The following is a 144179-nucleotide window of genomic DNA, read 5'->3' as shown; positions in this document are numbered from 1 at the left end:
ACAGAAAGTACTTTAAATCCAGAATGTATTTTCAAGTAAACCAAAATGTTGCATTAAAATCTCATTAGCAGTACCAGATGTAATGTTATTTTTCTCGGAGCCAGCCGGCGCACGTGTATGCCTGCGGTGCGAGTCATTGTCTGTCTCTTTGTTGCCGCGCGTCGTTACTGGGATTAGAAGGCCTAACTTCCACAAATTCGCCTTGCCGAGAGGGCCCAGCTCTGTTTAAAGCTCGCCAGTTCTGATGGAATTCAGGTCTGTCGTTTTGACGGTAGTTTACACAGTTTCTTTCGTGTCGGTCACGTGGTGGAGAATTTATCCCTGAATCGTAACTGCGCGCTGGACCATTGCGTCTGAAGTTATTCTGTCTCCCGTAATAATAATTGTTTTGGTTCCCATATTGTCTGTTTCTGTGGTTATCTCTGTCATATTCATTACTACGGAAATGCGATCTTTCTCTGTAACTATTATTACTCTGCCAGTGGTTGTCATATGGGTGGTGTCTGTTTTGGTCACGATTTGCGTTGTAAGAATAGACGAGTCGTGTCCGGTTATTGTTTCTGTCGTCACGGAATGGTGACGGATGTGACCTGTAATTGTTGTGTCCTTGTTTTCGCGTTCCGCGATTGTCAGTGTCACTTTCCAGTTCTTGTAACAGTCCCTGAAAAGCTTCAATGTCGTCTTTGCAACGTCCTGCCAAAATAATATGTCGTAAATGTTCAGGTAATTTGATTAAGCAAATGCGGATGAGTTCTGAGGGGCTGTATGGGTTTGTCAGGTACTGATTCATGTGCAACATGTCTTCAAAATATTTCATAAGACTGGAAAATTCAGATTGTTCGAAACGTTTCATCATTATGATGCTATGTTTTACACGGTCTTGTGTAGCTTGAGACCAATATGCTGAGAGGAAGGCATGGTAAAATTCTCCTTCACTGTGGCAATCGTGAATGACCGATCGCATTCTTACAGCTGGTTCATTCTCTAAGTAGCCACACATAAATTCTAATCTGTGCTCCAATGACCAGTTGGGAGGAAAACAATGAGAAAATTGATGGAGCCATGCTTGTGGATGAATGTCGTTGCCAGAATTCTTAAATGTTTTGAATTTACGTGTAGTAATGAACAGCTTATAGTCAAAATCGTCATGTCGGCGAGTCGCATATCGGTCATTGTTAGGTCGTGTCGGCCGTTCCATCTCAAAATTCGGTGCACATTGCCAATTTCTTTCATAATTTCCGAAATGCGCTGTGTTATTATTTTGTGGCTGTTACGTATTTCTATGTCCCTCTTCCCGTATTGGGGCGCGAGTGTCCTCTGAAATACGTAATTCTTGTACTACTTGTGCCAACTGATCTTGCACTTCCCGGATTTCTCTTTTGTACTGTGTATTGATTTGATTTTGATTCTGTTTGAATTTTCTAATTTGTTCATACTCTTCTGTGTCAGTGAAGGCTACAGGTCTTGTGTCATTCAGATCATCATCTACCTTTGTAGATAAGTTAGTGACCTGATCCGAAAGTTCGGCTACTTTCTCCGATAGTGAACACATTTCCTCAGTGTGTTTTTCTGAACCAAGTTTCAGAGTGTCCATTTGTGTTGAAATCGAATCTACAGTGTCCTTTAAGTTTTCCTGAGTTATTGCAAGTTGCGTAACCGAATCGGTAGATGCAACTGAGTCAATTTTAGCCCACAAGGTCTCATGATTTTCATGAACAATGGCTTGCAGTTCTTTTATGGCTGCTTCGTGATTCTGTAATGCATTTTCATGCCGCGAAAAAATAGGTTGAAAATGCTCACAAATTTGTGTTTTTACGTCATTACAGACTTTTTGACATTTCGATTCAATGTTATGTAACTCAGTAGTTAAATCTTCACGTGTTCGTTCAAGTGTGGTGTCTAACTTTTGAAGATTTTGTTCCATTGTGTCTAACTTTTTAAGATTTTGTTCGACTGTATCTAACTTTCGAAGATTTTGTTCCATTGTGTCTAACTTTTGAAGCTTTTGCTGTGTTTGTCCCATTTGCTGTATTAATTGTAATAACAATGCACTGGTGTCTGGAACATGTTCCTCAGTGCTTTTTGGCAGTGAATTTGCACCGGAAACATTCACATTTTGACAAGCAGAAAATGTGTCTTGACTTATTTGAGAAAACGGTGAGGATCCAAAACCTAAATCTACAGTATTTGCGAGATTGTTTCCTGTCATTTCGGATTCCTGAGGCGAGCTGTTGCCGACCGATCGATCGATAATGCTTCCCTGTTCTCTAATTGTTTCACTGTCTACACCATTGTTTGCCGTCCGCTCCATTTCCCTATGTACAATTATCAAATTACTACTTTGAACATTAGTTAATTCATTACTCTGCGGCGCTAACACACTGCTTTCGTCTTCACTGTCATTTCTCAATTTACATTGGAGCCTAGTATTACGTTTTTCACACGCCATTATTGTCACAGTATTTCACACGACAACACAGAAAAACACAATTTGAAGATCAAAAATAAGAGAACACATTAACATAGCACTGAAAATAATATCTAGTTAATTACCAGCGCAGCTGCGAAATACTTGGTGCAAATCTACATGCATGCCACAACTGTTTTACAGTACAACAATGAAAGACTGCAACTACAAAGGAGATTCTCTCTACAATTACGCGCTAGCAATAAACAAAAGCTACACTAAATACACAAACTACAAAAAGAAATCAGAAGATTCCAGTGAGGTATCCTCGGCTAAGGGTCGACATATGAAACGTCCCCTTTGAACAGTTATACATGACTGTGCTTAAACTGACACACAATATTTTGTTAGCGCAACGCAATCTGACTTTCAAAATTCCCTACAAAAGAATGGCCCTGACTAACATTAAACTATACCTTTCACAAATCACTTACCTCACAAAAATCTTCGCTGCTCAAGCTACTGCAATATAGCGAGCGCCACTACTGCCAGCTAAATAAAAGATTCAAACTATGGAAGGCACTAACTACTGATAGGGATAGTTAGCAAATGAAAGATATTAATGGAGAACAAACAATGTATTTACCTTGATATCATCATGTATAAATATAGCAGTTCATGACAAATTACAAATCTCCGCCATCTCTCTCCCCACATCCACCACTGCTGGCGGCTCACCTCCAACTGCGCAACGCTACACGCTGTTCACAGCCAGCTGCCTAACACTACAATGGCGAGTATTACAACAATGCAAAGCAGCCACAGACTGCACACAGCACAGCCAGTGATTTTCATATTGAGGTGGCGTTACCAATAAAAAAACCTAAACAGCCTACTTAACGTTGCCAACAAGAAAATATAAACAGCCTACTTACATAGAGAATACATAAACAGCCTACTTACAAATGGAATAAAAAAGAATTCTGTTGTTTCAAGTCAAATGAGGCTTTTGGCGCCTCGCCTTTGACTGTTTGTATTCTATGAAAGGCGGACGCGGACTTGCTGCGTTCCGCGACTGTATTTTATATTTTACGTGAAAATATTGAGTGAATATGCTAATTGTTATTTTTTTTTTTCAATCAGAAAACATGTAGTTTCTTGTAACTGATTACGAACATCAAGAGGACATTTTGACTGTTATGTATAAAGTATTTAACCACAATGGTCATCTATTGTAATTTAATATGAAAAATTCATCACCAGAAATTACGATCACGCTGATGGGCCGAACGCAGCATGAGGCAGAAGGAATATTATCGTTTTCCTATTATTTCTGAACCAATTTTTTTTTAATTGTGTAGTGTTGCATTTCTTTTAAAGTCCATAAATCTTCTGGTCCCTTAGTGTTGTTCCGGGTATGACTACATCGCGAATATAAAAATGCACAGAAATGATAATGTTTCTCTTATTCAGGTATTTAATGCTCAACGTTTGTTATTATAATAGTGTAATCAATCCCTGATTCTGTTGCCATGTGGCCCACCAAAATATCCACTTTTTCCACATTTTTTCAAAAAAAATATAAAATAACAATTCTATTTCTTTTGCCCCCCCCAAGAGCAACGCTACAATTTCCGTGATCATCGCTGCCAGCAGTCATGTACAGTGGCTACATTCCCGCCAAGTCTTCCTGCAATATCGCAGAAGGAAGATACAGATTCTCGTAGTCCTATTACATTACCTCGTTCTTTCTCAGTCAGGTACTGACAATAGCGTCTCTGCCGCCTTAAATTCATTCTTGACTAACATCAGCTCATCACATCCAGTCTCAAAGGCAACTAACGCTCACGACCGCTACAGCGTGTGTTTAAAGCAAACCTGATCTGTAACCTCATAGTGGCGCCACTAGCGCCACACTATGCGACTGGCGCGAAATTTGAACAGACATCGTTCTTCAGATGCAGAAGCAAGCCTACCAACTTTCGTTTAGGTCGCACAACTCCTTCTCGGTGTTGCTATTTTTTCCGTCAGTGTACGTGGTTTCAACAAATGAATTGCTTCTTGTCACCTGTTAACGCATGTTTTCCTTACGATGATTAATTTGTTTGTAGATGAAATTAGATCGTCTCCACTTCTGCGCTGCAAATGGTATATGACCATTTCACTAAAATTTGGACGATTCAGTAGTTCTTTTTCAGGTTCATGCTCCAAATTTTTGTCTGATGAATTTCAGACGGAATTCACGTTGTGCTGTTTTCAAACTCGCAAAATCCCGCAGTTATCTTCAAGGAAGTAAATCTCACTAGACCTCAGACACGAGAAACTCACAAAAATAAACATGCTAATCATATAAACGGAACACTTTTCGAGCGCTTATTTCCTCTGTTCATTCGTGGGCCCCCCATTAGGTATTGACACTTAATGTTACCACACTCTACTGCTCTCTAACAAAATACGGGGTGTTTATAAATAAATATCGGGATTTTAACGCTTTATAATATTTGTTATATTAAACTTACAGTTATAAATGATATGCCAAATGAAAGAGCAACTCAAACAGTTTTACCAAGAACCTTATAAATGTTCAATGTGAGCACCATTTGTCACATGGCAGACATCAAGTCTATAGCCGAGTTCTTCCCAAGCTGGATAGGCCGCAAGGGGTCCAATGACAGGGCTTGGTTTGCATGGCCTCCACGTTCACCCGATCTAACGCCATGCAATTTTTTCCTTTGGGGCTTCATCAAGGATCGTGTGTACGTGCCTCCGCTACCAGCAGACCTCTCCCAATTAAGAAACCGGATTGAAGCAGCTGTTGATACAATCACTGAAGACACTTATCAAGGTTTGGGAAGAACTCGGCTATAGACTTGATGTGTGCCGTGTGACAAATCGTGCTCACATTGAACATTTATAAGGTTCTTGGTAAAACTGTTTCAGTTGCTCTTTCTATTGACATATCATTTACATAAGTTTAATATAATAAATATTTTAAAGCGTTAAAACCCCGATATTCATTTATAAACACCCTGTATTTACAAATTAATCCCCAAAAAACTGTGTAAAACACAATAGGTCGATTAATGATGCATCAAAGCACAATAGAGATATACAGAGATAGGGATTCGATAGCGAAGTTTCAACCACTCTGTTTATTCGCGTTTTATGTAAGTAGCAGAACTTGAAAATCATGCGGAAGTTGGTAGAGCACTCTTAGGCTCTGCTAGCTGAGCCTTCGGGATGTCCGTAGAAATCACGCCCCCAATCCTATACAACATAGAGCTGAAGGGCATTTCAAGGTGCTGCCTTAAGAAAAGCTACTAACTGTTCGAAAAACGTCAATCAATATTTACAGTTTCAAAAACGTTGGCCGTCATGATTCATGTGAAAAATATTCGAAATGTGTGCGATAATTTAAATTCTTCAGACTTCTAGAAGAATATAATAATTCCAGTCCCAAAGAAAGCAGGTGTTGACAGATGTGAAAATTACCGAACTATCAGTTTAATAAGTTACAGCTGCAAAATACTAACGCGAATTCTTTACAGACGAATGGGAAAACTGATAGAAGCCGACCTCGGGGAAGATCAGTTTGGATTCCGTAGAAATGTTGCAACACGTGAGGCAATACTGACCCTACGACTTATCTTAGAAGAAAGATTAAGGAAAGGCAAACCTACGTTTGTAGACTTAGAGAAAGCTTTTGACAATGCTGATTGGAATACTCTCTTTCAAATTCTGAAGGTGGCAGGGGTAAAATACAGGGAGCGAAAGGCTATTTACAATTTGTGCAGAAACCAGATGGCAGTTATAAGAGTCGAGGGGCACGAAAGGGAAGCAGTGGTTGGGAAGGGAGTGAGACAGGGTTGTAGCCTATCCCCGATGTTATTCAATCTGTGTATTGAGCAAGTAATAAAGGAAACAAAAGATAAGTTCGGAGTAGGTATTAAAATCCATGGAGAAGAAATAAAAACTTTGAGGTTCGGTGATGACATTGTAATTCTGTCAGAGACAGCAAAGAACTTCGAAGAGCAGTTGAACGGAATGGACAGTGTCTTGAAAGGAGGTTTTAAGATGAACATCAACAAAAGCAAAACGAGGATAATGGAATGTAGTCGAATGAAGTAGGGTGATGCTGAGGGAATTAGATTAGGAAATGAGACACTTAAAGTAGTAAAGGAGTTTTGCTATTTGGGGAGCAAAATAACTGACGATGGTCGAAGTAGAGAGGATATAAAATGTAGACTGGTAATGGCAAGGAAAGCGTTTCTGAAGAAGAGAAATTTGTTAACATCGAGTATAGATTTAAGTGTCAGAAAGTCGTTTCTGAATGTATTTGTATGGAGTGTAGCCATGTATGGAAGTGAAACATGGACGATAAATAGTTTAGACAAGAAGAGAATAGAAGCTTTCGAAATGTGGTGCTACAGAAGAATGCTGAAGATTAGATGGGTAGATCACATAACTAATGAGGAGGTATTGAATAGAATTGGGGAGAGGAGGAGTTTGTGGCACAACTTGACTAGAAGAAGCGATCGGTTGGTAGGACATGTTATGAGGCATCAACGGATCACCAATTTAAACTGGAGGGCAGCGTGGAGGGTAAAAATCGAAGAGGGAGACCAAGAGATGAATACACTAAGCAGATTCAGAAGGATGTAGGCTGCAGTAGGTACTGGCAGAGGAAGAAGCTTGCACAGGATAGAGTAGCATGGAGAGCTGCATCAAACCAGTCTCAGGACTGAAGACCACAACAACAACAACAACTACATTATTGAGAAATATGTTTTAACAGCTTTGCCTCAGAGCCTTTGTAACTTCGAGCCGACCTTGGGCAGCAACATTTCATTCCCGCAATGTATACGCAGGGACTATCACAACTGTGTAGCGGGTTGCCTACCACACGGTAGTTACGGGGTGGAGCCAGCTCGCCGCTAGGCAGGACACTGGCGTGAAAGACAGACGCCAGGCACGGCTGAGGGCCAGAGGAACGGCGGACCGGGGCTGTTATTAATTATCGAATTCCATTAACTATGCGCCTCTGCGAGTGGCACATCTCCCGTAGAATATTTCCGTTATCGTTTAAATGAAAAATTGTGTGCATATTTCTTCCTACTTCCGTTCTTTTTTCAGCTGGATATGTGACTGTATGACACAGTTAAGGGCTAACGTAGTGCCTGCGAAATTTCGATAAAAAACGGTGACACGTACAGGACGTGAAGCTTAAATTTTTCAGCTGAAATAACATTTTAAGCTTTAAATACAGAGCGTAACAAAAAGATTCGTTCTATTTCAGAGGACTATATATTCTACCTGAATGAAGATAGACTCTTGTGGTAGATTTTATTTATTTATTTCGCTTAACCTTATCAGGTTGGGTATTTCAGACTGTGTCTTACGTTAGAGTAGATTTCACACATACAGTACATTTTTACGCCATAGTTAGTTGAGAAATTACACTAATTGAAATGTGTTAAATACTCGTAATAATAAATCCAGTAAAATCTCATTACCAATACTTTAAAGAATCGAACTATTTTTTATGAAACAGCTTCAAAATCTCATTACTTTCTACATGAGTTAGTACGCTAAATATTTGGCGTTAAGCATGTTAAGCCGTCGGCACACAGAGCGTGCCGGTGAACGTCAATGCTGAGCATGGCCAGTTAAGCGTGCTGGTGAACTATCAGATACGATGCGACCTGTGCATACGGTGGTAAGTGGTATGTGCGATCGCAGAGCGCTCCGGCGGCAGTTGTCGAAAAAAATGTTCAAATGCGTGTGAAATCTTACCAGTCCCTAAGCTTACACACTACTTAACCTAAATTATCCTAAGCACAAACACACACACCCATGCCCGAGGGAGGACTCGAACCTCCGCCGGGACCAGCCGCACAGTCCATGACTGCAGCGCCTAAGACCGCTCGGCTAATCCCGCGCCGCGGCAGTTGTCGCTTGTGTCTGGGTCGCGAATGACGCTGTTTACGAAATGGACAGACGTAAAATTCCTACGTTAGCTCTACTGTAATTCACCTTTCCTCCCTTAATTTGCAAGTAATGTAGTTCTGTGTGTAGTATACATTAATAAAAGCTTCAATATCCATGGACACGTTATACAGCAAAATGGAAAGTACCATGTTCCATGATACCGGCTCATACACTGAAGCGCCAAAGAAACTGGTATAGGCATGCATATTCAAATACGGAGATATGTAAACAGGCAGAATACGGCGCTGCGGTCGGCAAAGCCTATATGAGACAAGTGTCTGGCGCAGTTTGTTAGATTGGTTACTGCTACTAAAATGGCAGGTTATCAACACTTAATTGAGTTTGAACGTGGCGTTATAGTCGGCGCACGAGCGATGGGACACAGCATCACCGAGATAGCTGTGAAATCGGAATTTTCCCGTTCGACCATTTCACGAGTGTACCGTGAATATCAGGAATCCGGTAAAACGTCAAATCTCTGACATCGCTGCTGCCGGAAAAAGATCCTGTAAGAACGGGAAAAACGGCGACTAAAGAGAATTGTTCAGCGTCAGAGAAGTGCAACCCTTCCTCAAATTGCTGCAGCTTTCAATGCTGGGCCATCAATAAGTGTCAGCGTGCAAGGCATTCAACGAAACGTCATCGATATGGGCTTTCGGCAGCCGAAGGCCCTCTCATGTACCCTTGATGACTGCACGACACAAAGCTTTACGTCTCGCCTAGGCCCGTCAACACCGACATTGGACTATTGCAAACATGTTACTTGGTCGGACGAGTCTCGTTTCAAAGTGTTACGATCGGATGGACGTGTAAGGATATGGAGACAGCTGCATACATCCATGGACCCTGCATGTCAGCAGGAGAGTGCTGAAGGTGGTGGAGGCTCTGTAATGGTGTGGACGTGTGTAATTGGAGTGATATGGGACCCCTGATACGTCTAGTTACGACTCTGACCGGTGACACTTACATTAGCATCCTGTCTGATCACCTGCATCCATTCATGTCCATTGTGCATTCCGACGGACTTGGGCAATTCTAGCAGGACAATGACATTCCCCACACGTCCCATATTGCTACAGAGTGCCTCCAGGAACACTCTTCTGAGTTCAAACATTTCCCCTGGACACCAAACTCTCTCGGCGTGAACGTTATTGAGCATATCTGGGATGCCTTTTACGTGCGTATACACTGATGAGTCATCTTTGAATCGAAATACATCACTGATTCTGCGTGTCAGGAATCCGACAGTTTGTTGGTATGCTTTTGGAGGTATGTGGCATTAGATGTCTACGCACAGGTCATGTAATTTGCGTAAATAACGGGCTGATGATTTGGTACGCGGTGATTCACAATATACATAAATGACCTTGTGGATGACATCGGAAGTTCACTGAGGCTTTTTGCGGATGATGCTGTGGTATATCGAGAGGTTGTAACAATGGAAAATTGTACTGAAATGCAGGAGGATCTGCAGCGAATTGACGCATGGTGCAGGGAATGGCAATGGAATCTCAATGTAGACAAGTGTAATGTGCTGCGAACACATAGAAAGAAAGATCCCTTATCATTTAGCTACAATATAGCAGGTCAGCAACTGGAAGCAGTTAATTCCATAAATTGTCTGCGAGTACGCATTAGGAGTGATTTAAAATGGAATGATCATATGAAGTTTATCGTCGGTAAGCAGATGCCAGACAGATTCATTGGCAGAATCCTAAGGAAATGCAATCCGAAAACAAAGAAAGTAGGTTACAGTACGCTTGTTCGCCCACTGCTTTAATACTGCTCAGCAGTGTGGGATCCGTACCAGATAGGGTTGATAGAAGAGATAGAGAAGGTCCAACAGAGAGCAGCGCGCTTCGTTACAGGATCATTTAGTAATCGCGAAAGCGTTACGGAGATGATGGATAAACTCCAGTGGAAGACTCTGCAGGAGAGACGCTCAGTAGCTCGGTACGGGCTTTTGTTGAGGTTTCGAGAACATACCTTCACCGAGGAGTCAAGCAGTATATTGCTCCCTCCTACGTATATCTCGCGAAGAGACCATGAGGATAAAATCAAAGAGATTAGAGCCCACACAGAGGCATACCGACAATCCTTCTTTCCACGAACAATACGAGACTGGAATAGAAGGAAGAACCGATAGAGGTACTCAAAGTACCCTCCGCCACACACCGTTAGGTGGCTTGCGGAGTATGGATGTAGATGTAGATGGCGTTCGATAGCTTCTCAGATGGGTTCCATAGGTTTCAGATCAGGCGAATTTGGTTGCAGATATCAACGCGTGCTCGCTATAATTCTTCTCAAGCCATTGTAGCATAGTTCTGGCTCTGAGAGACAGACAATTATACTGCTGAAAGATGACATCGTTGTCGAGGAATACATCAAACATGAAGGAATGCGGGTAGTTCGCAGTTGTCAGCTCGTGTTTGATTACTACCACGGGTCCCATGCAAGCGCAGGAGAAAGTCTCCCGTAGCATAATGCTGCTCCCACTAGCCTGCGTCCTCGACGTGCTGCACGTTTGGAGCCGTCGTTCATCTCGATGACGGCGTTTGTGGAGACGACCATCGACCTAGTGCAGCAAAACTGTGATTCAATTGAAGAACCAACACGTTTCCATTGATCGACGGTCGAATCCCGACGGCGCCGTGCCCACTGCAGTAGTAATTGACGACGTCGTTGGATCAAATGTGAACACTTAGGGGTGATCTGCTGCGGAGCTCCAAGTTCACCACAATGTACGATGAACGGTGTGCTCCGAAACACTTGTGCGAGCACCAGCACTGTGCACTTTCGGCAGACATGCCGCAAATCTATCCTACTTTACAGAGCAGATAAGCCTCCGAACGCCAAGGTCTGTGAAGAGACGTAACGTTAGCGACAGCCCTGGACGGTGCACAGGTCCCGCCCAATCACCCCCCTCCACACCAATCCATATCCTAAGCTCCGCGCATGGTGTGCCGCATGTTCCAACATCAAAGTTGTTCGTATCACAGATATGCCAGTCATAACAGGGGAGAAAATCAGTAGTTAGTGCGAAATACAGTTATTCCGGTACCAGTGTGAAAAAAATTAGAAATATGTTCATTGAATATGCGAGTTGAAAAATCATCAATAAGAATGAAAAATAAAAATGGTATCCACACTGTCTTTTTTCATTTCATGAGCTTTCATCTGCACTATGTCAAAATATCTGATATTTGTTAACTGCAGTGAGCGGAAATTTCCGTCACCTCGCGTAGTGTAAGAAATTCTGTTGGGAAATATTAATTGGTAGTATCGCCAAGGATGCTGTCCATTATTCCATTGTCTAAAGTCAATGTTGTGCATAAACAAGGCAAAGTCGATGTCTTGGTTTGTCTCTGATTACCTCATTAAGACTAAAGAATATAAGAGTGGGATAATGTAGAAATGCGTAATGCAAGCAGTCAGATATTTATACAGTGACATTCTTCATTAATGTTTGCCTGTGTAATGGGTGAATTTTTATTTGTGAACTCTTATGACTGCTTGCTTATAGCAGAGACGAGATTACTTTGAGTTCTTCTTCAGTGTTTGAGAGCTTTAGAGCTGCCTATTGTTAAACATATGTACATAATTTCGAAAGTGTCATTACAACACATCGTATCGTACTTTAATGTCTGTTAGATATCAGTTTTGACAGCAGTTGACCAAAACAGTCAAGATTAGGTACCTTGGGTATGATAACTTGATTGAGAGTGCATATCTATGTTTCATTTTGACAGTATTACACAAAATGCTAAGAAGTACTAACAGCACAACACTGCTGGTATGAACAACCGCGGTAAAACAAAAAACTACGAACAAAAACACGACAGCGACGAGGACTACCAAAGATCATATTGATGCGCTCTTGGTTGGTGTGGCGGGGAGTAGGTGTGGAGGGGGGTAAATGGGCGGGGCTTGTGCAAATGTCCGGGGCTGTCGCTAACGTTTCCTTGTGAAGAGTGGGTGACGCCCAACCGTTTAGCACCTAGTGGTAGTTTCACTATCCTTCTACACCTTTCCGTAGATGCTCACGACAGTAGCACGTGAACGCTCGACCAACTTCGCCGCTTTCGAGATACTCTCTCTCACGTTCTGCATAATAATAATCGCCCTTTGCGAAAGTCGCTTATCTCAATGGATTTCCCCATTTATAGCCCATATCTTCGCTATGGTGATCCCCGTCCGTGTCTGCTCCCCTCACATGCTTTCGTTACCGCGTCACTTACCCGCAACGCCACCAGAGGGCATCCAACGTCGCGGCGAGTAGTGGTCACAATGTTTTGGCTTATCAGTGAACCTACACCCTTGGGGTGCCTTTTACAGTTACGCTTATGACCAAAGTTCTCATTTACTACACAAAAATGTGCATCGTGCCTTCCCCAGATGATAGTTAAACTCTTCTCATACTTTTGCGAGCATGTCTGGAGTTACTGCATTCACTGCTGTTGTGTGGCATCATAGATCACCAAAAGTTGTCGGAAGGGGATGCACGTAGGTGGGGCCTCCCACAAACGCCCGCAATAAAAGCCAGATACAGTGAGATCAAGCAAGGCGAGATGTGTGCGCTCCTTGTGGTCAGTCCAACGTTCAGGCAGCTCATTGTCAAGTAAAGTTCTTACATGCTTTAGTAGTTCGGTGGTGCTACTTCCTGTTAAAAAGGAAATCTCCTGCATGTTATCGCAGCTGCGAAAAAACAAGTCTGCTAACAAAAAAAATGGTTCAAATGGCTCTGAGCACTTAGGGACTCAACTGCTGAGGTCATTATTTCCCTAGAACTTAGAACTAGTTAAACCTAACTAACCTAAGGACATCACACACATCCATGCCCGAGTCAGGATTCGAACCTGCGACCGTAGCGGTCTCGCGGTTCCAGACTGCAGCGCCTAGAACCGCACGGCCACTTCGGCCGGCAGTCTGCTAACACGCCAAGGTATGTGATGGTCGTTCGGAAACATCGATCATGTGAAACCCAACTCACACTTTTCTCACATGAAATACTGAAAGCCGTGGATCAAGTTAGTTAGTTAGATAGTTAGTTACATGTTCCATAAATCATTTTAACGATTCTTTTGTCGAAATGATGTGGAAGTAGTGATTTTAGAGGCTACCAGCTTTAAAAAGAAACTCGTCCATGGAATAGAGGAAGTTCTCTGGGAGAAATGATTTTAGGTAAGATTTAAAATTTGCTTTGCTTCCTGTCAGACATTTTATATTATTGCGTAAATGATCAAAAATTTCTGTTAATGCATGTTGAACTCCTTTCTGAGCAACTGGCAGCTTTAATAATGAGTAATAAAGGCCATTTTTTCCCTCTAGTGTGGCAGTTATGGATCTCACAATTCTTCTCACATTGTGACGAATTATTTATGTCGAATTTCATTTGCGAATATATGTATTGTGTCGGCGCAGTTAAAATGGCTATCCCCTTCAAGAGATACCTAGATGACGCCCGTGGGCGAACACTTCAGATTACTCTTACTTCTCGCTTTTATGCAATCAGTTCTTTCGTCCTAAGTGGCGAGTTCCCCTCAGAAATTTATTTCACAAGGCACTACTGAGTGGAAATAAGCAAAATATGTCAGCAGATGAATTTGTCTGTTTCCAAGATAAGCATTTATACAAAGAGCAAAATTAGCTGAACTTAATCGTTTGGGAAACTCTGTAATATCTTCTTTCAGTTTCATGTTTTCTTCAATAAGTAAACCGAAAATTTGGAGCTTTCTACCCCATTCACTGACTCCTGCTGCACTGGTTGCTCTGGTAGAGCCATATTTATTCATATGGAATTATGTACAGTGCAACGAATTAAGACTTTTATGATTCTTGAAAGACGTACGTAGAAATGTTCAGAAAAAACGTTTATCATTCAACGCAATTGCGTTTAAAAGCAATATAGATTTATGATGTATATTATTATTTTTTCTGTGTTAAAAATATTAGTAACTCTGAAACAGTCGAATCATTTTATGTAATTACTTTCTCTGGTCTTGAGCTTGGAGAGGATAAACGTGAGAGGCAGTGTAAGTGTACTTACATTGCATTGTGGTTGAATATATGTGTTTATTTGCTCTTTAAACCTCTATTTATGTATCTTTAGCATCCTCACATATTAGGAGACTAATAACTTATTTTTTGAGAATATCAGAACGCGATGTACAGTGCGAGCCTATGATAGATTGTTGTCGACCATTCGCACGGCCGCAACGTCTTATTTGAATATTGCCAATATTAAGCGGCACAGAGCCGCGGCAGTAACTTGTAAAGTTTTCTTTTTAATTATTGTATCTATCTTCAGTGTCTTTTTAATTAATTTGGGAAGATTAATTTTGTAGTTTCCATAAAATTCTTGTCGTTGCCCTGTAAGTTTTTATCTCAGATCTTCAGTGTCTTTTTAATTAATTTGGGAAGATTAATTTTGTAGTTTCCATAAAATTCTTGTCGTTGCCCTGTAAGTTTTTATCTCAGCTAAGTAAATTCACAGAAATTAACTTACTCTAAAATGATCAGTGATAAATATGCCACACGATACCATTTCTCTACTCGAACCAGTGACATTAAAGCAGTACTAATTTCAATGAAATTGCAATGCAAAAAGAACCCGAAATATTTTGTTAACATCCAAGCTTGTACAGTATTTCATACTGCTCTTTACGTGTTTCATATTGCGGGCATTGAACCTTCAGATAATATTTCCACAAAAAAAGACTGTACAATCTGCCTATAATAAGTTGTGTTGTCACTTTACAGTGTGTGGCGGCGTTTGATGTGTAGCTGTACGCCTACGCATGTGCTATACACACAGTTAAGGCACACTACTTGGCGTACAGAACAGAACACAACATACATCTTAGAAATAACATACTGCTCGTGTGCTCCATCATTTGTTGGTATGGCTCTGTTTGTTACATAGAACTGAATATAGCGTGTTTTTAAAAATTTGGGGTGAGTTCATTTTCTGAGGACCACTTACTACTTCGTTGGAAAACATCATTTACAATCTCTTCCGTTGCTTTTTCTCTAATGGGATTTATTATAACACTACTATTGTCTTTAAGAAGTACCAATTTTGCTTCTTGAATGTTATGTAGAAGGTCATCCATGTACGCAAGGAATAGGAGTGGACCAAAAATTGAGCCCTTTGGGCAGGAGGTAGGTGCAGTATTTCTTGATTTCAGAAAAGACCTTGACTCAGTACCACACTTACACTTAATATCAAAAGTACTATGTATTGGGTTTTTGACTGGATCGAGGACACTACATTTTGGATGGAGAGTCATCTGCAGAGGTGGAAGTAACTTCAGCTGTGCCCCAGTGAAGTAAGATGGGACCCTTGCTGTTCATGTTGTGTAATAATAGTATCCTCAGACTTTCACAGATGATGCAGTTTTCTACCATGAAGTACAATCTGAAAGCAGAGGCACAAATGCTCAGTCAGGCCTTAATAAGATTTCAAAGTGAGGCAGTGATTAAGAACTTGGTTTAAACGTTGAAATATGTAAAATTCTGCACCTCACATAATATTCTATGACTACAGTATCAACGTCTCACAGCTGAATCGGTAAACTCATACAAATACCTGAATGTAACACAATGTAGCGACTGAAATGGAACGGTCAGGAAAGCTGTCATGGGTAAAGTAGGTAGCAGATTTCGGTTTATTGGTAGAATACTAAGGAAATATAATCAGTCTACAAGGGAGATTGCTTACAAATCACTCATATGGCCCGTCCTATAAGACTGCTCAAGTGTGTGGGACCTGTACTAGACAGGACTTACAGTGGATATTGAACTATACAGAGAAGGGCAGCACAAACTGCAACAGGTTTGTTGGGCCACGGGAGGGTGTCACAGAGATGTTGAAAGAACTGAGCTGCACTCTCTTGAAGATGGAAACTATCCGGAGAAAGTCTACTGGCAACCTTTCGGGAACCAGCTTTCAATAATGACCCTAAGAATATAACACAACTCCTTACATATCACTCACGTGTCAGTAGTGAAGATTAATTACAGCACGAAGAGAGACAGTTATCATTCTTCCCGCTCTTCATACGTGAATGGAAAGGAAAAAGGCCCTAATACGTGCTACACTGGAACGTACCCTCTGCCATGTACTTCACAGTGGTTTGCAGAGGAGAGATGTAGACGTAAATGTAGATGGGGTTGGACTTGACAAAGCAAGGAGACCATTACTCTAGACCACATGAATCGACAACTTATAGCTGGCGCTAAAGTAAACTGTTGGTTTCGATGCATAGGTTAAAATCTATCTCAAGGATGTATCCCCGTTCCTAAAGAAATTTGAGTCCTATGAAATCAGATGAATCCTTTTAAAACGACCTGTATTTTATAACCTCTTTTCAGAAAGACAAATGATGGCCAAGAGTTCTTGAAGCGATGACCAACATGTTTAACTAATTGATTTATCACTGAGATACAGGCACTAATCTTTTTTTAATGGAACTATAGCAGCTTTTTTGCGCCAAAATAGTAAATCTGTACAAGACAAACTCAACAGCTCTTTTGCGCATATGCCAAGAAATTACGGAGTAAAAAGCGGTGAATTTGGCATTTTTGTGCCGCCAGATTTTTACTGCATTCTCCCTACAGAGAGAGGTAAACGTCTTTTATCGCTTGCCTCGGTTGTACTTGTTTTTGTGGGGTTTGGCGTAAACGTCAGGGACACAGGACACTTTCCAAAATCGTGGAGCTATGCGATCTTAATTCTCTTGATGAAACCAGAGAATAGTCTACTTGCCCAAGAGGTTACAACTGCATAGGAAACACCTTGGAGAAAATGGTGGACCGCCGTCTCACCAGTTATTGCTGAATACAGACACCTCCCCAGTCGGTCACAGTGGGGTTTCAGGAGACACCAGACCACCGCCAGTAATCTGACGTAGCAACAGATGACTCCATCAGTGCTCTTTCCTACTACATTAGTATTTCCGGTGTGTGTCCATTCTATAGTCATCGGTGTTGCCACAGTCGCCACGACAACTAAAACACAACACCCACTGGAAGCAAATGGAACGAACATGTAAGGTCGATAGTGCGGAAGCCGAATGGTCGACTCCGGATTATTGGGAGTGTTCTATGGAAGTGTAGCTCGTCCATAAGTGAGTCGCATATAGAACGCTAGTGCGACCTATTCTTGAGTACATCTCGAGTGTTTGGGATCCTCGCCATGTCGGATTAAAGGAAGACATCGAAGCAATTCAGAAGCGACATCATAGATTTATTACCGGTGGGTCCGAGAAACTCGCGAGTGTTACGGAAATGCAACGTGAACACTAGTGGGTTCGGTAGAAAAGAAAAAAAAACTATTGAGAAAATCTAGAGAATGAGCATCTGCAGCTGACTACAGAACGAGTCTACTGTCGCCAACGTACATTTAGTGTGAGAATCTCCAAGACGAGATACGTAGCAGGACCCGCACGGAGGCGTAAAAACAGTCGTCTTTCCGTCGCTTCATTTGCCAATGGAAGAGGCACGGCAATAGCTAGCGGAGATACGAGGTACCCCCTGTCATGCACCGTATTGTGGCTTGAGCTGTGTTTACCTGTGTAGATGTAGGTAAAGGGAATACCTACAACGTTTCTCATTCGCGGACGACTTTATTTTGGGCCTCCTCTAACCTCTCAACTACTATGCATCAGATGTAAATCTCAATGTTATTGAGGGCATCGTTAACTTTCAATTTCTTTTTATTGAGAAGCTGAAAGGAGTGTTTTTCATCGTCTAGTCATCTATTGTTACATAGTCCCATGTTTATGTGGATGCGTTTATTCTGTTCACTTAGACACAACCATTTGCGGAAATTTATATCTGCTGTTCAGGAATTTTCGTGCTTATTTTGAATAATATTTATTTTAAAACAATTTCCTTCATGAACTACTTTGTCTCTTCAAATTTGCGAATTCTTAGATTCAGTAGAACATGTGATCTATTAGTTTTTGTTTCGGTACCGTAAAATGGGCTAACGTCGGACACTTTATAAGTTTTTATAAATTTTAATGGGAATATGAAAAGTAAACGTTGTGATTAAATTAGAGACCGTTCTCCTTGGTACAGAAACCATTCTGCCTAGTACATTACGCACAGTCACGTGGAAAGATAACTGTTAGGCTGTATTTTCTTTGCTATACGAAATTTTTAGATGCGGCCAAAGTTTTCCAGGAAATAGGGTAACTTCGGCCAGCAACCAAGTTACATCCGTCTGCGTTAGTGTCGGTCACTTAAAGCGAACGCCGTAAGTTCACAGCAAATTCCTCTAATTGTCGTGGACTAAATATTGTATTAAGAAATTAAATACACTAATAATTTTGTTGCTCAACGTATTGAAAAGTAAGTTGGAACAACATCATAACATATAGCTTAAATATACTTCTTTTCATGGTAAGACTTTGAGTTCACTAAGTGTAAACACCACACACAAGAATATCATGTATTTGACTTCAGGCGAATATTTCAAAATACCTCCAAACTGTCTATTACGTTCTTGAAAAGATATGTCACGAAATTTAAGCATTTCAGAATACAAATTTCTAAATAAGAATAGTAATGTGAAAATTAATAGAATTCCGCAGAAAGGACGCCCGATTTTTACTGTGTGAATTTCTATAATTTTGTCCTGGAGTGTTGTTCAAGTTACAGCGTATATTTCTGACGCCTGGCGTATACTTTTCCAGGGTACGTATTAAGAGTACTTACGCAGCAGTACCGTTAAAGTGGTAACGGTTTACGAAATCAGGTTGTAGCTGTGCAAAAGTTTGTTTTCACATTTCAGGAGTGCATTATTTCGCGCTGACTGGAAATCAGCAACCACTGTACAGCAGTTTTCGAGCACACAGTGTCAAGTGAAGCAATGAGGGTGTCAGAGACTTCTATCCATTGCACAGGATGGGAAAACCGACCTGTGAAAACCTATACCGATATCTTAGTTTTGAATAACCGGCATTTTTCGGTATCTGTTTGGATTCCGTCATAGCAGGTGTCTTTTTTTATTTCTTACCAATAACCGGGTAAAAAACAGAAATATCAATTAGCCACAGGAGCTGTGACAAAATTTTTGGTTTTTAAATGAAACTTTTTTAAAACAAGTAATTTTTATTCGTAATATTTCCATTGCTTTGAAATACTGCATTATTATAGAAAACCGTAAATGCGATCAGCCCTCTTTTAGTAACAATGTAGACAGAAACGAGCAACAAACACGTGACATTAGAACTGATACAGCATAGCTGAGAATAATGTATCTGTTACAATGTGGTGTGGCCACACGTGTAGCTGCAGTATGTAAGACTAGCTCTATTTGGTCTCTATGGCAGCGCCCCACAGTCGTCATTGGACATCAGTTGTATAACAGACAGCACCTTCCTTAGTCTGGAAGTATCTTACGAAGTGTGATATCCATGAAGCACAGCACTCCATTTGCTTTAAAAGATCAAAACTGGAGTAGCCACAACGAAATTGCGTCATCATATAAGAAGAAAACGTAAAACTTTACAGCTCATTCATAGCTTACAATAGAAATAGAAAGTGACTTATCTACTGTCTGTATCCATATAATATGCCCTTAAAAACGGACAAGTTAACACGAAAAATTATTCGTAAAGCCCAAACAAATAGTGGTATCATCCTCGATTGCAACATGATTTATGAACAGTGTTTCAAAGAATTAGGGGTTGGGTCGGGTTGTTTGGGGGGAATAGACCAAACAGCAAGCTCATCGGTCTCATCGGATTAGGCAAGGATAGGGAAGGAAGTCGGTCGTGCCCTTTCGAAGGAACCATCCCGGCATTTGCTTGGGGCGATTTAGGGAAGTCACGGAAAACCTAAATGAGGATGCCCGGACGCGGGATTGAACCGTCGTCCTCCCGAATGCGAGCACAGTGTGCTAACCATTGCGCCACCTCGCTCGGTGATATATATATATATATATATATATATATATATATATATATATATATATATATATATATATAGGGTGAGTCACCTAATGTTACCGCTGGATATATTTCGTAAACCACATCAAATACTGACGCACCGATTCGACAGACCGAACGTGAGGAGAGGGGCTAGTGTAATTGTTTAATACAAACCATACAAAAATGCACGGAAGCATGTTTATTAACACAAACCTACGTTATTTTTAAATGGAACCACGTTAGTTTTGTTAGCACATCTGAACATGTAAACAAATACGTAATCAGTGCCGTTTGTTGCATTGTAAAATGTTAATTACGCCCGGAGATATTGTAACCTAAATTTGACGCTTGAAACCTCCGATGTTCAGTTGCGTGTTGTAACAAACATCGCGTTTCTACAGAATGATCTGCCAACGTTGCTCGAAAATGTCCCACTGGAAACGCGTCGACGTATATGGTACCAGCATAATGGTGACCCTGCACATTTCGCAATTAACACTAGGCTGACCCTTGACAGGATGTTCGACGGGCGTTTCATAGGACGTGGAGGACGCATAAATTGGCCAGCCCGTTCTCCTGATTTTACACCTCTGGACTTCTTTCTGTGGGGTGCGTTAAAGGAGAATGTGTACCGTGATGTGCCTACAACCCCAGAGGATATGAAGACTGGTTTGATACAGCTCTCCGTGCTACTCTATCTTGTGCGAGCCTCTTCGTTTCCGAGTAGCTAGTGCAAGCTACATCCTTCTGGGTCTGATTACTATATTCATCTCTTGGCCTTCCTCTACTGTTTTTACCTTCTATACTTCCCTCCAATACTAAGCTGGCGATCCCTTGATTTAGCAGAATCTGTCCTATCGACTGATCCCTTCCTTTGGTCAAATTGTGCCACGAATTTATTCTCTCCCCAGTTCTATTCAGTACCTCCACATTAGTTACATGATCTTCCCATGTCATCTTCAACGTTCTTCTCTAGCACCATATTTTAAAAGCTTCTATTCTCATTTATCTAAACTGTTTATCATCCATATTTCACTTCCATACAAGGTTGCACTTCAGACACATGCTTTCAGAAAATACTTCATAACACTTAAATCTATATTCGATGTTAACAAATCGTTCTTCTACAGAAATGCTCTCTACTTCGGCTAGAATCAGTTATTTCGCTGCCCAAATAGCGAAACTCGTCTTCTACTTTAAGCATCTCGTTTCCTAATCTAATTCCCCTAGCATCACCTGGTATAATTCGACTACATTCCATTATCCTTGTTTTGCTTTTGTTGATATTAATCTTATAACCTCCTTTAAAGACAGTGTCCATTCTGTTCTTTAATTCGTACTCCATATTATTCATTCGCTTCCTTTACTTCTTGTTCAATGTATAGATTGAATAACGTCGAGGATAGACTATAACCCTGTCTCATTCCCTTCTTAACCATTGCCTCCCATTCATGTCACGCGATTCTTATAACTACCATCTGATTTCTGTACAAGTTCTAAATAGCCTTTCGCTCCCTGTATTTTAGCATTGTTGTCTTCAGTATTCCAGTCAACACTGGTAAAAGCTTTGTCTAAGTCTACAAACGGTATGAATGTAGATTTGCATTTCCTTAACCTATCTTCTGAGATAAATCATAGGGTCAATATTGTCTCTCATGTTCCTACATTTCACCGGAATCCACATTGTTCTTCCCCTATGTCGACTTCTATCACTTTTTCCATTCTTCTTATGTAAAGATCTCGAGTTAGTGTTTTGCAACCATAACTTATTAAACTGATTGTTCGGTAATGTTCACACCTGTCAGCACCTGCTTTCGTTGGAATCGGGATTATTACATTCTTTTTGAAGTCTGTGGGTATTTCGCCTGTCTCAAACTTCTTCCACGCTAGATGGAAGAGTTTTGCCACGGCTTGCTCTCCCAAGGCTATCAGTGGTTCTGCCGGAATGACGTCTACTCCCAGGGCCTTGTTTCGACTCAAATATTTCAGAACTCTGTCAAATTCCTCTCGCAGTATCGTATCTCCCTTCTCATCTTCGACTATGTCCACTTCCCTTTCTGTAATATTGTCCTCGAGTACGTCTTCCTTGTACAGACCTTCTATATACTCCTACATTTCAGCTTTCCCTTCCTTGCTTGGGACTGATTTACCATCTGTGCTCTTCATATTCAAACAGCCGTTTCTCTTTTCCCCAAACGTCTCTTTAATTTCCTGTAGGTCGTATCTATTTTTCCCCTAATGAAATATGTTTCTAAGTCCTTACATTTGTCCTCTAGTCATTCCTGATTAGCCATTTTGCACTTCCTGTCAGTCTGATTTTTTTAAACATTTGTGTTCCCTTTCACCTTCTTCATTTGTTGTATTTTTATATTTTCTCCTTCCATAAATTAAATTCAATATCTCCTGCGTTACCCAAGGATTTCTACTTGATCTTGTCTTTTTACCAATTTGATCCTCTGCTGCCTGTTTCATGTCTTAAAGCTACCCATTCGTCTTCTACTGCATTCCTTTCCCTTGTTCTAGTCAACCGTTGCCTAATGCTCCCTCTGAATCACTCAGCAACATTAGGATCTTTTAACTTATCCAGGTCCCATCTCCTTAATTTCCTACCTTTTTCCAATTTCTTCAGTTTTATTCTACAGTTCATAACCAATAAATTGGAGTAAAAGACCGAAAATAGGTTATATTAGAGACTGGTTACTTTGAACGATTTTAGCAGTCTGGTTAAAATGGCGTTAAAAACATTGATATATCCGAAAACTGGTTGCCTAGCGCTATAGCCACCGATAATTACAGTTTTCGAAGTAGTTAAACCATGGGCTCAACAGACGGCAGCACCAAAAATACTGGCCGACTTTACCCCAGATGGCCGAAGTTTCTACACTCCTGGAAATGGAAAAAAGAACACATTGACACCGGTGTGTCAGACCCACCATACTTGCTCCGGACACTGCGAGAGGGCTGTACAAGCAATGATCACACGCACGGCACAGCGGACACACCAGGAACCGCGGTGTTGGCCGTCGAACGGCGCTAGCTGCGCAGCATTTGTGCACCGCAGCCGTCAGTGTCAGCCAGTTTGCCGTGGCATACGGAGCTCCATCGCAGTCTTTAACACTGGTAGCATGCCGCGACAGCGTGGACGTGAACCGTATGTGCAGTTGACGGACTTTGAGCGAGGGCGTATAGTGGGCATGCGGGAGGCCGGGTGGACGTACCGCCGAATTGCTCAACACGTGGGGCGTGAGGTCTCCACAGTACATCGATGTTGTCGCCAGTGGTCGGCGGAAGGTGCACGTGCCCGTCGACCAGGGACCGGACCGCAGCGACGCACGGATGCACGCCAAGACCGTAGGATCCTACGCAGTGCCGTAGGGGACCGCACCGCCACTTCCCAGCAAATTAGGGACACTGTTGCTCCTGGGGTATCGGCGAGGACCATTCGCAACCGTCTCCATGAAGCTGGGCTACGGTCGCGCACACCGTTAGGCCGTCTTCCGCTCACGCCCCAACATCGTGCAGCCCGCCTCCAGTGGTGTCGCGACAGGCGTGAATGGAGGGACGAATGGAGACGTGTAGTCTTCAGCGATGAGAGTCGCTTCTGCCTTAGTGCCAATGATGGTCGTATGCGTGTTTGGCGCCGTGCAGGTGAGCGCCACAATCAGGACTGCATACGACCGAGGCACACAGGGCCAACACCCGGCATCATGGTGTGGGGAGCGATCTCCTACACTGGCCGTACACCACGGGTGATCGTCGAGGGGACACTGAATAGTGCACGGTACATCCAAACCGTCATCGAACCCATCGTTCTACCATTCCTAGACCGGCAAGGGAACTTGCTGTTCCAACAGGACAATGCACGTCCGCATGTATCCCGTGCCACCCAACGTGCTCTAGAAGGTGTAAGTCAACTACCCTGGCCAGCAAGATCTCCGGATCTGTCCCCCATTGAGCATGTTTGGGACTGGATGAAGCGTCGTCTCACGCGGTCTGCACGTCCAGCACGAACGCTGGTCCAACTGAGGCGCCAGGTGGAAATGGCATGGCAAGCCGTTCCACAGGACTACATCCAGCATCTCTACGATCGTCTCCATGGGAGAATAGCAGCCTGCATTGCTGCGAAAGGTGGATATACACTGTACTAGTGCCGACATTGTGCATGCTCTGTTGCCTGTGTCTATGTGCCTGTGGTTCTGTCAGTGTGATCATGTGATGTATCTGACCCCAGGAATGTGTCAATAAAGTTTCCCCTTCCTGGGACAATGAATTCACGGTGTTCTTATTTCAATTTCCAGGAGTGTACATTTTCGGTAGCAGCAGGGAAGAGCCCAACTTAAAATGAATGATCTACCTTCAGCAAAATCAGCACCAATACAAACTGCTCTCAGCAGATGACGTATGTACTAGTTTTCTAGATAATTTTCAGCCCGATTAAAGTAAGTCGCGAGTTACACAGAACTTCAGGCTCGAATACGCCGAACAGTAGCCTACACTTCAGTTAATTACTGCTTCTGATTGTTCGGTACTGAACCATGTAGCGGACAGTTATATCTGCATTACACACACCTTCTCTTTAAGAAAAGGCACCTTCACACTTAAATGTTGTATCTGGACAGTCGAGGAACTCGGGTTAACTTCGTGTCGCTTGAACACGTGTTACAGACCTCTTTCTTTATACACACATCAAAAAAGTTTTGCATCACCTCGGTTCCAAGAGTTCCAGAACCTGTACAGAAAATTGGAATAGAGATCAACATACATCATTTCCTCCCTTTTTATTGCTCATGAAAACCACACATTGCATGTTGTACCAGCTTACAGCGATACCTTCAGAGGTGGTGGTCCAGACTGCTGTACATACCGGTACCTCTAATACCCAGTAGCACGTCCTCTTGCATTGATGCATGCCTGTATTCGTCGTGGCATACTATCCACAAGTTGATCAGGGCACTGTTGGTCCAGATTGGCCCAGTCCTCAATGGAGATTCGGCGTAGATCCCTCAGAGTTGTTGGTGGGTCACGTCCTCCAGCGTTTTTCAATCCATCCCAGGCATGTTCGATGGGGTTCATGTCTGGAGAACATGCTGGCCACTCTAGTCGAGCGATGTCGTTATCCTGAAGGAAGTCGTTCACAAGATGTGCACGATGGCGGCGCGAATTTTCATCCATCAAAACGAATGCCTTGCCAATACGCTGTCGACTTGATTGCACTATCGGTCTGAGGATGGCATTCGAGTATCGTACAGCCGTTAAGGCGCCTTCCGTGATCACCAGCGGAGTACGTAGGCCCCACATAATGCCACCCCAAAACAACAGGGAACCTCCACCTTGCTGCACTGTCTGGATAGTGTGTCTAAGGCGTTCAGCCTGACTGGGTTGCATCCAGACACGTCTCCGACGATTGTCTGGTTGAAGGCATATGCGACACTCATTGGTGAGGAGAACGTGATGCCAAACCTGAACGGTCCATTCGGCACGTTGTTGGGCCCATCTGTGCCGCGGTGCATGGAGTCGTGGTTGCAAAGATGGGCCTCGGCATGGACGTCGGGAGAGAAGTTGCGCATCATGCAGCCTATTTCGCACAGTTTGAATCGTAACACGACATCCTGTGCCTGCACGAAAAGCATTATTCAACATGGATGGCGTTGCTGTCAGAGTTCCTCCGAGCCATAATCCGTAGGTAGCGATCATCCACTGCAGTAGTAGCCCTTGGGCGGCCTGAGCGAGGCATGTCATCGACAGTTCCTGTCTCTCTCCTTCATGTCCAAACAACATTGCTTTGGTTCACTCCGAGACGCCTGGAAACTTCCCTTTATGAGAGGCGTTACAGGCACAAAGTAATAATGCGGACGCGATTGCACCACGGCATTGACAGTCTAGGCATGGTTGAACTACAGACAACACGAGCCGTGTATCTCTAATGACGTGAACTGATCGGCTGTCGGACCTCTACGTCCAATAGACGCTGCTCATGCATGGTTCTTTATATGTTTGGGCGGGTTTAGTGACATCTCTGAACAGTCAAAGGAGCTGTGTCTGTGATACAATATCCACAGTCAACGTCTATCTTCAGGAATTGTGGAAACCGGGGTGATGCAAAACTTTTTTTGATGTGTGTATTACGTTGCCTTATGAAAGTTCGCTGTCTGTCTCATACTTCATAAGCAGTAGTCAGATCGCGTTGTTGTTCATTCATGGCTGAAATTTTATACAAACAAAATGGGGATATTTTCAAGACAATAATGTTGGAGTCGTAAATGTTATGTGTTCATAGGTAAAACTGGGTAAGAGGACAAGCTTTCAACATGAGACAATTATTGTTGTGTGCACCTGGAGCTAATATGTTCGAGTTGTCTCACAAAGTGTTGTGCATACAATACCTGAAGATATTTTTCGTATAGATTTGCTGTTGTCCTTGAGCAAAACACAATTTTTTTCTTTCTCTTTTATTTCCGAGACAAGTTTCGCTGAAGTCTGAACATCATCAGTAGTTTTTTTATTATCTTCCCATAAAATAAAAACAAAGTTTTTCATACCTTGTTACCATATGCTGTGGATTTCCTGGATTTTTATACTATTTAATGCAGTTGTCTTGTTTCAGTTTCTCATCTGCAACCATATGTACTGAAGCGCCAAAGAAACTGGTATAGGCATGCATAGTCAAATACAGACATATGGAAATAGTCAGAATACGGCCCTGCGGTAGCAACGCCTATATCAGACAAGTGCCTGGCGCAGTTGTTAGATCGGTTACTGCTGCTACAATGACAGGTTATCAAGATTTAAGTGAGTTTGAACGTGGTGTTATAGTCGGCGCGCGAGCGATGGGAGACAGCATCTCCCAGGTAGCGATAAAGTGGGGATTTTCCCGTATGACCATTTCATGAGTATACCCTGAATATCAGGAATCCGGTAAAACGTCAAATCTCCGACATCGCTGCGGCCAGAAAAAGATCCTGCAAAATCGTGAACAAAGACGACTGAAGAGAATGGTGGGGGCGTGTGCAGTTGGAATGACATGGGACCCCTGATACGTCTAGATACTACTCTGACAGGTGACATATACGTAAGCATCCTGTCTGATCACCTGCATCCATTAATGTCCATTGTGCATTCCGACGGACTTGGGCAATTCCAGCAGGACAATGCGACACCCCACACGTCCATAACTGCTACATAGAGGCTTCAGGAACACTCTTCTGAGTTCAGACACTTCCGGTGGCCATCAAACTCCCTAGACATGCACATTATTGAGCATATCTGAGATGCCTTGCAACGTGCTGTTCAGAAGAGATCTCCCCCCCCCCCCCCCCTCCTTGTGCTGTTACGGATTTATGGACAGCCTTGCAGAATTCATGGTGTCAGTTCCCTCCAGCACTATTTCAGACGTTAGTTGAGTCCACGCCACGTCGTGTTGCGCCACTTCTGCAGGCTCGCGAGGGCCCTATATGATATTAGGTAGGTGTAGCAGTTCCTTTGGGTCTTCAATGTAGAACTTAATGTAGAACAGTTATTTACTTCGAAATTTTACGACAGTATTTCATACACACACACACACACACGCACACACACACACACACACACACCATCTTCACACAGTATTACTTAATGGTAGGCATAACGAAATAAATAACTGTTCTACGAGGTGTGTTTTTTTAATTAAGTACCGTTTTGAAATTAAAAAAGACGTGCTAAGATATCTCAATAATTTTATTTTTACCTGAATGCCTGTACCTTAGTCTACTTTCCTACATAATTTCCGTCAATATTGAGGCACTTGTCATAACGTTGTACCAGTTTTTGAATACCCTCCTCATAGAAGTCTGCCACCTGACTTGTTAACCACTGCATCACCACTGTTTTGACTTCATCGTCTTGAGGTCGCTGACCGCCCAGGTGTTTCTTCAAATGCAGGAACAGGTGGTAGTCACTGGGCGCAAGATCGGGGCTGTACGGAGGATGATCTAGAGTTTCCCACCGAAAAGATGTGATGAGATCTTTGGTCTGATTCGCCACATGCGGACGGGCATTGTCTTGCAGCAAAACAATGCCCTTGCTCAACTTCCATGGACTGTTGCTTTGATTCTGGAGTGACGTAAGCCACCCATGTTTCATCGCCCGTAAGAAGTTGGCCTAAGAAATAATTACCGTCGTTGTGGTACCGATCAAGGAAAGTCAATGCACTGTCTAAACGTTTGGTTTTGTGCACATCCGTCAACATTTTCGGTACCCAACGTGCGCACAATTTTCGGTAATTCAAGTGCTCGGTCACAATGCCATACAAAACACTACGAGAAACATTAGGAACGTCATCCCGCAAGGAAGAAATCGTAAAGCGTCTGTCTTCTCTCACCTTATTGTGCACTTCCTGCACCAAACTTTCATTAAAAACCGAAGGACGTCCACTCCGTTGTTCATCATGCACATTTGTGCGGCCATCTTTAAATGCTCTCACCCACTTTCTTAGCATTCCATCACTCATAATGTGTTCTCCGTAAACTGCACAGATCTCACGATGAGTATCGATCGCTTTTAGGCCTTCAGCACTATGAAATCTTATAACAGCCCGTACTTCACAGTCGACGGGACTCACGATTACCGGAGGCATCTTAAACACTCAGTACACAACGTAAACAAGGAAGAATCAGACTGTAATGGCATCAGTGCGTAGATTAAGGTACAGGCTTTCATGTAAAAAGAAAATTATTGAGATATCTTAGCATGTCTTAAAAAATTTCAGAACGGTACTTACTTACAAAACACGCCTCGTACATTGAGTTCTGTATGGTTGCAGATGACAAACTGCGAAACAGAACAACTGCATTAAACAGCATAAAAATCCAGCGAATCCGCAGCATGTGGCAACAAGGTATATATACGTAAATGCAGTCTTGGAGACTCAAATTTATATGTGTAGTCGTAGTAAAGAGCATTTCTCCTGTTTTATAGAAAGATAATAAAAACCCACTGATGATGCTGAAACTTCAGCGAAACATGTCTGGGAAGTAAAAAGAAAAAAACAGACGAGCTTCAACCTCAAGGTGAATATTTTTCGTAGTTCGAACTTACTGGAAGAAACAGTCCAGAATGCAGCTTCAGCAGAATGAAGTCAGCTAAATACAAAGCCTTTCGAGCTTCAAAGGTAGCAGCAGATCAATAGAAGATGTGAATGGAAGATTGATGTCAGGCGTTCCTTAGGATTATGTATAGTCGTAGCTGTTAACAAGTTGCTCCTAAGTGGTGAATCCTTGGATCTCAGAGCACCACTTTTTGATGCCTGGTGCCAGTACGTCGTATAACCACTTGTCCCTTTTTCCTTGAGTACGCTTAATCTTTTTAGAAATGGAGGAGAATGTTGTAATGACGTTTTTAGAAATCAGTATGGTGTGAAGAGACCGAGCGTGATGGCACCGAGGAGTAAAATGTACAACTGGTTTGGTCGAGACTTGATAGTTAAGTTGTACTCCAGCTTTCCTGGTCCAGTCCAAAGTGAAATATTATGAACTACGAGCAGAGTGTCCAAGAGATTTTTTTTTCTCTACTGAATTTCAGTTCCCCATCTGGGGCGGAGTGGCAGCAGCATAGGCGTCGCTCTTCAGCCGAGACACAGGAAGCAGATAACAGGGAGATGTTTAAAACAATGGCGAAACAGAGATATAAAAAAGAGGGAATATAATATAAGATAGCATAAAAAAGGGGGTGGCTGTAAAAATGGAGCCGGCCGCGGTGGTCTAGCGATTCAGGCGCTCAGTCCGGAACCGCGCGACTGCTACGGTCGCAGGTTCGAATCCTGCCTCGGGCATGGATGTGTGTGATGTCCTTAGGTTAGTTAGGTTTAAGTAGTTCTAAGTTCTAGGGGACTAATCACCTGAGAAGTTAAGTCCCATAGTGCTCAGAACCATTTGAACCATTTCTTTTGTAAAAATGGAGATAAAATCTAACGAAGTAGTGTACACAACATACCACACATTGTGACGATTAAAAGAACAGAAGGCGGAATACGGCCGGAGCGTAAAAGTTGTGTTGGGCGGCGAATCATAGAGTAAGCACGGACAGCAACACTGTGTACAAGTCCTGCTTACGATTAAATCACAGCACTTAACGTCACTTTTAGAACAGCAGCGAACACAACACTGAGAACAAACTGAGAGGATCTGCCTAGGGTATGGATACGACGGAGAACGGAAGAAAGGGGGGAGGGGAGAATGGTCGGTGCTAAAGGGGGGGGGGGGCAGATGTGGTGACGGGGCTGGCGACGCACCGATGGGGCAGGGGAGGGAAGGACGGGAGAGGGAAACAGCCGAGGAGGGGGTGCAGAGACTCGGGGTGGAGGGGGGGGTTGCACGAGATAGTGGCACCAAAGCATAAGTCACAGACAGAGAAATTGCTGGGATGAGTTTATAAGAAATAACGTATAGCAACTGGATCTGTAAAAGTAAAACCTCAGAGAGTTAAGGGGAATATACGAGGGGCGTTCAATAGATAGTGCAATAAATTTTTTTCTCGGCCACTTACGGTTGAAAAGATGCAGGATTTATTGTCGGACGTTGTGGAACATTTCCGCTTCAGCCCCTGTAATTTCATGAGTTTCCCTTAGGTGGCGGCGCCATACGTAGCCTTGAAAATGGCATCTATAATGGAGGTGCGTTTCAAACAGTGAGCTGTCACTGAATTTTTTTTGGCGGAAAACCAGAGCACTGCCGATATTTATAGGCGCTTGCAGAATGTGTACTGAGACCTGGCAATGAACAAAAGCACGGTGAGTCGTTGGGTGAGGCGTCTGTCAACCAGCGCAGCAGTGTGGCGCCACCCTCGTGCACACAGCTGCGACTCCCGCAGTGTTGGACCGTACGGACACTGTAGTTGGAGGTGATCGACCATTCACAATCGAACGCCTTGCTCCGCAACTAGTCATCTCTGTTGACAGCGCTGACACACCTGTCCACCAGTTGGGGTATCCGAGGGTGTGAGCCCACTAGGTTCCTCACCTCGTAACGGAAGACCAGAAAGAGCAATGGAGAACCAATTTTGTGGGATTGTTTGCGCATTACAGGGCTGATGGTGGCAATTTTTCGTCGAACATCATCACGGGTAATGAAACAAGGGTTCATCACTTCGAATCGGAAACAAAATAGCAATGCGTGGAATTTCACCACGCCACCTCTTCTTCGAAGCAAAAGTTCAAAGCTGAACCTTCAGCCGGTAAAATCATGGCGACGGTCTTCCGAGATTCTGAAGGGGTTATTCCGTTTGATGCCATTCCTCAGGGTGCAACGATGAAATCTGCTGTATACTGTACTGTGCTGAGGAAACTGAAGATTCGTACAGCGTGTTTGCCGCCACAAAAAGCAAACGAACTTCTCCTTCTTCATGGTAGCGCAAGGCCTCATGCAAGTCTGCACACTCGAGAAGAGCTCAAAAACTTTCCTTGGACTATCCTTCCTGCTCCACCCTACAAAACAGAGCTCGCACCTTCCGACTTCCATCTGTTTGACCCAATGAAGGCTGCATTCTGCGGGAAGCAGTACGTGGATCACTGGGTATTTATTGCTGCAGGAAGACGTTGGCTCCTACGTCGACCAGTAGACTGTGGGCATACAGGCACTGCCAGTAAGGTGGCACGAGGTCATCGCATTGAACGGAGATTGTGCTGAAAGGTACGGTGGGGAATGATGCAGTGTACTGGAATCCTGAATAAAACTGACCTCCTTTCAGAAAAAAATGTGATGTATTACATATTGAAGTCCCTCGTAAACGTAAACTGTACAGATATCTAGAGCCGGTTTGTGAATTACAGAAAATACCGGGTGATCAAAAAGTCAGTATAAATTTGAAAACTGAATAAATCACGGAATAATGTAGATAGAGAGTTACAAATCGACACACATGCTTGGAATGACATGGGGTTTTATTAGAAGCAAAAAAATAAAAAAGTTCAAAAAATGTCCGACAGATGACGCTTCATCGGATCAGAATAGCAATAATTAGCATGACAAAGTAAGACAAAGCAAAGATGATGTTCTTTACAGGAATTGCTCAATATATCCACCATCATTCCTCAACAATAGCTGTAGTGGAGGAATAATGTTGTGAACAGCACTGTAAAGCATGTCCGGAGTTATGGTGAGGCACTGGCGTCGGATGTTGTCTTTGAGCATTCCTAGAGATGTCGGTCGATCACGATACACTTGCGACTTCAGGTCACCCCATAGCCAATAATCGCAGGGACTCAGGTCTGGGGACCTGGGAGGCCAAGCATGACGAAAGTGGCGGCTGAGCACACGACCATCACCAAACGACGCGCGCAAGAGATCTTTCACGCACCATCTGTCGGACATTTTGTGAACTTTGTCTTTTTTTATGTTGTAGTAAAACCCCATGTCATTCCAAGCATGTGTGCCAATTTTTACCTCTCTATCTACATTATTCCGTGGTTTGTTAAGTTTTCAAATTTATACTGACTTTTTAATCACCCTGTACTTATGACAATGAGGGTCGGTAGGGACAAACTCAACTCAGTGGAAGATTTTGTATTTGATGACAAAGGAATGAGGGTGGAAAATGAAGGAAAACGCAGGTATGGATTTATATGTAGACCCTTCTTGAAATGCGAACGAAGCACGCCGTTTTCCATGCTTTTGCCGAGTATTAGGTGCCTGTCCACAAAACACCGCCCAGCCCTTGTGTTTTGCAGTCAGACAGACAGACAAAAGCCTAGACTTCGCTGGCCCTGCGCACAGGCAGATAAGAGGGCCCGTCGGTCGCAGCTGTCGCCGAGTGCATCCAGCTCTCCACAACTGACATACCCCAACCCTCCGCCGCCCCTCCCCCTCACCCCCTTTGCCTACACACCCACCCACACACCCACCCACCCACCCACACACACACACACACACACACATATACGCAACAGACCCGTCCATCCCCCTGCCGCCGACGCCGCTCTCTGATGTCAGCCACACAATTAGCAATATCTGCTACTCGCCTTCAAAGAATCAGTACTAGTAATCCATTATTTCCGCGGTTTATACTATGTCAAGTTGGTTTCAGAAAAAGGAGAGATACAAGAGATTCTATTGGACTAATTACAGTTATTGGTGAAAGATATATCGAAAGAGGAAAGGAAATGAGTTTGTGCTTCGTAGATCTAGGAAAGGCCTTTGACCGACAGAAAAGGATCAAGATGAAGGAAATTCTAAAACTGAAGAAGGTGAACTGGAAGGGCAGGAGATTAATTAAGGAATCATACACACGGTAGACAGCAACTGCGGAGCTAGGAAATGGTGTAAGAAACTGGTTTGAAATTGGAACAGGAATAAGTCAGGCTTGTTGTCATTAAGCAACTCTGTTTACTATACAGGATTTTGTTTTAAATTGGAGCAAGTAAATATCTCGGAAAGTACGTTTTGTACGAAAAGTTGTCATTTTCAAAGGGAACATCTCTCTCTGCTATAACTGTCCACTACCTAATCGCTCCTCTCCCCCCCCCCCCCCCCCCACCCCCCACCCCACGGCCCCCCACGCACCCACAATCCCGAGGGTCAACTTTTTATTTTCAAATGCGAAAATTCCTTTTTTATTGCATATTCTGATTTTACGCCAGAAATACCTAGGATTTATGAAGAACACTTGTTTCCAGTCCTGGTAGAAGGTGCTGTAAACGCAAAAATTCAATTTTCCGGTGTTTGCTATTAAGCACCGACTCATTTGATTCTACTTTAAAAGGTAAATTTTTTGTTGTGAACAGTCGATATTATTGATAAAAATTTAGTTTTGGAAATTTGATTTTACAGTAAAATCTGTACGTTTAGACATGTAAAAATCTGGCAGATAAGCTACACTCAACGTGACGTAGGTTTCTGTCTCCTTTGGAGTTTATTTCGGTGAGTCCCCCCACCATCAGGATGCTTGATTTCGGTGAGTTTCCTAAAATATAACTACCAGGATGGCTGATTTCGATGTGTTCTCAAGTCCAACAGTTGTAACTCCTGCAAGGATTACAGCCCCATCCACCGTGACTGGTTAACAACTGTTCCAGATAAACTCTAGGTACTTTTTGGCCTAGAATCCGAGTCCACAATAAAAACGGGAGTTCCCATTCGAAAATAAAAAGAGGATGGAGATGTTAGAAGGTGGTCAGTTTTAGGATACACTGATGTCCCCTTCGAAAAAATATTAATTTTTCATCTGAAACTTTTTTCGTACGATGAGTATGTTTCGAGATAAAACATACATATAAGCAGAGACACCGACTTGAAACTGATGTTTGGGCCACAGGGAAGGGGGTAGGGCGGGGTGGGGGTGGGGGGGGGGGGGAGAGGAGGGTAGAATGATTATTTAAAGCATTATGTATCACAGATAATTTTTCGTTTATTTACTTGTGGGCAGCGTTTCATCGGAGTCCTGAATACTCCCAACATGTAAACACGATAGCAGCACCACCAAATGCGCGCTAAGGTACAGGGTGGCAATTCTTGAACCATATGAAATAAAAGTGTCATAACTTCTGAACGGTTTGGGTTAGGACGTTCAGACTGCACGGTTGGCGGCGGGGCATGGTGGGAATTAGTATGTGCATGTATGGTTTGGTTTAGCAATGAAGCCCACTTTCATTTGCATGGGTTCGTCAATAAGGAAAATTGGCGTATTTGGGAGACTGAGAATTCGCATTTCGCTATCGAGAAGTCTCTTCTCCCTCAACGGGTGACTGGGTAGTGTGCAATGTGCAGTCACGGAATAAACGGTGCGATATTCCTTGATGGCACGATGACTACGTGAAGGTTTTGGAAGATGATTTCATTCCCAGTATCCAAAGTGAGCCTGACTGAGACAAGACGTGGTTCACACAAGACGGAGCTCGACTCCATCGAAGCAGGAGAGTGTCTGATGTTCTGGAGCAGTACTTTGGGGACCGCATTCTGGCTCTGGGGTGCCCAGAGGCCACTGGCATGGGCCTCGATCGGCCGACATTTTCTCCGGATCTGAACTCATGTGACTCCTTTTTGTGGGACTATATTAAAGACAAGGTGGACAGCAATGACCCCAAAGTCGTTGCTGAGCTGAAAACAGCCATTCAGGAGGTCATCTGTAGCATTGATGTTCCGACACTTCAGCGGGTCATGCAGAATTTCGCTATTCGTCTGCGCCACAGCGTCTCGAACCATGGCAGGCATATTGAACATGTCAAAACCTAAATCCGAATATCTGTGGTGACATTTACACGCTGAATAAAGTGCGTGCACGCCATAGTCTGTGACTAGTTTACGTTTTCTTTCGTGTAGTTCGATAACTGTCACCCTGTATTTATGTACCGTGAAGTAGGTCAGTAGCTGAACACGACAAATAAATCCATAAATATTATAAGAATGGATATATATATATATATATATATATATATATGTGTGTGTGTGTGTGTGTGTGTGTGTGTGTGTGTGTGTGTGTGTGTGTGTGTGTGTGTGTGTGAGAGAGAGAGAGAGAGAGAGAGCGAGTGTGTGTGTGATGTATGTGTGTATATATGATTTATATTCCACACCTCCATCTAAACCAGTGAACCGATATCTACCACACATTTTAAGCATATGCCTTACTGTCAGGTGTGGGGGTTTGAACTACCCACCTGTCAAACGGGTGGGGATGAAAAAGATGCGTAGTCTGCGATGACCGAGTTACCAGACTTTATTAATCCATTATTGGAGAATGAAAGCACTTAGTGACTTGCAATAAACTATACGAATGATTTCAAATCTTTATGAATTTTTTTCTTGCTGACAACTCCTGCAAAATGATGAAAGGAAAAATGTTTATCGCTTGCTACTTTCATGCTGTTAATGCAGTAAACGTATCGCATGAAGCATGACGTTGTAATTTATAGCTTCTTTACTGCTAAGAGTATTCGCGACACATTTTACAGACAGTATACATACCCAGCACTGAATGTAACTGCAAAATACGACACATAGTTGAGGAGACATGACGTCGTAAACAGTGAGATGTGCATTGTACGACACATAGTTCACCATATATGATGTCACAAACAGTGAGATGTGTGAAAAATTGCCGGATTGTGCGTAACATTTAAATTTATTACTTCATTGCTACGATTTATGATCGCAACGCATTTTGCAGACAGTATCCAAATGTTCAAATGTGTGTGAAATATTATGGGACTTAACTGCTAAGGTCATCAGTCCCCAAGCTTACACACTACATAACGTAAATTATCCTACGGACGAACACACACACCCATACCCGAGGGAGGATTCGAAACTGCGCCGGGATCAGCCGCACAGTCCATGACTGCAGCGCCTTTAGACCGCTCGGCTAATCCCGCGCGGCGACAGTATCCCATATACTGATGAATGAACCTACAAAATTATATTTAAAAAAATGGCTCTGAGCACTATGGGACTTAACTGCTGAGGTCATCAGTCCCCTAGAACATGAAACTACTTAAACCTAACTAACCTAAGGACATGACACACATCCATGCCCGAGGCAGGATTTGAACCTGCGACCGTAGCGGTCGCGCGGTTCCAGACTGTAGCGCCTAGAACCGCTCGGCCACACCGGCCGGCAAAATTATATCATTGTATGACACACAGTTTAGGAGATATGACGTCATCAACATAAGCAAAATGCCAGACACTGTGTGGCAGAGCTGCAAATACACCGAAGCGCCAAAGAAACTGGTGTAGGCATGGGTAGTCAAAGACAGAGATATTAGACTAGATTTACTTTCATTCCAATTGATCTGTAGTGAGGAGGTCCTCGGGGATGTAGAACACGTCAGAAAAACAACAATACATGACAAATATTTACAACTAAAACAAATAAGCTAATGTAGCATTCCACAGGTTCCAAGTGGAATGATCGTCATTTTTTAATGAACACTATATGAAAGAGTCATTTTACACATACTAATGCACTGAATTTAAAATAAAAAAGTTTTTTATTTATTTATAAGGTATTACACAGCTACTATAATACTTATTTACAATGAACACATTACTGCACTGAAATGGTGCAGAAGTTAGTTTGTACTTACACACACACACACACACACACACACACACACACACACACTCTAACATACACACACATATTTACAATGAACACATTACTGCACTGGAATTGTGCAGAAGTTATAATATCTCTCACACACAAATCAGTTAGTTCTTCTGAGAAATTCATGCTACTGAGAAATTATGCAATGACATTTCCAAGTTTTCCAAGAAGAGAAGTTCTTAACATCATTATTTTTAGGTGTGACATCAGCTTATGATAATGTCCAGGTCTCCATCCTATTTGAAAAGCTAAAGCGAATTGATCTTACTAGCAGTTGGGATACAGTATTAATAGTTTCCTCGCAAAGAGAACAATCTTTTTCAAATACCAGAAACAATTTGTAGGCCCTCTGGTTCTATCCAGAGGCTTATCCCAAAGAGCAATCCTTAGAACTTTGTTTTACATAATTTATTCTATTGAGCTTGAAGAACTTATTCCTCCAAATGTTCACATACTGCTGTTCTCTGATGATATATGCTTATATTCCTTTGGATCTACAGAGAGCTCTGCAACTGAATAGCTGATAGAGTAAATAGCAGAATCTGGTACCGCGCGCCGCGGAATTTGAATCCGCGCCAGACGTCATGGACGTCGAAGACCCATAGAGGTCGCTGCACCGTAAGCTGTGGCGGCGCCACAGCGGAACACGTGGTCCCAGCGGCCAATAGCGGCGCCCCCGATAGAGTACTTAAGTGCAGGCCTCGCGCTCAGCCAGTGTCCCCCCCCCCCCCCCCCGATCTTCCTTTGGCTCGGGAGTGTCATCTCTGTGCCGCCATTTTCGTGCAGTGTTTTACAGTGAGTGTTCCGTGTTATGTCTTTTGGGAAGTGTTGCGAACGGCCATCATACTGTCACTGGGTGTGATTTTTTTTATCTCTTGCAAACAGAAACCAGACTGTCGCCGTGTTTTTTTTAATTGTGTGTCTACTATGTCACTTGTGTGATTCCTATGTATTTTACTGACATTGCCAACCCCTTTTGCTTTCTGTTTTAACTTTCCGCATTTTTCCGCCATTTTACACTTTAAGTCACCGTTTTATCACCTGTTTTTCTTGTTTCTTTTGTTCTTCCGTTTTAAAAAAAAAAGTCTGTAGGCTGTAGAGCAGCGTACTAAGCTGCTGCCAGCCCGCCCCCTTCGGGGGGAATTGAAAGTCAATAAAAAAAATGCTCAGCCAGTCAGTTTAATCACGCGTACGTCAGTTGACACCTCGCCTCACGTTAGACAGTTTACTTCCTTGTTCTGTGTACGAGTGTGAGGCTGTTTGTTTGTTTCCTTGTGACTCTGTTGTTCGATCTTGTTGTATTCGTTCTGTCGTTCGTCGGTCGTGTCCGTCCTCTCCCGTTGTGTTGTTGTTCGCGGCCACCTCCGCGGGTCCCGCCGCGCTTTCCGTCATTGCTACCCCGCGACCGTCCTGGTCGCAGTTACAACGCAGAAGTGGAGGACTGACTATGTGCAAATGGCGCTGATATTTTTTGTTCAAAGTCTTCAGTTATCTTATTTTCATGTGCACCATGAAGAAATTCACACAAGAACTTACTCATTCCGTGATAAACCGCCAACCAAATTCTTGGGAATCTGGTTCAGTTCATTCTATTCCTCGCATTAGTTCCAGTACATATACTTGTCTCCCAATTAGGAACATCATCAGACCTTTAACCGGAGTTTGCTGGAGTGCAAATGTCAATGTTCTATCGACCATACACAAGGTGTTAATTAAGAGCAGGATCGATTATGCTTGCACAGTGTTTGAGAATGCCAACATCGATCACATCTGTAAATTAGATACTTTTCAATATAGCTGCATCCAATCTTATCTGGGGGCGATGAAATCAGCTCCTACAAATGCTGTCTCAGTAGAGGTGCGGAAAATGTTACTTCATTTAGGCGACAATGGGTCGGCGGCGAATATACGCTGAGGTGACAAAAGTCACGGAATTCCTCCTAACATCATGTCGGGCCTGCTGCTGTTGGAAGCTCCCTGTAGAAATATTGAGCCATACTGCCTCTATAACCGTCCATAATTCCGAAAAAGTTTGCCAGAGCAGGATTTTGTGCACCAACTGACGCCCCAGTTATGTCCCATTATGTCCCATAAATGTTTGTTGGGTGGCCATATCATTCACTTGAATTGTCCAGAATGTTCTTCAAACCACGAAAGATTGTGGCCCAGTGATAAGGCGCATTGTCACTCATAAAAAACTGTATCGTTGTTTGGGGACAAGAATTCCACGAATGGCTGCAAATGGTCTCCAAGTAGCCGAACATAACCATTTCCAGTCAATGATCAGTTTGACCAGAGGACCCAGCCTATTCCATGTAAACACAACCACACCATTTTGGAGACACCACCAGCTTGAATAGTACCTTCTTGACGATCTGGGTCCATGGCTTCATGGGTGTTGCGCCACACACCAGCTATACCATCAGCTCTTACCAACTGAAACCGGGAGTCATCTGACCAGCCCACAGTTTTCCAGTTATCTAGGGTCCAAGTGATATGGTCACGAGTCCAGGAGGGGTGCTACAGGCAATGTCGTGCTGTCAGTAAAGGTAACCGCATCTGTCGTCTGCTGCCATAGCCCATTAACGCCAAATTTCGCCTCACATTCCTAGCGGACACTTTCGTCGTACATTCCATATTGCTTTTTTCGTTTTTTTCACACAGTGTTGGTTGTCTGTTAGCACTGACAACTCTACACAGACGCAGCTACTCTTGGTCGATAAGTGAAGACCGTCCAGATCGGTCAATAAGTCAATGCTGTACTTCGTTTTCTTGAGGATTGCGTCTCAAAAAATGTTCAAATGTGTGTGAAATCTTATGGGACTTAACTGCTAAGGTCATCAGTCCCTAAGCTTACACACTACTTAACGTAAATTATCCTAAGGACAAACACACACACCCATGCCCGAGGGAGGACTCGAACCTCAGACGGGACCAGCCGCACAGTCCATGACTGCAGCGCCTTAGACCGCTCGGCGATTGCGTCTCAAGACAACCCAAGGGCCGTGTAATAAAAGGCGGGATCCAGAGAATATGTGGTCATGACAGGCTTCGGAATTTCTCGAGAACACCAGCAATTAAGCACATGTCTGTTTCCATGTAACGAAGTGTGTACTCCCCCAAAGTGAAGGAGTTGAATTCCCACCAGACATTCACAGCATGCTCATACTCTGTATCCTTACAAGGGTGTAAGGTTGTAAGGTTGCGTTATGATGAGTAGCCTGGTTTCGTTGACTTTCGCCATACTATACTCATACTCGCATGGAACAATCCCCTTCCTAGTCACAAGCTGGAACTTTTCCTCGTCGCAAGATGCAGCACGAGAGATATGCATATCCTCCCGAGGTAGAGTTTCAATGACTTTCCTGAGTGTTGCCTGCATAAAAAAGGAAGTGGTGCGTCAGCCTAGACATCATTCGTTTGGAGACTGAAATGTATTTCTCGACGCTCTCAGGTAGGACACTGACCTGATCTTTCTCCGTGCCGAAATCAGCCAAATGCTCAAGACGAAAGTGAGTGTCATACTCGCTTAAATTAGGGAAGAAAACGGGTATGTGAACATGTTAACATGCATCTTACGCTCAACGACAGATTCTGAGAAATGGAGGGTTCCACCGACTATATGTTCGTTCTGCTCATCTGACTTGCGTTTCTCCAGGCCATAGACACGAATCGATATGCCCATATGCTGCGCCTCAAGTTTAGGTATGTCCTGGATCTTGATAGGTACCTCGATAACATCAAACTTATAACACTTATGAATGTCCACGTATCTACTGAATCGAGATGTGCACTACGGATTATGATTTTAATCTTTCTCGCAAGACAAAACTGATCATGCAAAACAAGCCTGGTCGGTTTTACGTTCGACATTAATACATGTCCTCTTGTCTGCTGTGTAACGTCCCCTTAGAAAAATTTATGAATTACTATGCTGGTTAACCCCTTCCGTTATTTGAAAATACTCAGACATTTCGCTCTTTACTTTTTCTGATCAACACTAAACTGACACACAATATTTTTAGCGCAACGCAATCTGACTTTCAATAATCCCTACAAAAGAATGGCCCTGACTAACATTAACCTATACCTTTCACAAATCACATACCTCACAAAAATCTTTGTTACTCGAACTACCGCAATACAGCGAGCGCCACTACTGCCAGCTAAATAAAAGATTCAAACTACTAAAGGTACTAATTACTGATAGGCATAGTTAGCAAATGAACGATTTTGATTGAGAACAAACAATGTATTTACCTTAATAGTGTTCACAAGTCATAATATAAATAGCAGTTCACGAAATCCAGTCTTACAAATGTACTGTCTCTGATGGACACACGTCCAGATCATCTGCTCTCAAAATTCCGCCATCTCTCTCCCCACATCCACCACTGCTGGCGGCTCACCTCCAACTGCGCAACGCTATGCGCTGTTAACAGCCAACTGCCCAACACTACAATGGCGAATATTACTCCAACAATGCAAACCAACCACAGCCTTCACACAGCACAGTCAGTGATTTTCATGTAGAGCGCTACATGGCGTTACCAACATAAAAACCTAAATAGCCTACTTACAGCTGATTCCTTGGGAAGCTTGATATAGATGGACCGTCCATTTACTGGATCATAGACATGGGTATGGATGTCTAGGTGTAGCATTCGGCTGAGTGCATCAGCTGATGTTCTCAATTTCATCTCGGAAAAGCGGGCAGTATAGCTCTCAAATGGATTCACAAAGCCACTCTGTAATCGATGGGCTCCACGTCATCACCCCAGTATCCCCCAAAGATAATGAAGACTTGTCTCTTTAACGCCAGGGGCGACTGTGGGGCTAGTTCGACAGTTCGATACACAGCACTGCACCGCATTTAACTGCAAGACACTGTGGGTCACTAACGACCTTGAGGAGCTCTGTTCCCACAACAGGAAGGCACGCTCTGAGAAACCCAACAGGGTCGCAATACCTTCCTGCCGGATTCTCGATTCTAGTGAACGATTCGCTCCTCAAAGGCGTCCGCAGTCACCGAGTATTCTAACTGCGGTATGGTATCAAAAAAATGGTTCAAATGGCTCTGAGCACTATGGGACTTAACATCTATGGTCATCAGTCCCCTAGAACTTAGAACTACTTAAACCTAACTAACCTAAGGACATCACACAACACCCAGTCATCACGAGGCAGAGAAAAAAAATCCCGGTATGGTATCACTGACCTGATGTTCTTCGCTAAAGGGACAGGAGAGCGAACTGGCGCTAGCCACAGGAGTCCTACGAGCAGACGATGAAGCTGCTTGCAGTGAGATGTTGAGGCGTTTGCGCCACACCTTGCGAGAATATCGAGGAAGAGAATGTGGAGGAGGAGGAGATGCCGCGGTATTGGACCAGTGCTAGCAGCTCGGTTGCTGCAGCAGCTCTGACCCACTTGCTGGCGGAGGGTGACCCACGGTAGCCAGAGCCGAGCTGGTTCGGGATTAGCGTTGGGGGCGGCGGTGGGGGCGGCAGCAGCGGCTTCTCGCGCAGCGACCAGTGGTGCCCCACCGGACCCCCCTTTGACGAAGCAGGCTTTGCCTCCCCTGGTGGCCACACCCTGGCGTAGAGAGAGAATGTTTGTTGTTGTTGTGGTCTTCAGTCCTGAGACTGGTTTGATGCAGCTCTCCATGCTGCTCTATCCTGTGCAAGCTCCTTCATCTCCCAGTACTTACTGCAACCTACATCCTTCTGAATCTGCTTAGTGTATTCATCTCTTGGTCTCCCCCTACGATTTTAACCCTCAACGCTGCCCTCCAATGCTAAATTTGTGATCCCTTGATACCTCAGAACATGTCCTACCAACTGGTCCCTTCTTCTTGTCAAGTTGTGCCACAAACTCCTCTTCTCCCCAATTCTGTTCAATACCTCCTCATTAGTTTTGTGATCTACCCATCTAATCTTCAGCATTATTCTGTAGTACCACATTTCTCTTCTTGCCCAAACTATTTATCGTCCATGTTTCACTTCCATACCTGGCTACACTCCATACAAACACTTTCAGAAACGACTTCCTGACACTTAAATCTATACTCGATGTTAACAAATTTCTCTTCTTCATAAGCACTTTCTTTGCCATTACCAGTCTACATTTTATATCCTCTCTACTTCGACCATCATCAGTTACTTTGCTCCCGAAATAGCAAAACTCCTTTACTACTTTAAGTGTCTCATTTCCTAGTCTGATTCCCTCGACATCACCTGACTTAATTCGACTACATTCCATTATCCTCATTTTGCTTTTGTTGATGTTCATCTTATATCCTCCTTTCAAGACACTTTCAATTCCGTTCAACTACTCTTCCAAGTCCTTTGCTGTTTGTGACAGAATTACAATATCATCAGCCAGCCTCAAAGTTTTTATTTCTTCTCCATGGATTTTAATACCTATTCCAAATTTTTCTTTTGTTTCCTTTACTGCTTGCTCAATATACAGATTGAATAACATCGGGGAGAGAATAACGAACACAATTAAGCACAACGTTGCAGACATCGCCAGCTGCTGCTGCTGCAAGGAAAAAAAGAACACTATTTATAAATAGAATGAGAATGTGTGTACAAATCACCTATTTCGCTCTGGCTCCTTGACATCTCCCTCAGATCATCCGGCAATTCCTCACGCAGAAGAAGGTCTTCCACCATCTCATCCACCCGCTGTGGGATTTCATCCTCCCATGAATTGGGGAAGAGCCAACTGTCCACCTCATTGATATCACCTAAAGCGACATATTAAGTTTTTAAATAATAAAAGCATGTACACACGCGGAAAACTACGATAATTTTTTTTTTTTTTTTTAGAGTACGCACTTACAGGACATCTGCGATGGCTTCTGCTTATCCTTGACACACGCCCCTCCCTGTTCATCTCCTTCTACTGAAAAAATATCTACAACAACAGAGTAAATGCAGTACGTTACATACACTATGATTTTTTTTGTCAAACCGCAACATATTATTTACACACAGTACAAAGAAGAAGAAAAATATATGTACTATTTACAATGCCGACGCTGCTGCTGCTGTCGTCTTTCAGCAGCCAGCTTACCAGTTATATGTTGACCGTGTACTTAAACAATGGGACGACCTGCATTCAATACTACAAAATTCTTAGTGAAAAAGTTACAGTTATCTATTCTGATTTTCGAAATCATGGAAAACAGCAAAGACTCACTGACTGACTACTAAATAACAGTAACATACGTTTGTCCAGAAAATACGTATAAAAGTTGAATACTAACTTTATTTTACAATTATTCAGGTATTACAATATGGTCTCTTTCAAAGTACTCGCCCTGAGACGCGATACACTACTGCCAACGCCGTTTCCACTGTTGATAACATTGCTGGAAGTCTTCAGTTGTGATGTTGTTCAGTTGCCGTGTCGTTTCCGCCTTGATGACTTCCACATCTCCCAAGTGCCGCCCCCGAACCACCATTTTGCATTTAGGGAACATGAAGAAGTCACACGGGGCTAAGTCGGGTGAATAAGGCTGGTGGTCTGTCACGGTGATTGAGCTTCGGGCCAAAAACTCGCGCACAACGAGCGACGTGTGAGCGGGCGCATTGTCGTGATGAAGGATCCACCTGCCCCCTTTTGCCAACTCCGGTCGAACTCGGGCCACACGAACTCTGAGGCGTGTCAGAACTTCAACGTAAAAATTTCCGTTCACTCTCTGACCGGGAGGGACAAATTCCTTGTGAACAATGCCCCTAGAATCAAAGAAAAACAATCAAAATTGTCTTCACATTGGACCTTGATTTTCGCGACTTTTTTGTTCTCGGTTCTCCTGCTAGTTTCCATTCCTTGCTTTGAGATTTGAGCTGCACATCGAATTCGTAAAACCAGGACTCGTCTCCAGTGATGACTCGGTTGAGAAAGTCCCCTCGTTCCTCTGCTTCCAACCAATCCTCACAGCACTCGACCCTCTTTGCTTTCTGTTCTGGCGTCAAGAGCTTCGGTACGATTTTCGCACACAATTTCTTCATTTCAAGCTTTTGTGTCAGGATTTCGTGAACGATTGTTTTGGGGATTGACAGCACGTCAGCAATCATTCTGACTGTCAATCTACGGTCTTTAAGAACACAAGCCCGAATTCGTTCAACATTTGCATCGGAACTCGATGTCGACGGGCGTCCTGGGCGAGGGTCATCGTTCACTTCTTCTCGGCCATCCCGGAACCTTTTTAACCACTTGTTCACTATTGGTTCCTTCAGAGATTTGTCTCCGTAAACCTGTTTCAAACACTCAAAAATCTCACGGCCATTCTTGCCTAGCTTTGCAAGAAACTTGATGTTGACGCGCTGTTTCTCAATCAGAGAGAGCTCCATGCCGACGGCAGGTGAAAAAGGGTAACTGTCGACAAGCTGCCGCACACTCCCACCTTCACGCAGAGTGCTCTGACTCGAACTGAGCGTTGATGGGATATTTACAGCAGTAGTCCCACCTGGCGGTGACTGTAACTTGTAACATAAAGACATTATTCGACTTTTATACGTATTTTTCGGACAAACCTCGTATTACGTATATGAAGGAAAATATACATACTGCTTACGATGCTGTTGCTGCTGTTGCTACAGTTGCTGTCTCTGATGTATCTCAGCATTCATTTCATTCTCAATTTAGTGGACGTATGCTGAAACAATAAGATGAAATGTGTTTAAGCTACGACATTCTTAGTCGAAGAAAAACTTGCAGTCGCCAATTTGAATATTAGCTCACCAAGTGTGTTCCATTGCATCGGACGTTGGCCACCATCGGCAATGCCACTGCTGCATGATGCCGCTGATTGCTCCATTTTCCCAAATAAACTGGTAGGCACACACACAGGAGCAAGAAGACGATCTGAGACACGGGCAAACAATGGCAGAATGAATTTGAGTTGGAAGGGGTAGGTTTTGTACAGGGTGTTACAAAAAGGTACGGCCAAACTTTCAGGAAAAATTCCTCACACACAAATAAAGAAAAGATGTTATGTGGACATGTGTTCGGAAACGCTTAATTTCCATGTTAGAGCTCATTTTAGTTTCGTCAGTATGTACTTCACTTCCTCGATTCACCGCCAGTTGGCCCAATTGAAGGAAGGTAATGTTGACTTCGGTGCTTGTGTTGACATGCGACTCATTGCTCTACAGTACTAGCAGCAAGCACATCAGTACGTAGCATCAACAAGTTAGTGTTCATCACGAACGTGGTTTTGCCCCCGCACCGCCCCCGTCAGTCAGCCCGCACGCTACTCGTTCGTTTCTTTCATCAGTCGACTCGACTGAATCAAGCAAGCGAGTAGGTGTACTTTTCTATAGCATGCGCGGCCACGTCATCGTATATTGTATGTTTCCGTCTGGCACATAGATAACTAACACATACCTACGAGAAAAGTCACAGCCATTCTGGTGCTGTCAGTACATTATTCTGTCTGGCATTTGTTGGAGAAAAGACGCGAATATTCTACTGTTTTCTTGTTCAGAGAACCTTCGATATGTAGCATTATAAATACGGACTATTCGCCATATGGGAAGCTAGTTTACATTCAGAAACAGAAATATTAAGACTGAAGAATGAATAAGTAAAAATTCCTAGTTAAACAAGTGCAAGGGTGAAGATTAGTTAAGAGTGAGAGTGATCAGTTGATTGTGAAACATTAACAATAGTAATTCATAGCAATTATTGTTATGAAACTTGTAATAATATATTTACTGATAACATAACAATAGTTTCCCATATGGGAAATTATTGATGCGTATGTGCGTAATTCATCACTTAAGGAAGAGAACCACAATCGTAACTTTTTTATATCATAAGATGGCATTGTCTTGTATATGTGTATAATCAGTTTAAATAAAACTTTCTTAAACTTTACATGCCACTTGATTATTTTTTATTACGGTAAAAGTAAAGTTAGCTGAAGATATCTTTAGTTCCCCTCTTTGAGGTTTTTCTGTATCCGCCACTGGCAGAGAGGAGAGAAAAAAGTGCATTCCTTAGCCGAAACAGTTTATCAATCCGGTAAGATTTTGTTTCGATTTGTCATCTCGCCCTACGTGGATGGGTCACAAAGTATTCTTGCATTCGTGCATCCTGAGAAAAACTCTAGATGATCTCTCTATGCATCTTGGAAGTGTTTCTCTACCTGTAACCAACCCTCCCTGCAACATTGTCTCCGATTTTATTTTGAAACTTATCAGAATTAGTGCACAATATACACCGCATTCGATGTCTCGTGAGGAAACAGAACTAGCTTATTCCACGTAATCAACACATTTCGATATTTTGCTTTTGGAAAGAGCATAACATGTGTTCCAAACTGACACAACGTATTGATGCTAATGATACAGACCGGTTTTCTCATACCAATACTGTAATTGCCATTCTGCAAAGACTGTTCCGCAGCAATGTTACTCATGTCACCGATCCAATTACACAAGATCTCTCTAGATGCATGCATGCTGAGGAGATTAACACTCCTTATTGGTGTATAGCAGACATGATCCTGAAACAATTGAGAGTGTTGTGATGGTATAACAGGCGGTTAAGGAGAAGAAGAAACGTATGATTTATGCATGATGGAGCTCCAGATGAAGGAATTTGAAACATTTTACATAAATCACTTGTGCTATCGATTCTGCAGTACAGTTGCAGCGTTTGGATTTCATGCCCAGAAGGTACTAGAAAGAGAGGAATGATCATAGAATATAAACACACAGTTCTGCACTTAAACACGCTGATGCCAATATAGCATAATTTCCAAACTGTGGGCGCTATACACCTTCAGAAATCTATGTAGTGCATGTATAGCAAAGAATCTATTTTATTTCTTTGGTGTAGAATGTAGTAACTTTATCATCTTAAAGCTTGTGTCCATAGTGGTACAAAATTTGAAGGGTGGATGTATGTGAGGTGTTGGCAATATATTTCCACACAAATAATATATCGGAAAACCACACTGCTTTAACATTATAACGGATTTAAGTGCAGAACCCTGTAGCCTTAGGAGTGTGTGTTTATGTTCTATGATCAGTTCTCTCTTTCCATCACCTTCTTGGCATGGAATCCAAACAGCGTTAACAGTACTGCAGAATCTATAGCACAAGTGATTTACTTAAAATGTTTCAAACTTCTTCATTTGGAGCTCCATCATGCATAAACCATACATTTCTTCTTCTTAACCGCCGGTTATATCATCACAATACCCTCAGTTGTTTCAGGCTCATATCAACTATACACCAATAAGGAGTGCAAACCTCCTCAGCATGCATGCATATAGAGAGATCGTGTGTAATTGGATGGGTGACACGAGTAACATTGGTACGAAACAGTCTTTGCAGAACGGCAGTTTTTTTGGGGGGGGGGAGGGGGGGTTATCAGTCTTCTGACTGGTTTGATGCGGCCTGCCGCGAATGCCTCTCCTGTCCCAACCTCTTCATCTCCGAGTAGCACTTAAAACCCATGTCCTCAATTATTTGTTGGATGTATTATCATCTCAGCCTTCCTCTGCAGTCTTTGCCCTCTACAGCTCCCTTTAGTATCATGGAAGTCATTCCATCATGTCTAAGATGTTCTGTCATCCTGTCCCTCCTCCTTATCAATGTTTTCTACATATTCCTTTCCTCTCTGATTGAGCACAGAACCTCCTCATTCCTAACCTTATCAGTCCACCTAATTCTGTGCTCCAAACATACATTCTTATAAGTTTCTTCCTCAAATTAAGGTTTATGTTTGCTACTAGTAGACTTCTCTTGGCCAGGAATGCCCCTTTTGCCATTGCTAGTCTGATTTTAATGTTCTCCTTGCTCCATCCGTCATTGGTTATTTTGCTGCCTAGGTAGCTGAATTCCTTAACTTCATCTACTTCATGACCATCAATCCTGATGTTAAGCTTCTCACTCTTCTCATTTCTGCTACTTCTCATTACTTTCGTCTTCATTCGATTTAATCTCAGTCCGTATTCTGTACTCATTAGATTCTTCATTCTATTTAGCAGATTATGTAATTCTTCTTCACTTTCACGCAGGACAGCAAAGTCATCAGCAGTTACAGTATCGGTATGAGAACACAGGTCTATATCTCTAGCATCAATAGGCTGTATCAGTTTGGAACACATGTTATGGTCTTTCCGAAAGCAAAATATCGAAATGTATAGATTATGTGGAACCCAGCTCATTCTGTTGCTTTATGAAACTTCGATTGTAGCGTATATTGTGCTCTACTTCTGATCAGTTTCAAATAAATTTGGAGACAATGTTGCAGAGAGGATTGGTTAAAGATAGAGAAACAGTTGCAAAATTCAAAGAGAGATCATCTAGAGTTTTTCTCAGGATGCACGAATGCGAGAATACTTTGTGACCCACCAACATAGGGAGCGATGGCCAGTCGAAATAAAATCTTACCCAATTTGTGAAGTGTTTTGGCTAAGGAATGTAGTTTTTGCGCCTCCTCCCTGCTGATGGCTATTTCGTAGACTAAGAAACAGTATTGTGATATGTGGTGTAAGCAGTGTAACAGGGTTCGTGACATGTCCACATGTATAAAGCAGTCGCAAGGTAATGAATGTGGTTGGTTTAGCAATGATACTAAAATTGAAAATCATGCTGCAAGTCATTGGCTGATAGCATCACGAGATCGACCGATGAGACGTTTTGTTGATATGACAAGTCGTCGAGAGTGGTGGTTTGGTACTCGAGTAACTGGATAAAATGCATTTAAATTATGGGAAACCTGGTAAAATTATGAAGATTGAAGGAAAGTACATAAAACTGAGGCAAATATGACAAAAATGTGGATGAATGAGGGTACTTAGATAGTCGCCTTGGAGTATGAAAATCATTCCATTCCTCCACCGGTGCGATTGTCAACTGTTGGTACATACTAGTCGAGCTTTATGGCTTTTAGTGTCTAAGATACCCTTGCTCTACATAGGGTTATGCATTGTTAGCCAAAGAAATGAAAGACGCAGGGTCCAAACAATCGGATGTCATGATGACCACCACCTTAGCAACAGAAAGAGTGATCCTATACCTGGCTGGAATATGCACCGAAAATATAAGAGATCAACGCTCTTGGTCTCTTCAAAAATGGAACATCTTGATGTCAGTTACCCTGTCAATGTAGAACATGAGTTTATATGTAGAAGTCATCACCTTTGGATAGCTCGTGTCTTCGACATTTTTGTCAATAAAGAACACCACCTGTCTTTTATTTCAACCATCCTGTGTGTTGTGGGAGCAGCTTACCTCACACTATGCAATGTCCAGATTCCTGTAGAAGTCGATGGATCGAAACGTGTTAATGTCAGTTTAGCAGCCGTCACAGGCCTCATTGGCATACTAGAATAACAAAATGTGTGGCTGCGTCCAAAGCTGTAACCATACAATGATTGGACGTGTTACAGCAAAAAGAAAAAGAAAAGAAAGCAGTTTATCAAACTGCCTATGACAACACAAGAGCTGTCTCTTGTAATTGATAGTCTGTGGGATATGGTTTTCCTACAGTGCAGGCACAACAACGTTACACAAATCTGTGGAGGCGACTTCGATCACTGGTCACCTGCTCCAATGGACCAAAATATGTAGTTTTAATGGGATCATCACCTATGGTCAATGTCAACGCACACACAGTATTTGTTTTGGACATATTGGAAAAGATAGACTCAGTAGAGTCCCATCGGATTCTCTACCAGGTGACATTAGCGAAGCTTTTATAGTTCGTATACTCTGTTGGATGTTATAAAAATAATGAGAGAGAGACAGGGGGAAAGAGAGAGGGAGGGAGAGAGAGAGAGAGAGCGAGAGAGAGAGAGAGAGGCACTATGCTGTCAGTCAAAATTCTGATGCCAATAAATAGTGGTATATCTAGAGTAGTAATCACAGGGATAGATTAAGGGGATTAGGAGCTGTGCATTGGATATTTGTAGACAGTCATTCGATATCAATGAGTTGTAGGTGTCATGCTCCTGAATTGTCTTGTGCAGTCTGTGTATACTACGTGTGCATCTACCTAGTCAGTGATGGGTGGGGGAATACACAGCACTATAATTATCAGTACACCGCAGTAGAAACATGATGGGATTTGACAGAATTAGCAGGGACCTGTGACGTGGTGAGGAACATCTCTTACTCATCAAAATCAGGCGAATTCAGATGCTATATATAGAAGACTAGGAGATTCGTGAGAATATGACAGGTAAGCGATACTCTGACGAGAGGGGAGTTGAGGCGTGTGCTCTATACCACTTCTTCTAAGTGTTATGGGCACACATACGAGTATTACAATAGAGTACGGCTGTCGCGATATTATGTGACTTCGAGAGAATTAGCAGAGGTCTGTGATTTTTTGGGAGTATCTGTTCTTCTTGCTCCGACATACACCGACTATCATGTAAGGATGTACATAACATAAACAAAAGACGTGAGGACTTTTTAATTGTAATTATGCCCTTTATTCACCGCCAAAAATGTGATAATGACTACATGGTGGGAGGGTTTTGCTAATGGGAAGCTATGGTAGGTAATCCAAAACGACACCCAGCTGGAGTGAATGTGGACATACCATAATTTTTCAGATGGTATACACTTACAAATGATAATCACGCTACTTGTCGGGAATGGTACGTTGCTGGAACGTTAAATTCCCGTTTTATTAGTTTATTTTTTTCCGGTAGTAGTATTGCGAGCCCACTCCAGTCAATCCCCTGCACTGTCTCCTACAAACTGTTTAAGGACATAGCGCAACTGAGCTGAAATGTGAAATTCTCAGCCGTGGGGAGAGGCCATGCTGTTAGAAGCACCATGTCATGGATTGCGCGGCCCCTCCCGCTGGAGGTTCAAGTCCTCCCTCAGGCATGGGTGTGTGTGTGTTGCTCTTAGTGTAAGTTAGTTTAAGTTGTGTTTAAGTCTAGGAACCGATGACCTTAGCAGTTTGGTCCCTTAGGAATTCACACATATTTGAACATTTTTTGAAATTCTCACTACCATTTCCAGCCATCCCCAATGTAATGGATTTCCCACCAAACTGTGCTAATATCCATAAACAGGATGCAAGGAGAATCCAGAAGGGGAGAAGAGTAGGGTTTAGAAACCAGATGGTTGTAGAGTGGAATCCTGGATAGCCACAGAATTTCCTGCCAAATACGCCAATCCTAGTATCTACCAACAGGAAGCAAGGAGAGACTGACACAGAGGGTATCGATTTAATTAGGTAGTCAATGAATCTGATTTAGAAGGAGTAGCACAAATGGGCCACTTCCAAGACATCCACAGCCCAATATTTTATGATGGCTGGGGATTTACCAGGCCGCTTTGTTCAGGTTAGTGTGCATTCCAGTTGCATGTACAGACATTCTTTGCTACAGCCACTTGAGAGAGAAAGAGAGGGAGAGAGAGAGAGAGAGAGAGAGAGGGAGAGAGAGAGAGAGAGAGAGAGAGTTAGCATGCGTTCGACAGGAATTTTCCAGATATCAATAGCAAAGAGTTGCCATCACTTAACACATTGCCTGACAGGTAGTAACCGGAGGGGTGAGGAGATGGGAGGAGGAGATTGGAGGGAGGAGGGGTAGGGAAGTTGCTTCTCCCAGCGTTGTAATCATGCATTGGTACATACAAGACATTGGATATATGACGACTGTTTCTCCTGCAATCTGCAATATTCCAATCAATCAATGTGATGAGGTATTTCCTGCCAAATATGCAAGCAATCAATCAACAGTGCCTCACTATTCTGAGGAACTGATTCGTTGTGGGATCAATGGAGTAATTACTTTGACCTAACTGCCCCAGCCTCCACCAGTGGGATTTGAGGTGACACCATTAGAGTGGAGGTACAGCAATTGAGTTATTTCACACCAGGGAGGAGTCTTGTCTCCCACAAACTGATTAAATAAAGAATACGTGGCAACCGATTATTGACACTGATTTGAATTTCATGTCATGAGATCCATGCTCTCCAGCACAGGCTGAGTCTTTTTCCCGCCAGTTTCCATTTGGGGGAGGGGTGGGGGGGATTTCCTAGGAGGGGGAAAGTGGCTCAGAACCGAACAAGTGTCCCTTTTCTGAGAAGGGTGGGTGAGGAGGAGGGGAAGTGGGATGAGTGGTAGCTTTCTCAGAAGTACTGATTATCCCCAGGGGTCAAAAATCAATTAACATAACACTAGGTATTCCCAGGAATCATAAACCACTTAGCACAAAATTAGGTTAAAGGGAAGGAGAGGGGCAGTTTAATTGATCAATATAATTAATTGGCATATAAAATTGATATCAAAAGTGAACCAGAATGAACGCTACCCTACTACTTGTGTAGATTGCTATCCCATGAATTTTGTTGTCTCGGTGTATATTGCAAAGGATAGCATTTACAACTCATCCAGTAATTAAGAAATATGAAGTGCTATACAATATCTTGAACAGCAGAATATTATATGAACCTCCAAATTTATTTAGAAGTTTTCAGATGCTGAACCATCTTTTGAAAATTATTATAACAAAAGAAGAGTTCCTATTTATGAGAGGCCATTGCGTCTCTGCACGTTCTCTGGCCCAGTGCTTTAATTGAACTTAAGTTCAGACATTGCAGTAGTCTTAATGTGATAACCTGCACACATCTCCAGACGAATGGAACAAAGTTCTACATAGTCCCATTGACGGTTCAAAACTCGCATCAGAAGGTAACATGCTTGTGCTTTCTTATGTCCAAGAATCTGTCATGTTGAACCGTGTAAGAGTCTTTCATCAGCATTTTCATATCAGGCAGAAGCAGTACCAGTCGTGGAGGTCATTAACTACTCTTTAACCCAGAATGACGAAAGGATCGTAATTATTGCTGATTCTAAAAGCATCTTTACATCAACATCTAAATCTACATCAGTACTCTGCAAACCACTGTAAGGTCCATGGCAGAGGGTACCCAGTTATTAGGGTTTCTTCCTGTCCGTTCACTTATGGAGAGTAGGAAGAGTGATTGTTCGAATACCTCTGTGCATGCAGTAATTGTTGTTGTTGTTGTTGTGGTCTTCAGTCCGGAGACTGGTTTGATGCAGCTCTCCATGCTACTCTATCCTGTGCAAGCTTCTTCATCTCCCAGTACTTACCGCAACCCACATCCTTCTGAATCTGCTTAGTGTATTCATCTCTTGGTCTCCCTCTATGATTTTTACCCTCCACGCTGCCCTCCAATGCTAAATTTGTGATCCCTTGGTGCCTCAGAACATGTCCTACTAACCGGTCCCTTCTTTTTGTCGAGTTGTGCCACATACTCCTCTTCTCCCCAGTTCTATTCAATACTTCATCATTAGTTATGTGATCTACCCATCTAATGTTCAGCATTCTTCTGTAGCACCACATTTCGAAAGCTTCTATTCTCTTCTTGTCCAAACTATTTATTGTCCATGTTTCACTTCCATACATGGCTACATTCCATACAAATACTTTCAGAAACGACTTCCTGACACTTAAATCTATACTCGATGTTAACAAATTTCTCTTCTTCAGAAACGCTTTCCTTGCCATTACCATTCTACATTCTATATCTTCTCTACTTCGACCATCATCAGTTATTTTGCTCCCCAAATAGCAAAACTCCGTTACTACTTTAAGTGCCTCATTTCCTAATCTAATTCCCTCAACATCACTCGACTTAAGTCGACTACATTCCATTATCCTCGTTTTGCTTATGTTGATGTTCATCTTATATCCTCCTTTCAAGACACTGTCCATTCCGTTCAACTGCTCTTCCAAGTCCTTTGCTGTCTCTGATAGAATTACAATGTCATCGGCGAACCTCAAAGTTTTTATTTTTTCTCCATGGATTTTAATACCTACTCCGAATTTTTCTTTTGTTTTCTTTACTGCTTGCTCAATATACAGATTGAATAACATCATGGAGAGACTACAGCCCTGTCTCACTCCCTTCCCAACCACTGCTTCCCTTTCATACCCCTCGACTCTTATAACTGCCATCTGGTTTCTGTACAAATTTGTAAATATCCTTTCGCTCCCTGTATTTTACCCCTGCCACCTTTAGAATTTGAAAGAGAGTATTCCAGTCAACATTGTCAAAAGTTTTCTCTAAGTCTACAAATGCTAGAAACGTAGGTTTGCCTTTCCTTAATCTTTCTTCTAAGATAAGTCGTAAGGTCAGTATTGCCTCATGTGTTCCAATATTTCTACGAAATCCAAACTGATCTTCCCCGAGGCCGGCTTCTACTAGTTTTTCCATTAGTCTGTAAAGAATTCGCGTTAGTATTTTGCAGCTGTGACTTATTAAGCTTATAGTTCGGTAATTGTCACATCTGTCAACACCTGCTTTCTTTGGGATTGGAATTATTATATTCTTCTTGAAGTCTGAGGGTATTTCGCCTGTCTCATACATCTTGCTCACCAGATGGTAGAGTTTTGTCAGCACTGGCTCTCCCAAGGCCATCACTAGTTCTAATGGAATGTTGTCTACTCCCAGGGCCTTGTTTCGACTCAGGTCATTCAGTGCTCTGTCAAACTCTTCACGCAGTATCTTATCTCCCATTTCAGCATCATCTACATCCTCTTCTATTTCCATAATATTGTCCTCAAGGAGATCGCACTTGTATAGACCCTCTATATACTACTTCCACCTTTCTGCTTTCCCTTCTTTGCTTAGAACTGGGTTTCCATCTGAGCTCTTGATATTCATACAAGAGGTTCTCTTTTCTCCAAAGGTCTCTTTAATTTTCCTGTAGGCAGTATCTATCTTACCCCTAGTGAGATAAGCCTCTACATCCTTACATTTGTCCTCTAGCCATCCCTGCTTAGCCATTTTGCACTTCCTGTCGATCTCATTTTTGAGACGTTTGTATTCCTTTTTGCCTGCTTCATTTACTGCATTTTTATATTTTCTCCTTTCGTCAATTAAGTTCAATATTTCTTCTGTTACCCAAGGAGTTCTACCAGCCCTCGTCTTTTTACCTACTTGATCCTCTGCTGCCTTCACTACTTCATCCCTCAGAGCTACCCATTCTTCTTCTACTGTACTTCTTTCCCCCATTCCTATCGATTGTTCCCTTATGCTCTCCCTGAAACTCTGTACAGCCTCTGGTTCTTTCAGTTTATCCTCATTCTCATATTAACCTGACAATCCCTATGTGAGCGATATGTAGGGGGTTATAGTATATTCCTAGAGTAATCATTTAAAGCTGGTTCTTGAAACTTTGTTAGTAGACTTTGTTGGGATAGTTTACGTCTATCTTGAAGAGTCTTCCAGTTCAGTTCGTTCAGTATCTCTGAGACACTCTGTCATGGTTTAAGCAAACCTGCGATCATTTATGCTGCCCTTCTCTGTTTATGTTCAATACCCCCCACCAGCCCTATCCGAAATGGATCCACACGCTTGAGCAATATCCTAGAACTGATCGCACAAGTGATTTGTAAGCAATCGACTTTGTGGATTGATGCGCTTCCCCAGCATTCTACCAATAACCCAAAGTCTACCACCTGCTTTAAATAAGTCTGAACCTATGTGATCATTCCATTTCATATCTCTACGAAGTGCTACACCCAGATATTTGTATGAATTGGCTGATTCCAACAGTGACTCATTGATTTTATAGTCATAGGGTACTATGTGTTTCATTTTGTGAAATTCAGAATTTTACATTTCTGCCAATCTCTGCACGATGTTGAAATCTTATCAAGGGCTGACTGAATAGTTATGCAGCTTCTCTCAAATAGTACTTCATTATAGATAACTGCATTATCTACAAAAAGCCTGATTTTACTACCAATATCGTCTACAAGGTCATTAATATGCAACATGAATAGCAAGGATCCCAACACACTTCCCTGGGAGACACCCGAAGTTAGTTCTACATGTGTTGATGACTCTCCATCCAAGATGACATGCTGTGTCCTTCGTATCAAAAAGTCCTCAGTCCAGTCTCAAATCTCACTTGATACCCCATATGATCATAGTTTTGACAATAAGCATAGGTGCAATAATGGCATCCGTCCATCCTTGAGGGATGATGATGTAACATGCTTGGTTCAGAGTCTGCAGCGTCTGCTGTGGCTAAAAAGACCCACTCGAGAGTGGCAGTCCCTACTGCAGTTTGGACATGTGAAATTTGAGGGACTTCGAACAGAAGCCGCTCTGTCTCTTCGCTTTGTCCTCTTCCTAATTAGTTCCTGTGTGCGTTCGTACTCTGAGAGCTTGACGCCACTGCGCACAGTTACTTGCCACTTGACACAGTCATCTGCAATGCTTTCCCAGCGACTTGGATTGATTCTGGTCTTGGTCAGGTCTCTCTTGCAGACATCCTTGAAACGAAGATGCGTCATCCCACTGGCCTCACACCCTCCTGAAGTTCTCGGTACAGCAGTTGTTTTGGTATCTGTTCAGGATCCATGTGCCTGACATGTCCCAACCATTTTAGACGTCGATGACTCAGGAGTGCAAAGATGCTTGTTGTGCTTGCACAATGAAAGACTTCGGTGTTGGGTACTCTATCTCTCCAAGAGATCTGAAGGATCTTCTGGAGACAGTGGAGATGGAAGCTGTTGAGTCGAGATTCATGCTTAGAAAGAGTTGACCATGTCACACAGCTGTAGAGAAGGGTGCTTATAACACAAGCGTTGTAGACTTTTAATTTAGTTTTTGTGGTAAGCAGTCCGTTGTTCCATACTCTAGCCATGACAAATGATACCTTTGCGATTCTGTTAGCAATTTCAGTCTCCATGGACAAGTTGCTACATATTGTGGATCCCAAGTAGGTAAAGTCATCAACTACCTGTAGAGGATTGCCATCAATGCTGATGGATGGAAAGTTGGTAGTGCTCTGCGCCATGATCTTAGTCTTTTAAAGGCTGATGAGTAGACCAAATTTTTCACAGGCATGTGATAATTTGTTGATTATATACTGCAGCTCATCTTCTATGTTCGTTACTAGAGCTGCATTGTCCCCATATAACGACTCATAGACAACAACTGTATTTACTTTGGTCTTGGCCTTGAGGTGAGCAATATTGAAAAGATTTCCATCAGACCCTATATGTAGATACACTCCCTCTTCACAGTCTTCAAAGGCAAATCCGAGCAGAAGGGAAAAGAAAACCCCAAATAATGTAGGAACTAACACCCCTATTAACGGGGAATGCTTCTGATGTTTTACCGTTGAAGCAGATTGTTGCTTGTGTTTTCTCATGGAAAGAGACAATTATTTGTAGTGGTTTAGGTGGGCATGCAATCTTCTGCAACAGTTTGAAAAGCCCATTTCTGCTCACTAAATCAAACGCTTTAACAAGGTCAATGAAAGCAATATAAAGTGGCCTCTGCTGCTCACGACATTTCTCTTGTAGCTGTCTCAAGGAGAAGATCATATCTACGGTTGATCGGCCAGGCCTGAAGTCACACTGAGATTCTGGGTAGATTCCGGAAGCTAAGGTTTGTAATCGCATTAGGATGACTCTTGCATAAGCTTTCCCAGCTACACTTAGTAATGAAATGCCTCGGTAATTGTTACAGTCACTTCTGTTCCCTTTCTGTTTATATAGGGTAACTATCCTCGAATTCCGCATACTCATCGGGACATAACCTTCTTCCCAGCTGGTTGTGATAAGTGAACATCTATGTTTGAGAAGAACCGACTTGTTATACTTAATAACCTCTGCAGCGATCCCATCTTCAACTGGGGCCTTTCCGTTAGCAAGAGAATCTATTTCTCTATTGAGTTCTTCCATAGTAGGCATTGCATCTAGTTCTTCCGTAACTGACAATTGTTTGATGGCGTCGCATGCATCCTTGCTAACTTCATTCTCGGCTGCATACAACTTGAGATAGTGTTCAACCCACCGTTCCATTTGTTTGCCTTCATCAGTAATGACTTCACCCGTCTTGGACTTCAGAGGAGCTGTTTTTCTGACAGTTGGTCCAATTGCTTTCTTAATACCATCGTACATTGCCTTAGCATCCCCAGAATCGGCCGCTTTCTGTATACCTGCACATAAATTCAGCCAGTAGTTATTTGCACATCTCTTGGATGTTTGCTGTGCCCTTTTCTTTGCTTTTCGTTGGTCATCTCGAGTTCTTTCATTTGGGTTTCTTTTGTAAGCAAGCAGGGCTTTCTGTTTAGCCTCAGTGACTGGTTCCATTTCTTCCAAATTTTGCTCGTACCAGTCCTTATTTCTTTTTCCTTTTATTCCATAGGTCAATACTGTTGAGTTGCACCCGAGAGTTTTGCCAATTTCTTATCAACATTCCTTTCTGCTTGCACGTTTCCTGGGAAAGCACTTTCAAAATTACTGGCAAAATCCTCCTTTCCTTGTGTGTCATGAACATGATCTGTGTTGATACGAGGATGACCTCTCGGTTTAGCGTGGTGATATTTCTTAGGAGTGAGCCTCAATGTGCACGCCACCACGGCGTGATCAGTGTTGCAATCAGCACTATGATAACTTTGTGTCAGTAGCACATTTTTGAGACCAGTACGCCTAGCTATGACTAAGTCAAGTTGATGCCAGTGATGAGAGCGTGGGTGTCTCCAGGACACCTTGTGCTGATCTCTAAGCTGGAAATATGTGTTTGTAATGCAGAGTCCATAAAAGCAGCAAACTTCAAGCAGTCTCTGGCCATTTTAATTCATTTTTCCCACCCCACGATGTCCCAGGCAATTCGGCCATATGTCATTCTCTGATCCAACTCTAGCATTGAAGTCCTCTAGAATATACAGTGTCTCGGTGCTAGTTACCTTGGCTATTCTGTCGCTGAGTAAATCATAAAACAGATCCTTCTCTTCCATGCTGGATGATAAGGTGGGAGCGTACATGTTTAGGATGTTGACAGTGCCGCTTGAGGAGCATATTTTTAAAGCAATAATTCGTTCTGTTCCACCGGATGGTGGCACAGTACAGTCCAGGAAGGTGTTTTTAACAGCAAATCCTACGCGATGAAGTCTTGGCTCATCTTGAGACTTCCCCTGCCAGAAGAATGTGTAATTATCCTCCCTGATAGAACCCGCGTCTGGAAGCAGCGTCTCCTGCAGTCCCTCGATATCAACATTCAAATGATGGAGCTCTGTGTCAATTACGGCAGTCTTACGGATGAAATCAACCTCTTGGGCAGCGTCAATGTACCTTGGACACATGGTCCTAACATTCCAGGTGACAATACGAAATAGTGATTTCTTTATTATTCCATTTTTGTTTTTAGTAGGTGTACTATATCACCCCGCTTGTCGAATATTACTTCTAAGATCCACACACACCCCGTGATGCAGATGGATAGTGGCGGGATAGCACCTTATTGGCTGGGGGCTGCCCAGCTTGAGGCGGGCGGTAGCTGTCCAATGATCTCTCCCACCGTCGAAAGTGGCCCCTGGCACTCGAGTCTTACGCCAATCAGACAGAGCTTACAACCGGTAACTGCCTCTTCCCGTGTTGTGCGGAAGTCCTCGGACGTTGCTGAAGTGTCCTCTCCAGGAAGCTACAAGCCTGAGCGATAAGTATGAAGACATGTGAGTTGCCCAATCATCATGGTCTCCCTCTTGACCTAAATGATAATATCCAGAGGAAAGGCAAGCCAATACGTCTGGTATCACTTCGGTTGCAGGAGCTGCCGAAAGGGGACGTAGTACGCCTTCCAACCGCCTTTGGGGCCCCCCTCCTGATTTTCTTTCAGAGTTTTCTCCCTTAGACTTCATCCCTCCCAAGACCAACCACAAGGCAGTGGTGTGTTAAGGTAATTAGAGAAAGAAAAGGAATGGTAACTAAGGACAGGGTAGGGAATAGGATATATAGGATATAGGATATAAGAAGGGTCGTTGTGAGGCACACTTTGTCTGGCTCCTCTACTGAGACCTGCCCAGATAGGTCCTGTCAATTGTTCCCTTATGCTCTCCCTGAAACTCTGTACAACCTCTGGTTTAGTCAGTTTATCCAGGTCCCATCTCCTTAAATTCCCACCTTTTTGCAGTTTCTTCAGTTTTAATCTACAGTTCATAACCAATAGATTGTGGTCATAGTCCACATCTGCCCCTGGAAGTGTCTTACAACCTTTTATAGTTGGATACAACCCAACATTCCCAGCTTTCTGTGATTTCACAACATGTCTATACACTGCAGAGTTATCTCTACAATCACTACAGGTGTCCTGTGCATTTATTTAATGTACAATAAGAAATCCTGACACCTGTGGTTGCAACAGCTCAGATGTTGGGGGGACGGGGCATTAGTCATTTAATCTGCTCATAATAAAACGAACTTTTTCCGTGATTTAGAAAAGGTTATTTCAAAACCTGATGACACAAACTTATTAGTGTGTACACTCCTGACTGTTATGACATACCTGTAGTCAACCATACTGTATAATTTTAACAGCTATATAATGAGCATATCATCGTGGTTTGCTAATGTGAAGATAATTGATGTCAATCCGTTTTTGCAAAGAAGTGACTACACTAACTATGGACTACACCTAAACAACACTGGGAAGTTCAAACTATGAAAAAACATTGCATCAGTAATACCAAAACCATGGAACTGGACTACAATACTAAAAACTCTTTCAACCTGTTCTGCCACAATAGTCAGTTATTGTGCTACAATTCTATCAAGGAAACAAATTAGAATGCAGGGGACACACAAATACATGCATCTCAGCCTAACATTGCTAAATTTATATATAATAGCTTGCTTCCTCAACATATGGTAAAGCCTTCTTCAGGGGCTAACAACAACAATAATATAAATTTCTCACATACTTCATCCATGGAAACATCAATGCCGTCTGATGTTTCATCCAAAAGACCTAAAGAGCTTGGAAGTAATTCTACTGCTATATACAGAAGCGAAAATCTGCGCCATGAGTCTTATCAAGATAAGAACAGTGCAAAAAAGAAGCAGTGATTTCTTATGGCTGGAACCCTCACAACCACAGAGACATCATCGAGTGGACAAACCCCTTGCTGTGACATAGGTCACTGGAGCGATTATTCAGTTCTAAGTAAAAAAGTGAAATATGGTGTGAACATAGAAAGGGACTCACAATAGGACAGTGAAGATAGCTCCAACAATCTTATTATATGGTTTCAAAATGTCAGACCTCTCAAAAATAAATTAGACTTTCTATCTGTAAATCTCGGTGATATGGTTTTTGTTAATGATGGACATGTTTTATGCCTTACTGAGGATCATATGACAAATGCAACTGAAGGGCTGCAACTTGAATGGTATAATTTAGCTACTTATTATTGTGGAACAAGTAGACAGACAACAAAATTATTTATAAACCTTCAGATTTAAACAAATATTGTGCAGATCAACATTTTGAAGACTGTGGGATTGAAATAACTGCAAAGAACCTGTCAGTTACAGTGCTTACAATTTACAGAGCTCCTGCAGGGAAATGTATTTTTCTGAATAAGTTAGACACGCTTTTGGGCGAACTTTTTTCCAAATCCAGAAATTTAATAGTTGCTGGGGACTTACATGTCAACTTCTTAACTGATAGTAACAGTAAGACTGACCTGATACATTTAATGAATTCTTACAACTTGGTTGCTATGGTTAACTTCCCCACAAGAGTTACAGGAAATTTCAAAAGTCCGATAGACAATAGTTTCGTTGACAAGAACAGAATCAACAATGCAAGTATAATCCAAGTCATAAACAGCTTTTCTGATCATGATGGCCAACTGCTTAAGGTTAATAATATCAGTTTGTACAGCAAAGCCTCACAGATATACCAGTCCTTTAGATGTGTAAATACTGAAACTCTTTCTGGCTTTAATTACCATCTATCACAAATAGAACGGAACCCAATTTTAGGACAAGTGACATACATGATAAATTAAAAATTTGTTAAATGAATTTGTCTCCCTGTTTGAAATGTCTTTTCAAAGAAGAACTGTCAGGACGAACACTGAGGCTTCTTCTAGTAAACCATAGATTACAGAAGGAATTAAAATTTATTGCATGGCTAAGAGGGAATAACATGCCTGTGAAAGACAGTGAAATGATCCCCTTAAAGGATCTTATTATAAACTTTACTATAAAGTTTTAAAACAGGTGATAAACAAATGCAAAAGCTTATATATTAAATCTGAAACTGATAACTATAAAAACAAAATTAAAACAATTTGGAATGTCATAAAGGGAGCGCCTGGCAAAAATAATTAGAATGATAACACCATAAAGATAAGCCATAATGACAAGGTGGTACATAATCCTGTAGCAATTTCTAACATATTTAACAATCATTTCTTAACTGCTGCAGATTATGTTGGTTGTAAGGATTCATTAAACATGGCCATGAATTTATTAGAAAGAGTTGACCGCAGCATATATGACCCAATTTATATAGCTCCAGTCACCACTAGTGAAGTCAAAAGTATGATTAAATCTTTAAGAAACAAAAATTCCTCACGTATCGATAACATTTTATCGAAAGTTGTACAGCTCTGTAGTAATTATATATGTCAAGTTCAGTGCCACATTTTTAATGAATATTTGCAGCATGGTTTTGTCCCAGAGAGATTGAAGATTGCTATTTTGATACCATAGAGCACCTCACTATTCACAACATCCTCAACAAAAATCAATTTGGCTTTCAAAAGAACAGAACAATAGGGCAGGCTATTTTCCCTCTCACAACTGAAATTCTTGAGTCACTAAATAACAAAACGTCACATACTGGAATTTTATGTGACTTGTCAAGGGCCTTTGTCTGTGTTGATTACAACATTCTCTTAAAGAAGGCCAATTTTTATGGTTTAAATAGTATTATTGGTAGAGGGATTAAATCATATCTACACAATAGGAAACAGAAGGTGATAGTAAATGATTTTGATTGCTGTCCTGTCTCATCTGACTGGCGAACAATAAACTTTGAAGTGCCACAAGGATCCCTTTTGGGGCCTTTACTGTTTCTTATCTTTGTCAATGTTCTCTCCCACTCTGTACAAACACTGAGAGCGAATTCACTCGTTTTGTTGATGACACTACTATTATGCTTGAAAGTTAATCAATCAGTGAACAAGTAAATAAATGTAATGCTGTACTTGTAGTTGTCCTACACTGGTTTAAGTCTAATGGGTTCATACTAAATATTGAAAAAAAAAAACCACATCATATTCAATTTCATGGACCACTGCAAGAAAATGAAGCTATCGACTTACACTTTGACAGTCAAAATATATTGCAGTGTGTCACCTCTAAGTTTTTGGGCATTATAATTGATGAGAAGTTAAACTGGTCTGGGCATATTCTAGATCTTCATAAAAGACTAAGTGTAGCAACTAATGCCCTGGGTGTAACTACCCCCATTTGTGATATGAGTACTATCAAAGCAGCTTACTTTGGCTATTTCTACTTCATCATGTCATATTGTATAATTTTTTGGGGTAATCAACCTTTAGCCAAAATAATCTTCAGTGCACAAAAGAGAGCAATTAGAATCATGAGTGGTGTTCATCCAGGATATTCTTGCAGAAACCTGTTCTGTAAGCTCCAAATATTAACCACCACATGCCAGTACTTATTTTCTTTGATGATTGTTGTCTTAAATAACGACTCTCTTTTCACATTCAATAATGCATGCCATGATCACAATACTAGGTCTAAAAATGATTTACACAGAGATCTAAAACAGCTAAGTATCGTACAAAAAGGCGTTCATTATTCTGTCACAAATCTTTTCAATTCTCTTCCATCTGATATCAAAGCCTACAGCAGAGTAGGCATACTCATTGACTGACTTTGTAATTTTTTATTATATTTCCTGTTCATATTCTAGTCTCCGTTTATATTATGTTGTTGTAATTTGTCTTCGCTACCTCAGATGATCAATCTACGAATTTTCTTTTTTCTGTACCAAAAGTTATTTTCAGTATTTTACATCATGTTTATTTGAACTGTATCTATTTGATTTTAGTACACCCTTTAAGCTTATGCCAACGGCCTTTCCGCAGTGGATACACCGGTTCCCGTGAAATCACCGAAGTTAAGCGCTGTCGGGCGTGGCCGGCACTTGGATGGGTGACCATCCAGCCGCCATGTGCTGTTGCCATTTGTCGGGGTGCACTCAGCCCCGTGATGCCAATTGAGGAGCTACTCGATCGAATAGTAGCGGCTCCGGTCAAAGAAAACCATCATAACGACCGGGAGAGCTATGTGCTGACACACGCCCCTCCTATCCGCATCCTCACTGAGGATGACACGGCGGTCGGATGGTCCCGATGGGCCACGTGTGGCCTGAAGACGGAGTGTTTTAAGCTTATATCACCAGATTGCTTCTTTCCTGTCATTGTACTAATGTGTATTGTGCATCTATAAATATGTAAACCTGACTCATTCCATATCCTTGTGATTCATCACTATATGGATTGGCTCAAATGGCTCTCAGCACTATGGGACTTAACTACTGTGGTCATCAGTCCCCTAGAACTTAGAACTACTTAAACGTAACTAACCTAAGGACATCACACACATCCATGCCCGAGGCAGGATTCGAACCTGTGACCGTAGCAGTCGCGCGGTTCCGGACTGCGCGTCAATATATGGATTCATGGAATTTGAAATAAATAAATAGAATGAATGATCAACTTTGACAGCAATTCCTTTCATATCTTAACAATCTTAAGTTTCCATTCCCTACAAGTATTTTTAGTCTTTTAATATGTAATGATAGAGTAGTGCTTCGATACCTGTCAAGAAGTTGAACATATTCCAATTTTCGCTGTTAGTGGCTAAATAGTGCACTCACACTGAAGGTCAAATAAGCAAACACACATGTATTACGACGTAAAGAGTGCACTATGCGTTTCTTTGTTGCCTGTTGAGATCGATATATTGTATTGTAATTGCAAGGCTTAAGGTCGCTCTTCAGCGTTAGATGTGAAATCGGTTACTGGGGAACCTTGAATTGATTTGAAACAAGTTTAGGTTTCGTACATTTCTTTGGGTCGTTCATCTGTCTTTGTGTCATTCTCCCTTTCAACCCTGACGTTGTTATACCGGTATTGAACACACAAAACTCCTGCAAATTTGAGAAGAACTAACAGCAAGTGGCAAGTTCTTGCAGCAAAATGCAAGAAACTCTTTCCACTACTTTGCGGAAACTACTTCTGCAAGTAGACGGAAATAGCGGAAGTCGACTTGCTGAAAGTGTTTCCATGTCGAGTAACGTACAGAATTAGCTTCTGCAAGCTACTTGCAGAAGTTTACTTGCTAGTTGACATGTGCCATTTGGCAAGGATTTACTTACATCTTTGAATCGACGTTGCAGACCAAAGATTGTAAGTATACTAGCTGGCAAAGTTAGTAGTTGTTTATAACGTGTGACAACATCTACAGGTGTTACCGGTCAGTATAAACTGTAACTGGAAAATGAGCTGCAGTGAACAATGTCAGATGTCTTCGAATGGTGTGTGAACGTAACAGAATTCATGTGACTAACTAACATCGTGTTATAGTGTTTTTTTGGGGCTGTACTGAGGCGTAACAACTTCTATAATACCTCCGGTCTATTTTCAAAACTTTGTTTAGTCAGCTTTGTGTGTGTGTGTGTGTGTGTGTGTGTGTGAAATTGAATAGTAGTGTTTAACTAATCTCGTAATTCTGTGAGGGGGATCTATCGAACGGATCGTAATTACCTTTAATGATCATAGGAAAAATGCCGTCTCGTTTTTTAATCGGAAAAAGAAAATCTAATTTCGTGAAGGAACACCTTCTACGCCAACCGAAGTATGTAGCCATACAACGTCTACTACTTCGTAGACAGTGAAAATATGTTTGTAACCCATATTCCAATAATAAGCTCGTTTGTATGGAGGAAAGTGTTCTCTCTCTCTCTCTCTCTCTCTCTCTCTCTCTCTCTCTCTCTCTGTTCATATGGATATGCAAATGTCACAGCACATGAACGACAGTTTTGTGTGGTGTGAGATACTGTCACTGTGGCATTCAGTTACATGGTAATAACAGCAAATTGATAAAATTTGCGCAAGAAAATTACTATAATGTTCAGTAGTTAATTCAAAGTCTAAAAATGTACCTGACAGTAGTTACTTTGCATGAACAAAATATTTCCTCCACTCATGCTAGGCTACTGAGTGGTAACACTAACCACTTTCGCAGTATTCCTTAGGTCAAAACTGCTTCATTTGTAATGCTGCATTACAAAACAATATGGACACTGTCTTGTTCGGATTGGATAAGTGTTTCAGAAGTTTTCTCAGCTTGCTACTGTTGCCACTCGATATTATTGTTATTAACATCATCATTATTATTATTACCATGAAGCTAACTGAGCTTATCAACCCTGACATCACATAATTTATCGAAAGAGTGGCTAATGAGGAGGTGGCATTTTTACTGTTGTACCCAGTCTCAATAGTGTTGAGATGCAATTCTCCATTCTAGGTTGTACACAAGCCTACATTCATTTTAATGTGCTTCCTGTTGTCAACCCTTGGTCTCCCTTTACTAAAATTAACCTCCCCCCCCCTCCTCTATTAATAAACAAAGTACTACTTCAGCTTTGAAATATGTCTTACCAACCTATCCCTGTTTTAGTCAAGTTGTGCAATGGAGACCTCTCCTATTCAATTTGATTCAGAATATCTTCATTGTTTATTCTTTGTACCCATCTTATATTCTTTAGGAGAAGAAAAACTTCTTATCCGCGAAAGCAATAAAACACTGTATTGTGGATAGCCTAATTGGTTTCGGTAAACTATGTTACTATCATCAGATCTGTAATAACATTACAATAGGTGCTACAAACTGTTAAACAGATAATGCCAGATTAACCCATAGAGGAATCAATGACAACATACCTTTGCACAGGTTATTATAAAAATCTTGTGCCAGATGCACACAAAATCTTTCCATTAAATCACCAAATGCATGACATATGACATGAACGATGTGTTGGCTCGCCAAAAATAAAAGTTAAAATTACTGTGTACATAAATCGCCACAACATTGCATCCATATGATCACACATCATGCCAATTAGGGTGCCACAAGACTGTTAACAGCCAGTGCACGAGATGAACTGGCAACAAGTACGACAGGTGTCACTGCCGTGCATAGTTTCTACCATTAAAAGTGAAATACATAATTTAAAACCAACTGTGATTCCAAGTATAAAAGTTAAAAAAAAACACTTTTTATGATTTCTTCCTGACAAAACATAGTTAAGACATCCTATACATTATGTTTCCAATAAATGCAATATATATTATATCATCACAAAACTGCAAGTGCCTTTATGACAGCATAGTTAAGGACGCGCCAACATACATATCATAGTTAGACTGAATGCAAAAAAAGCTTTTGGAGATAATTGAAATACAATGGTGTTCAACCCAAAGTCTGGAACTAACAAAAGTAGTCTTAAAATTATACCATTATAGTGCAACACGCAATGCTTAGAACACGGAAATATTGAGTGATGTGATTGCCTATATCAAGACCATAATTACTATGTGGCATTCAAACAGAAAGCGGTCAAAAATAGGTACAGCCTGCTTCTTAGACTGAGCACATGGACGCCTGTAGCAAATAATACTGAACAAAAAACAAAACATGAACTTTGAATAACAACGCTATGAAAGCCCATTCATTATGAACTATATATAATGATGCCTAGGAATATTGTCATGTAGCCAACAATCTGCCTGCGTCCACAAAGGCAATCCAGTATGGATGGAACTCTGAATAACTCACAGTATATGCGAGAGATCCGGCATTGGTTCAAGTAATTAATACTGGAATACTTGGAGGCTACCCTTAATAAATCATTTTGTTACACCATTGTAGCACGAAGTCCATGTGCATCACCATATAGTCGCAGGTACTAAAGATCTAATCACACCAAATACTCAGCTGCCTGAGCCTGGGTTGTTGCCACTTGCCATTCAGAAGCAGCTCCTCATGGCGTGTGAGATGTACAGGTTTCTGCTTTTCTAGATTCACAAGCATACCAAACCATATGTCCTGCCATGGAGGCAGTTTTTGCAAATCATGTTTGAACAATGAAGCTTTTTGTAATTCATAATCTTTTGTCACGTGGTTTAGGCCAACTACTGGAAAAACGGAAGCGTCCGATCCCGCCCGTCTGCTTTGACCCATGACGTCACAAATATGGCGGAAACAAAAACAAACACACACACTTTCCACAAGAAGCCTAATGACACTAATGGGACAAGCGCGGGAAATGGGGTGTTTTGGGTGGGGGGCAAACTAAATATAAACAAATTTAGACGCCTTGCGTAGCTGCAACGTGTAAGTGAAGCATAAATACCCACCCACCTCCCCAGGGGTCGTAACCCCTGCAACCCATATAAGATAAAGATGCTTCAGTAGCTGATTAGTGTTTTTTGTCTTTTTAAAAACCAATCTCATGGGATAGAACGAACAGATCAGAAAGATGAATATAATAAACTAAAACAGAAATTGGAGGAAACAGATAATTAACATAAGTAATAAGTGTTTTTAAATTTTAAAAAAATCTCACGAGATAGAACGAACAGATCAGAAAAGTAAATAAAATAAGATAAAACAGAACTGGAGACAGCCACACTCAAACCAAACTCCGCGCCATCATGACGTCACACACGACAACACCCTTACGTCACGTGTCAAAGCCGACGCGTGGGATCGGACGCTTCTGTCTACCCCAACTACTGACACTGACTCAGAACTGGAGCTGACTGCCACACAGCTACTGAAGAGGCCAAGAATTTTAGTGAGGTACCGTAGAAACTGCACTCGTATGTGTTTTTAATCCATTTTCATTTAAACTTTAGGTGAGTGCCTCAATGATGCAGCTATATTTACAAGCAGATGTAACAAGGAAACTCCCCTTCAGATTTTGTGGTAGATGGTTCAGTGGATACAGATCAAGCATGAAAACAGGAAAAAGATGTACTGAACTGTGGGAAAAAAGGCAGAATAGAAACATTGAACAGTCGAAGGATAAGAAGTGCAATATAGAGCAGCTTGAAATAGCAGCTTTGCCGTGGCTCAGTGGTCACGGTGTTGGACTGCCGTGCGGATGACCTGTGTTCGAACCTCCTCTCTCTCCTGTCCTTCACTTTTTTTCCCACAACATTATGAACTGTCCATCTAGTCACTGAAATGTTTTTTCCCCTTTTTTAGTCTTGGCAGTTGTCATACTATACACCGTTTATTGAGTATAAGTCATGTGGTAAGAATACCATCACAAGTAAACATGATAAATATTGAGAGCAGGAGAGATACCACATACGAGGCCTGTCTAAAAAGTATCCAACTTGTGGCCGAAAAAATATTTTGAATACCTGACGGGTTTTGGACCCTAATCCCCTTCAAAGTAGGCCCCTTGTGCTTGCACACACTTAGCCCACCGATCCTTCCACTGCCGGAAACACCTCTGGAAGTCTTCTTTTGGAATGACATTCAGTTCTGTCCTCGTGTTCCGCACTCTCTCTTCTCAACTCTCAAAACAGGATCCTTTCAGTGGCGTCTTCAATTTTGGAAACAACCTTGAAGTTGCAAGAAGTCATTTCTGGAGAGTACAGAGGTTGGTGAATACTGTAATTCCATGTTTGGCCAAGAAATTTTGGCTCAAATGGGATGAATGTGCGGGGTCGTTGTTGTGATGCAGTTGCCAGTTTTTCGCCGTCCACACGTATGGTCTTTCGCACCGAACAGCCGGAGAACATCTCGATAGTACTCCTTTGTCACTGTTTGTCCTTCCGGTGCGTATTCGTGATGCACAATTCCACGGACATCAAAGAAGACAGTTAGCATCACCTTGATTTTGCTTCGCACGTGCTGCACGTTCTTCGGCCTCAGAGACTCTGGATGCTTCCATTGCGATGACTCTCTTTTTGTTTCTGGGTCATACCTGTACACCCATGACTCATCTCAATTTATCACGGAGTTCAGAAACCCAGGATCATTGTTGATGGTGTCCAGAAGGTCCTGTGCAATGTCAAAACGGAGGTGTTTGTGTTCCGATGACAACAACTTGGGCATGAATTTCGCAGCCACTTGGTGCATGTGCAGAATCTTTACTCACTCCAACCTCTTGGGCAGTCTCCCGCACAGTCAAATGATGATCTGCCATCACCAAATTTTGCACCCTCTCAACAACAACTGCACTCCGAGCAGTTAGTAACCTGCTGGAACGCTGGTCACTCTCCACTGATGTGTGGCCATTTTTGAATCGTTTAACCACTCCTTAATTTGTGTTACACCCATCGCATCTTCTCCGAACACCTGCTGGATCTTACAAATTGTTTCGATTTGAGAATCACCAAGCTTTTGACAAAATTTGATGCAGTATCTTTGCTCAGCTTGTTCAGTCATCTTGAGAGAGTCAGTAATCCGACGAACACGTTGTGTAGCACCTTGCGACCAACAGGCAGCGACTGATGTGCTGGAAGGCGGGGACAAAATTCACGCATGTGCATATAGGCCTCTTCCTTACTGTGTAGGGTGGTACCGTGCTATCGTATGTATTTTACGTGGGAAAATCAAAGGACGGATACTTTTTAGACAGATTTTGTAGATGTCTCACAGAAATGAAAACAACAAATAGACAGGTGTGAACTATGCTATAACAAAGTAATTCAAGAGTCAAAACTTCCAAAACAGAACACAACTTCAAACACGTTAAAAACATATGTTTTGCCAGAACACAGGAAAACTGCGCGATTGTGAAACTGTTGCGTTCATTTGTTGCAGCTTATTAGACAAATTATTGTGTTTTCATCATTTTCTTGATAGTGATCACATTCCTACGAACACACAAAGTGGTCAAGGAGGCAATCTCACTCACATACCAGGCATACAAATTAGGTGCGTTGGCAAGACATTCCTACCATATGACACATGTACTGTCACTAATGCCTTGTATGACACACCAGACGTGTTTTCCGTTGGAGGATTTGGTTGTCTCGTCACCTCGTCATCAAACATTTGCAGTTCTCATTCGAAAACCACTCTGTTTTGGCCGCACCTTCTGATAGGGTACTGGCAGATAACTTGGGTCCCTGCTCTGGTGCGAGGACCCAGGGTGCTTGCAGTATATATGTCAGACTGTAACTGATTGTATTTTATATTCAGACTAGAGGTCAAAGGTTAGTTTGCCAGCTGATCTGCCCTTTATTTTAGCTGACAATGAGACAAATGTGGTATGATTTTTAAACTTTTGTGGGATGTCAGATATTTCCCCTAAAGTTCCGGGAGAAGGTAAAAAATGTGTAAGCTGCCTGGCTCATCTTGGGTTTTAGGAAGTGATCAGCCAGTCACATTATCTCGATTTACTTTTTATTCTTTGTTCTGTGGTTCAGTTAAGATTTAAATGATATATTTTAACACTGACAAGATAAAAAAATATTGTTTGCATTATTACACTGAGGTGAAAAAAGTCATGGGATTGCGATAGGCGCATAATCAGATGGTGGGAGTATCGTGTAAACGAGGTATAAATGGACAGTGCATTGGTGGAACTGTCATTTGCACTCAGGTGATTCATGTGAAAAGGTTTCCAATGTGATTGGGCAATAGGACGGGAATTAAGACTTTGAATACAAAATGGTAGTTGTAGCTACACAAATGGGACATTCCATTTTGAAAACCATTAGGGAATTCAATATTCTGAGATCCACAGTGTCACAAGTGTGCTGAGAATGTCAAATTTCAGCCACTACCTCTCACCATGAACAGTGATAGCATTCACCAAGAGCAGCACCATTTATATAGTTTCTAAGTGAAATTGTATTTTAGGCATTTTTTTTTGTTTTCTCTGTTTTAATTATATTCATCTGAGACAATTTTGCAACATAAAGGCTCTAATAACTTTGTTGTGGAGTGCCGTAAAAACACACACACACACACACACACACACACACACACACACACACACACACACACACACACAAAAGGATTTAACTGTTACAAGCTTCTGGCAGAAGAGTTGAAGGGGAAGGAAGAGGGGTGAAGGATAAGAACTGGAAATGTTTAGGGGAAGGGATACAGTTTAGAAAAGTCACCAAAACCTGGGTCAGGGGAGACTTACGGGACAGGATAAGGAGGAAGGACTGATTGTTGAGTACTGCAGTGGATCAGATTTGAAAACCGGCGAGCTTAAAGGTGGAAGACAGAGTAATATGCTAATATGCAAGACAGAGATTACTACTAAAACACCATGCGTGAGTTAAACAGAGTGAAAAGCGAAGTGCATTGCATGTAACAGAGGTGGGAGGGGATGGCGAAAAATAGACAAGGCAGAAAATGAAAGATGTAGAAAACTAAAATATAGCGAAGAAAGGAGTATCTCCTGTGAATAAATGCTGAGACAGAAAGAAGTAGCATAAGTTAAGGCCAGATGGGTGGCGAGAACGAAGGACATGTAGTGCTAGTTCCCACCAGCGGAGTTCTGAGAAACTGGTGTCTGGGGGAAGAATTGAGATAGCGCATGTGGTGAAACAGGCACTGAGGTCATGACTGTCATGTTGTACAGCATGCTCTGCAACAGGATATTGTGTTTTGCCTGTATACACCCTGTGCCTATGCACATTCTTCCTGACTGATAACTCGGTGGTATTCATGCTGATATAAAAGGCCAAACAGTATTTACATAAAAGCTGGTATGTGACATGATGTTTCATAGGTGGCTCTCCCTTTGCTAGTATATGTTTTGTCAGTTACAGGGCTGAATAGGTGGTGGCAGGAGGGTGCATAGGGCAAGTCTTGCAGTGGGAACAGCCAGATGGGTGGGGAGGGTAGGGAGATGGGTGCAAAAGGAGCACGGGGTCTGACAAAGATATTGCGCAGATTGGGAGGGTGACATAAAGCTATTCTGGGTGTGGTGGGCAAAATCTCAGACAGGGTGTTTCTCATTTCAGGACATGATTTTAGGAAGTGATGGCCTTGTCGCACTAGCTGATTGATATGTTCAAGACCAGTACTAGTGGTGTGCTCAGAAGCTGTTTTTTGGAGGAATCACCAGGATTGGATGTGATGGCCCGGGAAATCTGCTTGTGAACTAGGGCCTTAAGATAATTACCGCCAGTGAAGGCTGAATATTATTGCTATATTTAGCAATTATATACAACTGCTCGCTCACAGAAAGATCTGTACTTAAAGACTGGAAAATTGCTCAATTCACACCAATACCCAAAAAGGGAAATAGGAGTAATCCATTGAATTACAGGCCCATATAACTAACGTCGAATTGCAGTAGGGTTTTGCTATATATACTGTATTCGAACATTATTAAGTACCTCCAAGAAAATGATTTATTGGCATGTAGTCAGCACGGATTCAGAAAATATCGTTCTAGCGAAACACTCTTTATACTCATGAAGTAATGAGTGCTAAATTTTGATTACGCTGTAAGTCACACAAATATGAAGGCTGTAAATTCAACTAAATACTTAGGGATTACAATTACAAATACCCTAAATTGGAACAATCACATAGATAATGTTGTGGGTAGAGCCAACCAAAGACTGTGATTCATTGGCAGAACACTTAGAAGGTGCAACAGGTCTACTAAAGAGATTGCTTACACTACAATTGTCCACTCTATTCTGGAGTATTGCTGTGCGGTGTGGGATCTGCATCAGATGGGACTGACAGATGACGTTGAAAAAGTACAAAGAAGGGCGGCTCATTTTGTATTATTACGAAGTAGGGGAGATAGTGCCACAGACATGATATATGAATTGGAGTGGCAATCATTAAAACAAAGGCATTTTTCGATGCGACGGGATCTTCTCGTGAAATTTCAATCACCAGTTTTCTCCTCCGATTGCGAAAACATTCTGTTGGCACCCACCTACATAGGCAGATATGATCATCACGATATAAAAAGATAAATCAGGGCTTGCACAGAAAAGTTTAAGAACTCACTTTTCCCACGCGCCGTTCGAGAGTGGAACTGTAGAGAGACAGCTTGAAGGTGGTTCATTGAACCCTCTGCCAGGCACTTTATTGAGAATAGCAGAGCAATCACATAGATGTAGATGTACCAGCTGTTATGTAAACACTATTTGGCCTTTCATATCGACATGACTACCACCCAGAACTTCTGCCAGAAGGAGCCACTTGCTCCGAAAGCTTGTGAAAGTTAAATCCTGTTGTGTGTGTGTGTGTGTGTGTGTGTGTGTGTGTGTGTGTGTGCGTGCGTTCCTCTGCTGCCACTTGGTGAGTAGATTGTTTTTTATTTTATATTATGTTATTTTATTTGTTGCATATTTGACCTGATCAGTTAGGGCCTTAAGATCCTATCTTATAACTGACCAGAAGCAATGAATACCAAAAGTATTACAAAACCTTCCCAATAATAATAAAAATAATAATAATAATCATGATGATGATAGGCACTTAGATCACAGTATGAGCATGTGGGATTATTTGAGTAATGTATTGCAGAAAAGTTAAAAGGCTCAGATGGAAATACTGTGTAGATTACGTGACCCACATTACATCAAGAACATTTCCAAGTTTTAATTCTTCTCTTGAAAGCATTAAATTAGTTCAGTAATTCATTGCATATAATACGTAAGCTTTTACATAGAAGCCAAGAAGGCTTTATGGTCCAGTGACATTTACAAAAGGAAATACATTATCATGAGTCATTAGGCATATTTCTTGTAGGAATGTCTTTGGTGTATGTATAGGAATGAAACAGCTTTAATGATTGGCACCTGATGATGTGTACTGTTGGCAGAGTAGGTATTATGTTTTGTACATAAATTTAATTGGTTGTAGATTAAACTAGAGTGAATTTTTGTTTTCAGGTGTGAAAATGTTGATTTTGTTGGCTGTTACCATTTCACTTGTGTTTGTAATATTTCTCATTTGGATCTTACGACAAAAGAGCAAAAAAGTCAGCCTTAAAGGAAAACATGCCATTGTAAGTTGAAAACTTATCTTTTTTAGTATATTGACTTATAATTAAAGTGTTCACGAGTGGCAAATTTGTGACTGTTAAGACTCTGTGTAGTGATGGTTGACGACAATTAGAAATGTGGCCAATATCAGGTGAATCAATGGTTTCCCATATGATATCTTCTGTAAATTGAATCCAGCCATTCCTTGGACGTTTGGGTGCCAGATTAGCACAAATACTGTATTATTGAGTGTGTTTGAAATTTATTTTAAAAAGATAGGGAATATATTTTATTAAATCCAAAGATGCAATTTTAAAAACTTGGCACATATATTTTATAAAATCCAAGGATACATTCATTTTTAATTTTTGTTTTCCTTGAGTGTGTACATAGTTATACAGTAGTATCACTCAGTGTGAAATGTCCCAAATTTTTAATTGTCACAACACTGATACACAGTGGCAGCATGCTTTATCACACAACTGATTTACAAGCATTATATCGGTACTGCATGTATCTGGTTGTTGCTTAATATATTCCAGGAACACATCTGCAGCTCCAGCACCAGCAATGTAAGAAATCTTCATGCTCTCTTGTCCTATGTTACACATCTGCAGCTCCAGCACCAGCAATGTAAGAAATCTTCATGCTCTCTTGTCCTATGTTCTCTTCTTCATCACTTTCATCAATACTTTCCTGCGTGCTTTTCATTATTTCTTCATCTGTTAAAGTGTGGTCTGTCTCCTAGTTTCCCTCATTTGGCTACTTAGCCTAATCATCATCATTAATTTCTCCTTCTCTTGGGAGTGTGTGGAACATTGCAGTGTACAAGCTATTAGCAATTGATGATTCCGAATTGACTGGCTCATTCCTGTTGCTCAGTACTAGATCCAACTCTGCATCATTGGATGGCCAAACTTTATTTCAACTTTTCATTATGATAACACTCCCCACTGTATACCATGTCTCGGCTGCTTCCAAAACAACATCACATAACTTGATTGCTTTCCACACTTTCAGCATAGTCTTGGCAGAGTCATGTTGACATTCGTTTGGAAAGGAGAAAAGAAGTGCATGTCGATAATGACATTGAATTGAGTCCAAAATTCTGTGGTCCTTGGACTGAAACAGGGATATCACATTGGGTGGAAGAATGAGTGTTTGTATAGCATCGGACATTAAGAGTCAGAAGGATGACTGGGAACATTGTCAGTAGTAAGGGTAGCTTTCAGTGAAAGCTTTTTCTTCTTCAGCTCTTTTCTACCTACTGGTACAAACACTTTGTGGAACGACCGAGACAATATTTCTCTGTCTATCCACACTTTCTTCTGAGCACAATATTTCACTGGTAGTGTGTTTATGTCACTGTGTTGAGAACGCCTTTACTGCACTGTTGTATGAACTGTATATAAACAGCTATATCTGGTTCTTCATTCACATTCTTTCACATAACCTTCTGTTTTCCCAACCCACTATCAATTTGGTTTGCATACTGTCAAATTAGGTCTTTCTTTATCTGAAATTTCAAGTTTCTGTTTGAGGTCTATTGCAACATGTGTCCTCGTAGAAGACATGATACTGAACTATAAAGAATGGCACAATTTCATATGTGTGTAGCATTGTTTAACTTTATAATTAACTAACAAAATTTTTGTGCACAATAATTCATTGTTGTGCACTGTTTAGGATGTGGGCTGGATATTACTGAGAGGCCAGGTTACTGAGGGTGGGATTAGTGAGAGTTTAGTGTAGCTCCCCCCCCCCCCCCCCCCCCACTCCCCCCCTCCCATAGTGTTTATGAAATGAACATGGTTATGTGAAAACCATGAAACAGCCTAAAATGTCATGTTCATTGAAGAAGTGCATGCAAATAAAACTATAACATAAATATTGGGTATCGGTGGGAATTTTGTGATGTAATGTCTGTGTTGCATTTACAGTTGAAAGAAATTTAAGGTAATAACACCACATCCAAGTCCATTACAGGATCTTTGTTTAATGAACAGATTTGTTGTGGTGAAAGGTACTGTTGAGAATTGCAGATTATACTTTTAAAAATTAAGTTCTACTCCTGTACATGAATATCTGCTTTATTTTAGCTATCAAACTAATTGACAGGAATTTACAGAGCTGTCCTTCAATACAACCTACTTGAAGTAATAGTTTTGTCCTTAAATGTATCATAATTGTTTTATATATTAGATCGTTTTTTTTGTAATTTGCCAGTAAGAGAGAGGATCACTCGTATTTAGATAAAATGGATTAATGAACTTGCTTGAAATCGGTTGTTTAGCACTCTATATATTCTCGGGAACTGATCTGCCAGGGACCAGAAGAGATCAGCTATGTGGTGGAGAGTATGAGAGGTTCACATTGTGAACTGTTACGGTTGATTGATTTGTGACTATCAACATTTAACAGGAAACATTTAAAAGTAAACAAGTTAACAGAGAGATAAAAAAGAATAGAAAATATGCAGAGAAGTAAAAGGCTCCTTGCTTATGTTAATTTCTTGCATTGGAAAGCAGTGTGCTGCAAATGTAATGCTTCTACGTATACATTGATTAGCAAGTGAATTAGAAATTGTTGCTGTGATGTAAAGTAAAATAGTTTGATGTGGCGTGCCACTGTGAGCCCACTGCAACATACAGGGTGTCCAGAAAAGGACTCCCTGATTTCAAAATCAAATATCTCGAAAACAAAGATCGATAGAGGAATGCAGTAAACGGTATGTTTATTGTAAAAGCTGTAAGAAGTTTATACAGCAGTTTGAAATAATAGTTGCAAAAGCTGCTAACAGATGGCGCTGTACGCTGTACAGCTCATATCAGCATACATAAGTGAAATAATCGCATGAAAACAATCTTTGCAAACAATCACATCACAATGTTTTCAAAATGTTCACCATTGGCACTACAGAGGTGGCGCCAACGAAGAATCGATTCAAGCTCGTCCAGCGTGGCGGGATGCTTCGGGTAGACCATGTCTTTCACTGTGCCCCACAAAAAAAAGTCACAGGGAGTCAAATCTGGCGAATATGGAGGCCAATCCATGTCTGCACCAGTAAATTTGGGATATTCCAAAGCAATTACTCGATTCCCGAAGTGTTCCTCAAGAAAGCGAAACACTTGTTCGGTCCGATGTGGTTGGGCTCCATTTTGCATAATCCATTCAGTACTTGGCCAATCCTCTAACGTTTGCTGTGTGGCAACAAATTGTTCCAAAATTGCAACGTAATGTGCACCAGTGACCGTTTCTCGAATGAAAAAAAGGGCCAATAATGCCTCTGCTGCATACTGCAGCCCACACAGTAACTTTAGGAGAATACAGGGGTTTCGCTTCACACCAATATGGCTTTTCGGAACCTCAAAATCGCCAGTTCTGCTTATTCACGTATCCATTCAGGTGGAAGTGTGCTTCATCTGTAAACCAGATGCAGCCAACATCAAATCCTTCACTATCAATCATTGTGAGCATCTGATTAGCAAAGGCAACCCTTTGTTGCGCAGCTCGTACGGGTATGGCCTGGTGTGTTTGAATTTTGAATGGAGACATGTGTAGGCTCTTTCTCAGTATTTTCTGCGTGCTGGAACGCTTCAAACCAGTCTCAGATGCAATTCTACGGACGGATGACATTTGATTTCGCTGAATAATTCCAGAAACTGTGGCAATATTTTCAGGCGTAACTGCGGTTTGCTTGCGGCCAACATGCCCCACTAGATCATCAGTTTCGCTGCCTGTTCGTTGAAATTTTGCGAAGAGTGTACGAATGGTTTTCACATCGCGTCCTTTTGGAGCATTAAATTGTGCTTGAAAACTTCACCTTGTTGCCGTAGGACTCTCTTCTAACCTGTGGTACTCTAGCACGAGAAAAACGCGTTGTTCAATGGAATACATAGTTTCAATCTCTTCCTTTGGTACGCTAACCTCCTTTCACGTTTCAATAGTGGAACTGATCGCTCTGGGCTTCGGATCACTATTTATACTAGGCATTACGTATGGCGATTACAGCGCCATCTGTTAGCAGCTTTTGTAACTATTATTTCAAACTGCTGTATAAACTTCTTACAGCTTTCACAATAAACATACCATTTACTGCATTCCTCTATCGATCTTTGTTTTCAAGATATTTAATTTTGAAATCAGGGAGTCCTTTTCTGGACACCCTGTGTGTTGAGTGTTTGGTTAACAGTAACACACAAGCTAAGCAAGATTGGGCATCTGAGTACATCTGGCTTATGTTGGCAGGGTCAGTATGTTTGATTGCTTTCATATCATTAATATCAGACGTGTGTGCTATGCCATTGGGTACAGAATCCAACACCATCAATAACTGTTAACTGGACTTCATATGGAGCAAAGGTAGTGTGGGCACATCAATGTGTGACACAAGAAACATGAATAGCTTTTCAGAAGCTGAAATGAGTAGTTAGTTTATGTCACTGGTAACAGAGTGATGGGAAATTAGTTCTTTGTCACATGCAGTGTGCTCTAAGTAGGTCACAAAACAGCTGTAGAATATAGCTGGGATTGGGGTGTCTCGGAGGAAACTTGGATGGTCTGTGCCCCAACTTAATATATATATTAACAGCTGTGACATTTATTGTAGGTGACAGGAGGATCGAGCGGCATTGGAAAGGAAGTTGCAGCAAATCTTCTAAGAAGAGGTGCAAGTGTCACATTAATTGCAAGAAACCAAGAACGCTTGAGCCAGGCATACGAAGACCTGAAGACGTGCATTACCGATACTCAGAGCCAGGAACTTAAGTATTTTTCGTGTAAGTGCAACTGAAAATTCTTAAATATTGTGGCCATTACAATACTCTCTCTAAGCAGAGTTCTTTCCTGGAAATTACTACAGGTGCAAATAAATTGTATATTTTTTTTCTGAGAGTTGTGCTGACTCGGTTGCAATGCTGTTTTACTATGATAGTTAATTTCAGTGGATGTGGGTGGCAATTATGAAGATGTGAAATCTGTTGTGGAGAAAGCAACATGTGGAGTCTCAGTGCAGATGTTGGTCAATTGTGCAGGAACGTCGGTGGCAGGCCGCTTGGAAGACTTGTCGATAGAGGATATAAAGGTTTGTAGCAAGGGTGTTAGTAACAGCGGTGTATTACAGTAACTAATTTTTTTAAAAAAATTCTTGTTTTCATAAGTCAATCATACTTGTTTCTGATGGAACAGCAATGTAGAATACCCATCCTTTGTGATGTCCTCCCTGTAACACTTTCTAATGCTTGGCATATTTGAATATAGTTGTAATCATGATATTATGAAGAATTATACTGACAGTTGGTAAAATTGTTGTTTTATCAATAGACAGCCAATTTCATGATCTAAAACCGCATCATCAGTTGCAAGAATGTTAAAAGGTCATAGTTGTACCCAGCACAACTAGTCAAGGTATATTATTCAGTGAATGTTATCTACATTACACTGTGAAACAATGGGTGATAAAGACGTGATCCATTAATTTCTTTAAATTGCTGTTGGGTGGATCATGTCGTTATAGGCCCTTGTTTTAAGATTTGTGTGCATTGGTGTGATGGTAGGACAACCTAGCTGTGGGAAGAGTAGAAGGGGCCCGCTCAGGTGACTAAGACTGGCTAACAGGCTCGTGCTTCAATGGGCACGTCTACTCTTGCCCTGCCATCACACTGACACAGGCAAATCTTAAAACAAGGGCCTAAATTACATGATCCACCCACCAGCAATTTAACAAAATTAATGGATCATGTCTTTGTCAACCTTCGTTCACCAGTGTGATATAGATAATAATCATTGAATAATGTATCTTGACTAGGAGCAATGGGTATGCCAATGACCTTTTAACATTGTTGCACCTGATGATGTGGCTTTTAGGTGGTTAGACTGGTTGTCTATCAATGAAACAACAATTTTACCAGCTGTCGGTGGAATTCTTGTTAACATCATGCCTTTCAACAATTGAGGATGCCCAGAATGTAACACACTTTGTGATAGTTGTAAGCGTTTAATTGCAACACTATTCATTTGACCTGTATATGTGCTGGATCTTTAGCATTTAAAGTATATTCTGATATGGTTGAAAATTTGGCCATTCTGTCATTTCAAATTGCAACAGGAAATACACAAAATTTAGTGCAAATTGCAACACCAAAAAGAAACCCCCTGCGAGTCCTGGGGTTAGAATAGGCCCAAGGTATTCCTGCCTGTCGTAAGTGGCGACTGAAAGGAGTCTCACACGTTTCGGCCTTTGTGATGGTCCCCTGTAGAGTTTGACCTCCATTTTTCAAAATTTTCCTGAGGAGTGAGCCAATGGGGGAAGGGCGCCTTACATGGTGCATCGTGTCCATCATGTGCTGAGACCTCTCGCATCCTTTGTCGATGTGGATCTGCATTTCTTCTCATTCTCCAGCTGTTGGGCGAGGTCACCGTCCTGGGTGCATATTTTTCCATCAGCTGTGCAGTATCATTTTCTACGCTGACGATGGCAATGGACTTTTTTGCTTGGTTACACCTGATATCCAGCACAGTAGCCAGACCGTTATGGTGGGGCCGCCATTTACCCTGTTGGTTCTGGGTGGCACCTGTGGGGAGGGCTCCTGGTCGGAGTGGGTGGCATCAGGGCGGATGACATGAGATGAAGCGTAGTCCATCATCTCTTGCTGGTGGTGAAACACCAGCAGTCTCTAAGCATTCATGAGCTCAATTCAATGCACAGAAGTATGACCCCAAATCATTCCCCTCTCTGGCCACACCATGGCAGGAACATCAGGCTAAGGATGGCAGCAGCTCTTACTCGCCCTGGTTCCTTGTATGTTCGAGAGCTGATGATGAAGCCTCAGTTTTTTGTTGAGCATATAGAGGACAAGTTTGGGGAGGTATAGGGCTTGTCCAAAATGAGATCTGGGCCAGTCTTTATCAAAACAGCATCCTCTGCCCAGTCACAGGCTTTACTCGCTTGTGACAAGCTGGGGATGTTTCTGTTACCATCACATTCCATAAGAGCTTAAACATGGTCCAGGGTATCATATTTCACAGGGACCTTCTTTTGCAGTCCGATGATAAGCTGCACACCAATCTAGAACGGCGAGGTGTACATTTCGTTTGGCGTATCCCCCATGGTCCGAGGGATAATCAGGTTGCCACTGGTGCCTTCATCTTGGCCTTCGAGGGTGATACATTACCCGGCACGGTCAAGGTGATGGTCTACAGTTGTGATATAAAACCCTATATCCCTCCCCCAATGCAGTGCTTTAAATGTTGGAAGTTCGGTCATATGTCTTCCTGCTATACTTCCAGTGTCACAGGCCGAGATTGCGGACACCCATCATATCCCAATACTCCATGTGCCCCACCTCCCATCTGTGTCAGCTGTGCAGAGCACCATTCGCCTTGCTCGCCAGACTGCAGGATTCTACAGGAGGAAAGGAAAATCATGGAGTACAAGATTCTTGACCGACTGACCTACACGGAGGCTAAGAGGAAATTTGAACGCCTACATCCTGTACATATGACATCATCTTATCCCGCTGTTACAACAGTTCTAGCCCCATCAGCTCTGCCAGCCCCCAGTCACCTCTCGGAGCCAGAAGACTACATCTGCCTCCTTGATGGTGGGGCTCCCTGTAGATCTTGCACTACCTACTTCAGGCGTAACACCCCCCAACCATCGGGAACGTCCATCCCCATTGTTCAGCCTGAGAAGTGCACAACTTCTTCAGTTGCTCTCGCTAGGAAGGGGCCCCCTTGGGTCTCTCCCTTCTCAGGTTTTGCTAGTGGAAGAGATGACACCTGACAGTGGTTGAAGAGCCCAAAAGCAGCTGGTCACAGGGCTTCATGCTCATCCTCAGTTCCAGAGACTGAATCAGTGAAGTCCTCCCAGCCAAGGAAACCCAAGGAACAGCGAGAGAAATCCAAAAAGAAGGTCACCAATACCAAGGGAATTGTGGTGGCACTCACACCACTGCTACCTCCAAGCTCTGCATTGGTGGATGAGGTGGAGATTCTGGTGTCTGCTGAGGACATAGATCTCGCCGGACCCTCAGACAAAATGGATATAGACTGCTCAGGCAAAAAGTCGGTGGCAGCAGGTGGCCCTGATACATAAACTGCCTCATTAAATGTTCCATGCCTTCCCAGTCTAACGATGATGTCATCCTCCAGTGGAATTGCGTGGTTTTTTCCACTGCCTGGGTGAGCTACGGCAGCTGTTAAGCTTTACACCTACTATCTGCATTGCCCTCCACGAAACCTGGTTTCCGGCATTGTGGACCCTTGCCCTTCGCAGCTATAAGGGATATTGCAGGAACCGCAGTGACTATAATTGAGTGTCAAATGTAGTTTGTGTATACGTCCTAAACTCAGACTGTAGTGAACGTGTGCCGTTCAAACCCCTCTTGAAGTTGTGGCTGTCAGAATAAGGATGATGCAGGAAATAACTGTCTGCAATGTATATCTTCCTCCAGATGTTGTAGTATACCTGAATGTATTAGCTGCACTGATTGATCAACTCCCTATACCTTTCCTACTCTTTGGAGATTATAATGCCCATAACCCCTTGTGGGGCGGCACTGTGCATACTGGCCGAGGCAGAGATGTCAAAACTTTACTGTCTCAGTTCAACATCTGCCTCTTAAATACTGGGGCCGCCACACGTTTCAGTGTGGCTCAGGGTAGTTACTCGCCCATTGATTTATCAGTTTGCAGCCCAGGACTTCTCCCATCTATACACTGGAGAGCACATGACAACCTGTGTGGTAGTGACCACTTCCCCATCTTCCTGTCACTGCCCCAGCATCAGGTGCACGGACGCCTGCCCAGATGGGCTTTAAACAAGGCAGACTGGGAAACTATCATCTCTGCTGTCACTGTTGTACACAGGAACATCGATGTGATGGTTGAGCGGGTGACAACAACAATCGTTTCTGTGGCAGAAAACACGATCCCTCGCTCTTTAGGGTGCCCCGGCAAAAGACTGTCCCTTGGTGGTCACCAGAAGTTGCTGAAGCAATTAAGGAGCTTCGGCGAGCTCTACAGCAGCATATGCAACACCCTTCTCTGGAGTACCTCATAGCCTTTAAACAGCTCCATGCTCACGTTTGCCAATGTATCAGATGATGGAAGCAGGAGTGTTGGGAGAGATACATCTCGACCATTGGATGCCATGGCAAAAATCAAACGTGTTTTTGGCTACCAGACCCCAACAGGTGTTCCCAATGTTAACATAAATGGCATGTTATCAACTGACGCAAACACGGTTGCCGAGCATTTTGCTGAGCTTTATGCTCGAGCCTTTGGATCGGAGAATTACCCCCCAGCCTTTCACACTCTCAAACGGCGGCTGGAAGGGAAAGTCCTCTCATTTACTGCATGCCACAGTGCATCCTATAACACCCCGTTTACGGAGTGGGAGCTCATCAGTGCCCTTGCACATTGCCCCAATACAGCTCCTGGACCAGATCGGATCCACAGTCAGATGATTAAAATTCTCTCATCTGACTACAAGTCACATCTCCTAGTCATCTTCAACTGGATCTGGCATGATGGCGTTTTTCCATCACAATGGCGGGAGAGCACCATCATTCTGGTGCTCAAACCCTGTAAAAACCCACTTATGTGGATAGCTATCGGCCCATCAGCCTCACCAGTGTTCTTTGTAAGCTGCTGGAATGTATGGCATGTCGGCGGTTGAGTTGGGTCCTAAAGTCGCGTGGCCTACTGGCTCCATGTCAGGGCGGCTTCCGCCAGTGTCGTTCTACCACTGATAATCTTGTGTTCCTGGAGTCTGCCATCCGAACAGCCTTTTCCAGATGCCAACACTTGGTTGCCATCTTTTTTGATTTATGAAAAGTGTATGACACGACCTGGCAACATCATATCCTTGCCACATTATATGAGTGGCGTCTCCGAGGCTCACTCCCGATTTTTATCCAGAATTTCCTGTTGCTTTGTACTTTGTGTCCAAGTTTGTGCCTCCCATAGTTCCCCCCCATATCCAGGAGAATGGGGTCCTGCAGGGCTCTTTATTAAGTGTCTCTCTATTTTTAGTGGTCATTAATGGTCAAGCAGTAGCTGTAGAGCCGTCCATCTCACCATCTCTCTATGCAGACGACTTTTGCATTTCATACTGCTCCACCAGTACTGGTGTTGCTAAGCAGAGTCTACAGGGAGCCATCCACAAGGCGCAGTCATGGGCTCTAGCCCGTGGTTTCCAGTTTTTGGCAGCAAAGTCGTGTGTTATGCACTTCTGTCAGTGTCGAACCATTTGTCCGGGACCAGAACTTTACATTAATGACGATCCACTCACTGTAGTGAAGACATATCGATTCTTAGGACTGATTTTTGATGCCTGATTCACTTGGCTTCCTCACCTACGTCAGCTTAAGCTGAAGTGCTGGCAGCACTTCAATGCCCTCCGCTGCCTGAGCAACACCAACTGGGGTGCAGATCGCTCTAAGCTGCTTCAGCTCTACAGAGCCCTTGTTCAATCCCGCCTCTACTATGGGAGTCTGGTTTATGGTTCGGCAGCACCCTCAGTGTTGCATTTACTCGACCCAGTGCACCACTGTGACGTTCGCCTAGCGACAGGAGCTTTTAGGGTGAGTCTGGTGACCAGCGTCCTTGTGGAACCTGGAGTGCCTCCATTGCAGGTTAGGCGTGCACAACTGCTGGCCAGTTACGTAGTGCACATTCGTAGTTCTCCTGTGCATCCAAATCATCGTCTTCTTTTCCCACCCACGGCGGTTCATCTCTCGCATCAGCGGCCCAGTTCAGGGCTTCCAATTGCAGTTCATGTCTGATCCCTTCTTTCCGCACTGGAGTCCTTGCCTTTACCACCAATACTTGAGGTCCATTCACGTACATCTCCATGGTGTACACCTAGGCTGCAGCTTCGCCTGGATCTTTCACATGGCCCTAAGGACTCAATTAAACCTGCGGCTCTCCGCAGCCACTTCCTCTCGATTCTTGACAAGTGCTAAGGCCGCGAAGTGGCTTACACCAACGGTTCGATAGCTGATGCTCACATCAGCTTTGCGTATGTCCGTGGAGTACGTATTGAACAGCATTTCTTCCCCGATGGCTGCAGTGTTTTCACTGCCGAGCTGGTGACTGTATCATGCTCTTGAGCACATATGTTCATGCCCCGATGAATTGTTTGTTGTGTGTACTGACTCTGTGAGCAGCCTACAAGCTATCGACCAGTGCTACCCTCACCATCCTTTGGTGGCGTCCACCCAGAAGTCCATCTATGCCCTGGATCAGTCTGGTCGTTCAGTGGTGTTTGTGTGGACCGCAGGACACGTCGGCATCCGCTTCTGCAGATGGGCATCTCTGAACCTGACCTGCATACTGACTTATGCCACTGGGTTTTTCTGCTTTTCGAGACAGAATGGCGTAACAGTGTGCACAACAAACTTTATGTCATTAAGGAGACTACGAATGTGTGGAAGTCTTCCATGCGAGCCTCTCACAGGGTATCAGTTGTTCTCTGCCAGCTCCGCATTGGCCACGCTTGTGCCATGAAGACCCACTTCAGTGTCGGTGTGGTGCCTGGTTGACAGTGACCCATATTCTGGTGCACTGTCCCACTTTGACTGCCCAACGACAAAATCTTCGCTTACCGGACTCGTTGATGCTCATTTTATGTGATAACACCTCATTGGCTGATTTAGTTTTATGTTTTATTCATGAGGGTGGGTTTTATCATTTGATCTAAGTTTTAGTGCATATCCATTGTCCCGCTGTGTCCTCCACCCTAGTTCTTTTAGGTTACCGTATTTACTCGAATCTAAGCCGCACCTGAAAAATGAGATTCGAAATCGAGGAAAAAAGAAATTTCCCGAATCTAAGCCGCACCTGAAATTAGAGGCTTGAAATTAATGGGGGATAAAAGTTTTAGACTGCACCTCCAAATTGAAACAAAGTTGGTCCATTGTAACACGAGACACAATTTAGGTCGAATGGATGAAGATACAGCTACAGTAGTTTGGTTTGAGTCGTAAGCTTAACAATTAAGCTTTACCAAGTAGCCATTGCTATGTGTCATGCGCTCCGTCCGTATTTATATGGGTACCCTTCCTTTTTCACGTGCTTTGTCTGGTTTGAATAGATTGCTTATTTTGCTAGATCTGATAAGTGCCGTTCTCTTTGTTATAGGTATTTACGTCACTCTCAGCTGAAAATGTATTATTGTACTGTGTCGTGCATTGTTTGTCGCATTCTGATAATGAGTATTTACAACCTGTCGCTGCTCACGGCATGACTTGCTTTTGTGTGCACTACAATAAAAAAAAGGGGAGGAATTGTCTCGTAAGCGAAACAATGGCAAGAGACTGCTATTTGTTGTTACTTACACTGCTGCTTTCTTTGATAATGATCAACAAGAAGCAAATAATAGACTGCATATGATAGATGATGTTCTGAACGAGAGTTCAGCGAAAATTTTTCTCTGTTTGAAAATCTTTGCAGGCACCTCTTTAGTACATTACATTCTGCACAGAAATTAGTCATCTTAGATTTAAAAATCTAGTCAGTTGCCATGTTTCATTTCTGACTGTATCGCTATTCAGCATAAGAATAATACAAATATAAACATGACATGATATGTATATTCTTCTGTGTTTGCTCTTGTCTCACTCTAGTTTCATAGTTTATTAGGCAGACAGGATTTAAATGAGATAGCAGCAAACACGAAAGAATACATGGCATAATGTTTACATTCTTCTACCTTTTTTTTTTTAAATTTATTTACTGATGCAGAGGTTTTGGCACCAGTATTTATCTCGCGACTTTTCGGGAAATGTCATACTACCCATATTCTGGCGAAGAGTAGTATTTATCTTTGTGCCTGCAAAGCATGCCTGTGTAGTGCTACATATATTCGACGGCAGAAGTTAGTTGTGGCAGCATGTACCAACATTTTTCAGAACTTCCACTTACTTTGCACTTGATCATAAGCCGCAGGCGGTTTTTGGATTTAAAAAACCAGAAAAGTGTGGCTTAGATTTGTGTAAATACGGTAGAGGTTTTAATGTCTTGCAGAGTGGCTGACTTTTCCTTTCTATTCTCGTGGTTGGCCAGCCACTGTAATCTGCTTTCTTGTTTTATTCTCTTCTGTTTCTAGCGTCTCTCTGTTTTCTAGTCCTCTTTTGTTCCTTTTAGTGTTCCTTGCCTTTCCTTCATTCTTGTTGTTTTTCCTTTCTTTCCATTTTGTGTTATATGTCTCATCTGTTTTATTGTAACACTTGTGGCATTGTTTTATCAGGAACAAGGGACCGATGACCTCGTAGTTTGGTTCCCTCCCCCCTTCTTTTAAACCAACCAGCCAACCAAAAAGAAATGTCACTAAATTTGGTACATCACAATAGGCAGATGATTAGGAGTACAGAACTGTACCAAAATCTGTGACTCTGAGAACCTGATATAGTGTGAAGGCTTCACATGGTGGAAACAGAGCATTTAAATGTTGTGTCATGGGATAGAAGAGAACCTCAGTCTGTTCCTGTGGTACTGCCCTCCACATGATTTATATGTAAGTCCACGGAGTAACATTGTCATTGTAGCAGCCACACAGACAGCATTCAGATGGAGCAAGTGGGGACGTAGAAAATAAAATACCACACTGTTCCATGAAAATATCCTGAAAATGATACTGTGCCAGGCTGTCTTACAAGGGGAGGGCGCGGGATGCAGGTCACTGATTTGGCTCTAATTGTGTTAGTAGAAGCTGGTAGACGCTTGAAGTTCGTAGAATATCTCATCTGGGTGGGCCATAGGAAAAGAAAAACCACTTTCTAAAGCTTTTTGAATACAGTGTGAGGGATTCTTGAGCAACAATGCTAAAGTAATACAGTGACTGTCAGTTTGCCAGCTTGGGTGTGATTCCTCCGGTTACCATCATTTTTACTTCTTTTTTTAATTCCTTGGAGCAGTAATGCCCATTGTCATAATGTTCTCATTGTTACTTGTTTGTAATGGCCTTGTGCATCCTGAAATTGTTCCCATGTTTTTGAATTCATGAATGCAGTTTCGTCATTTCTAGTGCCAAATTGTTCTACTTCTTTCCTCCAAATTTGAAGATAAACCCCCCCTCCCACCCCAAGCTACCCCCCCCCCCCCTCCCCTGAGATAGGAATTGTTGTTTTAATAATGCAAACTTCTGATGTGGATGAGCATCACGAAAATTGATGACTTTCTTCTTATCAGACAAGAACACCAAAGAATAAGATTAATAACTGTTACAATCATAATCATTGTCATTCATGTCTGTACTCGAAGAAGAAATCTGTTGCAAATAAAATGGGACTGTATGTAGTAAATGTGTATGTGAAGAAGAGAGAGAGAAAGAGGGAGAATCCACATACCTCTTCATAAATATTTTGTCAGGTTTAGTGTATAGTATCAAATCTTCATCATTTACTATGAAATTATCATTCAGAATTTCAATAAGATGCTCTAGAGCTGCTGACCCATAGCTTTTGCTAGAGGACCCAGAGGCGCAGGGGAGTTTGTGATCATACCTTTTCTTTATGAATTGAAGAAGTGCAATGAAGACCACTGGTGAAATTTTTTTTTCAAGAAAATCTTTATCAAAAGTCATAGTTTTGATATTTTCACCAATCATGTCATTGTAGAAAATTCTTCATGGGTTTCCATTTTGCAATAAAATAATAGGTTTGCACAGAAAATCACCACAGATACGAGACATTGTTCACAACTGTAGAGACTGTTATGAACTGTTGGAAAACAGGTACAGTAATGTCCAACTATAGGGAATTTGCTCCGAATGCATGCACAAAGGAGAACAAAGAAAAAGAAGAGAGTGGGGGTATGGCAACAGAATGTTGCTACTGAAGGGCAGTTGAAATCACAAACTGTCAGAAATATATTATTTAAAACAATTCCTGTTTAAATGAATTAATTAACTTAATTTAAATAATCATGGGGCGATCAAAAAGTTTCTGTTCAAGGGCCGTGCTGTAGCATACATGCACTGTAGCACATATCCAATGTGGGTATGTAAGCACCAACATGATAAGGGATTAGGGCAGCATTCCTGTCTTTCTGACATGCTTGTTGTAGATGTGAACTATGGTGATATAATTGCCAAATGCATCCGAACTGGACCAAGGTGCAGTTATTCTTTTCTTGGGTATCAAATGACAAATACTGATGGGCTTCCATCAGAGAATTAAGAATGTGTGACAGCATGTCTGTTGAAAACCTCCTCAGTGGAATGATTTGCCAAACAGTGGTGCTGCTTCATGATAAGACACATATTGCAAATGTCACAATGCAGAAGTTACACACACTCAAATGGGAGACACTTCTACACTCGCTGTATAATCCTGATCTCTCCCCAAGCGATTATCGTATCTTCAATCCCTTAAAAAAGTTCTTGAAGGGTTGACGATTCTTGTTGGACGAGGATGTGCAGCAGGCAGTTACGGTCTTCTTCATGCAGCAAGAGGCAGTTACAGACTTCTTTATGCAGCGGGGTATGGTGTTTTACCAAACAGGTATCTTCAACATGGTGTGTCAGTCAGATGATTGCTTCATTGCTCACAGTGATTTTGCCTGATTGGCATACCAATTCTGAGCTGTAAGCCCGTCGAACAGAAACTTTTTCACAGAATAAATTAATTTTGCTTGTATATATTGAATTGATAAATATGTTTAAATTTCATAAATAATAGTGTAACATTGCAAGGAATAAAATAAAATCGAAAAGAAAAAAAATTACAGGAGCAGTGCACTACCCCTTTTGCTTTAGCCTTGTAGTTCAAAAATCCATGACACTGTACTCGAAAACTTTTCTCTTTTCCTACGGCCCACTCAGGCAAGATATTCTAGGGAGTTGAAAGGAGTGTCTACCTGCTTCTACTCACACAGTTTGAGCCAAATCAGTGCACCCTTTCTTGTGCGCTCCCCATACTAATAATGTGGCTACATGGTTTACTTTCCATTATTTTCTAATGCAGTTGATAACCACAATAAAAAGCCATAGATCACTGAGCATTTTAGCTTTTGTTCACCACATCTTCCTTGCTTGACTTCCTTGATCTTGGGTGACAGGCTGTGCCGAACTGTCTGCTACTACGGTACAATGGAGATGGGCAATTTTGGGATCTCTCTATCAAAAGTGAATACAAAATTTAATGGTAAACAAACCAATGTTTTCTGTTGAGACTAGTGTTTTCCATTGATTGAGCTGCTTGTATCACTGAAGTTTTTGGACATGCAAAAGAGGAAGCAGGTGGGTTCATATGGATATCATCTGTCTCTTAATTTTAACCCCTTGTGGATTCATTTTCATACTACCCAACCTATGTATTATTATTATTATTATTATTTATTTTCGATTATTCCCATTTAAGAGAGCGTTTGAACTTGAATTCCTTTATGATGATTGTTTATGTTTTTTCTGAGCCCAAATTTTCTTCATGTGTTCACTGTGTTGTTTCTTTTGCTCCGCTGTCCATTTGCATCCTGGTCTCTTCTGTGTTGTGGTGTCAAATTTATGTTTTTTGATGATGATCCTGAATTCAGTTCTATTTTCTGCATCGTTTACTGTTATGTGTGCTTGTCTGAGGCCAACTTCAACTTCTTTTATCGATTTTGTTTTTCCCCTGCCTGAGTTGATGACTTTAAGAATTCACTTTGAAATTCTGTTTTCATTCATCCTGTGGATATGTCCGTAGAACTGCATTCTTCTTTTCCTTATTGTATCCGTAATCTTGTCTGTGTATTTGTATAATTCTGATGTTGGTCTCTCCATCCAGATTCCTTGCTCTTGTATCGGGCCAAAAATTTTCCTGAGAATTTTCCTTTCTTGTTTCTCTATTTCTTTGATTTTAGTTTGCCCACCTATTTGTGTTGTTTCAGATGCATACAGTGCCTCCGGAAGTACGACAGTGTTGTAGTGCCTCAATTTTGCGTTAATGGATATGGACTTTTTGTTATAATAGTTCCACGTGAGTTTATATGCTTTCTGTAGTTTTTTTATTCTTTCCTCATTGGCCTTTAGGTTGATCCCTGATGGCTGGATGATTTCTCCCAGGTACTTAAAATGTGGTACTTGTACGATTTTCCCATGGGTTGTCACAATAGGCAATTTGTCTTGTGGCACTCTTTCTATGTACTGGGTTTTCTCATATGAGATTTGCAAGCCAGTTCTTTGTGCAACTTCGTGTAACTTCTCTGTGGCGTTAGTGGCTTCTTTTCTATTATTTGTGAGGATTGCAAGGTCATCCGCAAAAGCTAAACACTTCAAATTGAATCTATTATCTTTTCTAATGCCAATTTGGATTCCTTTGACTTCTTTTTCCCATGTCCTGATAATTTTTTCAAGAATGATATTAAAGAGTAATGGTGAAAGTCCGTCACCCTGTCGCACTCCAGTTTGGATTTCAGATGGTTCCGAGATATCCCCCATAAATTTAACCTTGGAGACTGTGTCAGTTAATGTTTCCCGAATGATTGCTCTTGTCTTTCTGTCAATGCTGAATTCTTCCAGCGTCTTGCAGAGTGCTACTCTGTTTATAGAGTCATAGGCCTTTTTAAAATGTACAAAAGTAACCACTGTGTTTCAGGTGTTTCTCATCTGGAGAATCATTTTCAGATTCCAGATCTGCTCTATGCATGATCGTCCCTTGCGAAAACCAGCCTGGTATTCTCGTATTTGTGGGTCAGCTTGTTCTTCTAACCTATTCATGAGAACTTTTGATAGGATTTTATATGTGACTGGTACGAGTGAGATACCCCTGTAATTATTTGGTTCAGTTTTGTCTCCTTTTTTGTGGAGTGGATGGATGAGTGCGTATTTCCATTCAGAAGGGATCTGTTCTGTTTCCTAAATGTTTAATATGATTTTGTGAATTTTTCCTGTTAATCTTTCATCATTTAGTTTCCATAGTTCTGCAATAATTCCATCTTCTCCTGGGGCTCTATTGTTTTTCAGTGTCTTGATAATTTCTACTATTTCGTTGATGGTTGGCGGTTTAGCGTCAGGATTTGGTGTAGACGTCTCGTAGTGAATATCCTCTGTAGGTCTTTCGCAGTTGAGAAGTTTGCTGAAATAGTCTGCGAGGATTTGGCAGTTATTCTTCGTGTTAGTTTCTAGTGAACCATCCGGTTTCTTGAAGCAAAGATTGGGTGGCTGGTATCCTGCAATATGTTCTTTAAACGTCTTATAAAAATTCCTGGTGTTGTTCTCCTTAAAGTCTTGTTCTATCTCATCTAGTCGCTGTTTGTCATAATTTCTTTTTTCCCTCCGAATAGTTTTCGATGTTTGTTTACGGATTACTAGAAATTGTTGCCATTTTTCTGATGTTTTGTGACTATTGAAGTTTTTCCAGGCATTGGTCCTTTCTTCTATTGCTTGGTCACATATTATATTCCACCACCTGTGTTTTCTCCTTCTCGGGGGTTGACCCAATTTCATCGTGGATTTGAGGACGTCCACAAGTTCTGTCCAGTTTGTGGTGTTTGTCTGACTAATTTCCTGTAAGATGTTTTCCTTGTTGAGTTTTATGTATTTGGGGTCTGGTCTCAGCACTTTGTTTAGTTTTGGCTTTTTTCTATTGGGTTGTAATCTGGTCTTTATCTGTAGAAGATGGTTGTTATTATTATTATCTTTCCTTTCTCAGACCTTAGGTCTGGTTCGGAATGAAAGTGACGCGGACCTTGATCAAGCGTCACTTCCTTTTAACTGTACGGTATATGTTACATTGCGTTTAGGAACTTTCGGGTAATTGAACATGTATCAATAATTACGGATTTCTGAAGTTGTATATATAAGTTTGGATGTAGCTGTATTGCATTGATGTACTGGTGGATATTGCGTGGTATGACTCCTGTAGTTGAAAGTATAATTGGTATAATGTCAACTTTATCCTGATGCCACATGTCCTTGACTTCCTCAGCCAGTTGGATGTATTTTTCAATTTTTTCTCCTGTTTTCTTCTGTATATTTGCTGTATTGGGTATGGATATTTCAATTAGTTGTGTTAATTTCTTCTTTTTATTGGTGAGTATGATGTCAGGTTTGTTATGTGGCGTTGTTTTATCTGTTATAATGGTTCTGTTCCAGTATAATTTGTATTCATCATTCTCCAGTACATTTTGTGGTGTATACTTGTATGTAGGAACGTGTTGTTTTAAAAGTTTATGTTGTAAGGCAAGCTGTTGATGTATTATTTTTGCGATGTTGTCATGTCTTCTGGGGTATTCTGTATTTGCTAGTATTGTACATCCGCTTGTGATGTGATCTACTGTTTCTATTTGTTGTTTGCAGTGTCTGCATTTATCTGTTGTGATATTGGGATCTTTAATAATATGCTTGCTGTAATATCTGGTGTTTATTGTTTGATCCTGTATTGCAATCATGAATCCTTCTGTCTCACTGTATATATTGCCTCTTCTTAGCCATGTGTTGGATGCGTCTTGATCGATGTGTGGCTGTGTTAGATGATACGGGTGCTTGCCATGTAGTGTTTTCTTTTTCCAATTTACTTTCTTTGTATCTGTTGATGTTATGTGATCTAAAGGGTTGTAGAGGTGGTTATGAAATTATTATTATTATTATTATTATTATTATTATTATTATTATTTCTCTCCCCTCTCAGACGCCACGTCTGGTCAAAAATGGAAAGTGACGCGGATCTTGATTAAGCGTGACTTCCTTTTAACTGTACGGTATATGTTACATTGCATTTAGGAACTTTCGGGTAACTGAACCTGTATCAATAATTACAGATTTCTGTGGTATGTATACGTTTGGATGTAGCTGTATTGCGTTGATGTAGTGGTGGATATTGTGTGGTATGACTCCTGTAGTTGATAGTATAATTGGTATAATGTCAACTTTATCCTGATGCCACATGTCCTTGACTTCCTCAGCCAGTTGGATGTATTTTTCAATTTTTTTCTCCTGTTTTCTTCGGTGTATTTGTTGTATTGGGTATGGATATTTCGATTAGTTGTGTTAATTTCTTCTTTTTATTGGTGAGTATGATGTCAGGTTTGTTATGTGGTGTTGTTTTATCTGTTGTAATGGTTCTGTTCCAGTATAATTTGTATTCATCATTCTCCAGTACATTTTGTGGTGCATACTTGTATGTGGGAACATGTTGTTTTATTAGTTTATGTTGTATGGCAAGTTTTTGATGTATTATTTTTGCTACATTGTCATGTCTTCTGGTGTATTCTGTATTTGCTAGTATTGCACATCTGCTTGTGATGTGATCTACTGTTTCTATTTGTTGTTTGCAAAGTCTGCATTTATCTGTTGTGGTATTGGGATCTTTAATAATATGCTTGCTGTAATATCTGGTGTTTACTGTTTGATCCTGTATTTCAATCATGAATTCTTCCGTCTCACTGTTTATATATTGCCTTTTCTTAGCCATGTGTTGGATGCGTCATGATCCATGTGTGGCTGTGTTAGATGATATGGGTGCTTGCCATGTACTGTTTTCTTTTTCCAATTTACTTTCTTTGTATCTGTTGATGTTATGTGATCTAAAGGGTTGTAGAAGTGGTTATGAAATTGCAGTGGTGTAGCCGATGTATTTATATCAGTGATTGCTTTGTGTATTTTGCTAGTTTCTGCTCGTTCTATAAAGAATTATCTTAAATTGTCTACCTGTCCATAATGTAGGTTTTTTATGTCGATAAATCCCTTTCCTTCTCCTTCCTTTCTGCTTAATGTGAATCTTTCTGTTGCTGAATGTATGTGATATATTCTATATTTGTGCATTGTGATCGTGTAAGTGTATTGAGTGCTTGTAGTTCTGTGTTACTCCATTTCACTATTCCAAATGAGTAGGTCAATATTGGTATAGCATAAGTATTTATAGCTTTTGTCTTGTTTCTTGCTGTCAATTCTGTTTTCAGTATTTTTGTTAGTCTTTGTCTATATTTTTCTTTTAGTTCTTCTTTAATATTTGTATTATCTATTCCTATTTTTTTGTCTGTGTCCTAGATATTTATAGGCATCTGTTTTTTGCATCGCTTCTATGCACTTGCTGTGGTTATCCAATATGTAATCTTCTTGTTTAGTGTGTTTTCCCTTGACTATGCTATTTTTCTTACATTTGTCTGTTCCAAAAGCCATATTTATATAGAATGAGATTTTCACCCTGCAGCGGAGTGTGCACTGATATGAAACTTCCTGGCAGATTAAAACTGTGTGCCGGACCGAGACTCGAACTCGGGACCTTTGCCTTTCGCGGGCAAGTGCTCTACCAACTGAGCTACCCAAGTACGACTCACGCCCCATCCTCACAGCTTCACTTCTGCCAGTATCTCGTCTCCTACCTTCCAAATTTTACAGAAGCTCTCCTGCGAACCTTGCAGAACTAGCACTCCTGAAAGAAAGGATATTGCGGAGACATGGCTTAGCCACAGCCTGGGGGATGTTTCCAGAATGAGATTTTCACTCTGCAGCGGAGTTCGAGTCTCGGTCTGGCACACAGTTTTAATCTGCCAGGAAGTTTCATATCAGCGGACACTCCACTGCAGAGTGAAAATCTCATTCTGGAAACATCCCCCAGGCTGTGGCTGTGCCATGTCTCCACAATATCCTTTCTTTCAGGAGTGCTGGTTCTGCAAGGTTTGCAGGAGAGCTTCTGTAAAGTTTGGAAGGTAGGAGACGAGATACTGGCAGAAGTGAAGCTGTGAGGACGGGGCGTGAGTCGTGCTTGGATAGCTCAGTTGGTAGAGCACTTGCCCACGAAAGACAAAGGTCCCGAGTTCGAGTCTCGGTCCGGCACACAGTTTTAATCTGCCAGGAAGTGCCATATTTATATCATTGCTGAATACTTCTGTTATCTTTAGTAATTGGTTGAGTTGTTGATTTGTTGCTGCCAGTAGTTTTAGATCATCCATGTTTAGCAAATGTGTGATTTTGTGTTGGTATTATTATTATTATTATTATTAGTACTAGTGAACCAGGCAATGCTTCGTAATTGCTAAGTATGTGTGGGAATTGGATATACATCCTAATTGCCTTGTCATCCCTCTATCTGTCCATCTCCTCATTTTGTTCATGTCATCCTGCCACATCTCTGTCCATTTCCTCCCTCCTTTCTTTCGATTCCCTTTCCCCCCCCCCCCCCCCCTCTCTCTCTCTCTCTGACCTTGAGCCTTGTTTATTGTTATTGCAAACAAAACCTTGACTGGGAATTGCATTTGTTTAAAATGATGGGATAAACTGGTGGTGATCATTGGTGTACAGGGTATGAGAAGGATCTCTGCAGCTTTTGGATCTGTGAGGGTAGTGGCATCAATGATAGTATTTCACATAGTTCTAATCTGTGAAGGGGTAGGATTACGAAGTTAGCCATAACTACAACTTACCTGTTTTCTGTTAAAGCTGACTGCAAGGAAGAAACCTGAATAACATATTGTTGGGTATACAAAATTCTATGTAAAGAGAGAGAATATATATGAAAGAAACAATTTGTGTAATTGTTTAAATGCCCAGTTGTTGCACTTAAAACTAACTGCGAGAAAGAAAATGAAACAACACATTTTCTTAGCACAGCATGCCACTTTTTTTCGCAGTTGGTTTTTTTGTTGGGCTCTTCAGTCCAGAGACTGGTTTGCTGCAGCTCTCTGTGCTATTCTATCCTCTGCAAGCCTCTTCATCTCCAAATAACTATTGCATGTTACATCTTTCTGAATCTAATTACTGTAATCATATCCTGGTCTCCCTCTACAGCTTTTACCCACCCAATTGCCCTACCCCCCACCCCCCTCCCTTTCCTCCAATTAGAACTACTGATCCCTTGATGTCTCAGAATGTTTCTATTAACCATTCCTGAAATAGTGCATGCTCACTTGAAAGTCACACCCATTATCAGTATTTTCTCATCCGTAAGAGTGTGCTGCAAAAGAGCAATACTCTGAACTTCTGATAGAGCCCGCCATGGGCAAGTGCCTGTTTAAACCCTGCCATACTATGGTAACGCTCAGTTATCATGTTATTACTGCCTGCATACAGTTGCTTTATTTTATTTTGTTCAGTGTATGTTACGATGATTGGCATATATGCCACAGTCTGATAAAAGTTGTACTAACATTCTTGATTGTGTTGCGTGTCCAAGTTACAACACAAGTGAAGAGGAGTGTGGCATTGTTCTCCGTGTGGTTTCCAGTCTCTGGTTGGTCCTTCATTGTGTGTACAGTGTCTGATGGTGCTACTGATGAGTTTTCACTCTGTCTGGTTGATTGGCAAGGGGTTCTTAATGCAGTGTTGCAGCATCTTAGCAGCAGCAGGCATTTGCCACAGGGCAACACAGTCACACCCACGTATTGCAAATGCTTGCCTCTGTATTGGCCAGTTTGGGTCTGTCTCAGTCTACATCACTTGCCACATCACCCCTTGCACCTCCTGTTTTGCCTGTCACTGTCCTGGTCATTTATCCCCCACTGTTTCTGTCTTATGAGTCTTTCAAAGAATGGGAACTAAACAAAAAACAGTTGCGGCAGCACTTTCCTGCATTTGGAATGACTGATGTTAACTTATGCCATGCTTTCTTTTTGTCTTGGTTATTGCCTCACTTGTATGAACTCCTTGGCCAACTGATCCCCAACAGGATCTGTCTTTACTCTCTTTTGATAACATGTGCAACCTTCTTTCAAAATACTGCTGTAAATGGACACACATGGTTGCTGCTAGGTTGAGTTGTATCGGCATTGCAGGAAACAGGAATATTCCTATAAGCCTTGGGCACCTGAGCTTCACAGATTAAGGTGCCATTGCCACTTTGTCACTGATGTATTTAAGGAGACATATGCTGACCAGATGGTTTGTGACGCAATCATTTGGTTGGTCCCCGATCGTGAGGTTCATGAGTGTGCTCTTCAGTGTGCAAAACACCTCCCTCTCCAATGTTCTGACTATTGCACAATTGTTTGAGCCTTCAAGGACTGTGGGTACTCAGATTGAATCATGGTGTGAGGTTGCAGAAGTTTAAACTGCTTCCCTCTGCCGTTTGTCGGATGGTTCACAGGGGTATGATATGGTGGCAGCAGTTCAAGTAATGAACACTATTTCCAGTGAAGTTAATCTCATCTCTGATCAAGTGCCTTATACACAACTCAACCCTTTAGCTCTGAATTTTCTGCCTCGTTTTCTGCGGGTTTGAATTGTGCCAATAATTTCAAAGCCCACGTCACCATGAAATGTTTTGCCAGACCCCATTTCCTTATGGCTCGCTTGGTGCCAATGCCACTCCATGACCAAGTGAAGGCAGAGCTTGACCGCCTCACAGCCTCCAGAGTCATCCAACCAATCACATCCAATGAATGGGCTACCCCCACAGTCATTGTCAAGAAGCTGTCGGGATGTTACACCTTTTTCAGTGATTTCAAAGTTCATGTCAATGCTGAGTCTATCATTGACACACATCCCTTGCCACACCCTGATTAACTTTTTGCTAAGCTCACTGGTGGTCAGTATTTTTCCAAGATCGACCTCTCTGATGCATATTTTCAGCTTCCCATTGATGCTGACTCTTGATGGCTCTTGGTCGTTAACATGCCTTTTGGCTCATATCAGTTGTTGCAGTTACCATTTGGAGTGGCCAGTGCCCCAGAGATTTTTCAGTGGTTTCTCGAACAACTCACGAGGCCTGTGTCAGGCTGTGCCGACTATCTTGATGATATTGTGGTCTCCGGCTCCACCACTGCTGAACATCTCAACACCTTACGTACCTCTTTTCAGTGTTACAGGCCACTGGGTTAAAATGCAATTTGGTTAAGTGCTGCTTCTTTCAGCTTTCTATTGTTTATGGTGGGTTCGAGGTCTCTTAGTGCTAGTATCAAACACCTCCATCAGAATATCTCTGCCACTGCTGGCTCTTACGCGTCCTCGTCGGTCAAGGAACTCTAGGTTTTTTAGGCAAGATTGCTTATTATCATTAGTTTTTGTCAAGGGCAGCATCGGTTCCACAACTGTTACATGTCTTGCTGTATAAGGGGACGTCTTTCCACTGGTCGCAGGTGTGTGAAATGGCCCTTTCCAAACTAAAGTCTTTGTTACAATCTGTATCTTGTCTTGTAACATACCAATCGGGCCAAAGTTAGTGTTAGCAACAGATGCTTCCCAGCATGGGCTGGGGGTGGTGTTAGCTCATAAATATTCTGATGGCTCTGAGCAGCCTACTGCATATGCGTCAAAGACACTTAATTTGACTCAGACTAGATATTCACGAAGAGAGAAAGAAGCCCTCGCCATTGTCTATGCCATGAAGAATTTCGTATTTTCCTCTATGATATAAAATTCTATCTCATCACGAATGAGAAGCCAGTAGTTTCACTGTTGAACCCCTCATTGTCATTGTCAAACAAAGCAGCGCATCACCTTCAATGTTGGGCGCTGCTCCTCTCTCAGTACAACTACAAGATTCACTTCCGCCCCACGGCTAAACATGCAAATGCAGATGCACTCTCCTGTCTTCCAGCTGGTCCAGACCCAGGTTTTGGGAGGAAATGATAGAATGTGGCTTGCCTGAGGCACCTCCATTGTGGGCATCCGACCCCCTCCATAACTACTACGTGTTTCAGCATTGTTGTTTGTCATTGATGGTGTTCTACTCTTCGATACAGACTGTTCAGCTCCTCGTGTATTAGTTCCCTCAGCTCTCCATTCAGAGAGCCTGCAATTGCTGTGCGCTGATCATTGGGAGGGGGGGGGGGGGGTTGTCAGCACCAAGGCGCTACCCCACTGTCATGCATTTTGGCATGATTTGGATGATGGCATCAATTGTTCGGTTACAGCATGTTCTTGACGCACATTGTAGCAAGCTTCCCCGCAGGCAATGTGGTCTCCGTGGCCACAACCTTCACGGGCATGGAACTGTCTCCACATCGATTTCGATGGCCCTTTTCATAATGCATACTGCCTGATAGTCGTTGATGCATTCTCTTGGTTCCCATAAGATATTCATTGGCCATCAACTTCTGTATCTGCCACCCGGGCAGCGTTGTTGAAAATTTTTCCATCAAAGGACTTTCGGCTATATTGGTCTCTGATAACAGCCCTCAGTTTGTGTCGCAGGAGTTTGCCTCCATCTGCAATGCCTGAACTCCAGCAGGATTCACCACATTTTTCCCCTGCACTTCCACCCACAGTCCAACAGTGAGGCTGAAAGGTTGGTTAGAACATTTAAAATGTAAATGAAAATGTATATGCTCGGACCCTGTCTAATGTTGCCTTGGATCAGTGTCTGTCTCCCTGTCGGTTCACACAGTTCAGCGACAACAGCCCTGCTGAACTGCTCCAGGGGTGTCAATCCTGGATGCTCTTATATCCCCTGTGGCCCAGTCAGGGACATCATCCGTGCAGCCATTGTCCCTTTCTGGTCCAGTGTGGCTATATGTGCATGCAGGTTTGACCGTCACCCAAAATGGATTCCTGCCATCATGTCTCAATGCCGTGGCCACTGCCTCTATGACGTCTATATGGGGGAGGGCCTCCGTGCATGTCATTATGACCGTTTGCACCTGCACATGGATGACTGGATAACCCTAGCCGGGATGCCAACATCGCCATTCCAGTCTGCATTTCTCAACAGATCACTTGATGTGGCTGGGACCCTTACGAGAGTCCCCCATCACTGGGGGACATGCCTGATTCAGCTTCTCCAATAGCCCTGTCAGTACCAACTCAGCTACCGCCCACATCGGAGCCTTCCCAACCGCCAGCTGCCGGGGCACCACCACCACCACCAGGCTCTGGACCTGATGTGGACATGGAGTTCGTACCAACGTCACCAATCCTATCATATGAGTTGACACGAGAAGGCGGACTGCAACACTGCCCATGCTCCAAGTACTTCCAAACATAGGCCCCAGTATCAGCACATCTTAATCAGAGCCTTGTGGAAGAAGACGTCGTGGACATCTCGCGAATCTGAGCTGTTCCCCGAGGGAAGAGAAATGAAGTAATGTGGGCACACTTGAAAGCCGCATGCATTAACAGTGTGTTGTCATCCACAAGAGTGCACCTTGAAAGAGCAATACTGTGTGAACTTCCGTTAGAGCCCTCCACTGGTGAGTGCATGTTTAAACCCTGTCGCACTACAGTCACACTCAGTTATCAAGTTTTTACTGCTTGCATACACTTGCCTTATGTTATTGTGTTCAGTGTGTGCTGTGGTGACCAGCATGCATGCCAGAGTCTAATAAAAGTTGTACTAACATTCTTCATTGTGTTGTGTGTCCAAGTTACAACAAATTCCTTCTTCTAGTCAGGTTGTGCCACAAATTTCTTTCTCCCCAATCCTGTTCAGTACTTCCTCATTAGTTATGTGATCTACCCATCTAAACTTCAGCATTTTTCTGTGGCACCACATTTTAAAAGTTTCTGTTCACTTCTTGTCTAAACTGTTTATTGTCCATGTTTCACTTCGATACATGTCTACACTCCATACAAATACTTACAAAAAAGATTTTCCTAACACTTAAATCTGTAAATAATTACTATTAAAAACAGTCTTGATCACGATTTATTAAACAAGGTGACCGGTTTCGACCACTACTGTGGTCATCTTCAGACCTACAAGATGTATACAAAGCACTAATGAGAGGGCTACATGCATTAATGAAAATACATAGAGTTATACGGCTATAAAGCTATAAAACGTTGAATTACCATTGAGTAGGAACCCCTTTCTGTTGGAGAATCACAACTGGAGAAACCAGTGCACGTCTTACTTTATATAATGGAGGCTCCACCCACTTCTGACTGCATGATGTCATTATTAACCAATGAGTTATAAGTCGAATTACAATTTAAAATTTCTTAGTTAAGAGAACATTGTCAAGAATTAGAAATAAATACACACTAAACTTAGCTTATTAAACAGAAATTTTAAATTGTAATTCGACTTATAACTCATTGGTTAATAATGACATCATGCAGTCAGAAGTGGGTGGAGCCTCCATTATATAAAGTAAGACGTGCACTGGTTTCTCCAGTTGTGATTCTCCAACAGAAAGGGGTTACTACTCAATGGTAATTCAACGTTTTATAGCTTTATAGCCGTATAACTCTATGTATTTTCATTAATGCATGTAGTCCTCTAATTAGTGCTTTGTATACATCTTGTAGGTCTGAAGATGACCACAGTAGTGGTCGAAACCGGTCACCTTGTTTAATAAATCGTGATCAAGACTGTTTTTAATAGTAATTATTTACAAGACATTGATCACTGCTGTTCCCGTAATGCATTCAAAAGTAATTCAATTATTGCCTAGTCAGGTATTGGGAGATTACAAGAAGTTTAGAGGGTTACGCACTAAAATTATGAAACTTAATACCAAAATATCTTTTAACAAACAATGCCTGATGAATAATGTGATTCCTAATTATGTAAAAATTAGTTTTAATACCAGATCAAATATAGAAAAGTTTTTACGACAGAAGAGTAGCATTCTGTGGATTAGATCTGAAATTAAAGATGCATATAAAGAAAAAGATGCATTAAATCTTGAAATGTACAATTTACATTTAAAAATTAGCAGTCAGTTGTCACCATTAATATTTTCACAGCTACTTAACTTTACAGATGAGAAAATTAATGCAGTGCGAGAAACTATTCTTAATAAGCATAATAAGAAAATTGCAGCCCTTGTTAGTCACCAAAATATGTGTTCACAAGATGTTTCACCAAATGTACATCACTTTCATCCAAGAGTAACCAATCTAACCAAAATTTCTTTTACTCCTGCCGAGACAACACTTTTAAACAAAGGCCTAAAATATAATTTAGCTCCACAATTGAGCAATGCAAATATTAAACGTGTGATTGCTGATGTAAAGATTGCTGCAAAACATGCACAATTTAGTAGGTCTGAAATATGTGACATTGCACGTAAAACTAAGAATGTTATTACTAATGAAAAAGATAAAAATAAACATAATAATGAATTAAAACTTGTAAAGCAAATCAACCAGAAGTTAATAACTAATAAAGCTATTGCAATCAAGGCAGATAAAGGGAATACTCTAGTCATTGTTAGCGAAGATGATTATGTTTCTAAAACTTTACAATTTTTTAATGCTAATGGAATAACTGAGGTTAATAAAGACCCGACTTCAAGATTTCAAACAAAAATTAAAAAACTGATTGATGATAATGACTCTTTACTTTCACCTAAAGATAAAATAACACTTAAAGTTATGAACCCCACTTTACCTAAGTTGAGATCGCAAATCAAATTACACAAACCAAACTTACCAATTTGTCCAATTGTTAACAATACCAACTGTCCCTCTTATAACCTAAACAAAAAGCTCAATCAAATCTTAAAATCCTTCTATGTTTATGAAGAAAATTATAGTATTAAAAACAGTTTCGAATTAACTAAGTTAATTTATGATGTGGATATTCCAAAAAACGCAAGGTTTGCATCGTTGGACATCACAAATCTTTACACGAATATACCTATTCAAGAGACTATCTCTATTATTAATGATAACTTAACGCATCACAAAATCATGAGCCCCAAAGAAATAGTAGAATTCATCGAACTGTTAAGAATTACTCTAGGTTTTAATTATTTTTCATTTAATAATAAAATATACATACAAGAAGATGGACTTGCAATGGGAAATTCCCTGGCTAGCACTATAGCAGATATCTTCGTCAACTATGTTGAAATCCAATTTTTCAAAAATAATCCAGAAATAACAAATAAAATTATATACTACAAAAGATATGTTGACGACACACTGCTATTATATAACGGCTCCAAGGAAGAAATTGACGCTTTCGCTAACAACTTAAATAATTTACATCCAAAACTTGTATTTACAGTAGAACATGAAAGTAAAAATAGTATTAATTTCCTTGACCTCACAATTACAAAACAAAATGGAAGACATAATATTTCTATTTATAGAAAACCCCCATCAACCGACGTAATAATAAATGCTACATCATGCCATCCATTAAGATACAAAATGGCATTTTTTAAAACTATGATACATAGGATGCTGAAATTACCTCTCCAACATGATGCAATCCAAAAGGAAATTGATATATTAAAACAGATAGCAGTTGCTAACAATTATAATTCCCATCAGGTTGATCTGTTATATAAAAAATTACAAGAAAAAAATGATGCCGTTATAAATTCCAAGAAGAGATTTACACATATGACATACATGGGACCTATCTCAGATAAAATAAATAAATTATTTAAGAACACAAGTGTGGCAATAGCATTTAAAACTAATAACCCCCTACAGATGAAACTGAAACACACAATTGGAGACTCAAATAGATACCAAAAGTCAGGTGTTTATAAAATAATATGTAATGATTGTGAGAAACAGTATATTGGCCAAACTGGCCGAAACTTTTTAACACGTTTCAGAGAACATACTACTTGTGCTGCACGTATCAAATCAATATTCGGTCAACATCTTGATGAATACAATCATTCTGAGGGTTGCATTTCTAGCAATCTGAAAATATTACATACTGTGCCAAAAGGACCATTGCTAAATACCTTAGAAGAAATTGAAATTTTTTCACTTCACAAAAGTAATCCATTATCTGTTTTAAACGAACAACTTCAGTTCAAAGACAAACATTTCTTTGAGCTTTTCGATGATCTGCTTTAGAATGTCTACTCTTCTGTATTTGTCTTAAAAAAAGGTCTTTTAAATTATTAAGACTTTTAGCAAATATTTTATCTTTACATTGTAATTGTATTTTACCAAACATTATTTTATGATTGACTATCTGTTTTAGAATTATTGCTTTTATGCTTTTAGACTGCATTTTGCTAATTCACATCGTTTTATTTTATTTTTGACAATGGCTCATAATTTTATAATTTTAAATTCTTTCATTTTTATTTGCTTATATGACTGGTATGTAACTTGAGGAACAGCAATGCCTTATAAAATAAAAAAAAAATAAAAAAAAATGGCACTTGTAATCTACATATTAACTTCATAGATAATATTTCATATATACGGTCAACTACTTCGTAGCGTATTTGTGCAGCATGTAGTATATATATCAGCTAGAGATTATTGTAGCTTACTCTTTTCATTTCAATAAAGACAAGTTGCTGCTCAATAATACATCGTCTGACGCCACAGTCTTTTCCATTCAACTTCGCAACAACTTCGTTGGAAAGAAGCCTGCTGCCACATCTTTGCATCGGCGTTTGTCCTCACCATGGCAACCACTAGTTCGACTATCGACTCTACAACAACTTCAGTGGAAAAAGCTTGCTTCTTCATCTTTGCAACGGCATCTAACTTCACCATAGCAACCAGTGGTTCCAAATGGTTCACTGACAGGCCACGAGAGGGCAACCCATGTACTGCCAAACCGAAGTTCATTTTCCTACATATTTAAATATTTTTAACGCTTTTTAATTGACTATAGCTGTTTAATAAGCTAAGTTTAGTGTGTATTTATTTCTAATTCTTGACAATGTTCTCTTAACTAAGAAATTTTAAATTGTAATTCGACTTATAACTCATTGGTTAATAATGACATCATGCAGTCAGAAGTGGGTGGAGCCTCCATTATATAAAGTAAGACGTGCACTGGTTTCTCCAGTTGTGATTCTCCAACAGAAAGGGGTTCCTACTCAATGGTAATTAACGTTTTATAGCTTTATAGCCGTATAACTCTATGTATTTTCATTAATGCATGTAGCCCTCTAATTAGTGCTTTGTATACATCTTGTAGGTCTGAAGATGACCACAGTAGTGGTCGAAACCGGTCACCTTGTTAAATAAATCGTGATCAAGACTGTTTTTAATAGTAATTATTTACAAGATATTGATCACTGCTGTTCCCGTAATGCATTCAAAAGTAACTTAAATCTGTATTTGATGTTAACAAATTTCTCTTCTTCAGAAAAGCTTTTCTTGCCATTGGCAGTGTACATTTCATATCCTTTTTACTTGGGCCATCAGCAGCTGTTTTACTGCCCAACTAGCAAAACTCATCTACTGCTTTAAGTGTCTCATTTCCGTATCTAATTCCCTCAGCATCCTCTGATTTGTGTATAATGTCTGTCTGTGTAAATGTTTATTAGACAATGGATACTCTGGATAGGAATATCAACAATGTAGGAAAAGATAGATTGCTGCTTATTGTAGCACATTATAGTTGCATTCCACCCTGAACTGCTGGAGTTGGCAGTTATGTGTGCATGAGGTGTGCTTGCTTGTGTGTATGAATGGTGTGTGTTTTATTTTTGCTGATGAAGGATGTGGCCAAAAGCTCTGTGTGGGTGTCTTTTAATTGTGCCTGTCTGCAAACTTAACATGTCTTCTTTACGGTAAATCATAAACTGTCTTTTCATACTTTGTAAATGTGTATTATAGTGAATTTTCTCATCATGAGAGTACTGAAAGGTGATCTATGTACATTGTTAAAAACCATTCAAAGGCCAAGATCACAAAAATATTTTTTATTCAAGACAACCAGTTTCAACAGTCTTCATTGTTATCTTCAAGGCATAAACTTTTTTTGGTTAAACATGTTCTTTCACTCTGAACTTCATGCACAAGGTGTCAACTGGATAAAATTCAGCACATTATAAATATTTGTCATCACAAAAAAACTTAAAAACACAGAGCACCTTGTCTGGAAGGCTGTGTCCATATACATATTACACACAGATGCTTGTTACATGACACATATCAGTACACAATAGCACACCTGTGTATAAGAGCATCATGTAAAACACTGATGTAAATTAGTCAAGAACTTATCAAGATGTCTGCCAACAAAATACCCCTTTATATATTTATACAGTATATATTTAAGAAGTATGTAGTCTACGTCCATGTGATTTTTATTAGAATAATGTGAAGTAAATCAGGTGAAAAGGTTTCGAGATTTTTGCGTACAACTTCCCCCTTTATGTACTATATATGTTTAAAAAAAGTATGGTCTTTGTCCATCTAAATGTTTATTAGAGCGTGTCGTGTAAATGTATGAAGTAAATCGGTCTAGAACTTGTCGAAGTAATTCGGTCTAGAACTCGTCAAAATTATTGGAAAAAATTATAAACAACTTTTCTTTACGTGTTTTTTGTGTGTGTGTTTTCTGAGTTTAGTACAGTATCATGTAAAGATTTTAAGTAAATCAGTCAAGACCTTTTTGAGATGTTTGCAAATACTGTTGCCCCTTTATATATATATATATATATATATATATATATATATATATATATATATATATATATATATATATATATATATATATATATATAATGGAAGGAAACATTCCACGTGGGAAAAATTATATATAAAAACAAAGATGAGGTGACTTACCGAACAAAAGCGCTGGCAGGTCGATAGACACACAAACATACACACAAAATTCAAGCTTTCGCAACAAACTGTTGCCTCATCAGGAAAGAGGGAAGGAGAGGGGAAGACGAAAGGAAGTGGGTTTTGAGGGAGAGGGTAAGGAGTCATTCCAATCCCGGGAGCGGAAAGACTTAACTTAGGGGGAAAAAAGGACAGGTATACACTCGCACACACGCACATATCCATCCACACATACAGACACAAGCAGACATATTTAAAGATGTCTTTAAATATGTCTGCTTGTGTCTGTATGTGTGGATGGATATGTGCGTGTGTGCGAGTGTATACCTGTCCTTTTTTCCCCCTAAGTTAAGTCTTTCCGCTCCCGGGATTGGAATGACTCCTTACCCTCTCCCTCAAAACCCACTTCCTTTCGTCTTCCCCTCTCCTTCCCTCTTTCCTGATGAGGCAACAGTTTGTTGCGAAAGCTTGAATTTTGTGTGTATGTTTGTGTTTGTTTGTGTGTCTATCGACCTGCCAGCGCTTTCGTTCGGTAAGTCACCTCATCTTTGTTTTATATATATATATATATATATATATATATATACCATCGTGTGAATGTTTGTTAGAGCATTGTGTAAAAATTTGAAGCAAATTTGACTAAGACTTTTCAAGATGCACATTAACAATATTAAATAACAACTTGTCTTTATATAGTCGTATAGGTTATTATTATTGTTGTTGTTCTTAATATTATTCACTCCATTATTTCTGGGTGTGTAATTTTCACAAACATCAGTGTACATTGACAAGGAACAATAGCTGAAGGCAAAGACATGCATTGTAAGAAGTTCCTGTGATTTTGTCTGCAGAAAATGGTGAACATAAACCTGCTGGGCACCCTTCAGATGACACATGCAGTGCTGCCTCAGATGAAGAACAACAGGGAGGGCAGCCATATTGTGCTTGTAGGATCCCAAGCTAGCCTCTTAGGCCTCTATGGTTTCAGTGCTTACTGCAGCACCAAGTTCGCCATCAGGGGATTGGCCGAGGCCCTTGAGATGGAGGTTAGTACTGTAATCATTGTTTTCTTTGCATGCTGCTGATATAACAGTAACTTAATCGTTTCATATTTCAGATAAAGGTTTAAATCATTGATCAGTTATGTATGTTCCAAAGTGAAGCAACAACCAGTACTTATCAAACGTTGGCTTATGGATGTAAAGATTTGAAAATTGTCAGATTTGCTAACTTTATGAAGATTTCTCAGTTATTTTATCTCACTGTTTCTCCTGCAACTTGCCTGCCTAATTTTTGTGAACACCCATTCAAGCACAGCAAGTAGGCCTACGTTCTATGTATTCTACACCCATATGAGGAACATAAAATAAGACTACAGCAATGGATTACAACATTATTTCATTCTGTCACTTCATGTTTGTAAATTCGGAGAAAAAATTTTCCTGCTCGAGTAATTTTTTTTTACTTATGTTGTTCTGATTTGTTGATAAAGTCTTCCATAAGTGGTGGGGGTGGAAGGGGGACGGTTTGCTCAATTTAATCTGCAGTAGTTATTCTGTTTCAAGCCATCAGTTCTGCAATTGTTTTTTTCAAACCACTTTTCTCTCCTATATATACTGTGGTTACTGCATTTTCTTTCTTATTTCCTATTTATTCCATCCCCCCCCCCCCCCCCCCCACTCCAAATCATAAACTCTCTGTCCTAGGTCTAAATCTGCATATATCCTCCTCCAAGCCATAATACAGTGCACAGTAGAGGTACTTCGGGCCATTGCCAGTCATTCCCTTTTGTGTTCCAGTCTCAGATTGACTAAGGAAAAAGTGGTTGCTTGGGCCATAATTTCCCTTATTTTGTCCTTACCTGACCTGAATGTTGGAGGCAGTACAATCTTTCTGCAAACTGTTGCAAATTCTAGGTGCCCAAATTCCATCAGTCTACATTTACATCTATATCTACATACATAGTCCACAAGCCACCGTACAGTGTGTGGCGGATGGTACCCTGTACCTCTACTAGCCATTCTCTTTCCTGTTCCACTTGCAAATAAATCTAGGGTAAAATGACTGTCTAAAAGCCTTTGTATGAGCCCTAGTTTCCCATACCTTATCTTCATGGCCCTTACGCAAATTATACGTAGGTAGCAGTAGAATCATTCTGTAGTCAGCTTTAAATTCCAGTTCTCAAAATTTTCTCAGTAACGTTCATCAAAAAGAATATCATCTTTCTTCCATGGATTCCCATTTAAGTTCCCAAAGTTTTTAATAGTGTTTTGCAAAAGATAGTAGTTCCGTTCCCTCCAAGCATTCCTGACTACGCTAACCAAGCATTGCTACGACACCCTTGTATCGATCAAACCAGTCCATATGAAATCTACAAACACCACTCTGAATTGCATTGATGTATTCTTTTAGTTTCACCTGGTAAGAATCCCAAACAGTCATGCAGTGGTTGCCCATGCATTCTGTACACGATTTCCTTTAGAGTTGCAATAAACTATCCCATAAATTTGCTAATAAACTGTAGTCATCCATTTGCCTCTCCTACAACTGATCTTATGTGGTTGTCCCAATTAATCTCATTCAGCAATCTTACACCTTGGTATTTAATTGAAGTGGCAGTCAAATGGTGTATCATTAATACTGTTCAAATAATTCAGTTTCCCTCACTCATTCTTATTACACTACCTGACCAAAACAGTGAATCACTCAGACGGAGAGGAGGAAACCAAATGAAACTACATATTGATGTTATCTCACTAAATACAAAACTGAGTCAAATTTGTAAAGAACGTGGTGGTAGGAGGCCACTTACCAGTGTGATGTTGCACCCTCTCTGGCCTGGATTCATGCGCTGATTTGGGTAGGAAGAGTGTTGTAAAGCCATTATATCCTCTCATGAAGCAAACTGGCCCCTCAGTGGCTGTAACTGCTTCTTGATGTACTGGCACTGGGATGAAGTTGTCATCTGAACTGGTTCCACACGTTCTATTGGGAACAGATTTAGGGATCTTGCTGTCCACATGAGTAACCCAACATCACGCATACGGTTGATAGAGACACATGCTGTGTGTGAGCGAACATTGTCCTGTTGAAAAATGTCAGCACGATACTGCCACATGAAAGTTAACGCATAGGTACACAGGATGCCCTTGATGTACCTTGTGGCATCAGAAGTGTCTTAGGTGCTACGAGCCGTGACCTGAAGTCATACCTGACAGCTCCCTACATGATGATGGCCAGAGAATCATTGCTGTGCCTCTCCAAAACATTGCAAGAATGGGATCTCTCCAACATTGATGACGGTCATCCGGAGTTGTTCAGAACTGTGAGTTATTGCCGAACACTGTGCGTTGCCATTCATGTACAGCCCATTCTTCCCGGTCCTGGCACAACTCCAAATGCAGCCATTTGTGTTGTGATGTTAACGGCAGACTGCAGGTGGAACGATAATTCCCTAGAGCGGCAGCTGCTAGTCTCCAACCAAACGTGCGGGATGACACAGAATGCTGCAAGGAGTCCATTACATGCTCTTGGATGTGTTGGTGCCCATACAGCAGTTCCAACTTTAGTGGCCGAATGTTGGCCAACCGAACCTCGCCCAATGGGTATCCCTGCCCTTGCGTTCCCACGCAGTGCAGCATCAGGTCACTGTCACATCAAAATGCTGCAGAAATTTGGATGTTGTATGATTTAAGTGTCAGGAAGTCTTTTCAGAAAGTATTTGATGGGGTGTAGCCATGTATGGAAGTGAAACATTGATGATAAACAGTGTAGACAAGAAGAGAATAGGAGCTTTTGAAATGTGGTGCTACAGAAGAAGAATGCTGAAGACTAGATGGGTAGATCATGTAACTAATGGAGAGGTACTGAATAGAATTGAGGAGAAGAGAAATTTGTGATAAAACCTGACTAGAAAAAGGGATCGGTTGATAGGACATGTTCTGAGGCATCAAGGGATCACCAATTCAGTATTGGAGGGAAGCGTGGAGGGTAAAAATTGTAAAGGGAGACCAAGAGATAAATTCACTAAGCAGATTCTGAAGGATGTAGGTTGCAGTAGCTATTCGGAGATGAAGAGGCTTGCACAGAGCTGCATCAAACCAGTCTCTGGACTAAAGACAACAACAACAACAGCAACAACAACATGATTTCACCAATCAAACAAATGGGGACCCACAATGAAACCTTTTTTAACCTTGTGCCAAGTGCTAATAAAACTGTCTCACATTAGTGTGTGGCACCTCCACTCCTTCATAGGGACTACTCAGCACCTGATAATGTCGATGTCTCTTGTTTACCCAAACAAACCTTGCAACAACACTAAACATGAACAGTACTAATGCACTAAAGGTGGCTGTTACACGTGTCAGACAGAAGTGCAACAGTAATCATTAACGTACTCATCGATAGTGGGTACGACAAATCAAACACTGGAAAAAGTCCTGCTCACTACCCTTCTCACCCCTCCCACAGCGGTATTCCACCGTCCACCGAACCTACACAATATCACAATATACTCGTCCATCCTTACACAACCGTCGCAGGTTCGAGGCCTGCCTCGGGCATGGATGTGTGCGATGTCCTTAGGTTAGTTAGGTTTAACTAGTTCTACGTTCAAGGGGGCTGATGACCTCAGATGTTTAGTCTCATAGACCTACTCAGTCCGGTCACTAACATCACCTATCCCATCAAAGGCAAGGCTACCTGTGGAACCAGTCATGTGGTGTACAAGCTAAGCTGCAACCACTGTGCTGCATTCTATGTGGGCATGACAACCAACAAGCTGAAACTTCCTGGCAGATTAAGACTGTGTGCCCGACCGAGACTCGAACTCGGGACCTTTGCCTTTCGCGGGCAAGTGCTCTACCATCTGAGCTACCGAAGCACGATTCATGCCCGGTACTCACAGCTTTACTTCTGCCAGTATCTCGTCTCCTACCTTCCAAACTTTACAGAAGCTCTCCTGCGAACTTTGCAGAACTAGCACTCCTGAAAGAAAGGATACTGCAGAGACATGGCTTAGCCACAGCCTGGGGGATGTTTCAAGAAGTAAAGCTGTGAGTACCGGGCTGAGTCGTGCTTCGGTAGCTCAGATGGTAGAGCACTTGCCCGCGAAAGGCAAAGGTCCCGAGTTCGAGTCTCGGTTGGGCACACAGTTTTAATCTGCCAGGAAGTTTCATATCAGCGCACACTCCGCTGCAGAGTGAAAATCTCATTCTGGAACAAACAAGCTGTTGACTTTGTCTTCTGGGTGCATCAGTTTCTTTGCCAGGCAGTGTAATTTACATCTAGCCAGATTGGAGGCAAGCTGCCATTCATTTCCCGAAGTAGAAATTCAGTATGTCATCCTGAATCCAACAACTGTCACTCAGTGATGAGTTTTAGCAGTACCCAACAGTGTTGTCAGCAAACTGTCTCACAAGGAGACAGCCAGACTTGTCATTTTGAAACTTGTTTTGATTTTTTTTAAGTTCACTTTTAGTCACCTTTGCAAAAACACCTTACATAAAACTTTCCAAGAGAGAGTTGGAGTTACTTAAAAAGTTAAGAAGTATAATATGTTTTTCACAGTTCCCTCACTTGCAACTGCAATTGGTCTATTATGTGTTACAGCATTCCCATCTCTCTTCTTTCATTGCTTTGTGAGTTCAGTACTGAATCATTAATTGAAAGCAATCAAAAGATAACTAAATATTCATAGAGAAATACAGTTTATATTTTATAGAAAATATTGTTTCCAAATTGGTAAGGAGACTATGCATGTAAATGCAGAATTCCCAACAAGTTGTTGTTGTTGATTTGGGTGAGGAGACCAAACTGCGAGGTCTTTGGTCTCATTGGATTAGGGAAGGAAGGGGAAGGAAGTCGGCCATTGCCCTTTTAAAGGAACCATCCCGGCATTTACCTGAAGTGATTTAGGGAAATCAGGATGGACAGATGCAGGATTGAACCGTGGTCCTCCCGAATGCGAGTCCCAAGAAGTCAAAATTAATTTAATTTCTTGCAACTATTGCAACAATTGGAAATATTGATACAAGGCTACAAGAAGTCAATTAAGAATTACATTTTTCAGCCCTGTGTGTCACGGCCGGACTTAGTTAAGAGTGAGTCTGGCCCATACCTGACTCCATTAAAGGCTCTGAGATAGTCGGCTCAAAATATGTACGTTAAAATACATTTGTCAGTAATGGATTACAGAATTTAAATCATCATGACACATTTAGGATACTTAGCGCACAAATTTTGTGTGGTGGCAGTCAACATTTTTGGAGCTGTTGATCTTGAGTGATGTTTCTCAAAAAGGTAATGGCCAATCTAAAGGCTGCACCTTGAAATGCCAGTTAGCTATATGTAGCAAAGATTTAGGAGTATGGCTTCTACAGAGTACAGCTCTTACAGGCTTCCCAAAAGCTCAGTCACTTCTGCCTTGCTGTCCTGTTTCACACCTTTGTCAAGTCTATGTCTCAAGCAGAACTTGGGAGGCGCCATATTAAATTTTGTCCTAATCTTATGAAGCCCATATTTGGTGGGTTTTATATTATAACTTACATCCTATGACTATATGTTGCTCCAAAGCACCAGCAAAAAATATATCATTATTGCTATGATTTGATGTAGAAAAATGGTGGGAAACTTCATATTGATGGTGAAAGAACTTCCATATTTCATTGGTTTTGCATTAGAACTTGGTTTTATGAAAATATGCCATTTCAGTCTAATAGTGTGTTGAAGATGAATCAAAAGCCCATCATTCTCGGTATAATTTCTTATAATTAAATGTCAGTTAATGTGGCTTAGTGCCTTTAAGAGATCATATAAAATAAGAATCACAAGTCCGGAGGATTAAGGTATTTTAGAGGATAAAGACACAGACTTATGATGCCAAAGTTCATGTGTTCTTGTCCTGCTTCCTCCAGATTTTTTTATTCACCTTCATGTGTTCCGAAAGATTCTGGGACTTCCTTATCAATTTAATATAAATATACACTGTAACATCTGAAGAATAAAGTTCCCTATCAAAGTTGGTACCTTACAACAGAACCACAAGTAATGACAGCTGCTGCCATATGCAGCAACGAATGAGAGATGTCGGCATGGACATACCCTCAAAAAGTTCCATATGCCACCACTGTCAGAAGATTACTTAAGTCATAGTGCAATCCAACTCATCCTCTGCAATCATTGCATACAACAGTATCATCTTAGGCAGATGTAGCAGCAAGAGTTATGTTAGAAGCCAGAACTGTGTCTCAAAGTTTATAGTCAGTTGTACACTAAGAGGAGACTATAATTTTGTATTGTATCGAGTGATAGGTTGCAGAGTTGAGAGATAGTAAAAAATCTGTGGACATAGGTTGTTTCCAATTTAACTATTTAAGACTGTTCAGGTCTTAATAAACTGATCTAATATTTTGTGTGTGTAGTAGTATCTGCTTCACCTCCTCCAGGAGGTGTGCTAGGACTCACTGCAGTGCTGATGCGAATGTCTCAAGTGTTTTGTGTTTTGTTTGTCTGGCACTGCAATGTACATATGAGCCCCGCCCCCCCCCCCCCCCTCTCTCTCTCTCTCTCTCTCTCTCTCTCTCTCTCTCTCTCTCTCTCTCTCTCTCTCTCTCTCTGTGTGTGTGTGTGTGTGTGTGTGTGTGTGTGTGTGTGTGTGTGTGTGTGTGTGTGTGTGTGTGTGTGGGGGGGGGGGGGGGGGCCTGCGCGTGCGTGCACGATTCTTTTCTGAGATGCTGCCTGATCTGATTCACTGTTCATTATGTATTTATTCATACAAAAATCACAATCAAAGCACAGTACTTGGGATGTCGCAGGAACATCACTATTTCATCACGTGAACTCGTAAATGCAACAGTGTAAAAACATATAAAACATTAAATGTCGCAAGTTAAGAATTGAAAGCACATAAAATGTTATGCATAAACAGCATTAAAGTACCTATAGATGTTGTCTTGGAGTTAGTTTTTTGTATTATTCAATAGTTGAATATGAAACGTCAAGAAGGTGAAGTGTGAGCTTTTGGTTTTAGCGTTATTCTGCCACTGCTGCTACTCCCCTCCCTCCCCTGCCCAACAAACACTCCCCCTCCCCATACATCTCAGTCATAGTGTCAGACTGATCTGTAAAAGTATTCCAGGGTCCAGCTTAGTTCCGATTGATGTTACAGAGTTCCGCAGTATGGAAACCACAAGGCGCACCTGGTCTAGTCTAATGTCAGTAGATTCTGAGTAATATCATGGATGTTTAATCAGATTTTGAAATTGAGGAGAAGAAAATGGATAACATACTACTAATTGAATTTTAAGAATATTGCCACAGCGGTATACTGAAAACTTTGGTCGTCTGCCCATAACAATTTTGTCTACAAATGTTTGGTAAAATTCCTTCCTCTGATGGAGAAATTCTTAGTCTAGTGACAGAAATTAGAATTTCATTTGTTGTAGAAGGTGGAATATGAAGCATAATTCTCTTTCGCAGTATGAGCCCAAAATGCAGCTGATAATAAGTCAGAATTTGTATGATGCGACTAACAAGCTAGAAACAGAAGGGATTTTGTACCCACAGATCGGAAGAAAACATGACACATAAAAATATAAACATTTTCTCTTCCATTTTCCCAAACTTCGTTTAGTACGCTATAAGATCTTGTGTGAAGAACATTGCTACTTTAAATGTGGTCCAAAGTTTCTGGTCAGTTCTCAAAGAAAAATTCATAAGGCAGTTAACAATGAGTCATCCAGACTGAGCATGGACATTCTTTTGTATAGATATGTAAGTGCAGACAGGGAGACAAATATTTAATGTTTGTGTTATTTCCAGTTGACAGTTACATTGTTCTGCAATTTTGTTTTTCTGCCTATACAACTCACTCACAGGACGGACAAATCGATATTTCTTTTGACAATGCTGATATAGGCATTTCTTACTGCATCCATTCTCCAATACACCGCTGCTCCATGAGGATAACTAATTTCAGTTTCTTCACTTTCAGTGTATTCGTAATCTGGTATATAGTGTTCAAGTTGTTTCTGCCCATATGCGCGTGTTAATTTAAATTCACTTATGCAGGTGAGATTGAATGCACACAATATTTTTTGGAGCTCAAACTATAATCAGAACAAAGCCTTGAAGCGAGCTACTTTGTCAATGTGCAAACTTCTCCGATTATATATTCTACACTTGCTGAAACAATAACTAATGAATCCAGGGCTATTCATCTCTCATTTTCAAGTGCTAAGCTAGGAAATACACATTCTTTACGATTTATTTAAGGTAACTTCCAGTGTGAATTCACAGCTGAAATTTGGCAATGGATTTTAAGCGATGTTAACTATGAGTGGCAAAAAAATGACAGGTTTCGACACGACAAGTCTTACCATTCCTTTCTGTTCTTGAACTTTGTCCTGAAAGACATGTGGTAGATGTCATAAAATCATTCAAAACAGACACATTTTCTGCACCATGTGTATTGAATAAAACACACTTCGGTGCATGCACATTTCTTTTTCATACTAGTTGCCATTAAAGAAATTTGAATTATATTCATGGAAACATGCCTGCGCGTAATTAGTTGACGGTGAGAGGCTTCATGAATCACAATATAAAATGGTATGTGTTTTGATTATCTATAACAGCATATCTTATTATATTTTAACTATATTGGTATATTATAGTGCTATTATTGCAGAAAGCTAATCTTCAGTTTTAGTAAATACTTTTAACTATTCATGTGAAAAAATTAAAATCAAACTTGTGCAATTTGAACCCATGTTATACTGCTCAGTAAGCAGTCCCTCTTATCATTCCACCAACTCTCTAGGTAAATGTTGAAATGAGCTCAACATGATTGTTAACATTATTGTTTCGAACAATAAGGCATAGTCAACCTGTATGGACACATTTAGAGAGACTGAATTACTTTACTTGCTTGTGGGAGCACCTTACCCTAAGGGGGCGAGCGGCATTATTCTGCACGAAGTTCTCACGTTATTCACTCATGTGGTGGCAGTATTCTGCAACATTGACTGACACTCTAATGCAAAGAGTTATGTCTGTTATCACATCATCATTCTGTAACAGCTGATGACTGTACTCCTGAACCACTTTGCATTGAGTAGTGCATCCACTTTATTCATGAGCCATACCTTGTCACCAACAGGCTGTTTCTTGCTGTGTTGCTGCTCTTATGGAGGATGGGAATTTGATAGTGTCAGAGATCATGACATGTTATGCATTGCACACTATGGCATTCCTGAGGGCACTGGGTGATGATGAATAAAGCAATATTGTGATACTGGAGAATCCAGTAGGCATGTGGGAATTGGGCTATTGGTGTGTAATGTAATGATACCAGTCCACACTAATGAACTTGCAAACACACATAAAGATATTTTTTGGGAGCGATGGTCCATCACAGATATAAAAGTCGCATGTTATCTGTTTTGACCCCTAATATATCTGCACATTATCTCGCAGTGGCTGTGGGGCTTGATGTGTTCCTGTGGGGTTGGGGTGTGTGACAGAGTAAGTGGCTGATGTGAAGCTGCCCAGTATACTCATTGTTATGGTCCCACTAGAGTGAGAACTGCACTGAAGCACTAAAGAAATGTACAGGCATGCATATCCAAATACAGAGATATGTAAATAGGCAGAATATGGCACTGCGGTCGGCAACACCTATATAAGACAACAAGTGTCTGGCGCTGTTGTTAGATTGGTTACTGCTGCTGGAATGGTAGGTTATCAGATTTAAGTGAGTTTGAACGAGCTGTTATAGTCGGCACACGAGTGATAGGTCACAGCATCTCGGAGGTAGTGATGAAGTGGGGATTTTCCTGTATGATGAGTGTACCGTGAATATCAAGAATCCAGTAAACATCTAATCTCCAACATTGCTGCAGCTGGAAAAAGATCCTGTTAGAATGGGACCGATGACAACTGAAGAGAATCATTGAACATGACAGAAGTGCAACCCTTCCACAAATTGCTGCAGATTTCGGCGCTGGGCCATCAGCAAATGTCAGCATGCAAACCATTCTATGAAACAACATCGATATGGGCTTTTGGAGCTGAAGGCCCACTCATTTACCCTTGATGACTGGAAACGTGTTGCCTGGTTAGACGAGTCTCATTTCAAATCGTCTCGAGCAGATGGATGTGAATGGGTATGAAGACAACCTCATGAACCCACGGACCCTGCATGTCAGCAGGGGACTGCTTAAGCTGGTGAAGGCTCTGTAACAGTGTGGGGCATGTGCAGTTGGACATGCAGGAAGTTTAGATATGACTCTGATAAGTGAGACGTACATAAGCATCCTGTTTGATCACATGCATCTGTTCATGTCCATTGTGTATTCCAGTGGGCTTGGGCAATTCAAGGAGGACAATGCGACACCCCACATGTCCAGAATTGCTACAGAGTGGTTCCAGGAACACTCTTCTGAGTTTAAACACTTGTGGTGGCCACCAAACTCCCCAGACACGAACATATCTGTGATGCCTTGCAATGTGCTGTTCAGAAGAGATCTACGGATTTATGGACAGTCCTGCAGGACTCATGGTGTCAATTCCCTCCAGCAATACTTCAGATATTAGTCAAGTCCATGCCACATCATGTTGCGGCACTTCTGTGTGCTCACTGGGGCCCTGCATGATATTAGGCAAGTGTACCAGTTTCCTTAACTCTGAGGGATTAGTCTGTTTCCAGCAAGATCAGTGTCCAGTACAATATTATCTATGGTGAAGGATTGATTTGCAAAACAGAATGAAATTTTTCTTCGTGACCAACCTACATGTGCCCCAGATGTCAGCCTCACTGGAAACATATGAATGGGCATGGAACAGACACTTCAAGAAAACTGGCCTGATCCTGCACCAAGCACCTGTCTGACCTTTTGAACATTGCCTTAGCCATCTCGGAGCAGATTGCAGAAAATGAGATGCTTATTAGTCACCTCATAGACTCCCTACTTTCCAGAATTCAGATGGTCATTGAAATGAAAGGCCTTTGGATGGGATGTTAAATGATAAAGATCAGAATCCTGCCACTATGCTTATCAGTCTGTTGACCGTGCCACCAAACTATGAAGTTGTTATACTAAGAACTATCATCTTAAGGTATTTCATGCTGTTATCCCATTTTTGGCTGTGTCTTACTACTGCCAAGAGCCTTTTCTACATAATAAAATCCTAGGGATGACACGGACCAGATTTTCTTGTGGTTTTAGAGGGAATGTGCTTCATGCTTAGTGTCAGTAAGCCATAACTTAATTACAAGTGTCCTTTACTCTTATTAGCAGTACTGCACACTGAGTTGCTCTTATTATCAGTTCTGTACACTCAATTGGCAATTAAAATTTAAGACTGCCACTTTTTCAGTTGTCAAGTTTACATGGAGAACAGGAGTGGTCCTGCCTCGTTTCCCTGTGGCACTTACATTTTGTTTATGATGAACACTCATTGTCCAGAACAATGTGTTGGGTTATATCACACATCAAGTGTTGGATTCAGTCACACATTTGAGTAGCCTATTTATTCTGTGTGTCTGCACCTTTTACTGTTTACAGAAGGAGACACTTCGTCAAATCTAAAAATATAGAATCTACATGTTGCCCTGCATCCATGGTTTGTAGGCTATTGTGTGTGAAAAGAACAAGCTCTGTTTTGCATGAGCAGTGCTTTCTTAATATTTATTGATTTATGGACAGAATACTCTCTCTTAGGAAATTGAATTCTAACTTAAAAAACAACCAATGATTTTTGCAGTAGTCCAAAGTTAAGGGTATTGGTCTATAATTTTGCACATCCATTCTTTTGTGCTTCTTGTATGTGGAGTAACGGCACCACACTGATTGAGAAGTGACTGAATAGGAGCTTTTGTCTTTCTTAGTGACTTCTACATAGGACCAGAATTTTCCATGGTTTTTGGGTAGATTTTTGTAAGTAAGAAAGTATCTAAGGAAGTGTCCTATGAGGAAATGATATGTATTATACATGACAATGCTTTCCACATTACATCCCAAAACTATAATTTATCTAAAATCTTCACTTTGATCAATACAATTTACACTGATGAGCCAGAACATTATGACCACCTACCTACTAACAGTATAAACCCGTCCAGGCGATAGCAGCATCACCTGGTGAGGAATGACTGCTAGTTCGACACATGCATAGTGCCTGTGGTCTCAGTGAGCATGCTGTCCATGTTTAGAATTGGGAAGGCACATGAGCTCTCTGATTTCGACTGAGGACAGGTTCTTCATTTGTTGTCCTTGGTGTCGAAGTACTACATTGCTATACTGGCTGAAAAATGGGGGGGGGGGGGGGGGGAGGGAGGGAAGTCAAACAGGGACGACTAAATGATGTAGCCAACATTTGCATATTTGAGTTTCACGATTGTTTACTTTCACACTTCACAACCCCACATATACACATTTATATGGCCAGTGCACTATTGTTTAACTTTCAATAAGCCTCATTAATAGTTCGCAGGTGAACATCCACATAGTGCCACAATAGTTTACTGTTGAACATCTATGAGCAGTAAAAACCTAAACACACAGCTCTTGAAGAATAGCAAGGTACGCATGGAACACACATTGTCATTGTTTTAGCACACGGCCTAATTGTGTTGCACTTATTTTACGGATGCATTGTTGTTGATCTAACCAATACAGGTTCCTTGATTGAAACTCCGCTGTGGACTGACTGTCTCAGGACCAAAAATCGGGCCCTTATATATCCTCACAATAGTAGGTGCCGAAACTACACATTGTTTGAAGTTAAATTTATAGAAATTACAATTAAAAATTAACTCATTAATTTAACTGAATACATAGAAAATTTGGTTCTTTTTAACAGTTTCTTCTACTGCAAGAGTTAGGCCGAATTATTTGTTTAAATCATGAAATTAACAAATATCATTAAACAAACAATACTTTTAACAGATACTTTTGAATTAATTAAGGACTGGTTTTGCCAACAGGTTTTCAAATAGAGCCGAATAAACACTTTAAGAATACTATTAGTTATTTCTCCAAATGTTTATACTTAGTACTGAATTTATATTTGTTTACACATCAACAATAGAATATAATTTACAAAACAATTACTGATTTCACCCTATAATAAAAGATACTAACTAGCAATAGTCAAAATAACTTAGAAAATCAATTACATACATACAACTAAGCACAAAATTAGATCTGGTGTTATATTCTTTAAAACTGAGGACCAACCTTTCTCTTTTATGAAAATGCAGACTACCCTCACATATGTTAATGGTAATTAGTTAAAAGTGAAAAAACGAATTTAAGGAGGCAGATGGCAAAACAAGAGGGGAAGTAAAAATATCGCAGCTTGTCTCATCACAAGCTTGGTATGAGCATTTCAGAAACTGCACAACTTGTCAGGTGTTCAAGAAGTGCTGTTGGTGAGTGTCTTCAACACATGGAGAAACCAAGGTGAAACCATGTCCAGACATGGAATTGTGCCACCATCTCTCATTACAGATCTCGTACATCGTTGGCTGGGCAGACTGGTAAAATAGGACAGACTGCGGCGGAACTAACATCGAACTTCATGCTGGGCAGAGTACAGGTGTACGTGACCACACAGTTCACCAAACACTCCTAAGGACTGACCTCCACAGCCAATGACCCTTTCGTGTGCCAATGTTAACGCCACAACATCGGCAACTGTGACTGAAATGAGCATGTGACCATTGGCACTGGACATAGGTGCATTGGCAGTATGTTGCATGGTCTGATGAATCTTGATATCTTCTTCATCATACGGGGCGGGGGGTCACGAATCCAACGTCCTCCAGGGGAACAGCTTCTTGACACCCTGTACTGCAGGACAGAGACAAGCTGGTGGCAGCTCCATTATGCTCTGGTGAACATTTACATGGGCATCCATGGATCCAGTGGAGCTCATGAAAGGCACCATGATGGCCAAGGAGTATCATATACTTGTTGTAGACCACGTACACCCCTTACGATGATCGTGTATCCTGACGGCAGTGACATTTTTCAACAAGATAATGTGCCATGACACAAGGCCAGGACAGTGATGGTGTGGTTCAAGCAACACAGTGGCAAGTTCCAATTGATGTATAAGCCCCTCAGTTCACCAGATCTGAACCCGAACAAACATATCTAGAATGTGATGTGATTGAACGTGGTATCGCCCCCCCTCCCTAGGATTTACAGGAATTAGGTGGTGTGTGTGTGTGTGTGTGTGTGTGTGTGTGTGTGTGTGTGTGTGTGTGTCTGCGCAAAAGTTGGATGTACTGCCTATTAGATAGGTGGTCATAATGTTTGGCTGATCAGTGTATTTTGCCAGTCATGGATTTCATTTTTGAGAAGGCATCTCTTCTCTTCAAACATTTGGCTTCTGTATTAAATAATGACTGACAGTGCAGTAAATGTAAATTATTCTTTTTATCAAATACTTTAGAAATAAATTTATTGACAATGGTCTGGCAGCAACGGAACCTTATGCTTGCTTTTTACTTTTTTTGCCTGCAGTGTAAGCCTTACAATATATCAGTGACCTTAGCCTTGCCTCCTGATACCGACACACCAGGATTTGCTGAAGAGGAGCGCACAAAGCCAATAGAGACCAAACTAATCTCACAGACTGCAGGGCTGTACTCTGCTGAAAAAGTTGCTACTCAGCTAGTAGAGGATACTCTGGTAAGTTGACAACTGAACTAAGATGTATGTAAAACGTATTAGTTGGTGTGGTTTTCTCTTTTTTTATAGTTAGTAGTATTGCTCTATTCTGTTTTAAAGCTTTTTCAGTAGGAGACGTAGCAATAAAAAAATAACTGGTCATTCATTTTTACTTAATATTTATTTAGTTTGCAGTCAAAGTACAGAAGTTGTCAGTATGAGAACGTTTGTAAAGAAAACTCTCTCTATTGTGTATGCACATTAATTTAGGGAAATGTTCCATCTAAACTGGCAAACCTAGCCTTTGAAACAGACACATTCTCAGAATAGAAGTTGATGGTCATAATCTGTAAGTCCTTTATAACAGATACATGTGTAAGACAAGATGAAAATTATCTCCAGCAGTCCTATTAAACTGTACTGAGTGAGGTGGTAAGTCAGTAGTATAGTTGTGCAAATCTCTGCCAGGCCATCCAGACTTAGCTTCTCTGTATTGCTGAAGGTGAAAGCTGGAATAGAATAGAAACTTTGTCACATAACATGTCATTTACAATCAAATGATTGGAACATAGGTGTCTTGTCAGGTTAAAGCTACTTTCTAATTGTAAGTGTACAGAATAATTCACAGCTGTTTCATAATTTTATGTACAATAAAATGATTTGATATAATCATATTTAAAATAAAGTAAAATTAAGAGTAAATATTTACTTAAAGTACCTTTTTAGCATGAAATAGAATAAAATTACACATCAGGCATAGTTATTTGTGATAATCAGTCAAAGATTCTTCTACACTGTAGTAACATTTACTTGCTAAGACGCTTTTTTAAATGAAATTCTGCTTGTTCATAATTTTTAAATTTTTCACAGATTTCATTCCCAGCCTCATACCCATATAATAGGGCATCTTCTCCAGTAGTTTTAGCCTATGAGTTGGTAACTTATACTGAGATCTGTTTCATGCGTAAACAGGCTATTCTCAAAAATTGTCTCATAGGTAATCGAAGCCAGGAACAATCATAAGATCAAGGACCTTGTACAGAAATCTGCATGATCGTCTTTTTTCTGCATCTGCAGTGACTAATGATTTTTTTCTGTAGCCTAAAAACTGTCTGTAAGTTTGTTTTCTCTGATCTCCAAAAAATTATACCATATCTAATCACAGACACAAAATACGTGTGATATATAACTTTTTTTACTGGCACTTCTATTATACTACTTATAACATTCTTTGCAAATCTTGGACTATTTAGACGGTGACACGACATCTACATGATCTGACCATAATAAATTCTTGTTCAGTATTACACGTAGAAATCTGGTACAGTTTGTGGTGACAAGGTGATTTTCCTCATATTATATTTCAAATAGATCTGGTACAGTTTGTTTTGTGGTAAAGTGGATGATTTGTGTCTTTATTAGATTTAGTTTCAGTGCATATTTCTCACCCAGGTCCCGACTTCAACAAGAGTCAGCTGAAGATGGCTAATTAAATTTTCACTTTTCTCACAACAGATCTAACGGTTTGTTGGAGATTGTAGAAGGCTGACTGGTTCTAGAATTCATGCAGAAATTCTCAAAACACTACACTGACTATCGCTGTTGAACCATCTGTGTAAAGAATTGTGTCTGAATTTATGTTAGTTGGCATGCCATTTATATTATACAATAACAGTATTGGCCCAAACGGGCCCAAGGATAGACCCTTGTGGCGTGCCTTATTCTGTCCTTTTCCAACTTGAGAAGTATCTCTTGCCATTTTCTTCTATTACTACGCTTTGTTTCCTGTTTAATAGGTAAGATGACATCCAACACAGCAAATTTTCACTGAAACCATATGCTTGTAACTTACAAAGTAGTAGTTTGTGATCTGCTGTGACAGAGGCTTCAGTTAGGTCACAAAAGATGCCTAATACACCCATTTTACTATCTAAACTACTACTAATTTCTGTAATAAGTTCATTGATGTCTTGCACAGTGCAGTGTCGTCCTTGGAAAGCATGCTGATTGTTGTGGATAACATTATGCAGATTATTATAGTTAACTATCTGGTTGCGTGCTACTCATCAGATATTTTGGAAAATATTGATAACAAAGAGATTGGTTGATTATTACCCACATCATCATGTCTGTCTTTTTTATAAATGAGTTGTATTTCAACATACTTCAGTCTATTGGGAAAACATCCTTCCTCGGAAGATTGAGTGATTATAAGGAACAGAGGATATGCAATACTGTTGGTGATTGCCTCTATTATTTTTCTAGGAGTTTCAGCCCAGCTTACAGAATTTAAATTCTTCAAAGACTTTATATCAGCTACTTCTGAATGGGATATATGTGCAAATTTGAATTCAGTGGAGTTAGGTAAAGTAGGAACAGGATACACATTTGGAGTTGAAAGTTCGTCAGTTGGACATGGATTTATGAAGTGGCTGTTAAAAGACTTTATATCAGCTACTTCTGAATGGGATATATGTGCAAATTTGAATTCAGTGGAGTTAGGTAAAGTAGGAACAGGATACACATTTGGAGTTGAAAGTTCGTCAGTTGGACATGGATTTATGAAGTGGCTGTTAAAAGCTTCACAGATCTGTGTAGGGTTCAGAACAGTCTCACCTGCAACTGTCTAGTTCAAGTTTTGACTGTCTGCCTTCTTTATACCTATTTCATTGTTTACAATGGACCATATTGCCTTAAACTTATTTTTAGCATTTGAAATGTAAATATTATTCACTAATTTTTTTGGCCTGTCTGACTACTTTGTCAAATATTTTTTTTATATTGCCTTATATAATTTAAGAATTCTGGGTCTGTATTGACTTATGCCTTCATATGAAGGAAGTTCTCTTTTCCTCATGCTTGAAACCTGAATACCCCTTGTTATCCATGATCCCTTCTTAGGCAAGTCAGTTTTTATAGTTACAAAAGGAAAGCATTCATGAACACCATCAGGAAGGTCTCCAGAAAGTTATTGAAATTTTCATTTACTGAGGACTGAGCAGTAAATGGCCATGAGATGAGGCTGATTTTACTGACTAACATTTCCGTATTTTCTTGTTTAAAATTTCTGACCTTCCTATTTGTTTACCTTGGGGTAACACAAAGTAATGGCACTAATAGAGCATTGTGGTCTGAGATCTCTAAGTTTACTGTATATTTTCCTGTTACTCTGTAATTTAAGCTATTTCTATTATCTAAACTTGTCATTTCTATAAAATTTAGAATAAAACAATGTGTGGACATCAGCTCCTTCATCTTAAAGGCAAATTTGTCATTTTCTTCTCACATATATATTGAAATCAGCACAAACAACAATTTTTTATGTAACTTTTTAGTTTTGAGTTCATGGAGTAAATTTTCACGCTTTACCAGAAAACTGCAGGATATTGAGTAACCAGGGGTACGATATATGCTCAATATCAGCATATTATAATCCTTAAGTGCCATGCAGCAACTCTAAAATCTGTGTTCTTAATTTAAATCATTGAAATTTTGCCTGATATGGTATTTTATTGATGAATGAACCATAATACTCAAGCCATCATACCTTTGTTTCTACAGAAGCCAGTTGCTACTTCATAATCCGTAAGTTTGTTCAATAAATTTGTATATTCATCTCTAAGCCAGTGTTCACATAAGAAAATGACCTTCCCAGACCATTTTGTTCTCTAGAAGTACTTCCAAGTCATGAAACTTATTGACCGGATTATTTGATAAACCTTCCAATATTTAAATGCATGATAAGATTATTATTTGCAATTCTAGATATGATGTCATCAAAATTATCTGTTCTAAACTGACCAGGAAGAACTTTTTGTAGGTTACTTATCTTACTGTTTCTTTCACTCCAGTTTCTACTAAAAATCCTTAACATGGTTTGGTGGTGAAATTTTTCTCTTGTTATGAGGATGACTGACTCCCTATTGCTTCTTCTGCTGTTGTTTCTTCTGTTGATATTGTTGATTCTTATGCTGCTGCTGCTGTTGTTTATTTCCTTGCTGCTTGTTCTTGTGATGATAATGGTCCTGATTCTGGCAATGCTGATGCAGCTGCTACTGGTGACAGTGACACTGTTGTCACTGTGGTGGTGGTTCTGCTGTAGATTGAGATGATGATGGTGCTTCTGTAGTTCCTGCCACTTCTGAAGAGGACTGTTTTGCTTCAGTTGATATTGATTTTGGCTGCCACTGTTGATGGCTGTGCTGTATCAGCTGATGATGGTGGTTTTGTTTCTGATATTAATAGTGGTTCCTTTGAAAGGGCGTAGCTGATTTCCTTCATCAGTCTGAGCTTGTGGTCTGTTTTTAATGACATTATCGCCAATGGAACATTAAAAAGTTATCTTCATTTTTAAACAGTGTATTAAAAAATACGAAGACTTTGGAACAGATAATTAAAAAGGGTACTGAGTATTGCCAATGAGACTGGGAAGAGGAAAACTAGGTGTTGGAGTAAACTGTTTGGCTTTCCTGAATGATTGTGTTGTACTGTCTGTAAATTCAGAAGACACAGAAATGTAAATCAGTCACTTGGAGTAGATAGCCAAGAAAGCAAGTTTAAGAACCCCCACAGAGTAGATGAAATTTTTTGCTAACAAAAAAAAATCACCAAAATTTTTAGTGACCTACATTTGCAACACAAAAAACATGTTTAGAAATCTAGGAGAGATAATGAAAGAAAATTGATTAAAGCAATCTGCCAAAGATTAAATGTCAGACTAAATCGAAAAAGGATATGGAATAATGAAGACTTTTAACAACAAAAACAACAGCAGCAGCAGCAGCAACAACAACAGCAACAACAACAGTTGGCAGTCAGAACAAATCTTAAAGTATATCTGGGACAAGACAGTAACAGTAAGCTAGGTTCAAGAAATAAAAAGGTTTTAGAAATGCAGGACATAGAGAAAGCAGTAGCAAAAAGAAATGTTTACATAAGCTAAGCGATAGAGATTAAAATTATTTGAAAGAAGAGGGAGCCTCTTACAGAACCTAATAAAAGAGAAAAAGAAAAGGATGAAATTTGCTGACTTTAACATAAACATAAAAAAAAGAATACAGTGAATCATCACAATTTATTGATGTGATTCAAGCAATTTGGTTTCAAGTTGAATTTCACAGAATTCACAAGAGAAAATAAGCATACTGCAAACTGCAATTCTGACAAATAATACATTTGATGATACAAGAAAATGCTGCATTGATTTAGGGATATCTGATCATTCTGCATTGTAAATAAATAAATGAGGCATTAAGAAAACAAGCATCAAACAATACCTCAGCAAACAAAATATGCCTAAGCTTGTTCTGTTGTAGGCTTGAAGAAGTAATTTGGCTTTCAGATCATTGAATAAAAGTTATAAAAATTATGATAAGTTTTCTTGGAAGTTTTTTGCAAAACTTTTCCCACTATAGCCTGCCATAAAAAATTACATACAAACATCTGCTGGCACAAAACTGTCAAGTGTTAAAAAACTGAAAAATAATACAAACATAGATTTTTATAAAATGGTATAAAACTCTATCTGGAAGGATGCTAAAGACAGCAAAAGAAATTGCACACAAAATATTCATTCTGAGCCATCCAAATAAACCAAATGCTGTGTGGTAAGTCATAAATATGAAGTTGGTGTCATAGATGGCAGTCCACAAATTTCCAAAATCAAGTTTGGTGACAAATCCATTGTAAATTCCTCTGAAAAATCAGAATACTTCAGTGAGTTTTTTAAATATATGTATCAAAATCAGATGTTGTTGTAAGGAGTTACCTAGAGAATGTCCATCCCTTTGGATTCAGGCAGGATAACAGGGAAGCCCTAACTAAATTTGGAAAAACCGGAGCAAAAGATGTAGTAGAATAGTAGTATTGTCCTTAAGAAATAAAAATTGGAATGTATGGAATGAAATATCCACTAGAGTAACTAAAAGAGTTTCTGGTAAAATATCAGGACCCCTATCTGTAATTATTAATAATAAAGTATTTGAAAGAAATTGTACAACTCAGATCCAAAATTTCATAGCAATATCTAATATCATCATGTTAAATGAGATTGGCTTCCAGAAAGGCAAAAGTATAACAAGTGCCATCAACATTATGAAGGCTTTTGACTGTGTAAGCCAATCTCTACTACTCCACAAAATAGAAGGATACAGAAAATACTTTTAATACAGAATCAACAGTAGTGCTTTGAAATTGTTCAAATCATATTTAGCAGAGAGAAAGCAAAGGTTATGGGTAATGTCTGGTCAGTAAATTGTTTTTCAGGCTGCAAAATTATTTCACAGGGAGTTCCACAAGATACCATTTTAGTCTAATCATATTGTTTTATATAAGCGATTTATCTCTATATATAACATCCTACTCCGTTTTATGTGTGGACTATACTTCTTTACTTGCTGAAAGTGAGACCACAGAACAAATTTCCCAAAGACTCATTGGCTCCCTAAAGAGTTTAGAATATTGGTTTGATCTAAACGGATTAAAATTAAACATGACAAAGACTTAACTAACAATAATGCAAATTCATTGATGGAAAAATACGTAAAGTAAGGGAAAGGCAACCACTCACCTATAGTGGACTAATGAGTGGTGTACAGAAACACAGAACAGAAAACAGTATTCACTCTAGCTTTTGAGCCCTTGCTCTTTCTCTAGTAAAAGTACACACACACACACACACACACACACACACACACACACACAATCTCATGGTCACAGCGAGACTGATAGACTGATTATTGATTATCGGAGAGCAGTTGCCTGATCCGGAGGAGGTGGGGAGGGAATAGGAAAGGTCACAGGAGGAAAGGAAGGGATAATGAGATAGTGTGAGGCAGGTCTTTCAAGAGATGACTCAGCAGCTGCACAAGATGAAAGGAATTCAGAGGGTAGAGCGTATAAGAGCTAGCACGATGGAGAGTGGGAGGGGGAATGGAGGAGTGGAGAGGAGAGAAAGATGAAGATGGAGGGGGAAAAGAAAGAGAGAGAGGTGAGAAAGGGAGGGTGGAGGAGAGAGAAAGAGAGGGGGGGGGGGGGGGTAAAGTGAGGCAGTGGAAAACTGGTTAGCAGAGGTTCAGGCAAGCAGTACTGTGAGAGTGCAGTATATGCTGGAGAGATAATTACTATGTTCCCATAGTTCAGAGAAACTTGTATTGGTAGGGAGAATCCAAATGGCCAATGAAGGGAAGCAGCTGTTGAAGTCATTTACTTTGTGATGCCCAACATGTTCAGCAACTATATGGTCAAGTCTACAGTTGACAGTGTTGTGGTGGCCATTCATGCAAGTGGACGATTTGTTACTTGTCGTGCTCTCAAAGAATGCTGTACAGTAGTTGCAGCATAGCAGATATATAGCGTGGTTGGTTTCACAGTTGGCCATGCCTTTTATAGAGTAGGTCGTGCCTGTGGTAGGATGTGGTGAAGGGGTGTATGGGACTCGTCTTGCCCTGCATCAACCACAGGGCAATGACCCATGGGGTACAGTATTCAGAGCAGAATTGAAGGAGGGATGGACAAAAGTTATTCTGTAGGTTTTGTGAGTGGCGGAATAATACTTTTGATGATGTGGGTAGGATTTTGGGATGGATATTCCTCATGTCAGGGCATGATAAGAAATAATCAAAACCCTGGTGAAGGATGTGGATGAGCTTTTTAAGGTCAAGTTGATACTGGCTGGTCAACAGGTTTATTGGCATTAGAGGAGAAGATGGAATGGGAGATCTGTACATCATGAGCTGGGCAGGATATTATCTGTGGATAAAGGCTGTTGGTGGTTGCCATACTTGATATGAAAAGATGTATGTATGGAGCGATTTGAGATGTGGAGATCAAGATCTAGGAAGATAGCTCATTGAGTTGAAAAGAAGCAGGTGATGCAGATTGTGGAGTAGGTGTTGAGGTTATGGATGAAATGTGAGCTCACCAACTTGTTTTTTGTAGTCTCTTCACATTCATGTCAGTTTGTCATCATACAGCTGAAAATCGTAAGTACAGGATGGTGTTTACTGAATAACACATACAACCCCACAGTTTTGGCATCACTTCCCCACACATTTATTAGCCACAAGGTTCATTGTTGGGACAATGACTAGTTTTAAGTCCTTAATTAAAGTTACCACTGTCAACAATCACTTGTACTAGAAACAATCATAGTCCCAGCCTCTTGCCAACTACAACACAACTCGGTCAGAATATTCATTAATTTGAATTACAGAAATCACTTGAATATTTTTAGGCATTGACATTACCGAGTTTTTGTTCATGCTATTACATGTATTTTCATGAACAAATTGTGACTAGCTATTGCGTGAGCGGACGCTGAGAGCACACTCAACATAGGTGTTACATATTTGTTAACTTGACCAGGACTGGATGCAGACGGACTGACATTGAGTGACATCTGAACTAATTAAAGACTTTTGTATGAACAAATTTTTATTTCAGAAACTACATAACCATTTGAGAAATCTTTAGGCTAAATTTTACTGTGCAAGATGGGCTATAAGTATAAATAAAAATTTGGGTTGTGAAAAATGCTGTGGTGTAAGAATTTAGAAAATTTTATGGAATCATTTTATGCATCTGTGCCAGGAATACCCAACTTAGGAATACAAACATCATATTGAAAATCATGGTAAATTATGTGTAAGCTTAAGTAAAGACGTAATAAATAAGCAAAGTACATAATCTTGTGCATAAAATTCAGGCCTGCAGAAGTATAATGGCAAAGGTGGAAATTAAACAAGCATAGTGGAAAAATCTGTAGTGGAAAATGTGGCTGCTTCTGAAATTGGATATTAATTATCTCAGTAATTAAGTAAACAGAATCTGAAATATGTTATTTGAAAGTTGAGCTGTAACTCTTTGTAACTTGATGTCACTATATCTAGAAATATGTATTGACTCACAAGCTTTTTGTTATTGTATAATGAGGTGGAATTTTCAAATAGGTATAACTTGTAATTAACTGATTTTCCAGTAGAAAAAAGTGCAGCATCAATATCAGCACATCAAAATTGTTACCATGAATAATGAATCCAAGTGGGAAACAGCTTGATATTTTGGAATTTTCAAACACCTTCCACATGTGTGCGATTTAGAGAATGTGCAAAATTTGAGAAATAAGCCAAGGGAAAAAGAAAATTACAGATTAACAGGAGTTGAAGTCATTATAGATGGAATAGTTCCAAATTGCTATCTCACATGAGTCCAGATCATGAAAATTTCACCAATGAATCTGAACCAGACGAGGGGATTTAAATGTGGACTTGGTAGGAAGAATTCCTCCAGATGACCAATAAATAAATTAGCATAGGTTGTTGCCTTGCGAGTACCTGTAGCAGGACCATGGGTTTGTTTATACATTTGGCTTTTCAAAGTGAAATAATTGTAGACTGGAATGGGGTTGGCTAAGAGAATTTGGAAATGGGTGGTGATTTTGGCATCAGGATGTCATTGGGAAAAATAGTGGGCAGTGGGATGTTAGTATATTAGGATGTTGTATCCACAGCCCAACAAGGAGTCTGATGATAACAGGACAGGAACTGTGGAAAGGTGGTTGGAGAAGTGAGCAGTGTCTTGAATGTAGGATGGGAGTTCATGGACAGTATTTGGAGGTGTTGGTCAACAAAGGCAGAGGTTCATTCTATCAGAGCATTGTACCTGGCCACAACAATACGACCAGTGGGAAGACCTATGCTACTGTGTTTTGTGTAGTAGGTAAAACAGGGTCGATTTCAACCAAATTTGGCACGGGGAGATATAGGCAAATATGTGTGCTTTTTCCTGCGCCTGGTGGCATATAGGCTGCCCTGCTTGACACACGTTCTGTGTAGCGACAGCGTCTGTTTGCCAAATCAATCTGCTTTGCAGGGCAGCCTATCTGTCAGGAGCAAGAAACTGTTTTCTGGGCCCCAACAGGTAGGCAGGCTTGCACAACAGGCATGTTGTTTTGGGGTAAAATCAACCTGCTTTGCATGGCGGCCTGTACATCAGGTGCAAGTAAGTGATTTCCAAGCCCCTGATGTGTACCCTGCCCCGCATGGCAGGCATGTTGTGGGAGTAGTGTTGGCCTGCTTTGAACTGTATTGCAGGGACTACATGTGCTGATGAGCATGACTGCAGATAGGTTGAGATGGACAGAGGGAAGGGTAGGAAGAAATAGACAGAGAGAGAGAGAGAGAGAGAGAGAGAGAGAGAGAGAGAGAGAGAGAGAGAGAAGGAGGGGGGGGGGGAGAGGAGGAGATGCACGAGGAAGGTGTAGAGGGGTGGTGGAAAAGGAAGAGGGAGAGGTGGAGCTGTAAAGAGAGAGAGGGAGGAGATTATGTTCATAGGGAGAGGGGAGGAAGATTTGGCCAGAGAGAGAGGAGTAGAGGAAATGGACAGAGAGAGAGAAAGGAAGATGAAGAGAGGGGGGGGGGGAGAGGAAATAGATAGACAGAGGTAAACAAGAAGAGGGAAGGGACGAGATGTGTTCAATTTCTACATCAAACGCATATGACGATGAAGCTGTGGGGAAAAGGCTGGTAATAAAAAAAACTGAAAATTTTCACATTGTGGAACTAGCTTGGTGTAAAAAAAAAAAAAAAAAAAATACCTACTAGACTTGTGTGAAAATGTTATTTATTCATGAAATTTTTCATAGTGATAAAGTTTTCTTCAAGAGTTATTAAATAAGCTTGTATGATGGTTAGATATTAACATTAATTTTATTTCATTTTTAATACACTATATATGAGTCAGTTATATTACTTATGTTGTCTATTTATGTGCGCAACTTATGAGATAATAAAATCCTGATTTTGATATTGACATAATTGAAACTGGCATATGTTCCTGATGTTGGCCATAATGAAAAGAAGAAAGCTATTGACTAAAATTGAAAATGTTCTGTCCTTAATAGCTGATACTACTGAAGTAAAATTGTAGGTGATAGTCACAATAAACAAATAACAGCATTGTCTGACAAACCAGATCAAAATTAGGTAATAATGCACTATTGTGAATCTTGAAGTTTTTGTGGATAATTGAATGTTCCATTTTAGGGCTTGCAGCCAGTTCATTATTTCTACTGTTTTGACTCAAATCCTAACATTTGCTTATGCCAGTTGGTGTCGGACTTTGAGTGTGAATTTCTGGTTTTTTATTTCTTGATATGCCAGATTATCTACAGCAAAATTCCAGGCATATGTGTCATATATGCCTTATTTTTATTGTAGCATCACCTACGTGACATATTATTTTTTGGTGGCTTGATAACAAATGCATCAACAATGAAATGGCGTGAATGTGACATACATATACATGGGTGTGTCAAATTGGTGGTAAGCATCAGACAGTACAGAAACTCATACAAGAGTAAGACTAAAAAGGAAATGGATACTTGAATTGTCCAACTGCAAATCCTCATCCTTGTTGATTAAGCTGCGTATCAATGGTTTGTCCATTAGTTCTGAGTAAAACAGTTCATAATGAGTGGGAACTCCATGGTATCAGTCACTGTATAGAAACTTCAAAAGAAACAGAGATTACTGCATAATAAGAGCAAAACAAATCATAGGGCTATAGATAGAGATATGCTGAATGAAACACATTTGGCTGTCAAGAGAGCAATGTGTGATGCCTTCAGTGACTGCTGTAGCAAAATATTGTCAAGTGACATGTCACAAAATCCAAAGAAATTCTGGCCATATGTAAAGACTGTTAGTGACACCAAAGTTAGTTTCCTGTCCGTAGTGAGGGAGGCAGGAACTGAAATTGAGGGTAGCAAAGCAAAAGCTGAAATGCTTAACTCCGTTTTCGGTGGGACATACCCTCTGCCATGCACCTCACAGTGGTTTGCGGAGTGTAGATGGAGATGTAGATCTAGTTCCCTGCTGAGTGAATCTCAAGAACATGAGGCTGTAGTCAGAATCTAACAAGTGTTTTATTTATTTAAATGACCAGTGTAAATCCAATGTTCATTCCCAACATATTTATTTGTCTGTAGAAAGCAATTGTGTCATTGTTTGATACTTCATTCTTGCATCGTGCACATAGTTTGTCTCATATAATGGTGAGTTTAATGCATTGCTAATATCTCTTATGGAGCTGGCCGCTGTGGCCGAGTGGTTCTAAGCGCTTCGGTCTGGAACCACGCGGCCACTACGGTCGCAGTTTCGAATCCTGCATCAGGCATGGATGTGTGTGATGTCCTTAGGTTAGTTAGGTTTAAGTAGTTCTAAGTCCAGGGGACTGATGTTAAGTCCCATAGTGCTTAGAGCCTTTCTTTTATCTCCTATGAAATATTTTGAAGACAGTGACTTTGTTGCCATATAAAGCCATATTTTACTCCAGATAGATAATTTACTTTTGGAGAATTTGAAGAGAGGGGCATTGAAGTTTTCAGTTTTGAAAATAACTGTGTTCTGGAGCTACACTGATGACACATTCATTGTAAGAAATTGGAGTTCACAGATCATCTCAACTTATTAACATAGGAAAATTACAGTTACCACAAAACAGATGTCTACAGGTTTTGGATTTTGTTTGTTCAACAGGTCAAGGATGGGACTCTAAGGCATTTTATTTAAGGCATATATATCTACAGTTATACTTGCAGAACTATTGTGTAAAATAGAGGCTTTCAAAGAACTTTCAGGCAGTGTGTAAATGTTATTAAGTAATCATATGAATATAATAGAGGGAAACATTCCACGTGGGAAAAATATATCTAAAAACAAAGATGATGTGACTTACCAAACGAAAGTGCTGGCAGGTCGATAGACACACAAACAAACACAAACATACAAACAAAATTCAAGCTTTCGCAACCAACGGTTGCTTCATCAGGAAAGACGGAAGGAGAGGGAAAGACGAAAGGATGTGGGTTTTAAGGGAGAGGGTAAGGAGTCATTCCAATCCCGGGAGCGGAAAGACTTACCTTAGGGGGAAAAAAGGACAGGTATACACTCGCGCGCGCGCACACACACACACACACATATCCATCCGCACATACACAGACACAAGCAGACATTTGTAAAGGCAAAGAGTTTGGGCAGAGATGTCAGTTGAGGCGGAAGTACAGAGGCAAAGATGTTGTTGAAAGACAGGTGAGGTATGAGCGGCGGCAACTTGAAATTAGCGGAGGTTGAGGCCTGGCGGATAACGATAAGAGAGGCTATACTGAAGGGCAAGTTCCCATCTCTGGAGTTCTGACAGGTTGGTGTTAGTGGGAAGTATCCAGATAACCCGGACGGTGTAACACTGTGCCAAGATGTGCTGGCCGTGCACCAAGGCATGTTTAGCCACAGGGTGATCCTCATTACCAACAAACACTGTCTACCTGTGTCCATTCATGCGAATGGACAGTTTGTTGCTGGTCATTCCCACATAGAAAGCTTCACAGTGTACGCAGGTCAGCTGGTAAATCACTTGGGTGCTTTCACACGTGGCTCTGCCTTTGATCGTGTACACTCTTTGCCTTTACAAATGTCTGCTTGTATCTGTGTATGTGCGGATGGATATGTGTGTGTGTATGTGTGTGTGTGTGTGTGTGTGTGTGTGTGTGTGTGTGTGTGCGCGCAAGTGTATACCTGTCCTTTTTCCCCCCTAAGGTAAGTCTTTCCGCTCCCGGGATTGGAATGACTCCTTACCCTCTCCCTTAAAACCCACATCCTTTCGTCTTTCCCTCTCCTTCCCTCTTTCCTGATGAAGCAACCGTTGGTTGCGAAAGCTTGAATTTTGTGTGTATGTTTGTGTTTGTTTGTGTGTCTATCAACCTGTCAGCGCTTTCGTTTGGTAAGTCACATCATCTTTGTTTTTAGATTTTTTAAGTAATCATGTTGACATATGATTATTATTTATTACTAATTTTTTTTAAAATTTGTTGCAGTGTAAGGAGTTCTTCAGCACAGTGGGATTTGAGAGTTGGCTTCTGAGAACTATTAGTGCAGGAATGGCTCCAGTGACCTCATTGATAGAATTATTTTCACAGGTTTGTAGTTTATTTTTCTGTTATTACAACAATGCTCATATTACAGCATCTCATCCAACATGCATTTGTCTGTGTGTCATTGCCTAGAGCATTATTTTCTGGTTTGTCATCATATAGAACGGTTCTAGGTGCTTCAGTCCGGAACCGCGCTGCTGCTAGGGTCGCAGGTTCGAATCCTGCCTCGGGTATGGATGTGTGTGATGTCCTTAGGTTGGTTAAATTTAGGTAGTTCTAAGTCTACGGGATTGATGACCTCAGATGTTAAGTCCCATAGTGCTTAGAGCCATTTTTGTCATCATATAGGCATTTTACATACAGACAGGGATATACTGAAAATAGAAGTACCATCTCTGCTGTAACACAAGCTTTATTAATGTACTGCACGTAAAGCATTTTACAGAGGAAGGTTTAAAAAATACACATAAAAGATGATAAAAACCGCTCAAGGATTAGTCCTTAGGCCTGTTCCAACTGATTCCTACAAGGCAGTATGAAGAGTGACCAATGATCATGGGACATGTGATCAACATGAAGACATTGCCCATATTAAAGTTCACTGAATGTGCTAAAATATTAGGAAAACTTAAAAGAAAAAAAAACCTGCATGTGACTCATCTGTGAGAGTAGCACACCTCTGATGTTTTGGCAAGAGTAGCACACCTCTGATGTTTTGGCATTTTGAATATCATTTTGATAAAAATCACGTAGCAATTTTGCCCAGATGGCCAGTCTACTCTGATGATTATCTTTGGCACATAAGAGTGAAATCTCACAAGTGTATGCTGGCTTCTTAAGATTTTACTTCTCCCACAAGCAGAACCATATTTTTGAGAAACTTGAGTCATAGCATGTGAATGATTTTTTACCCATGCGTACTGCTATTACTGTATAGTACTGACCTTAATATTCATTTCAGTCATGGCACAAAAATCTCTAGGCTTGAGCGTATTGTGATCAAACTGAAACTACAATGATTATATATTTAACTACCCTTCCAGCATGTCCTAATGTCCCTACAGTACCACTGGCTTGATTCTGTCATCTCTGTAATGTGCTCTGGAAAACTATACTAATTTAATAGTCTTTCTTCAGTCATCTTGGGAAGTTACAGCTGCTCTGATACAATTATTTCTGTCAGGGAACTGAAATGTGGGAAGCCATTGACATCATCTCCTTTCCTTTATCATCAAATATGAACCAAGGTTCACAGGCTTTGTACACATGCACGGAATTGCAATGAAACAACTGACTTCGGTTATTCACTTTATTGTCTTTATTGGCACTCTATATATGGCTTTCTTCCACAAAAGCATTAATTATGTGTAACCATTTGTTATTCTTGACCTGATTTATGTGTTGTTTGCTTCAATTTTCCAGGTGCTACTAATGGGCCCATTTCGTCTAGTCGGTGCTGGATATTTGCTGTCATTTCAAAAAATTGTTCAGAACTGTATGAATAATAAGGTGCCGACAAAGAAGACGGAATGACATATAAAGCCTCATACTAAAATTATTGTGATACGTTTGTGATAAGAATATGAATAGGTATTTCTACATAATGTACTTGTCTACATTACATATTAAAAATGAACTGTGTGAGTGTTTCAGTGTTGTTCTTTTATTCCTTCCAAATCACTTCCTGATGGTACACATGTTGCAAGGGACTGCCTTGGGGTGCACATGTGTGTGTATGTATGCGCACACTAATGGTAATGGTATTGTAGTCAGAGCACAGCAAGCTGTGTTTAAAAATGCAATTGTTTTACTTCTTAATTTGTGAAAATAAATGTTTAGTAAATTGATTCATGGAGTTGATGACAAGCCTTAATTCCCAAATACAACAGAAGCACCAGAGAATGATCTGGAGGGAGTCACATTCACCTCCTAATTTATACTTCTCTAAACCACTCGAAGTAAATGCCAAGGTGCGCTCTTCGTAAACTCCGAATCAATTTCTTTGAATATCCTTGTCAAAACCATTAATAATCAGTTTCAAGATCTCATGAAGAGTAACATACTTGCAGAATCTCATACACTGATGAGCCAAAAAATTATGACATCTGCCCATTTCAGTACTGAATGTCGCCTGGTGATATTGCAGGTGTGTGACATGGTAAGGAAATTATAAAAGCAGAGCAGAGATGGGTGGTGTGAATGATTCTATTCCTTTTTTTAAAATTACTGTTTGGACTTGTCTGGTGCAGCCCGCCATGAATTCCTCCATTGTGCCAACCTCTTTATCTCAGAGTAGCATTTGCACCCTATATCCTCAATTATTTGTTGGCTGTATTCCAGTTCCTTCTACCCATACAGCTTTTACCCTCTACAGCAGTGGTTGCCAACCTTTTCTACCTGGTGCCCCTCTTTGCAATCCCAGAATGTTTCATGCCTCCTATGTGTATGGATTTAATCTACAGGGTGTTTATAAATGAATATCGGGGTTTTTGAGCTTTATAATATTTATTACATTAAAATTACAGTTATAAATGAAACATCAAATGAAAGAGCAACTCAAACAGTTGTGTTTGGCACCAGGGCCCATGTGCAACGCGCAATGTTTCCGCCGTAATCCGCTAGACAGCTGTAGTAGCGAAGATGGCAACTAGTGAACTGAAAGCGTTTTGCAGTTTGCAAAGACCGAATCTGTAGTTATTGTACAATGTGCGTTCCGGCTGAAGTTTGGTTATGATCCTCCAAGTGACGATAACAATGGTAGAGGGTATCATCAATTTGAAGATACTGGCTGCCTTCGTAAAGGGGTAGAGCTCAAGACGACCAAGAGTTAGTGAAGAGACTGTTGAGCGAGTGAGAGAGTCATTCACTCGTAGCCCAAAGTTGGAAGAAGATGAGCCAGAGAACTTAACTTTCCAGCCACCCACCTCACTGGCATAGCGAAGTACGCCATTGGTTGAACTTAACTGTACCCAAGTGCTGGATAGGCCATAAGGGGACCAATGACAGGGCTTGCTTTGCATGGCCTCCACGTTCACCCGACTTAATGCCATGCGATTTTTTCCTTTGGGGCTTCACCAAGGATTGTGTGTATGTGCCTCCGCTACCAGCAGAGGTCCCTGAATTAAGAAACTGGATTGAAGCAGCTGTTGCTACAATTGCTGAAGACACACTTATCAACGTTTGGGAAGAACTCGACTATAGACTTGATGTGTGCCATGTGACAAATGGAGCTCACATTGAACATTTATAAGGTTCTTGGTAAAACTGTTTTAGTTGCTATTTCACTTGACAAATCATTTATCACTGTAAGCTTAATATAATAAATATTATAAAGTGTTAAAACTGCGATATTCATTTATAAACACCCTGTATTAATTAATTAATTTTTTTGCTTCTTTTGAAAAACTTTGAGAATAACCTCCAGTTTACACTTTAGTAAAAGAGGGTTATCAAATGTAGAGCAATACAAAACTATAGTGCTTCAAAGAACTTGCTAGCCAGAATAGAAATGTCTTTATATCTTGGATATCTGATATTGTTTTCAGTTGAACAACATTTTCCACATCTAACACTTCTTGTGATGAAAGTTGCAAGAAAAATTCAGAACATCAATGAGACGGTTTGAAATGTTTCTCTCTCTCTCTCTCTCTCTCTCTCTCTCTCTCTCTCTCTCTCTCTCTCTCAGGCCGATCTTGAATGTTTGGATTCAAACTAGTTAAATCACATCTAAGGTCACTCTTCACATTTAGGTGACTGTGGTGTTTTGTTTTCATGATAGCTAGTGTGAATAATCCGGTCTCACATACATATGTAGATGAGAACTTTTTAAGGCTTTCTTTGCCACTCCTAGATAAAAAGGAAGGAAACTGATCCAAAAGTCTTCAAACGCCATTTTTTGCAGTTGTTATTCAGCACCCAAATCACATTCCAATTTAGTTTCATCAGAAAATCCATCATGTTAGTTGTGATCATCCTAATTTTCGCTGCCAATCTTCTGGAGACCAATTAGGAAAATAAAGTCTGAACTTTTCTTGAAGCCTTTCCAGGTGTTCACTGATGATAAACTAATACCTGCTGGCAAAAACATTGTAACCCTCAAAATGCAAATTTTTCAGGAGGGAAGAAAAACAAGTAAACAGGTGAAATGTTTGCCAAATACTTATTTGCTCATTGATAATCAGTTTAAATGATTTCACAAGTTACTAACAGTATAAGGAAAAGGATAGAGTGCTGCTCCCCGTAAAGATGGCTCGTTGAGTTGCAGACAAGCACAATGAAAAGACTGTTACGATTTCGCTACTGGCCAAAGCCTTCTCCACAGAAGAACCCCCACCAAACACACACAAATTCATTTACACAAGCAAGCACGCCTCATGCACACTTGACCACCATCTCTGGCAGCTAGTACTGGAACAGCTTTGACTGAGTGGTAATAGCCTTTTCATTGTGTCTCTCTGCAACTCGGCGTGTCATCTTTACAGTGAGTAACAATCTGATGTTTTCCCTATATTGTTGATAATCCATCTTGGAGTTTCCATTGTTTGATTTTCATTAGTTATTCATTTACAATAACTCTGACAATGTGCATCTTTAAAATCAAGATGAGAGAGATGATCGTTAGACATCAGTGCAAAAACATTGTAACTTTAACAGAAGTACTTTGCACATTTTTGTGGGCTACAACATTTGTGCTACTGAAATTATTTAATATTGTTTCTTGGTTTTATTCTGTATAAAAATAATGAAACAGAAAACATATTTATGATTACAAATGAAATGACAATTACAGAGACATTACTGGTCTCACAGATATGATTTTATGTATATAGACTGAAGTGGTGAGTGAAATTTTTGTACCAAGGCTGGAACTCGAACCCAGGCCTCCTGCTTACTAAACAGATGTGTTGGTCACTAAGCCACCTTGGCACAGCAGTTCACACAACTGTATGGATTACGCTGGCACACCTCCCTCGTGGATCCAAATTC

At 40.9% G+C, this 144179-nt stretch overlaps 1 protein-coding gene across 2 annotated transcripts; it reads left to right on the top strand.

The window, feature by feature from the left end:
- The first annotated feature begins 66675 nt into the window (after positions 1-66675).
- On the top strand, positions 66676-140845 carry LOC126412055 (3-ketodihydrosphingosine reductase). Of its 2 annotated transcripts, none has more exons than XM_050081435.1 (8): positions 66676-66801; positions 76178-76293; positions 80880-81048; positions 81214-81353; positions 110435-110629; positions 125120-125287; positions 139137-139238; positions 140616-140845. In XM_050081435.1, the coding sequence occupies exons 1-8, from the start codon at positions 66765-66767 to the stop codon at positions 140724-140726; spliced, it is 1038 nt and encodes a 345-aa protein (XP_049937392.1). In that variant the 5' UTR covers positions 66676-66764; the 3' UTR covers positions 140727-140845. The 2 variants fall into 2 exon arrangements, with proteins under 2 accessions (XP_049937392.1, XP_049937393.1); XM_050081436.1 differs by having other exon boundaries at positions 66692-66740.
- The last annotated feature ends 3334 nt before the right edge of the window (positions 140846-144179 follow it).

Source organism: Schistocerca serialis, chromosome 7 (genome assembly GCF_023864345.2).
Source record: "Schistocerca serialis cubense isolate TAMUIC-IGC-003099 chromosome 7, iqSchSeri2.2, whole genome shotgun sequence".
Classification (NCBI taxonomy): Eukaryota; Metazoa; Arthropoda; class Insecta; order Orthoptera; family Acrididae; genus Schistocerca; species Schistocerca serialis.
The sequence above is the reverse complement of the archived record's forward strand: the minus strand, read 5'-3'. Positions and strand labels throughout refer to the sequence as shown.

Coding starts and splice junctions, on each gene's coding strand:
- LOC126412055 (XM_050081435.1), top strand. CDS start 66,765: ATGAGCTGCAGTGAACAATGTCAGATGTCTTCGAATG. Junction 66,802..76,177: donor ATGTCAGATGTCTTCGAATG/GTGTGTGAACGT, acceptor TTTTGTTTTCAG/GTGTGAAAATGTTGATTTTG. Junction 81,354..110,434: donor TGTCGATAGAGGATATAAAG/GTTTGTAGCAAG, acceptor TTTTGTCTGCAG/AAAATGGTGAACATAAACCT.